General features: G+C 44.8%; 4 protein-coding genes and 3 long non-coding RNA genes across 9 annotated transcripts; 2 read left to right on the top strand and 5 right to left on the bottom strand.

Annotated features, from left to right (window-relative positions):
* The first annotated feature begins 2,808 nt into the window (after positions 1-2,808).
* On the top strand, positions 2,809-6,297 carry 4930423D24Rik. Its single transcript, XR_380819.3, has 4 exons — positions 2,809-2,832; positions 3,636-3,835; positions 5,790-5,877; positions 6,048-6,297. It is a non-coding gene; the product is annotated as an RIKEN cDNA 4930423D24 gene (long non-coding RNA).
* Positions 4,295-6,543, bottom strand: Gm40769. The gene is made up of 4 exons (XR_001779647.2): positions 6,438-6,543; positions 5,991-6,129; positions 5,232-5,337; positions 4,295-4,946 (listed from the first exon to the last, which is right to left on the bottom strand). It is a non-coding gene; the product is annotated as a predicted gene, 40769 (long non-coding RNA).
* A 33,781-nt stretch (positions 6,544-40,324) lies between these two features.
* Positions 40,325-49,691, bottom strand: Yeats4 (YEATS domain containing 4). Its single transcript, NM_026570.4, has 7 exons — positions 49,443-49,691; positions 47,358-47,477; positions 45,716-45,782; positions 45,517-45,611; positions 42,613-42,705; positions 42,396-42,483; positions 40,325-41,020 (listed from the first exon to the last, which is right to left on the bottom strand). Exons 1-7 carry the CDS (start codon positions 49,491-49,493, stop codon positions 40,851-40,853), a joined length of 684 nt encoding a protein of 227 aa, NP_080846.1. The 5' UTR covers positions 49,494-49,691; the 3' UTR covers positions 40,325-40,850.
* Positions 49,670-76,015, top strand: Gm31963. 3 transcript variants are annotated; one of them, XR_872061.2, is made up of 4 exons: positions 49,670-49,751; positions 51,775-51,931; positions 75,314-75,392; positions 75,866-76,015. It is a non-coding gene; the product is annotated as a predicted gene, 31963 (long non-coding RNA). The 3 variants fall into 3 exon arrangements; XR_380820.2 differs by lacking the exons at positions 75,314-75,392; positions 75,866-76,015 and adding exons at positions 52,729-52,774; positions 52,903-53,172; XR_872062.2 differs by lacking the exons at positions 75,314-75,392; positions 75,866-76,015 and adding an exon at positions 55,674-57,945.
* 9530003J23Rik (RIKEN cDNA 9530003J23 gene) lies at positions 58,937-63,865 on the bottom strand. Its single transcript, NM_029906.3, has 4 exons — positions 63,620-63,865; positions 62,801-62,965; positions 60,768-60,846; positions 58,937-59,665 (listed from the first exon to the last, which is right to left on the bottom strand). The coding sequence occupies exons 1-4, from the start codon at positions 63,762-63,764 to the stop codon at positions 59,599-59,601; spliced, it is 456 nt and encodes a 151-aa protein (NP_084182.2). The 5' UTR covers positions 63,765-63,865; the 3' UTR covers positions 58,937-59,598.
* A 26,709-nt stretch (positions 76,016-102,724) lies between the features above and the next one.
* Lyz2 (lysozyme 2) lies at positions 102,725-107,456 on the bottom strand. Its single transcript, NM_017372.3, has 4 exons — positions 107,291-107,456; positions 105,825-105,989; positions 103,827-103,905; positions 102,725-103,371 (listed from the first exon to the last, which is right to left on the bottom strand). Exons 1-4 carry the CDS (start codon positions 107,424-107,426, stop codon positions 103,305-103,307), a joined length of 447 nt encoding a protein of 148 aa, NP_059068.1. The 5' UTR covers positions 107,427-107,456; the 3' UTR covers positions 102,725-103,304.
* A 5,522-nt stretch (positions 107,457-112,978) lies between these two features.
* Positions 112,979-118,052, bottom strand: Lyz1 (lysozyme 1). The gene is made up of 4 exons (NM_013590.4): positions 117,887-118,052; positions 116,213-116,377; positions 114,303-114,381; positions 112,979-113,833 (listed from the first exon to the last, which is right to left on the bottom strand). Exons 1-4 carry the CDS (start codon positions 118,020-118,022, stop codon positions 113,767-113,769), a joined length of 447 nt encoding a protein of 148 aa, NP_038618.1. The 5' UTR covers positions 118,023-118,052; the 3' UTR covers positions 112,979-113,766.
* Positions 118,053-142,920: the final 24,868 nt, after the last annotated feature.

Below are 142,920 nucleotides of genomic sequence, written 5' to 3' on the forward strand. Positions count from 1 at the left end.
AGCCCTCCCAGTGAACTTGGTGACTCATAATTACTTGGATCTAATTTCTTTCTGTCGCCCACAGTGTCTGGAGCATTTTCTGTTTCCTTTAGTGAAGGGGATGATAATGCCATCACTGCATGGGGGATGGGTTGCGGAGAGTGCTGGCTATCTGCAGAGAGCGCGCCTGAAAAACCCCTGGACCCTGAGACAGTTGAAGAATCAGAAAGTCTGAGGATTGATCGATAAGAGCTCTAGCCTTTAATACTAGTGGCCCTGGACACCGGCAGGCAGACTTACTTCACGGAGGAGAGGAGAGTCTGTCTTTGGGTCCACTAGTGTCCTCAGAGAACAGTGTTTGAGGAGAAAGGGGGAAAGTCCTGCACAATAAAAAGCACAGATGAGTTTTTTATCTCTGTTGATTGATTGTGGCCCTGGGAAACAAAACCCTGGCCTTGTGTTTACTGGGTAAGTGTTCTATTCCACCACGGTATTGTCTCATTTTTACATAAAACATACCAATAGCAAACTGGCATTAGAAGAAAGAGTATAATGAGAAACAGGAATGACAGTCCTGCTGCTGGAGAGGTGGCTCAATGGTAAAGAGCATGTACGACCATTTTATTTTTTTTAAATGAGATGCTATGTAGCCCTGGCTGCCTTGGAACTTGCTATGTAGACCAGGCTAACCTTGAACTCACAGAGATCCAAATTCCCTCTGCCTTCTTTTTAGTCCCTTCCGATGACTTTTGGTACGTCGTAATTACTTGAATCTATTTTCTTTCTGTTGCCAAAAATATCTGGAGTCTGACTGCTAGGACTAAAGGCATGTGGTACCATCCCTGACCGAGTGCACGTTACTCTTTTAAAGGTCTAACTTGGATGATCAACACCTGAGTCTGGTGGCTTACAACCACCTGTGACTCCAACTCCAGGGCACCTGACTCCTCTCTTGTAGCTCCCGCAGGTATCTGCACTCATGTGCACATACCCCTTCCACACACGTATTATTTGACAAAAAATATTTTAGGGTAGAAATACTACTGGAAAATAGTCAATAAAATCTTGCCTGTCAGCATCGGGGGCCCAAGCTCAGTCTCTAGGACCTAAATAAAAATGCCAGGTGTGGTGGCACATGCTTACCATACGTGTGGTGGGAGGCAGAGGCAGGAGAATTCCCTGGAATTCACTCACCAGCCAGTGTAGCCTGGTGGTTGAGCTCTAAGACAATGAAAGCCCGTGTGTTAAATGGCAATGGACTAAATAAATAAGTGTAAAACAAAGATTTTTAAAGATGTATTTCTGATCTTGAGTTCTGTAGAAGCTACCAATTATGCAGAAGGGTAGAAATAAAAACACTACAGGCCAGGAGGTGGTGACTCACATCTTTAATCCCAACAGGCAGATCTCTGTGAGTTCGAGGCCAGCCTAATCTACAGAGTGAGTTCCGGGGCTACACAAAGAAACCCTACCTTGAAAACAAAAATAAATAAATAAATAAAATACAATAAAAAAGTAAAAGCTAGGAGATATTTTAGATCTTATGAAGAACGATGTTAATTAGAAGAGACCATTGCTGAAGGGGACAAACTGACATTACTTACGCAAACAACGTTGGGAAAATGTGATTGCTATTTTTTTATTATTATTTATTTTGCTTTAAGATAGACTTGGGGAAATAATTGTCACTTATCCCATTAAAAAAATAAATAAAAAGGGGTGGGGGGCTGGAGAGATGGCTTAGAGGACATGAGTTCAATTCCCAGCAACTACTCGGTGGCTCATAACCATCTATAATGAGATCTGGTGCCCTCTTCTGGCCTGCAGACAGAACATACATGCAGGCAGAACACTCTACATAATAAATAAATCTTTAAAAATAAGCCGGGCATGGTGGTGCTCGCCTTTAATCCCAGCACTCGGGAGGCAGAGGCAGGTGGATTTCTGAGTTCGAGGCCGGCCTAGTCTACAGTCTGAGTTCCAGGACAGCCAGGGCTATACAGAGAAACCCTGTCTCAAAAAGACCAATAAATAAATAAATAAATAAATAGGGCTGGAGAGATGGCTCAGTGGTTAAGAGCACTGACTGCTCTTCCAGAGGACCTGAGTTTAATTCTCAGCAACAACACGGTGGCTCACAACCATCCGTAATGAGATCAATGAGCCCTCTTTTGGGCTTCTTGGGGTGTCTGAAGATAGCTACAGTGTACTTACCTATAATAATAAATAAATCTGAAAGAGAGAAAGAAAGAAAGAAAGAAAGAAAGAGAGAGAGAGAGAGAGAGAGAGAAAGAAAGAAAGAAAGAAAGAAAGAAAGAAAGAAAGGAAGGAAGAAAGTGATGTGAAGGGAGTGTAGTGTGATGAAATCGTAGCTCAAGGGGGTAACCGCATCATCATTGTCTGCTTTCATGGGCAGAAGGCACCAAGGAGCTGATGAGCCACAGTGAAGGAAATGGGATAGGATAGGGCTTTAAGACCAGTAAAGAGGGCCCAGACCCAGGAAGGCTGACCAGAAGATGAGAGCATTCTAAAATGGATGTGACCAAGCTGAGGGACCTCCTTCTACTGGGAGGTGAATTCCGTCTGGATGGTTCCCCAGTTACGTTAGCGTGCATTGATTGATAGCCATCCTGCTTGATAAGGTTGTATGCTTTTCCTTCAGGCATGGTCCATCAGCCTACAAACAATAGAAAGCCACAGGATACTAAGGTGGAAGAAGAGAAGTGGCAGTTAGAACAAGTCAGATGGGGTAGCCATGTATAAGTCGCCAGCCAACCACACAAAGCCTTGCTTAGAACATGTTAGCATTCTAAGCTCCACCCCCCCCCCCCCCAGTTACCTGGCAATAGCCAGGTACGCTCCTCCCCCAGTTACCTGGGTTTTTGCTTGCTTTTTATTTGTTTGTTTGCTTGCTTGCTTGCTTGGCTTTGTTTTTGTTTCTTTGAGACCAGGTTTTTCTGGTCTCAAAAAAAGCAAAGAAACAGCACTACCTGTCCCGGAACTTGCTTTGTAGACCAGGCTGGCCTCGAACTCACAGGGATCTACCTGCCGCTGCCTCCCGAGTGCTGGGATTAAAGATGGGCAACACCTCGTCCAGCCTCTTTGTTGTTGCTTTAAAATGGGGCCTCACTAGATTGCCAGGCTGGTCTTTAATTCTGGGCCTCAAGTGATCCTCCCGCCTCAGCCTCACAAGGAGCTGGGTCTGCTCCTGGCTCGTGTTGAGCTATGAATGAGACCAATAGCGTTCGTTAACTGACTAGAAAGGCAGAAAGGAGCAATTGGTCACATTGATAGTAAGTAGAAACCAGGCAAGCCATGTTATTGAATCTCCCAGATGAATATAGCTGATCCCCAGATTATCCCCACCTCCTTTGGCCATAGCCTTGTATATTGCTATCTTGGTTAAGGTAGGCTAGACTAAGTGACTTGTTTGTTGTTATTGTTTCATTATTGTTAATGTTAAAACAGGGCCTTGGTGTGTAGCCTAGGCTGCTCCAGGACTTGCTATTAGACCAGGCTGGCCAAGCTCATACATTCTAAGGAATACGAATTCAACAGATAGGATGGCTGCCACTTCTAACATTAGGTTGTAAAAGACTCTTGCTTTGAGGTCACCCTCCTCCTCTCTCCTCTGCTTTCTTGCTTGCTTATTGAAGCCACCTCCTGCCATCCTGTGAACTGAACAGTGGGGAGACTCACCCTGTGAGGGCTTAAGGGAGGCCTGGGGCCAAACACATTGTGGAATCAGCCCCTCCAAGAGCTCCAAGGATCTGAGTCTACTAACATCACATGGCTGATGGAGAAATAGATCCTCTCACAGAGTTGGCTGACTTGGTTAGAGACGCTGAGGGCCCAAGTAAGTCTCACTCAGACACCTGACCCACAAAAAACTGTAAGACATGGGAAAATTAGTTTTGAGCAACTAAGTTACAGTTAATTATTTTTAAGACTCACTTGTTTTTATCTTAGAAGTATGGATGTTTTATCCGTATATATGTCTGTGCACCATTTGCATGCCTGGTGCCTGTAAAGACCAGAAGAGGGCATCTGATTTCCCAAAACTAGAGGCACAGACAATTGATAGCCACTGTGTGGGTGCTAGGAATTGAAATAAATCCTGCAGGAGAACACTCTTGTGTGTTCTTCTTAACTGCTGAGGTATCTCTCAAGCCCTGTAAATTATGGTGACTCTATTGATTGTTTGGTTTTTCAAGACAGGGTTTCTCTGTGTAGCCCTGGCTGTCCTGGAACTCACACTGTAGACCAGGCTGGCCTCAAACTCAGAAATCCACCTGCCTCTGCTTCCTGAGCGATGGGATTAAAAATGTGCACCACCACCGTCCAGTTTTATGGTGACTTTATACAAAGTCACGGATGACTAATACAGAGGAGGCTGATGCCTGAAGGATGATAGGAGACCAGGGTGTAGGGAGGCCATGAGCTAGGACAGTAGACATTGCCAGAGACGTAAGGCAGAGCTTCTCCAACTGTAAGGGGATACAGATCACCCTTGCTTTTCCTTAGAAGGCAGATTCAGGTTCAGTTAATCCTGTGGCGTTCTGAGGTCCTATGTTTCTAACAAAACCCATGTTGCCAGATTTACACACATGGAGAAATGAGGGCAGAAAGCACCTGGATGGGCAGGGAGAGCAAGAAGATGAGCGCAGAGTGAAATAGGAACATCAGAGTCAACACACTTTAAAAGAAGGGCAAACTATTCACCAAAAGGAAGGGGCAGCTTATGGTATGCTCGCAGAGAGAAGGTGATGCCAGCGAACACAGCTAAGCAGGTACACCTGGGTGAAGTTTTATAGCAGTAGCTGGAGAGATGGCTCAGTTTTTAAGAGCACATGCTGCTCTTACAGAGGACCTGAGTTCTGCATCCAATGGCTGTGTTGGATGGCCCACAACTCCCTATAGCCCCAGCTCCAAGGGATCCAGCTCTCACTTCTGGCTTCCACAGGCACCTACAGTCATGAGCACACAAAACACAAACACACAATTAAAATTAAAATTTAAAACAACTTAAAAGAAAAAAAGGAAAGCTGAGAGTGGGAAAGGGTTCTCTCATTCCAACCTCAGTTATCCTAAGTATCTCTGTACATCTATTTAACTAAACCCAATTTTATTCTATTATTATTTCTTGTTTTTGTTTTTAAACAGGGACTTGCTATGTATCCCTTGTTTATCTTGAACTCACAAATATCGCCTGCCCTTTGCCTCCCGAGTGTTGGCATTAAAGTCATACTTACTTGGGCAAAAATCCAGTTTTAAAATGAGTAGAGGGACTGTCTATGGAGCGCATTATATGCTAGGCCTTGAGGAAACAACATCAGATAAAAGTCTCTGTCGAAGTTTCTGAAATCATGGTAGACATAAATACACGAGCAGTTACTGGAACACAAGGCTATGGTAGCCTGGCGGGCACAGAGACTAGTTTTTCCCTAAAGCTCATGGGTAGGAGAAAATTCATGGAATAGGTAATGTGTGAGTCAGATCGTTGTAGGAGTCGACATGGAGGGAGAACCCAGGAGTTCTGGAGAGATGAATTTACAAATAAAAATCAAGACCTGTTCCCTATACCAGCAATTTATTATGCTTACACAGAGACAGCCTTCTTCTAATTTATCCTCGGTTTCCTTGGTGGGAAGAGACCTCACAAACAGGCCAATATAAATAACATCCCACTGGCTGTGAAGGTTGTCTCTGCAAACGAGTAAAATGACTCTCTGATTATGTATGAGTTGGGAAATGTGAACCGTTTATGTTTTGTTTTGTTTTGTTTTGTTTTGTTTTGTTTTGTTCCTTAGAGCCTGGTCAACCCAGGATAAGCCTTGATTGAGGTTGTAGACTTACCAAGACAGAAAACCTACAGGAGGCGTGAGAAGTCAGTTCCAGGTAATATTGTTCACAGACAGGGACAGAAGGCAAATAGCCTTAGATATAGGTATGTTGGGGGGAGAAGAGACTATTTTTTAAAACAGATTAACTAAACATAGGTAAGTAGTTACCAGAGTATGGACACTACAGTGACCTGTGCATCTAATAGCTGTCATCCTGATCTTCAGGAGGCCGAGGCCGGAGGGACTCAAGTTCAAGGCCTGCTTGGACTCCATCGAATCGTGCCAACCCAGACAAGTTTGTAGGCTCCTGTCTCAAAAATCAGAAAGTCAGTAAGAAATCTGGAGATGCAACTCAGCGGGAAGATGCTGGCCTTGCACGGATGAAACCCTAAATGCACTCCCCAGTACAACGCATGAACAAACAAACATCAAAAGCCTTTGACCACACACAGTACCAATAAAGAGAAGAGAACTAACTGTATCTGGGTCTCGAGGCTTCTTTGAAACCCCACACATGGTCAATTTGACATCACACTGGTATTCTGCTTGATCAAGTCTGACCAGTTTTTCCCTCTCAGTTAAAAGGGTTCTTCTCACTCTGCCCTGATTTCTTACCACTAAGAACTGCTGTGGCCAAGGGTGTGTGTGGTCACATGAGCACGCTAAGTTTAGCCTCAGTGGGCTCTCAAGGCCCCTCCCCTGCTCTCAGTCAAACTGATCTAATCACTGACATTCCAAATTAAACTGCCACCCTGTCCTTAGCCCACTCGGCTGCACTGAAATCTTATGGCTTTTATCTATATCTACTATTTTTTTAATCACCCCCAAATACCAGAAGAGATGACATATTTTCCCTATTTAAATTCTTACACACAGTTCAAACACTTGCCCATTTTTTTTTTTTGGTATTTTGTCACCATGTACACCCCCAATTTGTTCCAGCTGAAAATATGTCGCTCATTTAATCTGTTTAGCTAAGCCTTCTTCCACGCATCTTCAAAGCACCCTTGTGCCTCAGAATAAAACAGATTCTTATCAGTTCATGTGGGTACAGAGTATTCCAGCATGTAGATGAAGCAGAATTTGCTTCGCTCTGCCATTTATTGTAGGGGTTTGGTTTGTTTCCAAATTATAAAGGAATTCATTTTCTAAGGAATTATTTATTTTACATATATGAGTACACTGTCTTAATGCACACCAGAAGAGGGCATCAGATCCCATTACAGATGGTTGTGTGCCACTACGTGGATGCTAGGAATTGAACTTAGGACCTCTGGAAGAGTAGCCAGTGCTCTTGACCTCTGAGCCATCTCTTCAGTCCAAAAGAAATTATTTGTATTATTTTGTATATGTAGGTGTTTAGCCTGCAAGTAAGTCTGTGCATCACATGTGTGCAGAACCCCAGGAAAGCAGAAAAATGTGTCAGGTCCTCTAGAACTGGAGTTATAGGCAGTTGTGAGCCATTATGTGTGTGCTGGGGATTGAACCTGGGTCCTCTGGAAGAACAGCCAGGGCTCTTAACTGCTGAGCCATTTCCCCATCCCGTTTCCAACTTTTTTAATATTGTTAATTAAGCTGACATATCCACTCTGGTGGCCATTTGTCCTCTTCAGGTGTTAACCTGGAACACGCTGTGTAAGGAAGGGTTGATTAATTCATAGGTGGATGGTGAGGGTCATAAGGAAGAAAGGGCATGATCAGGTTTTGTCTCCAAAATATCTGCCCAGTGATAGTCAGATCTTACCTGTGATGATCTTGCTGCAGACAGGAGGCCAAGATGCTATCAGTGCTATGAAGAGCTATGCAGTTGAGGCTGCCCTAGTCAAAGTGTTGTCAGGCAGTCTAACTATGAAGGATCCTGGCTAACCGAGTGGCACTGACCACTTTCATTACATTCACCAAACACTCTTTTGGGTTCCTTGTTTCCCCTCTGCCTGCCACGTTACTGCGCCACAAGAAGAGGTGCCCACCACATATGGCCCTTCAGAAAAGACCTGCTCTTTGCCCTGTGAGCACACTGCTGCTTCAGGACCATGGGCTTGCCTCAGAAGTGCGGAAGTACGGCTACAACCGAAGTGAGGTAGTATCTGTGACCTGATAGGGAGAAAGGAGACATTATCTAGTCTAGACATTGGCTTAAGGGACAGCATCTCACATTTCTCGTCTCTGTTTTCATTTGATCCATTGTAATCCTCTTATTATACTTAAGTCCTGTTTTTGCTTCTCTGTCTTTTTTTAAATGCTCAGAACTCCCTGGCTCCACCATTTATGGACTCCATTTGGCCTAGAAAGTGAGGTGGTGATCCTAGCCATTTCTGTGAGCCTTCGCAGCTCTGACCTCAAGGTTCTATGGCTTTGTCCTCTCTCTCTGGATGGCAAGGCCCAGTCTTGCTCAAGCCAATGCCTTCTTCCTACCATTACAATATTTACTCATAGCCTCTCTTAAATGTGTCCTCACAAACTATCCAACAGCAATAGCCCAGCATGCCTCACTCTCCTAGGAGTTTTAAATCACCCAGGCAACTTTTTGAAGTCTCCAGATCTTCCACAAGAACACCCTTATACCACCTTTCTGGGCCCATATGTAACTTGGCTAATGGTGGTCACCTTCAAGCACCCATCTCCCATAGGACTAAATATTAGTTAAAGCCAGTTAGCCAGTTAACCACATCACTAGTGTTATAAATTATATAACAAACTGTTTCTTACACAGCTCCTACACCAAAGATACAAAATGGAAGGGTAGGAAAAGTCTGTTAAATCACATTTTGTTAATTAAGTAGTTAGTTAGTTAGTTAGTTAGTTGGTTAGTTTGAGACAAGGTCTCTTCACATAGCCCTGGCTGTCCTAGAATTCACTATGCAGACCAGGCCGGTTTTGAACTCACAGAGATCCACTTGCCTCTGCCTCCCAAATGCTGGGATGAAGGTTTATGCCACCATACCTTGTCATAATTTGCACTGTTTATTGACACCACATTTGAGAGTTTGCAAAGTGAACGGGCATCACAGAAATTACCAAGCTTATGCCCGGATGCTTCACCTTCCCCACACCACAAACCATCGTCTTCTCAGGGAAACTGTTATAAACACATGCCCACAGATGGGGCTGGAGAGGTGGTGGATCAGTGGACACATGTGGTGCACATACATATAAGCAAGCAAAACACTCACACATCTAAAACCAAATAAATATTTTCAAAAAGTTAATATGACATTAGAATCAGCTGAAAGCTCTCTCAAATGAAGATTCCTAGGTTCTAGGCCTATAGACTCCAAATCTCACAGTGGAGCTATTTTAATGCTATGAAAGGCAAATATGTGTTTGGTATGTGTAATCCTTGGCGGAGAGGCAACACCTCACCCCAAAAGTCCCTTAGTTCTCACCACTCCACGCGTCCTCTTATTCTTCAAGGTTCTGCTTCCTGAAACAGTTCACAAAGAGGTTGAATCAAAGACAATGTCGAGGTTCACAGACAGGAGGATGGGCCACGGACACGCACAGTCTGCTTACCCTTAAATCCCGACAGCTCTGTAGTTCCCTAAGCTGTTACTGTCAAGGCAGACATTGTTGCAACATTAATAGACGGTTATGGATTGAACTGGGTCACCTCTAAAGTCACATGATGGTGTATGGTGGCCCTTGATTCACTATGGCTGGTGCCTTTAAAAAGGAGAAAATTGAACACAGCAGTTGTGATGGTTTGTATATGCTTAATCCAGGGAGTGGCACTTTTAGAAGGTGTGGCCCTGTTGGTATAGGTGTGTCACTGTGGGTGTGGTCTTAAGACCCTCATCCTAGCTGCCTGGAATCCAGTCTTCTGCTAGCAGGCTTCAGATGAAGATGTACAACTCTCAGCTCCTCCTGCACCATGCCTGCCTGGATGCTGCCATGTTCCCACCTTGATGATAATGGACTGAACCTCTGAAGCTGTAAGCCAGCCCCAATTAAATGTTGCTCTTTATAAGACTTGCCTTGATCATGGTGTCTGTTCACAGTAGTAAAACCCAAGCTAAGACAGCAGTCATATATCAGTGGAAAACATCACGTGACCACAAGGTAGAGGCAGGCTCCAGTGGAGAAGGCCCAGGAAAGGCAAGAACAGACTCCCTCAAAACTCCCAGAAGGAACCACTGTACCTTCATCTCAGCCCTAGTTCCCAGAACTGGGTATACCACAAGTTTCTGTGACTTAAGCCGTTTTATTCGATGCATCCAAGCTAACAAATCCAAGCTAACAGGATTGGGCACAATCCTGACGTGGTCACAGGAAATGTAACTGACCACTCTGGCTGCTCTCAGCTGCTCTGTAGCATCTTATTAGAAACGCGGAAAGTTGTTGCTTTCGTCAGGAGCACTGAGTGCAAGCTTGAGCCCCAAACGGTGTTCTGTAAAGACACCCTGCACATCAAGTACTTACATTCCAATTCGTAACAGCAGCAAAATGACAGTTAGGAAACAGCAATGACATGGTTTTATGGTTGGGGATCACCCCAACATAAGGAACTGTATTACATACAGGGTCATAGTTTCAGGAAGGGTGAGAGCCAGTGGCTTAAAGGAACGGGAATGTTCTGTGCCCGTCGAATGTGACCCACTGAACTGCAGATGTCATCCCTCCTGTTGCCTTTCATAGTGGTGGAAGGAGCTATGCCTGCTGCCAAAGGAGAAAAGCAATTTTCCCAGCTTAAAAAAGAAAACAAGGAACAAAGCTCTTTGTTGCGCTGGTCTCCGTTGTGTGCTCTTTCATGACCGTCTCCCTGCAGCTAAACTTCATGGAAGAAATTGAGTCCGTTTTCCCCTCGGCATGCTTAATTTTCAGTACCTTTTATTTGGACATTTAGAAATGTGTCCAAAGTCCTAAGTGTGTGGGTTAATTTTCACAGAACGAGCATTCCTCGTAACTTGCCCCCCCACCCCACCCCACACCTCAATCGAGAAACAGACTCTTATCAGTAACCCAGAAGGTCACCTCCTGAGGCTGCTTTGTCATTAGTTTCAGGGAAAGCACATTCTGGCACCGGCAGCACATTTCTGTTTTTGAGATTTATACAACTGAGTGCTTCCAGGGAAGACTCCAGTCTACCCTGCTTCAGGCTCTCAACATTATACTTAGGGAATTGATCCGTTTTGTTACAAATAGCAGTGGTTGACTCATTCTGATCATCCCAGACCAGGGATTGGCAAACTATGTGTAAAAATCAGATAGTAAATACTTTAAGCTCTGGGAGCCATAAAGTCTATCGCAACCACATCTCTGTTCACAAAAGCAGCTATACACAGTGGGTAAACAAAGGATCCAGGGTGTCCTGCAAAACTTTATGAAAACTGGCTCTAGGCCCGTGTGACCCTGGAATTTGTAGTCTGCTGATGCTTGCTTAGTCTACAGAAGCCCACAAAATGAACACAACATAATTTTAGACTCCTTTTTTTTTGTTTTATTGCTGGATTTATGTGTCCAGAGTTTGGTTTGATTATAGCTCTTTCCTTTTCGTTGAGCTTTGTACTGGCTGGTTTTGTGTCAACTTGACACAGCTGGAGTTATCACAGAGAAAGGAGCTTCAGGTGAGGAAATGCCTCCATGAGATCCAGCTGTAAGGCATTTTCTCAATTAGTGATCTAGGGAGAAAGGCCCCTTGTGGGTGGTGCCATCTCTGGGCTGGTAGTCTTGGTTCTATAAGAGAGCAGGCTGAGCAACCCAGGGGAAGCAAGCCAGTAAAGAACATCCCTCCATGGCCTCTGCGTCAGCCTCTGCTTCCTGAACTGCTTGAGTTCCAGTCCTGGCTTCCTTTGGTGATGAACAGCAGTATGGAAGTGTAAGCTGAGTAAACCCTTTCCTCCCCAACTGCTTCTTGATCATGATGTTTGTGCAGGAATAGAAACCTGACTAAGACAAGCTTTTAAGTCAACTTCATGGTGATGGTGATATAATATATATATAATTTTCATATATGTGTATGTATTCATCCACTTGTCAACCACTTCTACACTGGCTTTGCCTCTATCGTCCTCACAAAATGTTGTCAACAAAGTCTCCATGTGCCTAAATCCAATGGTAAATCTCAGACTTCATCAGGTTTCGCTTCGCGGTGGTATTTGATACAGCAGCTATGTGCCTTTTTCTTAGTCTATTTTTCTCACTCAGATTTCCCAAAATTTAGCGTTTGCCTTTTCCTCCTATCCTTACTCATTACATCTTGGTCTCCTCCTTTTCCCACCGGTATGGGTGCTCGAAGGGCCAGTTGCCAGTCTCTACACTCGCTCCCTTGCTTTTATTGCCATCTGTATGCCAATAACTCCCGCGTCTGTCTGTGATGCACGTTCACACCCGACCTCGGTCTGGAGACGTGCGCCTCACGCAGCTTGCGCTATCTGGCTTGCTCTATCTGGCTTGCTCTATCTGCAGCGACTGCAATCCTTGCCTCTGGTTTTCCTATTTCACCTGCTCCCATGAAGTCGGCTTGCAATGTAGCTTTTGCTGCTGGAGACTTCCGAGCTGCGTCCCATCTCATTGGGAGTAAAGTCCTGTTACGTACAAAGAGAAGCCTCTTTAAGGGTTACAAGGCCCCATCACTGAGTCCTTCTGTCCCCTACCTATCTTTGCTCTAGTCTCCTTCTTCAAACATGCCAGGAATTCCCTTTCTTGCTGTTTTCTTTTGTCTAGTGTATCTGTCCCCAGATAATCACGTGGTTAATCCTTTCGCTATCCTTTAAATTCTTCCACAAACAGCATCTTCTCCGTGACCCTGTGTTGGTGACCGTGTTAAGGTTGGAATTAGCCCCTTGAACTCTCCTTATTTTGTCCTGTTTTTGCTTGTTCCATTACGCGTATCACCTCCTAGCTAGCACCCAGAACATCGTCTCTCTCCCCTCGCTCACGTCTGATGGGCAACGTGGCGAGAATCTTTCCTTGCCTCACTGATTGGTTCTCTTCTCCCAGAAAGGGGCTCAATAGCTAGTCGAGGAGCCAATGAAAGGTCAAGGAAGTCCGACTTCGTACTTCTCTTTTTAAAAAGCATTTGTTTCAACCCCGGCATGGTGTGGTACATGACTGTAATGTACAAAACAAAAACAATCTGTCTCAAAACAATTTGTCTCAAAAACAAACAAACAAACACATAAGCAAAAATGTAAAAGGAAAGAAAGACTTTCGTCTCCTTCCTTGGTGTATAGTCTCACTTCAGATTGAGGGCTAACCACTCATCTATCAAGGATCCAGCCAGCGGTTTGGCAGCTCTGTGAACTACAAGCAGGTCCCCTTAGGTCGATGGACACCTGAGGCTATTTATTTTGTTGTTGAAAGCGCGATTTGAGAGCATTTTGGTCCAGTTCACGGAAACAGCGGTGCTCTCACCAGCAGCTCCAATAAATCTTACAGATCCCTGAGCCCATAAGCCCTGGCCTCCTGCCTCTCTACACATCTATTCATGCCACGAAGAAGAGGCTCTTGTTGGGCACACAGGGGCTTGGTTAGCAGGAGCAAGGGGAAGGAATACCCTCTTCTTCCTTTTCGGCCTTGGAGATGAAATTTCAGGGCAAGCAGGTCTGCTCAGGAGGGCAGAGTGGGACCAGAAAGAGTTTGCAGCTCGGTCCGTAGCACCCTGGACCGATAAGGCCTCACTCCAATGCAAGTTATGTTTATGTCTGGTGTAGCCAGTTGCTATGTGGCTGTTAAAGCCTATGGAGCCTAACAGCATGAAGATAGCCCACCCAAAAGAATACATCTCCCATAATGCTCTTCTGACTCTATACCTCTATTGTGTTTTAAACATCTTACACTGCTTGCTTTCATCCTCGGATCGTCGCCTTGCCCAGCCACTACACTAGCAATTGCCTAAAGCTGGTGTTATTCCATATTGGGCGGCAGAGTGGCGTTGTTAAGGGGTGAGTATTCTGGAGCCACCACGTGAGGGTCAGGTACCAACCTAGCACGTACTAGATGGTCGACCCTGTGCCACTGACTTCACTGCCTCAGCTTCTGGCCCGTTAAGCAAGGTTGAGCAGTGTGGTTCATGGAGCCGTGTTCATAGTAATCAGCTGGCACAAAAACCAGGTACAGAAGAAGCACAGATGCAGCCGGGCGTGGTGGCTCACGTCTTTAATCCCAGCACTCGGGAGGCAGAGGCAGGCAGATTTCTGAGTTCAAGGCCAGCCTGGTCTACAGAGTGAGTTTCAGGACAGCCAGGGCTACACAGAGAAACCCTGTCTCAAACAATAACAAAAAAACAAAACCAAAAAAAAGAAGTACAGATGCATTTATTTATGCAAATGGAAGTACTTTATATCGTTGTGAGGTGACAGACATCCTCTGAGTTCCCTTCCCCTCCTTCCTTCCTTCCTTTCTTCTCCTTCTCCTTCTTTTCTCCCTTCTCCCTTCTCTCTTCTCCTCCCTTCTCCCTTCTCTCCCGTTTCTCCTGTTTCTCCCTTTTCTCCCTTCTCCCTTTTCCCCTCTCTTCTCCCTCCTCCTCCTCCTCCTGCACTTGCTAACTTATGAAAAGATTGGAAGACGATAGTAAGGAGAAGACATACAATGGCTCTGTATGTACACTCCCAGAATATATTTAGTTTCTGGCCTCATCGTGGATATTGCGTTCATACATGAGTACCCTCGATCTAGTCTGTATTGGTTAAAGACAACGTTTCTATAGACTGAATCACGTCCTTACCTCTCATTAAATGTTGAAATATTTCCCCAAATAATTTTAGGCGGAAAGGGGGACCTTGGGGGAGGAGGGCCTAAAGGTAAATCAGGTAATAATGCTAGAGTCCTAATCTAATAAAATTAGAGGGGGAGAGAGCAGAACCCGCACTCCTGTCCCATGAGAACATAAAGGGAACAGGGTTCTGAGGTCAATTCCCAGCAACCACACGGTGGCTCCCAACCATCTGTAATGGGATCTGGTGCCGTCTTCTGGTGTGTCTGAAGACAGCTACAGTTTACACCTACATATACATTAAATAAATAAATAAATCTTTAAAAAGGAGAGGGAGAAACACCTTTCTGTTGTTTAAGCCTGCTGGCTCACGGCGTTTCGTAACCGTAGCCCAAGCCGACTGAAGCAGATACAACTTGGTAAGCAGACCGGATGACCCTTGATAAAGACGCTTCTTTCCGGGCTACATGGGGCAGCCTGGTGTAGACACTCATTCTCTCTGTCTCAGAGCTTCTCGGGCAGAACTTTCTCTAGGCTCATGGAGGACCAGTAGCTAGGCTGAACTCGGACTAGAGCACTGCTTCTTTATTTAGTATCTTTACGTCCTGAACCCCCGACAGTCCCATACAGAGTTAGTTCCTTAGTCCGTTTGAGAGTTCCGTAGTCCGTTTGACGTTAACATCTCTTGGGTGTCCTTTTCCTCACATCCTCGGGCACTCAAGCTCCACTCAACTGTTGTTATCCTGGTAGGATTGGTTTCATGTGGCAAAATAGACGGCTGAAGCTTGTCCTCAGGAGGGGATTTCTGCACCAAGCAGGCGTCGCCGGACTTAGGGATTTCTCTGTGGGTAGAGAGTCACTTTTCCCATGACAGCAAAGCCTGGTCGAGTAATTTGAGGCATACGCTCTATGTAATACTTGCATTCATTTCCTAGGACGGCACTAACAGCACCCTGTACCCTGCGTGGTTTAGAATAACACAAGTTTATTCTCTCACAGTTTTTGATAGCATTCTGCCTAAGCTCCGCCCCACAGTTACCTGGCAACAGCAGGTAGGCCTGACCCACTATAAAAGGGCCTGCTTGCTCCCCTCCTCTCTCTCTTGCTCTTTCTCTGCTTCTCTACCCCCCCCCCTTTCCCCGCCTCTCTCTCCACATGCTCATGGCCAGCCTCTCCTCTCCTCCTCCTCCTCCTCCTCCTCCTCTTCCTCCTCCTCCTTCTCCTCCTCCTCCTCCTCCTCCTCCTCCTCCTCCTCCTCCTCCTCCTTCTTCTTCTCTCTCTCTCTCTCTCTCTCTCTCTCTCTCTCTCCCTCTCTCTCTCTCTCTCTCTCTCTCTGCCTCTCCTACCCTCTTAACTCCCCTCCCCATGTCCTGAATAACTCTATTCTATGTGGCTGGTCCCTCAGGGACCCATGCCCTGAATAACTATATTCTATTCTATGTGGCTGGTCCCTCAGGGGGAAGGGATGCCTAGGCATGGGCCTGCTGAGACATCTCCTTCCCCCATACCTCACCACGCCTCTACCAAACATATTCCCTCTTCTCTTTATCTTTTTATGAACACATCAGTTTTGGAGTCTGAAATGAGGGTATCAGCCAGCACCTCACTTTTCTGCTGGACTCCATGGGTAGACATGTGTCTCCAGGCAAAAAGACAAGCAAGCTCTTAGGGCCACCTTCGAGGAGGGATCACAGCAGAACACTAACTAAAAACGTTCAAAGTCTGAACGTTGCTATTCCTTCCTTCCCTTCCATATTCTACTGTTTGAAATTCCAGACCCAGTTAGTCTACGATAGCTTGGAACTGGGGTGGGAAAACCTGTGTTTTGGAAGAAGCCATCTTTAGATAAACCCAAAGGCTTTTTTATTTCTCTTGTTCTTGGGGTAACATCTGAGTCACAGGCCACTGCCTGCTTAAGTTTCCTGTTCTGTTTTCTGCTGTAAAGATGTATTTGTTTATTTTTACTTATTTATTATTGATCAATTACTTTATTTATATGTGTGTGTGTGTGTGTGTGTGTCTGTGTGAGTGTATATACTCGGGTATGTGTGCAGGTAACTGTGGAAGCCATGAGACAGACACATCAGATTCCTTGGAACTGGAGTTACACTGACTTTTGGAAGCCACTGGACTGAGAAGAAAGGCAGTTTCAAAGCAGTCATAGCCGATTTTCCCATTTGATCCTGGGGCATGGTTTCAGGAACCAAGGTGGTCTTCAGGCCAAAGTCTATAGGCTGATTGACTATGGTTTGTGGGTTAAACCACTGAGCTATACCCCCTCACCCAGGTCTTTTTATTTAGAGACAGGGTCTCCATATTGCTCAGGATGGCCTTGAACTTACTCCATAGCTGAAGCAAGCCTTGAAGTGCCATCTTCCTCCCTCAGCCTAGCATGTCACAGATATTACAGGCCTTTGTCAACAGCCTAGCTAGTAGTTTCCTTTTTAATATCCATCATAGATTTTATTATTTATTTATTTATTTATTTTGGGGTTTTTTTGAGACAAGACTTCTCTGTGTAGCTCTGGCTGTCCTGGAACTCACACCTCTGTGGTCCCCCTGCCTCTGCCTCCTGAGTGCTGGGACTAAAGGCATGCGCCATCTCTGCCCGGCTTACCATTAGAACTTTTAAAACGTTGTTTTATTTTGCTGGAGAGATGGCTCAGCGGTTAAGAGCACTGACTACTCTTCCAAAGGTCCTGAAGTTCAAATCCCAGCAACCACATGGTGGCTTACAACCATCTGTACAGCTACAGTGTACTCATATACATAAAACAAATAAATCTTTTAAAAGGTTGTTTGATTTTAAGCTATGGGTATATGTGTATATCTGTGTGTGTGTGCACAGGAGTGCAGGGGTCCCCTGGCACTGCAGCTGTAAGTGCTTGTGATCTGCCTGATGCATATAAACAAACCCAATCCAGGGGCTCTAAAGAGCACTGTGTTCTCTTAAACTCCAGGCTGCCTCCCTAGCCCTCCATTTTAGCATTTAAAATATCTTTGATGACTGACTCTGCCACCACCCCTCCCCCAACTTCTTATCCATTACTAGGGTGGTGAGACCAGGCTTTGTTTAACATGCGTGTATTTCAGTATAGAGCTAGAATTTCTTAGTCTTGGGTGGAGGTATTTTGAAGGAGGATGGTTTGGTTGTTTTTTGTTTGTTTGTTTTCTTTCTAAAGAGTATGGCTGAAGAGTTAAAACTTCAAATGACCAAAGGCATTGTGTTTCCTGGATGGCTTGTGATGTGATTATAGAAAGATAAAGAGGGGTGGGGTTATGCTCTATGGAGGTGTGGTGAGGTATAGGGGAAGGGGGTGCCTCAGCGGGCCCATGCCAAGGCATCCCTTCCCCCTGAGGGACCGGCCACACAATGGTACAGTATAGAATGTTAAGGGCATGGGGAGGGGAGTTAAGAGGGTAGTAGAGGAGGCAGAGAAAGGCAGAGAGAGAGAGACAGAGAGAGAGACAGAGAGAGACACAGAGAGAGAGAGACAGAGACAGAGAGAGAGAGAGAGACACACACACAGAGAGAGAGACAGAGACAGAGACAGAGACAGAGACAGAGAGAGAGAGAGAAACTAGAGGAGAAGAATAGAGGCCGGCCATGACCACATGGAGAGAGACTGGGATGGTGAGAGAGAGGGGAAGGGGCGAGTTGAAAGAGTGGGAGCAAGAAGGCAAGAGACCAAGAAAATGAGGAGGGTGCAAGAAGCCCCTTTTATAGTGGGTTAGGCCTATCTGGCTGTTGCCAGGTAACTGTGGGGTGGAGCTTAGACAGAACACTAACAGATTGTATTCCATTCTTAAAAAGTGGGTCTCTCACTGGGAGGTGATGGCGCAAGCCTTTAATCCCAGCACTTTGGAGGCAGAGGCAGGCGGATTTCTGAATTCGAGGGCAGCCTGGTCTACAGAGTGAGTTCCAGGACAGCCAGGGCTATACAGAGAAACCCTGTCTTGAAAAAACAAAAAAAATCCCCCTCCCCAAAACAAAACAAAAAACAAAACAAAACAAAAAAGTGGGTCTCTGTCAATGTGTGCAGTTCTGCTACGTGTCTCTCTCAGAGCAGACTACAGGCCTCTTAGAGCAGTCGTCCTAATGACCTTTTAATACATTTCCTCATGCTGTGCTGACCCCAAACCATAAAATTATTTTTATTGCTACTTCATAACTGCAGTTTTGCTACTGTCATGAGTCATGATATAAATCTCTGTGTTTTCCTATGGTCTTAGGCAACCCCTGTAAAAAGGGTCATTCAGTCCCTAGGGGTCGCGACCCACAGGTTGAGAACCCCACGTCTTACAGCCTCTTCCTTTTCAGTGTGTGTGATACCGTTCTAGTTAGCTTAGCAATAAGCCAAAAATCTGTAGTCTGCTTCTTATGTCAGATTAAAGTTATATGGTTAACATCTTGATTGGATATTGTCTTTAATGTATTGTTAATGATCCCAGCCTCTCAGAGAGAGGCACTCATGAATTCAAGATAACGAATCTGCCTTTGGGATTCAGGGCTTGTCTTCCCCTCGGGACTTTTCTGTTAATGCTCTATAATTTCTCAATGTATTCAATACAGAACAAATTCAAGTTCATCAAACAGATGTCTCCGAGATAAGCAGAATAATGCTTAAAAGTAATATAATATTTCATGTCTGCCAGGAGAAAAATAACCCAGACACTCACCATTTGCTGTAGCTTTTATTGATATTAGATGACAGTAAGATAACCAAGCATCAAGCAAAAAAATAATTACGTGTCAATTTATTCTTCCAACACGCCTTCAAGAAAACTTGTCAACACAGGCTCGGTGCATTGAGAAATCTGTACTTAAAGCAGCTCCTATCCAGCCCAAACTGACAATGTTGGAAGTCAAGCCAATTAAGTGTTTGCTGATCCTCCGTGTTAACTGACCGCCCTGGAGACTTCATTTCACTTCCTTTAAGTTTTAGGAGGGTTTTAAAGTGGACAGCTTTTCTTTTTAAAACAGGTCTCACTGTGATGTCCAGGCTGGTCTCAAAATGCTACCGGTACCACCACTAATGTTAAGCCTTTCATTAGTCATGGCTTAATTCAACAGATAACATTTGAAAGATTTTGTACCATTTTGGCATGCTCCAACTGCCTATAATGTAAAACTAAGTTTTTTTAAATGCTTGTTTGTTTGTTTGTTTGTTTGTAAACAGTAGCTCAGCCTTGGCTCAAACTTACATCCCTCCAGTTGAGACTGGAGAAACATCTACAGAGGTATCCTTTAAATGCTCTGGCGGTTCATGAGACTGCTCGACAGCCTTGCCGCGCAAGCCGTAAAATCTGCGGTCAATCCCTAAAGAAAAAGGAAAGACTTGACTCCACAAAGCTGTTCTCTGACCTCTGCACACTTACCATGGCATGGGTGCACACTCTGGGACACACACACACACAGACACACACACACACACACACACATGTTGATCACATTAGATGTTCTTTGTCTTGCTCTTTTAAAAAAGGCTGGGGCAAGAGTCTATGCTAATGTTTTACTAAGAGGGAAAGGTCACAATTCTAGGTCAGAAAGAGCAGATAATAAAGACATGGACCAGAGATGGAAACAAAGCCAAGACCCAGCCTTGTGTTTGGAATTCCAGCTTCGTGAGAACGCACAGTGGAGTTCTTCCTTAGACCACAGCAGTCTGTGCAAGAGAGGCTGTACCAAGGAGCAAGCGGAACATACTGGTTCTCCCGTGCCTCTTGTAGTCCAATGAAGGAAGCCCCTACAGGATGATAACCCTCAGACATTGCCAGACATTATCAGCCAAGAGCCCTTCCAGGCAGACACCAAGGAAGCTGGCCTAAGGCACACTGTTGCTTCTGCCAGAAGGTAGGAAGAGCCCGAGACCCCGCCTGCCAGGTTGGGCTGTCTGGAGAACTGGTTCGGCTGGAACCCCAGCTGCGTGGGTGGGATGGAGGCCTTGTCGGTGCTGATACTCAAGCCTGCAGCCTGAGCAACTCCTCAGCAGCCTGCTCAGGGGGAGCGACACAGCAAGGGAAACACACCCATATGTGGGGGCTGTGGGCCCAGCTCAGCTGCGGAGCCATGGCTTAGCGTGCACGGAGTCCCGGCCCCCGCCCCAAGAACAAGAAAAAAAAATAATCCAACGCTTCTCTTTATTTTTCTCCTGTTCCAAACTCTACTGGAGTCGGTCGGTTTCCATCCTTTCTGCCCTGAGCACTGAGATAAAAAAAGTATGACTTCTGGCCTTGTGATCAATAATAATTCAATATTAAGTGTCATAAGCCTGAGTTCTTGCTAGGAGAGTTCAACGCTACAAAGGAAAGAGCCCAGAAGAGTGAAGAACCTTCGAGAAATCTACATAAGATGTCAAGTCTAGCCGGGCAGAGAGGTGAGAGGGGCCAGGAGGGTGCACCCCCACGTGGTTTACAACATAATCTCAATTGTTCGATTTTCCTAATGAAGACTCGAGAACCAGATGTTGAGGTAAAAGCCGCCTAACTCAGAGGCTGAGCAAGCACCCAGCTGACCTGCCTTAGTCGCTCCCCACCAGCAATGTCCTCGCTAACAACTCTTTCCAACTCCAAGTCCCGCCCTTCCACTTCCTGTGGGTCTCTCTATCCTCTCTTCTTACTCTCTATGGTTTATTTTTTTTTTTTTTTTCCTCAATAATCTATGTTTACTCCCTGTCAACAGACTGATTGCTCCACTTCTTGACCTGTGGTTGGCTTTATTCAATCCTGTTTATAACATACAAGCAGAAATCTCTTGGATTAAAGCTGTGTGCTAAAGCTGAGCCACACATCACAACTGAAAATGGGTTTTTCTAGTACATAACACAATCTCAGGGTTCATGTGATCAAATATCCTATAGCATCCTTTTACATTTCCTGTGCACACCGGAAAGACTACACAGGAGGGATTCTGTTAGAAGATTAGCATAGGTTGTTCCTACACTTTCTACTCTGAAGGCCATGGCTAAGGTGTTGCAGTGATCAACAACAGCAACAAAAGTCCAACTCATTATGATTTAAAACATTAAACATATCCACGGGGGGCGGGGGGGGGGGGCTGGAGAGATGGCTCAGTGGTTAAGAGCACTGACTGCTCTTCCAGAGGACCTGAGTTCAATTCCCAGCAACCACACGGTGGCTCCCAACCATCTGTAATGGGATCTGATGCAGCCTTCTAGTGTGCCTGAAGACAGTGACAGTGTACTCATATACATAAAATAAATAAGTAAATAAATCTTTAAAACAAAACAAAACAAATAGACTAAGAAAAAAACCCTATCCACAGCAACTTGGGAAGTTCAAGGTCGGCCATTCCAAAGATGTTTCGGAAACTAAGTGTCTTGTGTTCTGCAATCTTTACTTTTCTGGCTTCCATCCTTAGATTTATTGCATCATAATCCCAAAAGACTTGCTGCATCTCAAACATCACATCTTCACAGAGCAATAGGTAGGAAGAAGGAAAAGAGGAGGCAAGAAAACTTTCTTCTTCAGGGTTTTTCTGTCAAGATGAAAGCACTTACCAGAAGTGTCTCAGAGGCATCCATTACACTTACTGGCCTAAGATGGTTCTACAATCCTGGATTAATCAGTGGATAAAGAGATTTAAGAGCCACGGGATTCACTTCAATCCATTAAGACCTAGCTGCTGCTGCTGCTAAGTAAACTACTACACATCAAAACCGGCTTCCCTCCTAATGTTCCTGCTTCCAGCAATGCATGTCTTCTGAAAAATTGATGATGTCACTGTCACGCTTGAGCATCTTCCATGGCTTTTCCTTGTTCCATAGGTCAGGACCAATTTCTGGATCATTTATTCTCCCTCATGTTAACTTTTCAATTTCATTCTCTCTTGCTCAGCTGGGAGCACTCTGTTTCAGACTTAGGGAACCAGCTGAAATTCTCAGGATGAATCTTGCTGGTCCTTACATCCATTCGTGTGTGTGTGTATGTGTGTGTATATATATATATATATATATATATATATATATATATATATATATATGTGTGTGTGTGTGTGTGTGTGTATCATATGATTTATAATATTTAACATATAAATTATATATAGATACAGATACACATGTGTGTATGTGTATTTGTATGTGTATATCGTAATATTCAATATATAAATAATATGTATAGATATACATATACACATGTGAATATGTGTATATGTATGTATATGTCATATATGATTTATAATATTCAATATATAAATCATATTATAGATACATACATGTGTGTATGTTTGTATATATCATATATGATTTATAATATTCAATATAAATCATATATGTAGATACACATATATGTGTGTGTGAGCACACACACACATAAACGTATCCTGGGCTTTTCCCAAGTAGCTTCATAACTTCTATATCTCATCTTTTAAACATAAATTTTAATGCCTCCTCTTCGAAAAGCTTTCCAGAATGCTTCTTGGCTTTCTCAATAGTGTCCTGTTAATAACCCTTTTATGACATCTACAGCCCTGTGGCAATTACTTATTTCTTCATCTTTTTCCATCTAACTGAAAATACCTAGGGCTTAGCTTGCTGTCCGGAATGCAGAAGCCACTTTTAAAATGCTGACCTAGTCGGGTGTGGCGAGGCGCACCTATAATCCCTGCACTTTGGAGCCTGAAGCAAGAGGACAGTTAGTTCAAGGCCGACCTGGGATGCAAGGGAGACCCTGTCTCAAAACAATGATTAATAAAAAAAATTCTAAGAGTAATAGAAATTTTAAAATGAATCCGCGCTCTGGGGAGTCTTCAAACCCTCTTTGTCCCAACCTATCTCAAGGCCTTCTCTTTGTCTCTGTTCTCATTTAGTAGGACACTTCAAATTCTATTCTTTTGTTTTTATATTCTTTGGTGCTGGGACTCTAAGTACACACTACCGCTGCTGAGCTACACCTCCAGCTGACTTTCTTCCTTTCTTTTCTTCTTTCCTTCTTTCCAGTATAATTTCTGGGGCTGGAGAGCGGGCTCAGCAGTTAAGAGCACTTGCTGCTCTTGCAGAGACCCAGGTTCAGTTCCTGGCTCACAGCTTCACACTCCCAGGGGACCTGATACCCTACTCTTTTTTTTAAAAACAATTATTTACTTTATGTATATGAGTACACCATTGTTCTCTTCAGACACACCAGAAGAGGGCATCAGATTCCATTACAGGGGAATGTTGTGAGCCACCATGTGGTTGCTGGGAAATGAACTCAGGACTTTTGGAAAAGCAGCCAGCACTCTTAACCGCTGAGCCATCTTCCAGCCCCTGATACCCTATTCTAACATCCAAAGGTACCTACAAGCAAGTGGAGTACCCAGGATTCCAGCAGCCACATCTCCATATGCATAAATAAAAATTTAAGCTATCTTGAAGTATAATTCCTAGTGTTTCTCACTCGTAGAAGATAGTTTGTCTTCAGCCCCGTGGTGTCAGCCGTTCATGGGCTTAGAGGAGCTCACAGGACGATGCTTGCAGGTCTACAGAGTCTCTGCTCCTGACATGGTCGTGGCGGAGGTCAGGGGGCGGCACTTGGAAGTCTGAGGTATCTCTAGTCCTGCTGGATTCCATGAGAAAAATTCCTAACTGCTGTGTTGACACCCACTCATGCAGTCTTGTAACACACACTGCTAGTATGCACAGATGTGCAAGACACCATGTCAAAGCTGTCTCTGGCAGCTGCAGCCTCCACTGTGTCTCCAGTGATGGACTTAATGACCTGGCACTTAGATACACATAAGGTACAGTTTGTGGGACCGTGAAAGGTAGTGTGGTCCCCAGTTGAACTAAGGCTAGAAGCCCCGGAGGTTGTTTTATTTATTTATTTTTTTATTTTTTAGTATAGGATAGAGTTTATTCAGGGCATGGGTGAGGGGAGTTGAGATGGTAGTAGAGACAGAGAAAAGCAGAGAGAGAGAAGAGAAGTAGGGGAGTAGAGGCCGGCCATGAGCATGTTGAGGGGGAAGGGGCAAGAGGACAGAGAGGGAGCAAGAAGGCAGAAGAGCAAGAGAGAGCAGAGGGGGCAAGCAGCCCATTTTATAGTGAGTCAGGCACACCTGACTGTTGCCAAGGTAACTGTGGGGCAGAGCCTAGACAAAATGTTAACACAGTTGATGAAGTGAATGTGTGTGTGTGGCCTCGGTCTTTTCCATACAACCTACTCCTCTGTCTTTGGGTTGGAGGCTTGAGGGAGCTCAACTACTATTTCTTAGAGTTCGCTTACACGCTAATGTCAAGGTCCTTCTTCTTCCTTCGTTCTCCAAACCCCTCCTCTTTTCCACCCAAAGGGCTAAGATATCTCTCTTTCCTAAGAGTCTTGTGCCTTTCGCCTGTCCTTGGGCCGCTCTCTGAAGAATCTTCAATGTTTCCTTTGTGGCACTCGCTTCTCTTCGGAACCCTAAAACACACATCTGGCTGGCTACCCCAGTTACTACTGCCTTACATCTGGAAACATTCATTCCCAGCTTGTCGACAGTGCCACAAACCAAATCCCAGGGGGAAGAATTACTAAAGCCAGTAGCTCAAGCAACATACACAGTCCATGGGATGTTTCATGGGTCAGTGTCCCTAGAATTGGTCATTTGAATTGGTAATTTTCAGTGGGCTTGTCGGCGCACAGCTGTAATCCCAGCACTTGACAGGCAGATGAAAGAGGATCTTGCTTCTTCAGTCCAGCTCAGACCAGACTGGAACCAGCCTAGGATATACAAAAAATGGGGAAATTTCACTTTGAAAAAAAGATTTCAGTGTTTTGTCTTCTTTATCTCTTTCTTTCTCTCTCTCTCTCTCTCTCTCTCTCTCTCTCTCTCTCTCTCTCTCTCTCTCTCTCTCTTTTAGATAAAAGTACAACCCTGTCAAGGGATTAACCCACGCAGGAGGTCAGGGCCCTTGTGATTTAGTTGTCTCTGAGATGCCACCCCAGACACACCCAAAGGTGTGCTCCGCTAATCCTATAGGCTTTCTTAGCCAATCAAGTCAACAAAATTAACCTCCCTAGCACATATGCCTCATAACTCAGAAACCTAGGGTACTCGTGACAGCAAGTCCAACAGGAAGACAGGGATGTAGTCACAGATCAGATCACGATTCGAGTGTTTACAAGGATGTGGCAGGTCACAACAGGGAGCCCTGTGGTTCAGAAAGAGTGTTCTGACAGCCAGGTGACCTCACAGTGGCAAGCACCTGTGCCCACACCATTGTCGCCCACAGAGAAGATGGCGCAGGGCAGCTGGTTCTCTATGCTTGCCTGCTTCAAGTCCATCTTTTTGTGGCGGGGAGTTCCTCTCAGCATCCTGCAAAGTCCATCTCAGGGTCATTCTGATAAGGTCACTACTTGTTCCTTGTTTCAAACTGGCAGGAATGGCAAATACCACAGTAAAGTATAATGAGAGCAATAGACGATGGTTTTGTTACAGTGTGTGTGTGTGTGTGTGTATCAAGGCTGGGCTTGAACTCACTTCAATCCTTCTACCTCAGTCTCCTTTATACCGGGATTACCAATCTGTATCATCACATCCAAGTTAATTCATTGGCAGTTAAAGGGATTGTGAGATAGAAGTATTGAAGGATTGTCCCAAATGTATTTAGATGACATAGGCTTCTTTTGCTATAAAGCAGACAAGAGCCAGGTCTAGTTACAGGGACAGAGTTTCCCAAGGGAAATATGGAAGAAAAGAACCTGGGTCATTCCCGTCCTTGGTGCTGGCTCACTGCGACACATACAGCCCTTTGTTGACAGGTGAATGTTTTAGAGGAACACTTGACTTATTATCGACATGGCACAAAAGGATACAGGGCTGGGGATATGGCTCAAGTGTACAGTGGCTTGCCTTGCAGGTGTGAGGCCTGTAGTTCAATCCCAACTATCTCAAGAAAGGAAACAAAACCAACCAAAGTGGCAGAGAATGAGCAATGGAGATTAACGTATCTCTGAGGACTCGTGGAATAGCTCCCGCATCTGGCAAGCGCGATCTGCAGTCCAAATGTGACTTAGATTTTGAAACTTCTGCTCACTGTGTAGAAGTCTGTGGCCATCTGCCAAAGCTGCATGCACGTCAAGGAGGGTTCCACCGACACAAGACAATCGCCAGAACCTGCCTGCCTCCACCAGAATGAGCTTCGATTTTCTCCCTAGAATACAGCTTTGTTTGATGAAGGTAGACAAGAAAATCTTAGCTGAATGCTCTCTGTACCCTGAAACAAGGTCTTGCCAATAGTGATTGGTTTGGGGGCTCCTCTGGTTTCAGACACTTGCAGAGTTCTCTCTCTCTCTCTCTCTCTGTGTGTGTGTGTATAGGGGGAGGAGAAGTTAAGTTGAATATTTCTTTCTTCCTGTGGAGATATGCAAAGGAAGAAAGGAAGAAATGAAAGAAAGAAAGGGTGGTGGCTGGAGAGACCGCTCAGTAGTTAAGAGCACTGATTGCTCTTCCAGAGATCTTGAACGCAAGGTCCTGAGTTCAAGTCCCAGTAACCATATGGTGGCTCACAGCCATCTGTACTGGGATCTGACGCCCTCTTCTGGTGTGTCTGGAGATTGTGTGTGTGTGTGTGTGTGTGTGTGTGTGTGTGAGAGAGAGAGAGAGAGAGAAAGACCAAGTCCTATTGTCCTATTGTCCTTCCTGGAGAATTTTTTCACAAGAATGAGTGGTTTTCTAGCAGGGCCAATGAGTGATCCTAAAAATGTTGCAATGACAGCAACCAACAAAGTGCTTTCTTCATCTCCAGACTGTGGGAAGCCACATACACCATTACAAGATGGCGCTGGTTACTGCTGGCCACCACCCATAAGTTCGGGTAAACCACCAATGTGCGCATGTGCATAAGGGTTTCACGTCAAGTCACAGCCCATCCCTGGGAATGTAAATGAGGCACTGAAAGCACAACCAATCAGGTATAGACACGCCACTCCTAGGCCTATATAAGCAGCACCAGTTTTGGGGCTGGGGTCTTTCGCCTTCGCTATCAAGCTCTTCCAATAAACGTGTGCAGAAGAATCCTGTTGTGGCGTCTTCCTTGCTGGCGAGTCGGGCGTCCACACCAGACTAGCTCTAAACACAGCAGAGAACGCAGTGATCATCGTCCCCGAGGAGCCGGTTTGTGATCACAGAGCTCTGGCCTCCTGATAAGGCAGGTTACAGATGGCAACTGCTCACTCCTTTTCCTTTTCAGTCAGGGCCTCGTGTAGAGCTGGCCGCCTCAAACTTTCTACTGAGCTAACTGCCTTAACCTTCTGATCCTCTTGCCTCTACTTTATGGGCCTGTACCCCAGTTTGGATGGTACTGGAGGTCAACCCTGGAGCTCTGTGCACGCTAGGCCAACGCTCAGCCATGAGCTACATTCCCAGGCCTGGTCGTCAGCTTTCTTCTGCTCAGAGGCCTCAAAGCATTCACCCATAGCCATGTGGTGGTGGCACTCGCCTTTAATCCCAGCACTCAGGAAGCAGAGGCAGAGGCAGATGGATCTCTGTGAGTCCCAGGCCAGCCTGGTCTACAGAGTTTCAAGACAGCCAGGGTTACACAGAGAAACCCTGTCTCAGAAAACAAACAACAGCAGAAATGCCCATAATGTTGGTGCTTCGGCTTCACCCAGACTGGGTAGTGTCTCTTTCTAGCCAAGTACCAGATGCTGCCACTCTTGCCTTCCTTTGCTTTGAGCAGAATCTCACAGAGTCAGTGAGCTAAGGACGACTTCGAACTCCCGAGTGCTTCACTGGATACTTTCTTCGGCTCAGTAGAAAGCACCGAAAGTTTGTTGCTACCGACCCACGAGGGACCCAAGCTGTCACGGAAGCCTAGTCATTTCAAATTGTCGACCCTGTCGTAACCAGTCAGAGCTTGGCGATAGAAGGACTGGAGGAGACGAGCAAGGGACCCTGTGTGCTTGCTCAGCTGCCCTTTGAACCACATCTACAGCCAGCTCTCCTTGCTCCCGATAAAGGCTTCAAGATAAGCACGGTTGGGAAATCTTACTCCTGATAAGTAGGACTAGGCAATTCGGTTGCTTAGTTCGGGGATTTTCCTGAAGCCAGTGGCTTTGCCTGTATGTCTCTTGGACAGATTCCAGGTCCCCAGCTAGAGGAGATGGTTAATAGAATTAAAAAAAAAAATGATGGGAATTTTCTTTTCCTTGTTTGTCAGATGATTAACACATCAGTGGACTGAAGCCCCTAAGTTGTGCGTCGTCAATGTTGGTCTGCAGTGCAGGGAGAGCAGTTGATTGGCAAGCCTGGGTGCTTCGTGCTTGTTCTTCATACTGACCATGGCAGAAACTGAGAGCTGAGGTTGAGGTTGTACCAGCATCTTCAGCTCTGAGGATGGGTGGCAGGGAAGGCATGATCAAGGGGTGGGGGTGTGTGGGGTGTGCCAGTCTTGCAGGATCTGGCTGCCTCTGGCTTTCTGGGCTGGTGTAATGGCCCTGTTCTCACAGAAGTGCTGACAAAACATGACAAATAGAAAGCAGATGTGAACTGACCTTCTAAAAATGTATTTCATGTCTTTTGACTCTCCAGACAGATTCTCCAGGGTAGAAGCTGCCACCTTCAGACAGCAGTGCTCATAGCACTGGAGGCTGACCTTCTTGCTGGGCTCCCAGGCCAGCCCCTCGCCACAGAGTTTTTTGGCCATATTGTGTCAGCATCAGTTTCACATCTGCTTATGCAACTACCAAATACACAGGATTTGTGCACACGTGAGTTAGACATACTAGCCAGGCACACGTTTAATCCTAGCCCTTGAGAGACAGAGGCAGGCAGATCTTTGTGAGTTCCGAGCTAGCCTGGTTTAGATAGCTGGCCAGGGCTATACAGTGAGGTCCTGGGTCTAAATAAATAAATAAAATGGAGAGGGGAGAAAGACAGGGCTCAGCAGCTAACAGTACCTGCTGCTCTTTCAGAGGACCCAACTTCTGTTTCCTTACAAGCATCCGTGACTCTAATTCTTTGGGAATCCCATAAGCACTGTGGTACACACAGCATGCGCAGCAAACATACACACATTAGATTAAAGAAGAGAATTTTATTTTGTTTTTTTGAGACAAGATTTTTCTGTGTAGCCCTGACTGTCCTGAAATGCACTCTGTAGACCAGGCTGGCCTTGAACTCAGAGATCTACCTGCCTCTGCCTCCCTAGGCTGGCATTAACGTCTTGTGCCACCTCACCTGGCTTTAAAGGGGGGGGAATATTATTACCAAATAGAAGCTTCACAAATCAACTCAGGAAACAAGATCCCATTTCTCTTGCCTTTGGCTTCTTGAGTCCTGTGTCCAAGTGCCACTCCCATATGTGAAATCTGGCTTGGCTCGTACATCGGTCTATGGCTTTAAATTACTCATTTTGTTTTCTGTACATATTCTATTTTCTGTATGCCTCCTACAAGAATTTTGGTGGTGGTATAATTTGCCTGTAAAACATCTCCCATGGGCTCGGGTTTTCAAACACTTGGTCCCAAGCTAGCGGGACTGTTCTGGGAGAGTCTGGAACCTTTGAGAGGTAGGTAGGAGGAAGTGTGCCTCTGGTTGTCAGGTCTTGAGGGTTATAGCCAAGCCCTACTTCTTGTCCTGGTCAGGAGGGAGGTGAACAAGCATCCTCGAGCTTTTACCAGAGCAGCTGCCAGCTGCTTCTGCTGCCATGTTTTTTCTCACCATGAACAGCCTGTGCCTTCGAACCGTGAGCCAATATAAGCCCTTACTCCCGTAGGTTGCTTCTTGTTGGTTTTGATCACAGCCATTAGAAAAGTAACAAGTACGGATGCAGTCTTTCAGAGTTTTGACTCCCCTCTCACTGAGATCCTTTGCTGAAGACATTCTTCTCTGCCACTGTATTGATATCTCACAAATCTACTGGAAGCAAACATTTCCTTGAAGACAAAAACCATGGAAGATGCTAACCCATCCCTGATGCCGCTGATCAGGGGCCCACATCAGCTGACCGACAGTCAATCTGGCTTTAATACCTTTGCCTATGTATAGCTACACTTCTCTCTAGTCTATGTGACTTGAAGTTTACTAGGGAATGCCGATCTTGCTAGACTAGGAAAGCAAAGATTGCCACAACTGTGGTTTGATGTGGTACTGTGGAAAGACTTCGTTTAAACGACCCTTTGTTTTAACCAAGGGATGAAGCTTGGTGTGAAACATGCTTAACTACATCCATGAAGCCTTGGGCTCAATCAGATATTGCATAAAAGACACACTGTGGCACACACCTATGTTCCAGCAATTGGGAGGTAGCAGCAAGAGAGAAGTTTAAGATTGTCCTCGGCTACACAGTAAGTCTGAAATTAGCTGGGCTACCTGAGAGCCCATTGGTTTATTTGTTTTGTTTGTTTGTTTTTTCTTAGTTCCTTTTCTACAAAAGAAGCTAACCTAGTCTCTTTTCCTGTCACTGTGACAAACACCAGGACCAAAAGCAACTTGTGGAGGAAAAGACTTATTGGGCGTCCCAGCCATGATCCACCATCAAGGGGCAAAGGCATGAACTAGAGGTAGGAGCCTGAGATGGGAATGGAAGCCGAGACCACAGAGGAGCCCTGCTTATTGATCTGCTCCTGAGCTGGTGCCCAGCTACCTTTCTTACACAGCCCAGACCCACTTACCCAAGAGTAGCATTGCCCATGTGGGCTGGGCCCTTCATCCATTAGAAGTCAAGGAAATGCCCCACAGACAGGTCCACACTCCGTCTGGTGGAAGCATATCTCTTCAGCTGGAGGTTTGTTCTTCCAGCGTGACTCTAGTTTCTGTGAAATTGGTAGAAGCTAACCAGCAAGGGTACTCTGTACTCAGCACTGGTTTTGGCCATCAGGTGCACACACACACACACACAGAGTTCAAGGAACAGCTGGTCACTTCAGGTCTCGTCCCATGTACCCCGGGCAGGACTTGAACTCCACATGTGGCTGGAGGTGACCTTGAACTTTTGACTTCACTCACCTCTGTGCTCTGCAAGTAAGGTCATGTAGTGCTACCATGCCTAGCTAAAGTGGTTATTGATTTTCTTATTTATCTCTCTGTCTTTCTATCTATCTATTTATTTGCATGATCTCACTGGAACCCACTGTGAACACTAGGCTGACCTTGAACTCACAGAGATCTCTACCTTTCTCTACCTCCACAGTGAGTGCTGAGGTCAGAGTGGTTATTCTTACGCAATGACCACAATGGTCAATTTCACTATTATGTTCTGTCTAATCTTTATAAATGTACTATACTTATTTGTGAATGTACTATACGTATTTGTGTGTTTGTGTGCATTTGTCAGTTCAGGTCACAGAACTCCATTTTCTCCTTTAGGTTGTAAGCCTCGGTGACCAATGGCCTTTTTTCACTGAGCTATCTTGCAGACCCTCAGACTTGAATATTCAATCTCTCTCTCTCTTTCATCATTTATTTTATGTATATGAGCACACTGTAGCTGTCTTCAGACACACCAGAAGAGGGCATCAGATTCCATTACAGATGGCTGTGAGCCACCATGTGGTTGCTGGGAATTGAACTCAGGACCACTGGAAGAGCAGTCGGTGCTCTTAACCGCTGAGCCATCTCTCCAGCACCGAGTATTCATTCCCAGTGCAACTCTTCTGTGGCCCAGATAAGTTTTCTTTTACCCATATTGCAGATAAACCGTAATAGGAGTGTGTAATTACACAGATGCCACCAGGCTTAAGACTCAGCTCATTATCTTTACGTTTTAAGGAGCTGGGAGGACATAGCGTGAGCTGATTTTGCGGTATAAGGTTTTCCAATCACAGGAGATAGTTACAAGAAATGTTCAGCAATGGCAAATGTATAGACAGGAGGGAGTACGATGCTTGCTTGGAGCTGAGGGTGGACGGGCAGTGACTGCAAACAGGCACAAGGTTTCTTTTAGAGGCAATGAAAAGTGTCTAAAATTAGCCTGTGGTAATGGTTGTATATAATTCTAAATTTACTACTAAATTCCTGAGTCGTACCTCGAGTGGGTGATATTTATGGGGCATGTGCTGGTTTGCAGGGGCTGATGAGACACACTGGGTGGCTAAACAACAGTGATTTATTCTTATGAAACCCCGGAGGCAGAGAGTCTAAGATCAAAGTGCCAGCGAGGCCCACTCCCTTGAAGGCTGTGAGGGAAGGCTCTTTCCCAGGTCTCTTTGGACTGTACAGCCATGTCTGTGGCCCATCTTCCTCTCCTCTGCGTGTGTCTGTTTCCAAATCTGCTCCCTCCTTCCCATTTTCTCCACCCCTCCTATTTTTTTTTTCTCTCCCTCTTAACACCTTTTCCTTTTTAAGATAGGATCTTACTGCATAGCCCGGGCTGATCCTGAACTCTCAGGAATCCTCCTGCATCAGCCTTCCAAGTGCTAGAATTACAAGTAGACTGTGAGGCCCAACTTTTTAAAGGATACTAGCCAGCTCTGTGTGGCCGCACACTTTTAACCCCAATCTTGGAAGGCAGAGATAAGCTGGTCTCTGTGAGTTTGAGGCTGGTCTACACACCTAGCTCCAGGCCAGCCAGGGCTACACAGTGAGACCCTGTCTCAAAAACAAAGAAACTAACTCACTAACTAACTAACTAACTAAGAAACTAACTAAGAGCACTCGTATTGAATTAGCTCCCACTGTGATGACTTAGTTTAATTACATATTTAAAGATTTAATCTTCATATATAATTACATTCTGAGGTACTGGGGGCTAGGGTTTCAACACACAAACTTTGGAGGGAACACAAATCATCCCCGAAACAATATATAAATTATACTCTAATAAAAGCGCGCTGCTGATGTCTTGCGCTCTGCGTTCAATGCCCAGTCCTTGGCATGCGTCATCTCATTTGACCTGTTACGAGGCCATGATAATTATGCCCACCGTTAAGCATGAACAAAGTAAGGCCCAGAGAAGCTAAATAGCCTGCCTCGGGTCATAAAGCCAGCAAAGGAGGCATGGCTCAGACTTTGAAGTCCTGTTCTCGAGCCCACACTTTGAATCCTTGAGCCAATGCCAGCCCCCACACAGCCATGCCGGCCCCCACACAGGCAGCGGTAATGACTGAAGATGAGGATGATCGGGATCCGGGGTCACAAACGCCCTGAATCCAAACCGGAGAACGGTCACGTGACGTGGGCATGACCGCGGGACTCCTCCTGTGGGGAGGTTTGTGACTCCTCCCAGAGAAGCCTTTGCTGGAGAGATCCCGTCTACCACAGACAATAAGACAACTGGTCACTCGGGAGGCCAGCCTGGTCTACAGAGTGAGTTCCAGGACAGCCAGGGCTACACAGAGAAACCCTGTCTTGAAAAACCAAAAAAAAAAAAAAAAGGCAAGTGGTGCTGTGTGCCTGGCCCGTGGTCCATGATGGAGGATGACTAAAACAGGCGGCGACTTACATCTCAAGAATGTTCTACTTGTTCTACTTGAAGTGACCTCAAAATATCCAAATATATTATCTAGAAGTAATTTAATACAGTCCAGAGCTTAGGATAGGCAGGTAGGCTTTTAATGATTAGCATAAAATATTACTTAAGACCATGGATAGGCAAGAATTCCTTAAAAGATGGTTCAGGCCAGGCAGTGGTGGCGCACGCCTTTAATCCCAGCACTTGGGAGGCAGAGGCAGGCGGATTTCTGAGTTCGAGGCCAACCTGGTCTACAGAGTGAGTTCCAGGACAGCCAGGGCTACAAAAAAAAAAAAAAAAAAAAAAAAAAAAAAAAAAAAAAAAAAAAAAAATGCTGGTTCAGGGTAGACACTCGGAGAGTTTTTGTAAAGTATGCCCCATAGGTGTACAAGCCTGTAATCCCAGCTCTTGGGAGGCTCAGACAAAAGGGTAAGGAGTTCAAGAACAGCGTCTGCTACACATCAAGTCTAGGCCAGTCTGGATTCCATGAGACCCAGTCTCAAACAAACAGCCCCTCTAAATAACTAATAAACTGATACTGATAGACTAAATAGAGGAATAGCTGCTGAAAGGTGTTGTCACCTGGAAAAAGGAACGGAGGAAGGAAGAGAGGGAGGGACGGACGGAGGGACGGAGGGACGGAGGGACGGAGGGAGAGAGCCAGCTGACCAACTAGGTATGCGGCTCACACCTGCAATTGGCTTTGGTAAGGATGGTTACCTTGAATTCAAGGACAAACTGGACTCCACGCCAAGACCCCATCTCCAAAGCAAACAGACAAACCAAACCTCCAAATGATGCTAAGGGGTCAAATAACAGAGTACTCCCATGGATGAGGTGGGAAGGAAGAGGACGAGGTCTTCTGCCATGTCTTGGCAAGCTCGCTTGCTCCACCCCACACCCCCCCGTCTGTGTACGTCATACGACCACAGGTGGGAATTGGTTCTCTCTTACAATGTGGTCTCTAGGGATTGAACTCAGTGAGCGAATCAGTTTGGCTCATCCACTAAGCCACTTCGCAGGCTCTAGCAATCATTTTTTTTCTTTTTAGGGTAGCTTGGACTAATCTGGTCTGCTCCGGACTCTTCAAAGGGCTCAGGGACAAACTCTAAATTCCATAGGAAATCACAGATCGCCCTCTTGTGGTCAACACGTCTTGGTGCAGGTTTAATCTAGAAAAATGAATTTTAAGGGCTAAGCCTGCTGGGTTGCCTAATCCCGCCTGTGGATAGTGAATGGTGAATTATACATACAATATATGTTATATATATGTGTTATACATACAATATGTGTTTTATATATATTATTTACTATATGGCTTCATTTATTATATAGTTTTTCAATGTTTGAATAAAAACAAGAGAAAGGAAATATTTTGATTTGAAAAACCATGTAATATTCAATTTCAGTGTCAACAAAGCCATTTTATTGGACAGTCATGCTCATTTTCTAGGTGAGACTACTTCCACACAATAGCAGATGTCACGGACTGACAGAAACTGAGATATTTACTCTCTGGGTCTCTTCAGAAAAGTTCCTGCATCCTCCACTCAGAAGGTGGGGCGCAGCCGGGTGGTGGCGGCACACACCTTTAATTCCAGCTGAGGCAGATAGATCTCTGGCTTTGAAGCCAGACTGGTCTACAGAGTGAGTTCTTGGACAGTCAGGGCTACACAATGAAAGCCTGTTTTGAAAAACAAAACAAAAAGGGGGTGCTGGTCAGACGTCTTGGTATGTTAGGTTACTTTTTAGAGATAGAAAATTTAGGGGCTGGAGAGATGGCTCTGTGGTTAAGATTGCTCTTCCAGAGGTTCAATTCCCAGTAACCACATGGTGGCTCACAACCATTTGGAATGGGATCCGATGCCCTCTTCTGGTGTGTCTGAAGACAGCTACAGTGTACTCACTTACATTAAGTAAATACTATTTAAAATTTAGCTTAGCTTTGGGCTGGAGCACTGGATACGTTCTCAGAGGACCTAGGTTCTATTTTTAGCTCCCACATGGTAGCTCACAACCATCTGTAACTCCAGGCCCAGGGGACCCGCTCTCATCTGTCCTCCAAAGGCATTTATACACAAGTGCTGCACATACCTACAGCAGGGACACAACCCTCCATAGAAAAACAATCACCTTTAAAGTAGCTTTGTGACAGACGCTAAACCTCAACAAAACAGCCATTTGGGTCGTATCCTGAAGTCTGGATCCCAGGATCCAAAGCAGGAGAAAGCCAGATGGGAAGACTGCCTTAGCACGGGCCTCTTCACCATCTTGTGGCAACAGTGGTGTCTAAGCACAAGTGAGGCAGGGTTGGAATTTAGAAAACCATTAGTGCTAATTTTAGGCTTGCTGGTCTTAAGGAGGGGTAGCCACAAAGATGAGCTGCTTCACCAGAGGGTTTTTTTTTTTTGTTTTGTTTATCCTTGTTCTTCTCAGAAATGTTTGTAACAGTACAGCAGGCACAAACTTCTGAGACAATGGACGTTATTAGGTCAGGTGTCATCTTTTTATTATAAAAGGGAGGCACTGATATTATTTCCATGATGAAATACTTTGGAATGTCTGGACAGGCGGCCTCACGTGACCGCATTTCAACAGAGATCTACTCCATACACTTTCCAAGAATGTCACCATCTCTAAGTCAGAAAACAATCCTGTTGTCTACAGCTTTGGTGAGAAGAACTTTGAGTCCGATTTTCTCACTAAGGTTGGCTCTCTCCAGCCTCTTTGCTTAAGGCCTGATCTCACGGTCACTACTGTTGTTTGCAAAAGTTTTCTTTCAGCTTTTTCTGGAACCATGACGCCTCCTTTGGTTACAGTCTTGGGCTCACTCCTCTCATCCAGTATTGTCAGAGTTGAAGAAACTCTCTAAAAGCCACCGCTCAGACCCTGGACTCACACCATTGCTGCACGGAGTCTTCTCAGTCGTTAAAACAAAGTTCTGAGTGCTTTGCATTCGTGTGTGCATGTGTGGTGCCCATGGAGGGTGCTGGGTCCCCTGGAACTGGGTTACAGTTGCGAACCATCATGTGGGTGCTGGGAACTAAACCCAGGTCCTTTGCAACAGCAACAAGCACTCTTAACTACTGAGCTGTCTCTTCAGTCCCCACCAGACGCTAGACTAACCCCTCTTTCCTGTCCTGTAGGGCTGTCTGAATCATCATGCCCAATTTCCAATGGAGACATCTATTCTTGAATTGTAATATTCTTGGTTTTGCTTTTCTAAAGCAGGGTCTTACTGGGTAGCCCTGGCCATCCTGGAACTTGCTCTGTAGACCAGGCTGGCTTCAAAGCGATCTGCGTGCCGCTGCCCCCTGAGTACTGGTGTTAAAAGGCGTGTACCATGACTGCCTGGCTCCTTTGGGATTTTCTTGGTAGGCACTGTCTTAGTCAGGGTTTCCATTGCTGTGACAAAATCGACCAAGAAGCATGTTGGGGAGGAAAGGGTTAATTCAGCTTACATTTTTGAGATCATAGTCCATCATTGGAGGAAGTCAGGACAGGAACCTGGAGGCAGGAACAGATGGAGGGGTGCTGCTTACTGGCTTGCTCCCCCATGGCTTTCTCAGCCTGCTTTCTTATAGAACCTAGGACACCAACCAGCCCAGGGATGAAATCACCCTCCATGAGCTGGGCCCTCTCCTACTGATCACTAAGATGCCTTACAGCTGGATCTCATGGAGGCATTTCCTTAACTGAGGCTCCTTCCTCTCTGATGACCCTAGCTTGTGTCAAGTTGACACACAAAACAGGCCAGCACAACCATGCCTTCTGCACATAGGGTCATCTTTCGTCTTCCCTTTCTAGCCTGGTTGACTTTAACTCACTTTCTGTCTGTCTGTCCTGGCTAGAACCCCCAGCAGGAATAGTTGTGTCAAGAGCAAACGCGCTCCCTCACTCCTGAGTCCTTGCCCTGGGCCGCTGTAACCAAGTGACACGTACTGGGTGTCTAGACAGCGGGTACTTCTTTTCTTACACTTCTGGAGGCTAGACAGAGATCAGGAAGTGGGCAGTGTTAAGTTTCTCCTGAGGTCTTTCTCTGAGCTGCTCTCCCTGTGTCCTTCCATGTCTGTTTGAATACCCTGTTTACAAAGTCATGAGCCATACTGGATTAGGGTCTACCCTTTTATTAATTCAATGACCTCGTTTAAAGACACTGTCTCAAGGTACAGTCACATTTTGAACTACCAGGATATGGACTTGAACTAGGGGAACACAATTCAGCTCCCGAGAGAGCACTGCAGGTCGTCTTGTGCTCACCCACCTTGCACTACTTCACCAGGGGCTCACTTACAGCCTTTCACTCGGTACTGGATTTAGTTTGCTGGGATTTCCCTGTCTTTAATCCTACCATCTAAAGCTGTTTCATTCAGTTGTCAACAGACAATTCAAATTCACCGTGGGAAACAGAAACTTGTTAGACATCTAGAAACTTGTTAGGCAGTCCCCGGCATAAGCTGAAATTGGAATCCTATCAGTGACTTCTGTTTGCAGCGATGCCCACAGAACTTAAGAATCAGGTAGCAGAATGGATTGGGCTCAGGAGTTGGTCGTGGGTCACCAACTCCTGCCCTCCACCATTGAGTCCTCTGCTCTCCACAAAACCAGGGACATATCTGGAAGTGAAGAGTTTATCTGCCCATAGTTTCTCCTCTTTGCTTTGACACCAGTAGCAGTACCTTCATTCTAAATATAAGCAGCCTGAAGAAAATCCACTCTGAAGATGTTCTTGAGGGAAATGGCACAGCAGCGAGATAAGCACTGAGAACACTTGCTGACATGCAGAATAAGAATAAATCCGTCCAGCCAGGCCTGGCAATGCAGACCCTTTATCCCTGCACTCGGGTGGCAGAGGCAGGAGAATCTCTGAGTCTGAGGTCAGGCAGTCTCACATCTCAAATAAATAAATAAGTAGGTAGATAGGTCCATCTCGCAGGAGAATCTCTGAGTCTGAGGTCAGGCAGTCTCACATCTCAAATAAATAAATAAATAAATAAATAAATAAATAAATAAATAAGTAAGTAGGTAGATTCTGAGGTCAGGCAGTCTCACATCTCAAATAAATAAATAAATAAATAAATAAGTAAGTAAGTAAGTAGGTAGATAGGTCCATCTCTGATAAGCCCAATCCCACATGGTAAAACCAGAGAACAAATTTCTCCAAGTTACCCTCTGACACAAGCACACACCACCCCACATACATGCATGCAAAATGACTAAAAGCAAATACAATTTAAAAAAAAAGAGTTGTGGTTTCAGCTTATGCATTCAATTAAATCCGGCAGGGTTAACAATTCTCGTTCCTTTTGAGAACTTTATTTGAGCAGATGAACTAGGTGGAGAGTAAACAAATTGGGGTGGCAGGATTTGTATCAGGAACAGTAAATCCAGCTTACAGACCCTTCCCTGAAAAGCTTACACTTTCTTGGAAAGTGAACTTTCAGGTGATTTCCAGTTCTCTCAGAAACCACGTGTATCATACTTGAATGTCCCTGCCCAATCGGGCAGGGAGTCAATTCAAATTCCACCTCCAACCCTGACAGATTGTATGACTTCCAAAGTTTAATTTTCTTCGGGACTTAATTTCATTATTAGAAATGAACCGAATTAAACAGTCCCTAATTTCCCCTTTGCTTACAACAGAGTCTGAGCAGTGAACAGATCATCTGTGGACTCAGTTGATTGGAAAATTTCAAACCATGATTCACTATGCAATCAGGAAGGTACAGGCAAGCCTTGCTGAAGACAGGGAACAGATAACCCAGCGCAGCCAGCCAGGGAGACGAGGGCAAAAAATCCAGTGGGTGGAAGAGGCCTCCTAGAGTTGGGAATTTGTAAGCAGTGTCATGTAAGGTTGCTATCTAGGGTGTCTATGAACATCTCTTATGGTTTTAAGTATAAAAAAAATTAATTAAAAGTAACTAAAGCCAATAAAAAAAAGCCAGGTCAGAAAGTCCAGCATTAGACCTGAACCCAGACTCAGCCCCAGGAGCAGGCTCAGTGGGTCTACGATCTCAGCACTCCTGAGGGTGACTCCAAAACGTTCTCCTGTGGTCACAAGAGCTGTGGATGTACTGTCTCTCACACACCCATCCTCAATATTAAAAAAAGCCAGTCAGGTTGGGCATGGTGGGGCAAGCCTGTCATTGCAGGGTTTGGGTGACAGAGGAAGGCACGCGCCTTGGGTCTTCAGTCTTTCATACACATCACTGCTGGGCCATTTCTGTGAACTGTGGACTATGATCTAGGTGTTAGGAGGAAGTCTTCCCAGGAGCCCCACCTGAGGGGTTACAGACAGATGTCGGTTTCTGGGCTAAGGGGTGTCAGCTTTCTAAGGCTGTGCCAAGATTCCACTCCCAGAGGGTGGGTGGGTTAAATTCAAATGAAAAGGAGGACACAAAGTTGGTGGATCAGGTAGGTCAGGTGGAGCTGGGAGGGGAGAAGGAGAGGGGCATCGGCGAATATGATCAAAGCACACTGTGTAAAATTCTCAAAGAATAACATTTATTTGCAAACACAAGGCGGTAAAGTGATTGGAGAAGTCACAAGAGGCAGACACAGGAGCAGTAAACTACATTTATTAAACACTTCCTAGATACATCATATACAAAAGAGGTAGACCGGGGCAGATGTGGACCTGAAGAACTAAACACACATACCAGTCACTAATCCTACCTAGGAGAGAGGTACAAAACCCGCACACGTTAGACTTTACAACACAACCGCTACGCCTGCCTGAGGAGGATAAACTACACATAGAGTTCAATTTAAAACAAAACAAACACTTTAAAAGTTGTGCTTAACGTCGTGGAATGCTACCCAGCATCGAGTCTTAGAGCACACATGTGCCCCGGGAGGCAGCCTGACAGTGTGGGTACCTGGAGTCCTCTCTGAGAAAGCCACGGCCGGCTGGGGACCGCGCTCGCAGCTCCTCCCAGAAACACCGCAGCGTCTGTGGCAAGTCCCTCCGCGGCGCCCCGGCTCTGCAGCCGACTTACCGCCAGTTGCTCAAATGTCTTTCGTCTGATCGTCTTCTTCAAGCTTCCTGATTTCATTTTTTAAACAGTTTATAGTTTCACGACTTGCTTTTAATCTCTCCTTAAGCTCCGCAATCTCAAAGCTTGTTTTTTTCTTGGCAGCTTCTAATTTTTCTCTGGTTTTCACTTCAAGTTCTGCAACTGAAGAAGAAGAGCTGAGCTGAGTGAGCCCATCCTCTTATGACACCAGAGGACAAACAGCACTTCCTAAGGCCACCGCTTCCTGCATGGAGACAGAGCACTGAACAGGGTGGGTGGAGCGGGGAGGAAGTCTAAACTCCCACGGAGAAGCCACACTGCTCTCTCCAAGCTGAGGCTGCAGCTGCTAACTCACGGTTGACTTTGAGACATTGTTGGTATCCTCTGGATACTTACCATTACTTTGGAATAAGGAGCATACACACCCAAGGAATGCCAGTGAACCAATCAAAAATATTCTGAACTAATGCACTGGTACAATTTACATAATAAAATCACACCACCAAAATAAGCCTCTAGCTTCTGCTTTCAAAAGAGGAAACTGTCTAAATCTGAGGTCTAGCCCCACTGGCCGTGACACCTGCACACCCGCTGCCTTGCTTACGACATGAACCGTAACGGCACAGACCTCACGTCATTTGCTGAGAAGACTGTGTGGGTGCTGTATGTATGTGTCTGTGTGCACGTGTGTGTGCGTGTGTGTGCACATGTGCATGTGGAGGCAGAGATTCAGCTTCCTTGGGTTTCCTCCATCCCTCTCCACCTTACTGTCTCAAGGCAGGGCCTCTCACTGAACCTGGGGCTCAGTGATTGGGCGAGAACAGCCGCCAGCAGGCCCCACTTACCTTCCCGTCTCTGCATCACCAGCTCCAGGGCTGCAGGCACATGCTACCAGATCCAGCTTTCTACAGAGCTGCTGGGATCCAACCTCAGGTTCTTGTGCATACAAGGACTTCACCAACTAGGCCACCTCCCCAGCCCCCTTCAGAAGACTTAAAAGGAACCAATGTGTATAAAGTACCTAGACCCTGTGATAGGTAAAACGATCATTTATATTGACAAAAGAGTGTTATTTGAAAATTTCTAGAGGTTGGTGATGTAGCTTGTGGTAGAGTATGCCTAGGTGACGTCCTGGATTCAATCTCCAACAATGCAAAAGTAATAGTAAAAACAAAAACTTTAGCTGGATATAGTAAACATTACTGAATAAATATATTGACTACAAAATAAGGGGTATCTACTTAATTATAAGCTGGCTAGCATGGTATTGATTTGACAAAGAAAAAGTCCTGCTTGCAGCCAACATCGCCACCTTGTGGACACCCTAGGTAAGTGCTGCTCACAAGCATTGCTGTTCACAGTGCAGGAACCTAACTGTGACATCAGTTGAAAACACTTCCTTGCTCCCTATCAACCGCACTCAGTTATTTCTAAGTCTCCCCCATTTCTTTTACCACACGACAGCAAAGTCAGGCATTTCTTAAGGGTTTACGAGGATTAAGGAGGAGCTGAGAATTAAACATAAAAAAGCGCTCACACTCTGTTTCGTGCTTATAGGCTCCCAATGTCAGCTGGCGAGACGTCGTAAGCAGCTGCTGCATCATTGCCGTTGGGTCTTGAAATATCTTAAGGAATAAAACGAGACAAAAAGCCCAGTAAGTCTAAAGGTCTCCAACTTCAATGTGTTGAAAACTCAGCGCGGCCCCGCCCCTGGCCCCGCCCCTGGCCCCGCCCCTCTCGTTATGCGGCCTTACCATTTCGTCATAGAACTCTGAAACCACTGTTTTCTTCCCCAGCATGGCATTGGTGTCAGACTGGAAGAGCTTCAGTAAGTGGTACAGAGTCACCTAGAACACACACAGGGTCACTCTATCCACGGTCAGAACACTTCTGTCAGTGAGTCAGTCCTTCCTGGACTTGTGAGACCTGGAGGCTGGCCTCGAACTCACTAAGTAACAGAAGGCAGGCCTTGAACTTCTGGCTGACCTTCCTGCCTCCACTTCTCAAGGGCTAAGGTTACAAGCGTGCGCCACCAGTCTCGCCTGACACTGTCACTGCGTAGGCTGAGGCGGAATTAGTAAATACATCAAATTCAGATCTTGCTTCCATTGCAACTTAGGTGGTAAACCACCCAAACTTCCTGCTCTCTGTTTTCCTAGCAGGGCCACGTCCCTGTCCACCTTTCAGTAGGGGCACTTTACAGAGTTAGGTGAGGCTCTACTCAAGCACCCCCAGGGAGTAAGTGTACCCTAAACAACACAAGTAAGCTATGGGAATTTTAATGGTTTTCTGTGAAGATTAAAGTTCACAAATTTACTTGGAAAAAAAAGATTTGAAGGTTGGTATGATGGAGCGTGCCTGTAATCCCAGCACATAGGAGGCTGAGGCAGGAGGGTTTCTGAGTTCTGTATCAGCAGCCTGGGCTATATAATTAGACTGCGGGGAAGTTTCCTAAAGTAATAATCAACAGTGAAATCTCCAGTACGAGCAAGATGCTCCACCAGGGGCTTGGTCGGCAGCACGGTTAACAGCAGGGAGGTAGCATGCTGGCCCGCAAGAGCACCTTGTCTTTAAACACCGTGCACTGAGGCCGCAGGAGGGGCTCTGTGCCACAGCGCATGTGCCCTCAGTACCCAACAAGGGCTGACAAAGCAACACAGCTCATGGAGAACATGCAAACCAATCTCCAGGCACAAAACTTCCCAAGGGGCAAGCTAACGTCACTACAAGGAAACGGTTCTCCAGGCATCACAGAAGCCCTCAGCGCAGAAGAAAGTGAACAAATATTTGCCACTAAATCTAACCAGATGGACTCAGCTTACTGAGGTCTGCCCTCTCCGGATAGGATTCAGCCAACAGAAAGGGTAATGGGATGACGCACCAAGAGGGGTGGGGCAGGCGCGGAGTTAAATCATAGCTCCTTACACAGTACAAGGCTCTGTAGAGAACAGAGAGGGCAAATCCCCAGAATATCACTAAAACAACAGCAGATGATCTTAAAGGATATGAATTACACAGGCCCAGTAAAGATACCGTCAGTATCTTTACCATCTCTGGAGCAGACAACAGATGCTGCAGAGAATCTACAAGCTGAGAGAGAGCAAAAAAAAAAAAAAGGCCCGGAGAGGTGGGAGCTCCAGATGCTACAGGCTCAGGTCTCCCCATCAAGGAGTCAGGCACAGTGGTGCACGCCTGCCATTTTGGGGGTTGAGCCAGGAGGATTGTATTGAGTTTGAAGCCAGATTGGGTTATACAGTGAATATTAGGATTACACAGTGAGAATCTGTGTTTTAAAAAAAGGAAAGAATGAGACTATGCCGGGGCCTAGCAAACACAGAAGTGGATGCCCACAGTCAGCTAATGGATGGTTCACAGGGCTCCCAATGGAGGAGCTAGAGAAAGTACCCAAGGAGCTAAAGGGATCTGCAACCCTATAGGTGGATCAACATTATGAACTAACCAGTACCCCGGAGCTCTTGACTCTAGCTGCATATGTATCAAAAGATGGCCTAGTCGGCCATCACTGGAAAGAGAGGCCCATTGGACACACAAACTTTATATGCCCCAGAACAGGGGAACGCCAGGGCCAAAAAGGGGGAGTGGGCAGGTAGGGGAGTGGGGGTGGGTGGATATGGGGGACTTTTGGTATAGCATTGGAAATGTAAATGAGCTAAATACCTAATAAAAAATGGAAAAAAAAAAAAAAAAAAAAAAAGGAAAGAAAAAGGAAAAAGCCAGCAAGCAGGCTGGCAGGATGGCTCAGTGGGTAGAGGCTCTTGCTCAGGTCAAGCCAAATGACCTGAGTTTGGCCCCCGAGCCTGCACAGTGGAAGGGGAGAACCAGGCGCTGAGGAGACTAAGAGCGCTGGCTCAGGTTCAGTTCTCAGCATTCGGTGGTCCCCACCAATCAGAACTCCAATTCCAGAGGATCCAACACCCTCTCTGATCTCTGCTATGCTCGTGGCTCAGGCAAACACCAATACACACAAAATAAATAATTTCTCTTTAAAAAAGAGAGAATCAATCCCTAAAAGTTATCCTCTAACGTCCACAAGTGTGCACTGCACATGTGCACCCCACACATAAGTAAGGGTAAGACTTTTTTTTGGGGAAAAAAAAAAGGACTGGCCATGGGATGGTCAGGCTGCTGACCTTGTTTTATCCCTGGTATCAGAGGTGATGTCATGGCAGACAAAGAACAAGGCCTGATGGGGTCTCCATCTATAGGGAAGGTGCCCTAGTCACCCAGAGGGGCCCACATCCCATTCGGCAGACTCCAACTCCTGAATTAATTAGCTGTAGAGAGTTAAGACTTTTCTGCATTTTTGTCTGTGTTGTTTTCTGTTTCAGGGCCTTAACTCTGTGGCCCGGGCTGGCAAGGACTTTACCAGCCTGAGACACTAGGGTTATAAGATTTGTTTATATCCAGCCTTGCTAGGACATTAAGCCCCCAAAACCCACCCCGTCAATAGCACTTTCAAATTACCTATTAGGGACCTGTCTGAGTGGCGTTTAAATTGACAGATCCTAAATAACAAGGGCAGTGTTAACTTATGGCAAGACCACTAACACACCAGCCACCCCCCACCCCCGGTCAGTGTGACACTTGCCCGTTATTAACTGACCCATTTCCTCCTTGCGAAGGTAAAAGTTACTCACAGGTCTCTCGTTGGGGTCAATGAAAAATATCTTGATGATGATTTCAAATTCACCCCATCCTGTTTCTGTGATTTCATATGGAGGCTTGGTGACGACTAGAGCGGGGCAAGAGGAAGAAAACAACTGTGAGTTACTGACTTAGTTCCTGCTCCCTGGCCCTTTATAACTATTCCACGATGAATCAAGAGCTGTGCCTCACCTCTTAGAGGATTGCCGTAGCTTTCGTGTAATTTAAACTGGATCTTCTTCACATATGCTGACATATCCTAAAACACAGAAAAAAATCAGTTCTCCAACGGAACCAGATCTGGCATCCGAGCACAATTTTACACGATGCCCGTTCCTTTGACATTCACGAGTTAGCTGGCCTAGTGAGGCAGCCTAGCTAACCAAGAGGCTAAGGAAAGATGACAAAGCTTGAGAGCAGCCTGGGCAACTCAGCCAGACCCTGCTTCAAACTAAAATGTCTTAAAAGGGGCACGGATACAGCTCAAGACTCAAAGCTTGCTTTCCTCTCCCAAAAATCAAACAAAATAGGCCAGTGCGGTGACACTCCTTAAATCGCAGCACACGGGAGGCAGAAGCAGGAGGATCTTGGTTTTGAGGTCAGCTGGTCTACACAGCTGAACTACAGCCCAGACAGGACTACACAGTGAGAACTTGTCACACACCAACAACCAAAACAAACACGCCACACACACCCCCGAAACCAACCAACCAACCAAAAAAAAAAAAAAAAAAAAAACCCCAACAACAAAAACTCCAAAACAATTTAATACAACAGCAACAAACAGAGCCAAGAACTATGCCTGGGCAGCAGCCAGGGGATAAAGAGGAAGAAAGGCAGTCAGCCAGTGCCAAGTTATTTCCCATCACTTGTTTTGCAAACCCTGGGTTTTTGAGGGGACATGGCTGTTGAGACAGGTCTTATTATGTAGCCCACACTGGCCTGGAACTTGCCATCTTCTTGGCCCAGTGTTGGGCTTATAAGTACGTGTCACCACTATCCGAGGTGCTCAAATTCTGCTTTTATATGCATCAATAAATAACACTCTCAGTTAATTCTGACTTCCATCAGAAGCAACAGCAAGATTTGGGGTATTTTTATAGAAGTATACCTAGAAAACCATATTTATAGCCAATTTTTAGAAACAGTTTCTTTGAGTATGGTGAGGGAGGGATGCACACACGGCTGGCCAGGGGTCCACATCAGGTACCCTGCTCTAGTGCTCTCTACCTTATTTTGGGGGGACAGGGTCTCTCACTGAGCCTGGAGCTCAGCAATCACACATGACCAGGAAGCCTGGGCATCTGCAAGTCTCCATGGTAACAGAATTACAGCCCCCCCCCTTTCTCTCAGGACTTTTTGTTCACATTGCCTGCAGGCACCAACTTCCTCCTCCCCCACCCTTGATAAAGACCGCCCATACATATGTACGCATTCATAAGTGAACACGTTTGTGCAGATGTGTGTACACATGTGTGGGTGTGGGTATGTGCGTACGGCTGCCCCGGGAGGCCAGAAGCACTGGATCCCCGTGAGCTGCCGTACGTGGGTGCTGGGGACCAACTCAGGTCCTCTGCAAGAGTATCACGTGTTTACCTGCCGAGTCACCTCTCCAGCCCCTTATCTTAATTTTATTCAGACGACATTTTTGAAAACCCGATTCATTAATTACATGAAGATGAGGGGCTTCATTTTATTGTTTCTGATGGGGCTAGTGGTGGGAGTCTATAATGGACCCACCTCATACTTGGAAAGTTACTATACACAATTTCAGTTTACTGTCAACTAAACAGACTGCACCGCAAACACTCCTTCCGGGAAAAGCGATGCCCACCTCGTTTCTGTAGGGCTTCACGTACACAGTCCACTGGTGAGTGTGCCCGTCTTCTTCTCTCTTCTTTCCAAAGTACCTGGCAACATTGCCATAAACGATTGGCTTAACGATGGTAACCCCCTAAAAGAAAAGCAAGCTGAAAATCAGTAAATACTTCACCAGCACCTGGATAAACACCATGAGCCGCGGCGACTTGGTTTAGGGAGCCGCAGTCTAACCACGTACGGGCTGACTTAGAACAGGCGTCTCGAGCCAGCGTCACATTCACTAACGTTGGCACAATGCTTCCCACGAGAGGGGCTGGGGAGATGGTTCAGGGGTTGAAGAGCTTGCTGCTCTTGCAGAAGGCTACAGTTTGGTTCCCAGTCCTCACATGAAAAGTGGGTTGTTTGGGGTGTTTGTGTGCACGCTGGGCGCCCTGTGCAGCACATGAGGAGGTCACAGATGACTTGAAGGAATAGATTCTCTTCCTTCCACCTTCCTGAGGCCTGCACTGAGGTCATCAGACTTGGTAAGCCTTTTACCTGCTGAGCTCTGCATGTAAAAGCACCTGAGTACTTGATTAGAGAAGAACAAAATGCCTTCACAAACCTAAAAGCTAGGCTACTGAGTTCAAGTTGCCATTGTGACCGGCTCTGCTGGCTGGGAAAGGCTTTTAGATTAGCCTCTGGCAGTGTTTACCAAAGCACAGCACAAAACCCAAGGTCGGTTTATGAGAGAATTTCAGGGCAAGCATTTTCTGCTGTCATCCTTATTATGCACATACAGTTTGGGTATGGAGTACCCCCTCCCCCAAAAGGCTTATTGCTGGTCCCCAGCTGGCGGCTGAGAGGCGCCTGGACTACAGAAGCACCTTACCAAGGGATTAGCATACTGATCAGCTCACAGCTGAATGGCCTAGGAGATGGGGACAGTGGGAACACACAGGCCACTTGGGTTGGGCCTCTCAAGGGCCTATCTTGTTCCTGCCTCACCCCCACCCCTTCCCCAGCTACTAAGGAGGAAACTCAATTTGAGGACTACAGGCCTAACTTTCTCAAGTTATCCTGAACTACAAACTTCCAGATTTAACTTGTGCAAGTAGAGAAGAGTTTTCCCATGAACCTTTTGCTCTGCAATCACTTCCTACCATCCCCAAGCCTTACCTAAAACCCTGGGCAAATGCACAGCTCTACAAAGCCTCTTATACTAACACAGACTTTTACCTGGTATTTCTTTCTATTGCATTTCAGGGCTTTAGGATTTTCGATGATTTCTCATCTTACATATACTGTTAAGGCAGCTATGGATATATAGACACTATGATTAAGGTAATAAAAATAATATGACACCGATGAGGATTTTAAAATTTTTGTAGACTGATGTGATTTCTTTTAAGGAAAAAAAAAAATCCTTTCTGTGATAAGATCTGTAAGTAGAAGCCCCTTTTAGGGGCACGGGGAGAGCATCCTGAACCGGTACCTTAAAAAATAACCAGCAGGGCTGCCTCAGAGGTTAAGAGCACTGACTGCTCTTCCAGAGATACTGAGTTCAATTCCCAGCAGCCACATGGTGGCTCACAACCATCTGTAATGAGATCTGATGCTCTCTTCTGGTGTGCCTGAAGACAGCTACAGTGTACTCATATACATAAAAATAAATTTTAAAATTAAAAAAAAAAGTAACCAGCAGATGTAGGAAGGTGGGAGGGGGTGGCGAGCTGGAGGGATGGCACACAGGGAAGAGACGACTGCAGCTCAGGCTGGACAGCACACCTACATGGTGACACCTGACAACCGACTCCTGCAAGTCGTTCTCTTACCTCCACCCCTATTAATAATACACATATAGATGGGAGGGAACTGAGTGTCACAACGTCCAGTGTTAAGCAACCTTCACTAAACACGAACGAAGCTAAGCGCTCTTTGCTGACTTTATCAGCACGGGGCTTCGGGAACGACAAGACGGACGAGCCTATCCAGGGTCTGCGACTGATGCCCTAGCCACCCCGGCACCTTTGTGTTTGGCGGTGCGGAGGCGGTGACGAGGACTCGGGGCCCAATGAGCGCCGAGCTTCCGCCCCGCGCGCCGCGCCTGCGCACTGACCTTCACTCTCCCGCCGGAGTCAGGTCCAAATTCCGCCATTCTCTTGAACATATTGTCCCCGGGAAGGAGCCGCGGCGGCCAGGGAGAGAGCTCAGGCCGGCGGGGTAGCCGCTCCCCTCACGAGCCGGAGGAGGGCGGGTCGCCTGGGCTCGGGGAGCCGGACAGCCACCTCCTCCACACGCGCCGCGTCGGGGTCGGCCATTCAGCCCCGAGCTGGGAGAGCCGAGCGGAAGGGCGGGGGAGGGCGGCGGCGCATGCGCAACGGGCTCAGGCAGACAGTGCGCACGCGCGAGGCTGCAGCCTTCCCCGGTAAGAGCCTGATGAGCTGTTGCAGCGGATAAAGAGAGATGGGGATAAATTTTAGGCAGAAGTTAAGGGTAGGGAAGCACCAAAATGGTGAACGTTTGTAGCTTTAGGGTTGAGATAACCCCACACACTTCAAGATGATAGACTCTGGAATCAAAGCTTCTGATTGGGCAGGTCAGATAACTGGGCGTGGGCTTGGTAAAGAATATGCTGCCAAGCCTTGTGACCTGAGTTCGATTTCCAAGGCCAACATGATGGCACTACAGAAATGACTCCACTTCCCGCTCTTCATGGCTCAATCTGTTCTGCTGGCCATGTTCAGTCTGACTTTTCCAGATTCGTCGGGAATCTGTTTTCTCCCTATCTACAGTAAAAACCTCCTAAACCATGCCTAAGAGGGTCATGTTCTTATTTTCACTCACCATTCTTCTCTCTCATACCCTTCCCCAGTTGGAACTCTTCTTTCCAACAAGCCCCCCTCCTACTTTCATGCCCTCTTAGTTCGTGACCTATTGGCTTTAATTGGCGTTTCCTGTCCTACTATGGATGTGGGATTCTTTACCGAAGCAAGAGTAATTTATCAGTGGTACCTTACTAAAGAAAATGGCATCTCTTTCCCAAACAGTCATGAATTTTCAATAGTCCCTCTGGGAAGGGTGAGGCCCCTGGACCCCTCCCGCCATCCATGTTGAAATGTTAACATGCAATCGCAGGTCCTATGCAGATAACCGCAGCTGCAGTAAGTTCATGAGTGCAATGGCCACGTTGTGGCCAGAAGGTGTCGTTTTTGATACATGTCTCTCCATTCTCTGGCTCTTTATACCCTGAAATATTCCCCAATCTTGGAAGGAGTGGTACAACTGTCCCGAATAGTGCTAAGCACACCACCATCTCTTATTCCTGGGCGTTTTGGCTAGTTTTGGGTTTCTGCATTAACCACTGCTCATTGCAATAAACTTCTCTGATGAAGGCTGGGCACAGCACTAATCAATGAGAATAATCAGGAGACCGAGAAGCGAATTTAACAGCATGGTCAATCAATTTTTGCTAATTTTTAAAGAAAAGATTTATTTTATGTATGGGAGTACACTGTAGCTGTCTTCAGACACACCAGAAGAGGTCAGCGGATCCCACTACAGATTGGTTATGAACCACCATGTGGTTGCTGGGAATTGAACTCAGGTCCTCTGGAAAAGCAGCTAGTGCTCTTAACCACTAAGCCCCCAATTTTTGCTAATCTTTAATAAAAGTATTTTTTTTCACTGTATTATCTATTGAGAGAGAGAAAGAGAGAGAGAGAGAATGAATGTGGGTCCTAGAGATCTGGTTAAAGTCATCAGGCTTGATAACAAGTACCTTTACTTTTGCCAGCCCCTGTTTTTGATAATCTTGGCTGTTTCTATAGTCATCCCGTATTTTGAGGTTGTCCTGGCAGCTCTTGAGTATGTCCTAACTCTGTTTCTTAATTGATATCTAAATGTCATTCCCCTTCCTTGATCACCTGATATAAGCTTAGAGCTTCTAAGGGAGACATTCCCTCCAGGAAGGAGACAGGAGGTTCCTGAGACTTGGAAAGTAAACAACTCACAGGCTCAAGAAGTTCTGAAGCTAACAAGATACACGAGCCGCCACCCCACCCCCCCAAGGTTAAAGAAGCAGGAAGGGATGATTGGGGGAAGGGAGGAGACAGAAGTCTAGGACAGAGCCTGTGCTCATCCTGTGGAGTTGACTGGGGGAGACTCTGTCCTACTGAGCTGCTTGAGAGCCACCCAGCAAGCTCAGGGTTGTCGGATGTCCAGTCACCACCCACTGGGGCCTGGGCTTTTCAGTGATGCAGTTGCCTTTGAGGTAACCCTGTTCCTGTGAGGGGCCCCTCACCCATACTCTCATGAGTAACCACAGTAGTTTCACCGGTTTGCCAAGATGGACTCTGGTCCAGTTGATGCTTTGGTCTTTTCTTGCTTCCCTCCTCGGGAAAGGCCATGTGACATTTCTTATGGCTGGTCTCTGCTCTACATTTACACAGCCCTGAGGTATGACCTAGTCTTCTTCAAGCTGTTGTCCTGGAATCATGGGAGAGTGAAGAATAAGAAAAACGTGTTGTAATGAGAGTCTACCACGTTCCACTCATTATTCTAGGTGTCTGGGATGTGGAAAGGAACAACAGAGAAGAAATCTTCCAGGTATGATGGTAACCACTCATAACCCCAGCACTCAAAAGGCAGAGGTCAGAAGTGTTCAGGGCTAGCCTGAGCTAAATAGGAAGTGCCAAGCTGGGCATGGTGGACTAGGACTGTATCCTCAACACTCAACAGGCTGAGGCAGGAGGTTTGCTGAGAGTTCAAAGACCAGACTAGGTTATGGAGTGGGCTCAAAACAACTAAACGATAAAAAGTTTTAGCCAGCCTGAGCATCACAGGGAGACCCTTTCTCAAAAAGGAAAGATGCACAGTGAACCAACCAACCATGAGCCCTCCTTCCTCTCAGGACAGAGGTTTGGCATAGTGCCGTGCTTCTCAGCCTTCCTAATGTGGCAGCCTCTTAACAGCCCCTCATGCTGTGGTGACCCCAACCATGACGTTATTTTCGTTGCAATTTCATAACTAATTTTACTACCATTATGTATAGTAATATGAACACATTTGAAATGCAGAATATCTGACATATAACCCCTGTGAAAGGGTCATTGGGCCTCCAGGTTGAGAATCCCTGGCATAGTGCCTCAGAGAAGGGACATAGGTAATGGAGGAAAATGCAGCCCCCTACCCACCGAGACGGAGGAGCCTGAGGGCAGGGTATCTATTATACAGCAGGGTCATGTTGGGATATCGATTATGGCACATTGATAATTGAGAAGAAACTTAAGTGATGGAAAAGGAAAAAAATTAGAATGAATTCTGTGATGGAGGTATTGGTATAGATGTATTTTCAATTCAAAAGACTTGGGGATAAGTGTAGTGCAAATGTCTGTATCCTCTAGGTTTCCCCACCAATAGGGCGTGGAAGTAATGACATCTGAGTCCCAGGTATTTTTTTTCCATTTATCTTGGGGTACGAGTGGGGAGCATGCCATGGTGTGTGTGTGTGTGTGTGTGTCCTCGGAGCCTCCCCCACCCCAAGAACTTATTTTTAAAACATCATTATTTATTATAAGAAACCAGGACTCCTTGGAGAAATGGCTATTCCCGATCTAAAGCAGGAAAAGAACGAGATGAGTCAAACAGCCAGAAATGCAAGAAGTGCTCAGAGAAAGAGGCGCTCATAGCAAAAATTCCAGGGAAGGCAGTTTCCAGGGTCTCACTGAACAAACCCCGGATGATGTGGCGCTGTCAAACGATCGTCATGGTTACAATTTGTAATTGAATAAAATAAAAGGTGTGGTCCACACTACTGTAATAAATAAATAAATACATTCATAAATAAATGCATAGATCAAATTTTTGAAGAGCAATAGTTTTTAAGTGTCTCCACTACAAAACACTGTACAGTGGAGATGGTTTGCAGACATCATCTTAACAAGGGTTCCCAGTGAACACTTCTTCTTTTTCACTAGCCAGAAACATTTTGAGTTCTGAGAGTGACACTTGGGTCTTTGAAAGTCTGCCTATGTAATAGTAATGAAAATAGCTCCCCCTTGAAAGCCTGAAAGCATGCCATGGATCTGTGCCCCGCGGATCAGACAATCCTCTCTGCACAATGTGCCTTCTGAATTGCTATCTTGCAGCAGATTGGGAGGGGAGGAGGTGGCACGGAGTGAAAAGGGCATCATGGGAATTTCACTTTTCACTTTAGACTTCGCTTTTTTCTGTTGTGCTGAGAAAATAACATCAAGAAATGATTTTCAACCAGGCAGTGGTGGCACATGCCTTTAATCCCAGCACCTGGGAGGCAGAGTTAGGCAGATTTCTTGAGTTCAAGGTCAGCCTGGTCAACAGAGTGAGTTCCATGACAGCCAGGACTACACAGAGAAACCCTGTCTCGAAAAACCAAAAAAGAAAGAAAGAAAGATAAAAAGATGATTTTCCCAAGGTTCTGTCTGTGGCTGGTGGAGGAAGGCTTCTCTTGGTTTTATGCATTGGGCATATACAGGGTACAGAGTTTCCCAAATCCTGAAACCACTGGGGGGGGGGTGTCCCAGAATTACTAACCAATGTGATGGAAACACCTCTTTTCACTTGACTATAAATTAATACATACCTAGTATTTATTTTTCACTTAGGAAGTCTACCACTGAAAACATTTATCTCCCAAAGCAGCAAGCAGTGTATCCAGATGTTAACCTCAAGCTCCCCCCAGCAGTTCATGGAAAGGGAAATGGGCACAGGCTAGGGTATAACAGAGCTCATCGGTAAATTAGAGAACACTGCAGTGGCGGTCGCGTCAGCCCCTACTGGTCTGCTTATCTAGCGGACTTATTTATTCACTTAAATGTATTTGTTTGGTTTGTTTGTGAGACAGACTGTGTTGTGGGCACACAGTCCCAGGCTGGCCTTAGGCCCTCAGCTGTATTCCTACTTCAGCCTCCTAGTAGCTCTTGCTATTCTGGAACTCGCTCTGTAGACCAGGCTGACCTCTGCCTCCCAAGTGCTGGGATCAGAGGCAGGTATGTATGCGCCACCACCACGCGGTGGTATGGTCACTCTTAACTGGCTAAGACAGATTTGTGTCTCTTGATACATAAACTTGTGGCAATCAATTTTTTCTCACCACCTGTAGGCCCTCGGGCTCAAACTCAGGCGATCAGGATTAAAAGTGCCTTTACCGGCTGAGTCGTATCATCGGCCACCAGGTTTTTATTGTTGTTGTTGTTCAGAATTAATGTTTACTTTGCTGTGTGTGTGTTATCCTGTGTATCCATCCCTGTGAGGCCATTTGTGTGTCCAATACACCCATCATGTGAGCACTTTCTTTCTTTTTTTTTTTTTTTTTTTTCGAGACAGGGTTTCTGTGTGTAGCTCTGGCTGTCCTGGAACTCACTCTGTAGACCAGGCTGACCTTGAACTCAGAAATCCGCCTGCCTCTGCCTCCCAAGTGCTGGGATTAAAGCCGTGCGCCACCATGCCCAGCTATGTGAGCACTTTCTTGTTGAGAATTTTAGCAAGGCTACAGATTCCTTCTAGGGTCTGTGGCACCATCCTAACTTTAAATATCCTCTAAGTTTAATTCAGACTATGTCTGGATCCTGCTGCCTTTTGACTTTGGTAGCTGGTTAATATGAATAGGAGATTATATTTAAAATACACCAAAGGACTGAGGGAATGGAGTTCTTCACACTGCACTAATACTGCGCTAGCTTCTAGCAAGAAGCTCAAGTTGGAAACATGTTGCTTGCTGGTTAACCAAAGAAGCCCCGGCCTCTCCGCTGTGTGTCTGACCCTAGCCAACATAACGATCCACTATGCTTGGTGCTGCTGTGCGCATGCTCTCTGCCTGCACTCCGCCTTTCCTGTGCTCTGCCCTACCTGCTCTGGCTGTGCACGCATGAGCGCATGAGCGTGAGCGGTAGCTTCGGGCGTTCTCTCTCAGGAGGGGCAGTTGGTTGTTAGGCTGCCTAGCAAGCCAGTAGGAGAATCGGGTGGCGCTCTCCGGAAAACATTAGCAGTGAGGCCAGTGGCTGCTGATCTCAGAGCCAGAGCAAGCATGATTTTAAGATTAGACGCAACGGTTCTAAATGTTCTAACGTTGATTCGTGGGTCATCATAAGGAACTGTTCTTTTCCGTGTTCCCTAATCACTTTTCCTGGAACAGTCTTTTCTTGGTTGCCTCTTTCCATTTTGTAGCCTTTTCTCTTGGCACCTAAGCTGTGCTCTTGGCAATGGTAAACGTGTACTGGTAACCACCTTTTCTACCGAACAACCTGGCTAAGTGGGAGATACCAAGGAAATTGACACTGTGTGTAAGACGCTACTGTGTCTATTACTACAGGATGTCAAGGGCAACGCAGGAGGAACAACAAACTGCTTTAGAACTTGTGGGATTCGGCCCACAAGTTAGCACAGCCATGAGGGGTGTGCCTGGAGAGAGGCATAGCCCCGAGGACCGCGTGTCCTGAGGACTTCAGGCTGCTGTGGCGTTTGCTCTCCTTGATGCCTTCACATCTCTTACTCCGGGAATTCTATACAAACTCTAAGTGGGCTTCCAGCCCCTCACTGGGCAGCATCTGTGGTATTCACAATAATAACGCGTGATCTTTCTCAAGCATTGCAGGAGCAGATTAATGATTTAATCACCAACCCCAGGAAAGGACTGAGAGCTGTGGGTGGTTAGTAATGGCCACCACACTTAGAAAGCATTTGGAAAAATTCAATTGTTAGCGAGGTAAGGTTAAGATGTAAGATGTTTTTGCTAGTGACTCTGATGTAGGAAGTCATAGGAAGCAATGTGAAGTTCAGAAAGGTACACTCTCAATAGATGAGCTAGAGACTTTTTTTTTTTTCTTTTTTGATTTTTCGAGACAGGGTTTCTCTGTGCAGTCCTGGCTGTCTTGGAACTCACTTTGTAGACCAGGCTGGCCTAAAACTCAGAAATCCGCCTGCCTCTGAGTGAGAGCTAGAGACTTTTAAAGTCAGGGAACTAGAACAAAGGCAGTCTAATTAGCATTGGCCGATGTAACTCTTACTGAGCCTAAACTATGGAGAGCCTAAACTACTGATTTAGGCAATGACTAATTTCTCGTATCCATTTTTGCTCTCAGCTTCCTGATATGATTTGATAAAAGTTCGCTGATGAGTAGATTCAGAGGATTTAAAATAGAAATGATTGATTGTTTTTATAGCGAAGTCTAGATTTGGGATTCTTTTAAGATTTTCATAAGATTACTTTGTGAGGTAGGAAATAAAATCCTTGATCCTTCCTTGGTAACCACACATTGCAGTCTGCCAGTAAGAAAAACCTGGCTGAGAAAATCACCTTTCTTGCTCATACTTTGTTAATCTGTAACAAGTTGCTTAGTTACAAATGTGTGTGGGTACTTGAGAATAATTGGATGTTTTTGTTGTTGTTGTTGTTTACCTTTCTACGTAAAATGTTTTTCATGTAAAGGTCCCGGGGAACAAACTGTTTTCATAGTCATTCATTAGAAGGAAAATAAAATGTAACCACATTGAAATTCTAGATTGCCGGAAAGATTCTGCTGGGGTATGTAAGCCATAGGAGAAAAAATAAAATAAAGTTGTTGGAGCTTGCTCACTGGAGTTTGCTCCACCCACAAAAGATGTGTGTATGTGTATATATGGGAAGTGGTTGGAGCTTTATGCCATCCACTCAATGTGTGAATGTATATATGTCTGTCTGTCTGTCTGTCTGTATGAAGTTATTGGAGCTTGCTCATTGGAACTTGCTCATTAGAGTTTGTTGAAGTTTGCTCCATCCATCCATCCATCCATCCATCCATCCATCCATCCAGTGTGTGTGTGTGTGTGTGTGTGTGTGTGTGTGTGTGTATGTGTGAATCTTTCTCCCTTTTTCCTTTTTTCTTTTTTCTGTTAACCTTCCTTTTGTTGCCCCCAAGGAATTCTTTGTCAGACACCTACCCTCCCCCCCCCCAGCAACAAAATCGCCTACTCTATGCCCTGCCTCAGTTTACCCTGGATGTCAAAGCTTGTCTTCAACAATAGGACCTTCTCTGATCACCAGAGCACCAATTTCTTAACAAGAAAAACCCCAGAGTTTCAACAATCTTGTATTCATTTGCTTGCAAAAGAAAACCCCCAGCCATTGTCCCCCGACTCCCAGTGGACCATGCCCTGTAGGGGTAACAGGATCAAAATCTTTCTTAGAAGCTGCTTCAGGGCTGCTCATAGGACTCCGCGGGTAGAGGTGTTTGCTGCCAAATCTGGTGAGCTGAGTTCGATCCCTGGGCTCACATGATGGGCGGAGAGAATCGACTCCTAGGAGTCATTCTCACCTCCACGTGCATACCGCGGCCCATGCGCACACTGTGGCCCACATGCACCTCTCCAGGAAATAAATGTAATCAAGATTTTAAAGCCACCGTAGATTGGACTCAGGGAGAACTTCTTGAAAGCTAACAAATACTCGGGGTGGCTGATGGTGCTGGGCGCTGGAGAGAGTTGTAGAGACCAGGGACACTCTCTAAAGGTGAGACATGAGTTCTCGCTGACTATCTAGAATATTCAGAGACAAGGGAAAAGGAAACAACAGTTTTTAATATATCATCAAATGGTTATAAGAATCTAGCATAGTTTTGGTGTATCAAATGTTTGTAAAAATCTAGTCATGTAATAAACCATAATTTGTCCAATGTTCCGTTTCATATTTATTTGTTGATCACTGTTGAATATTTGTTTGGTTTGGTTTGTTTTTCTCAAAGAGGTTCTCTGTGTGGACCTGACTGTCCTTGAACTCACTCTATATAGTCCAGGCTGCCCCAGAACTCACAGAGCTCTGCCTCTGCCTCCCAAGGGCTGGAATTAAAGGCCACCACGGCCCAGCTTGCATCGATCTCTTTAATGCCAGATTCGATAATGTGTGTGATGGCTGACCGTGATAGTCCCTCAAGTGAAGAGTTGCCATCACCAGACTGACCTTCACCATGTCAGTGGGGACATTTCCCTGACTAATCATTTGTGTGGGAGGACCCAGTCCTGTGTGGGTGGCTTTTGCTGTGTTAGGAAGGTAACCTGGCTTGAGCTGAGAGCAGCTTTCTTCTGTGGGGCCTCCCTCGTGTTCTGCTTTAGTTCCTCCCCCACCCCACCCCACCCTCACTGCTCTCAATGATGAACTGTTATCTGAGAGAAACCCTTTCCTCCCCAGTTTGCTTTTGGACATGGTGTTTATCCAGGCAACAGGAAAACACGCACCATCACACACCATTGGCTTCTCCTGCGGCAGTATCTAGCTATTGATATTTGGTGAGGATCCAGAGGAAATTGAAAATATCGTATATATACTTACATGTGATTATTTCTCTGAGGACACTAGAGGAGTGGAATGGTGACAGACAGTGTGTGCATTGCAAATTCACTCATGGTAATATGTGTACTTTTAATATATGAATAATTTTTACTGTCGTTGTTAGTTACCAATGCAAACTTATCTATCTCAGATTTGGATGAAATGCCTGGATGTAAGTTGAAGAAGATTCAGGACAGAACAGGTCACTGCTTCCTCTGGAATTCCCTCGTGGTCAGTAAGATGCCTGGGAACATGCACTCAAGGGCAGAACAGACTGTCACAAGCAAGGTGCATTTATTTGTGAAGCAATACAAATGAAGCACTTCAGGCAAACGCTGAAGCCAAAGCTCAGGACAGGAAAACAGTGCCTATTGTGAGTCTCCTGGTTTCCGCCATTTAGAAGTCACTTTTGCAGTCTATGTCTCATCCCACAGAGTGAGCAGCTTGAAAGGTTTTAGAGTAATTTGAACTGACGAAGGCCTCAGATACCACCGGAGCTGTGATTTTTGCCTAACATGATTTTGTGTGTGTGTGTGTGTTTGGGGGAATAGTTCATTATTAATGATTAAGCCTGAGTGCCTTTGTTGAAGGAGAATGGAATGTTAGAGAAGCATTTAAAACTCAAGGAGTTAGAGAAATACTCTCCCACTTCAGTTTCATTCACAAGCGGAAAACACAGGCTTAACATCAAATGATAATCACACTAGTCAGCTAGGAGTGCTAGTGGTGGGATACACCTTTAAGAGCAGGCAGATCTCTGAGTTCAAGGCCAGCCTGGGCTGCACAGAGAAAGCAGGATAAAGACTCTTATTTGTTCCAGCTCTTGCCCCTGTGCAAGTCCACTTTGTCTGAAGGGGGACGACAGCAGGTGACTTTTTACTTAACTGTTTACTGTGCTCAGAAGAAGAGTCGAATGATCTGAACATGGAGACAGTTACAGATGGCAGCCCCGAATGTACTCTTTGAGGTTTTTGTTTTTACAGTGTTTTATCCATCCCGCCCTGTAAAGAAAAGTAAACAGGGTATGGTTCAAATCGATCTTCTTTACAACATGCACACTTCTGGGCTCTCAAGGGCCAAAATATAATAGAAACACAGTAAAACACAAGCTTCGCTGGGCACGGTGGCACACGCTTTTAATCCCAGCACTCAGGAGGCAGAGGCAGGCAGATTACTGAGTTCGAGACCAGCCTGGTCTACAAAGTGAGTTCCAGGACAGCCAGGGCTACAGAGAAACCCTGTCTCGAAAAACCAAAAAAACAAAACAAAAAAAAACAAACCACAAGCTACAGGTACATCCAGAAAGCAGTAACTTGGTGAGTGCACAAGAGCCTTGCGCCTCCTGACACCCTCAGTAGAGCACAGGACAGAGAATTTAGTGTTGAGTCATGCATTACATTTACTTATGGGCAAATAGTAGAAATAGTAGAGTGTGGGAAGTGAGTGTGTGTGTGTGTGTGTGTGGTTGTGCATGCCCACCATGCGTGCAGAGAACATAGGAGAATGTCAGTGTGTTGGAGGCAGGCTCTCTTGCTGGGCCTGGAGCTCACCCAGTTGGCTATGCTGTCTGGCCAGCACCTCCCCTGGGACTGCAAGCACACACCTCCTTGCCTGGCTGTTTCCTATGGGTCTTGGGAAAGCAATCTCAGGCTTTCGTACTTCTGAAGCCAGCACGTTTACTCACTGAGTTATCTCCTCAGCTCTTGAACGTGGGAACTCTCAGAGTGTCCTAAAATCACTCTAGGAATTGAAGTGTGAGATTCTGAGATTCTTACATGATGGAAGGAGCGCACTGTTCCGCTGAGACCAAGAACCGCCTTTTGTTCATAGATTAACACTGACCTTCCAGTGTCTGCTCTTAGGTTTCAGCCAGAGGGGAGCTTAAAGTAGTCTGTCCCACCTACCATCACCACCCCTTCTACCCCACCCCCAGCCCCCCAACAGGGTTTCTCTGTGTAGCCCTGGCTGTCCTGGAACTCTCTAGAGACCAGGCTTGGCCTCAGACTCACAGAGACCTGCCTGTGTCTGCCTCCGGAGTGCTGGGTTAAAAGTGTGTGCAACTCCTACCTGGCCCCATTTTCCCACTTAACAGTTAAAACATACCATGAATAAATTCCTTGTGGATCCTTCACGATCCTCTTTGCACAAACTACGGCAGACCAGATGTTGCTCTTCAGCAAAGCTAGAGGAGAAGGGTGGGGAATGAAGGAGCCAGCACGCGAAATGCATTTCCAGTTTAGATTTAGTCAGCTTGGCTCTGTTACATTGAGCAAACGCACCAAGACACCATCTCCATAGTCCGTATACCTGTGACTGTCAGAGGCACGCTTTTCTTTATTCTGCCCCCCCCCCCCTTTTAAATCAGGTCGCAAATACTTTGTCACATAATAAAGTCGCTGGAAATTCTGGAATTTCTAACCAATACGGAAGCGTCTCTTTGTACTTCACCCTAAAGTAAAACATGCCGATAGCGTTCCTCTCGGGATTTCTGCAATGAAAGTTTATCTTAGAGAGCTAATAGCAAGAGGAGGCAGCAGCGGGCTAAGAGCACTTGTTGCTCTTGCAAAGGATGGGGACTCACTTCAAGTGCCCACGTGGTGGCTCACAACCCACAGCTATCCAGAGCTGCGCTTTGGGGGAGTGGGAGGGGATCCGCAGACCTCTTCTGACGTCCTTGGACACCAGGCATGCATGCAGTGCACACACATACCTGCAGAGAAAACATCTGCCCACACAAAACAAATAAGTCTAAATTTAAAAAAGAAACAATATGAAGAATACTTGAATACCTATGCGTGACACTTGTCCGCAGCAATTTATAAAAGGGCAAAAATGCAAGTGATGTTAGTGCTTAACTCCGATAGCCGAGTTGGTGGACGGCAGAGTAAACGTACAGTGGAATTCTATTCACGCTTTGTAGTTGTTGATATGGCAATAATTTTGAGTGGGGAGAATCAAATTATAAATATACACACACATATTAGAATTGAATTTTGTCAAGCACACACAAAGTATTTGTACGTGTACAATATGATTTTATTTATACACACATGACTAATGTGTGTATAAATAAAGAAAGATACACACCAAAAGTCAGTAGTGTTTGTAAGCCACTTGAAACTTATATTGTAGCTGCTACAGTTTCTTACTTCTGTTAGAAACTTGGCCCTTTAGTTGCAGATTATTATATAATGCCACATGTTTTAAAGCAAATGAAGAAGATTTAAAAACGAAAATTCTCTTCTGGTAATTTTAACATTTAACCATTTAATTCTTGTTTGATTTTAACATTTAAAATATTTAACGTCAGAGCTGACATGTATTTCAGGAGCTAACAGGTTCACGCTCTTTCTTTCTAATATGCATCAGGGTTAATATTTCTGACCTTTGGTATGTTGTTTTTCTTATGAAAAAAAGTCAGTTTCTCATATCCCTAAACCCATAATCTAATTTTCCAGGAGTGGCAAGCATTATCAAGTAGAGTCGGTTGGTTTTTTGTTTGTTTGTTTGTTTGTTTGTTTTTGTTGTTTTTTTGAGATACAAACAAAAGACCTTAGAAATAAAATATCATAATGTTTTGAATTCACTGTAAAACTGCACTAGGCAAATACTAAGAATCATTTAAAATTTGTAGTCACATGGATGTTTATTATACTAATATCTAATTTTCTGTGTTTTAAGAGCATTTGACATAAAAGGACATAGAATCAAATTATCCCTGAACTGCCCTTCAGGGAATAGGAGGATTTCTTTATGAATGCGTTATTCTAAACCAAAGTATAATAGGAGTAATTAGGCCATTTAAAAGACATTCATAGATCATTCCAGAAACATTTGTATGTTAAAACACCATCTTTTTCTGATACCAAGTGTTTGTTCATTTTTTTTTTCTTGACTGAGGACAGCACCCAGGATTTCATGGAAAGAAGTAGAGGCCCCTCATGAGTGTCACCAGGCCCTCAGTTCTTACTTGGGGGAATCATTGGAGGACAATAATTACTACTTAGAGGTTAAAATGGCCTGCTTCCAGGTCTGCCATGAACCCAAAGTTAAGTTGCCTTTTGTACCAAATGTCTTTCTTGTAAGCCTCGCCAGAGAGTCTGGCAATATCTTACAGTATCATATGCCCGCCTTACCTTTGCAGGATATCCGACAAAAGTTCCTTGATCCTGGGGTTTTGCCGTCATTACACCAGAATCTGCTGTTGATCTGAAAGATCCCATAGCTGGTGCTTTGGTCTTCAGGGTTGAATCTTGTAGTGTTTGTGTTAAAATTACTCTCCCATTTGGCCAAACAGACCCCTGAAAAGAAGTTATTTTATTAATAGTAGTAAGATTAAATGAATTACACTGTTCACCCTTTGTACTGATTGTACTTTTATTAATAACGTGCTTTGTAAGTATAGAGATATATTAACTTATAACATATCATAATACTTTAGTGTCTTTTGCTAGGCTTTCGTGTGTGTGTGTGTGTGTGTGTGTATGTGTGTGTGTGTGTGTGTGTGTAGTGTGTGATAGAAAGAGGCTAGAGGACAGCTTTGAAGTCAGATCTCTCCTTCTATCATTACCTGGGTTCTGGGGTTCATACTCAGGTTGCCAGGCTTGTGTAGCAAGTGCGTCTATCAGCTGAAACATTGAGCCGGCCTCTCTTCTGCTCACTGTGTTTCCCAGGCTAGTTTCCTGGGCTCCAGTTAACTTTCCACCTTGGCCTCTTGAGTAGCTGGGACTACAGCTGAGGGCTGCCATTTGTAGGTCAAAGCCTTAGCTTTAAGGGGCCCTGGGAGAACGTCTTTGTAATGTAAGTCATTTTTTGTGATAGTAAGCAAGGTAAGGTGCTTCTGAAATGACTAAACTACTGTCTTCCATTGCCTTAGTGCTTAGTCCCCCTCTCTGATTGACCATTCCTCCCTGCGCACGGCACTTCTCAGAAGGTGTAAAGCAAAGGGCACTCACAGTTTGCCAGCGTGATTCCTTGGAAACCAGCTAGACCAAGACTTTGTAGAGTTCTGGCCAAAGAACATCGGTCGTAGACCTTGCCCTGGATGGTGATGGAGAGCAGGAGGAGCCCTAGAGTAAGGAGAGTTAGGGGAGCCTTCATGTTGCCTGGAAACCTCCTCAGCAACTGCCCAGAGCGATCAGGCCCCAGTATTTAAGCATCTCTCAACTCCCTTCATCCTCTATCGGTTTGGGGACTCGACGTTTTGAGCTTCATGCGAAGCAGGAAGTTCTTATTGATCCACAGACTTCAAAAGCACTTTCCCCAATGTTTGAATTGAGATACTCTGGTCTAGAGAGAACGATGAAAATGATATTGTTCAAAGACTTGGCTCACAAAGAACCGGGAGCTAGCCCTGCTTCCAGGGCAAGAAGATCATTCTGTCTCATCGTGAACGCCAGCCATACAAAGAGAAGGAAAGTGGTTCTGTTTCACTGCTTAAAATAGGCTGTGACTATAAATCGGCAGTCCTTTAAAATTAAATCATCCATTCATCTTTTTCGCTTAACATTATCTTACACGGTCTTACCACAAAATGAATCTCTCAGTATTTAGGATGCTATGACTTGCTTTGTCGATTTCCTTTTCTAGAATTTCTTGATCATGTTATAAATTGTGAATTGTTTTAAATCAGCACTTCAGTTTTTTTTTTTTTTGTTTGTTTGTTTTTTAGTGTTTTTTTCTGAGACAGGGTGTCAGGGTGCAAATGGCTGGTTTGGAAACTGCTATGTAGACCAGGTGTCCTTGAACTCTCCACCTCCTGAGTGCTGGTATTAAAGACATGTGTCACCATGCCCAGCAGATATTTTTTTTAAAGTTGCTTATTTATGTCACCTCCTAGCACAAGCAAAGGAACAGAAGATCAGTATCCCAGTCATCATTTGGTTTAAGAAATGGAGAGAGTAAAGCCCTGTATGCTTTCTGGTTCACACCAAGAGTAATAGTAGTGTACACCAGTGCTGTGGGCCAACTTGGGGTTCTCTCTATTCATCTTTGTAGCTGGGTGAAGCCAAGTCACATGAAAGTTATGAGGGAGAGAGAGAGCGAGAGCGAGAGAGAGAGCGAGAGCGAGAATAGTCATCTCTCCTGAGAAAGAGCCCAGCCCTGATGCAGAGACGGAAATAGTGATGAACTTGGATCCCTTGTGTGCTCAACAGTGTGACTTCAGGAAGACCCTCAGCATGCTCATCCATCAGGGCAGTGAGAGGAAATAAGAGTGAGGGCCTTCCACATCAGAGCAGAGGCCTCCTTGATGGTTCAAGACACACCTGAAAGTCAAGAAGCCCAAGTACTATTGCCGCCATTTTGGATCTGGACCCATAAAACAACATCTTTCAGTAGAAATAAAGCTCATGTGAACAATTTTCCAAATATCACCCACACAGAGCCTTGTCTCCCTCTCCCCAAATGCATTTCGGTGTTAGAGCATAAAAGGGTTGCTAGGAAGCAATGGGATTTTAAAATCTCAAGTGACCCAAACAGACAGATGCTGCTGAGCATTGCCTTCAGAAGGCACCAACTCAGGGAGCTGTGCACATTCTCTAACACCACCAGAAATCCCCAAATAAGCATGGCCCGGATTTGCCTTGGAAGGAAGCTCTGGAGCCATACAAAATGCCAACTTTATAATTAATTCTATTCTCCAGTGATGGGAGTTGCCCCCTGTTTGGCCCTAGAGAATACCAACTTGGAAGCTGGAGCCATGAAATGCCACGGACCGACCCCAGTCAGCCTCCCTCAATCCACAAAAAAAAAAAAAAAATCGGGTTCTGGGTAGGTGGACAAGGAGTTGGCAAGAAGGGCAAAAGGATGGACCATCCAGAGACTGCCCCACCAGGGGGTCCATCCCATAATCAGCCACCAAACGCAGACACTATTGCATATGCCAGCAAGATTTTGTTGAAAGGACCCTGACATAGCTGTCTCCTGTGAGGCTATGCAAGTGCCTGGCAAATACGGAAGTGGATGCTCACAGTCATCTATAAGATGGAACACAGGGCCCCCAATGGAGGAGCTGGAGGGGTCTGCAACCCTATAGGTGGAACAACAATATGAACTAATCAGTACCCCCAGAGCTCGTGTCTCTAGCTGCATATGTAGCAGAAGATGGCCTAGTTGGCCACATTGGGAAGAGATGCCCCTTGGTTTTGCAAACTTTATATGCCCCAGTACAGGGGAATGCCAGGGCCAAGAAGTGGGAGTGAGTGGGTAAGGGAGCAGGGCAGGGGGAGGGCATAGGGGACTTTTGGGATAGCATTTGAAATGTAAATGAAGAAAATATTTAATAAAAAAAAATTAAAAGAAAAACAAAAAACAAAACCCTGGGATCAAAAACAGCCCTGCCTATGGTCAGCTTAATCTTAGAAGTCAGGGGCAAGGGCTTCATGCCCTTGCCAAAGTTCCAATTCTAGTCTATTGTATAGTCCACCTTCCCCCTAGGCCTTTGTAAATTCTTGTGTATGGGTGTAACTCAGCTATCTATAGTTTTAAGTATCTACTCTGGTTCCTCCTTAGACCACAACCTTCCTTCTTCCTAGATAATGGTAAATTCCTGCATATGGGAGTAGCTGGCTATTATTCTATGTGATTGTGTTGGGGGGACTTTCTACTAATAAGTAATGTAGTCTGCCATACATAACTATAATGAAGATTCGACATATACTTTGCTAAGCTTGCCCTGAGATTTCTAACTCTTATCCAGTAAAATACTGTAAGAAAGCATGGAAGACCCTCCACATTATCTCAGGGACAAATTTGGAGCACTCGTGCTATGGGAATGCCAAGGTTCCAGGAGACTACGTTTCCATGAACTTTTTGCCTTGAGACTGCGTCCAGGGTTTTGGGCTTGTTACATGGGTCACTGCTGGAGTGGATGTGGCAATTAAAGGCTAGGATCACAACCCAAAACATAAGAGAATACTAGTTTTGGCTCCAAGTCATTCTTTGCGCATCACAATAAAGACCAATACCACCTTTTTTTTTCCAGATTAATTTTGAAAATAAGTACTGAGATGGATTTGGGGGATTCAAAATGACAGAAACCAGGTAAAGGACTGTCCTAGCTGCCTTTGTGCCCTTCCTACCCCAGTGCTCAAGATCATATCACTGTGATCTTTGTTCATTCTGTTGACAAAACTATTTTCTTTATTACAAACATTTGAACAAGGATTAACTTGACCTTTTGGGGATGGGATAAGCAAAATCTTTGCTTATCATCTAGAGCCAAGATGCTATCAGCCATTCAAAGGGACTACTTTAGAGACCAGGGGTGAATCTAATCTCAAAAGCTGTTTCTCCTGGTGCAGGCAGTGATACTATTCAATTATAATTTAAATTATAGATTGAAACTAAAACAGCAAGCACACACATTTGTGGACAGAGAGTTCACTCGACTTTTGCAGAATATATGCCTTTTGTCTTTTTGTTTTAAGGATATTTATAGGTCCCAGACAATGCCGTTGTATTGCAATAGAAAATAAGTGCACAAATGTGTTCATAATTAATAATTTATCTAGTTTCCAAAGATAAAGGGATTAATTATGATGAATATGGTGGGCTTTAAGCCAGGAAGCTGGGAGCTGATGGTGAGTCTGTCCAGTATTTGACTGTGGCCTCACAGTGGAACCCAGCTTTAAAGGCCAAAGTTTTGCCAAAACTTATGAGAGTCTATAGAATGTACTTGGAACCTTGTTAGAAGAAGTACTCTAGGGGCTGGAGAGATAGCTCAGTGGTTAAGAGCACTGACTGCTCTTCCGAAGGACCTGAGTTCAAATCCCAGCAACCACATGGTGGCTCACTACCATCTGTAATGAGATCTGATGCCCTCTTCTGGTGCCTCTGAAGACAGCCACAGTGTACTTATATAATAAATAAGTAAATAAATCTTAAAAAAAAAAAAAGAAGAAGAAGAAGTGCACTGGAAACAGCACTCTAACCCTTCCAAGTCACCCAAAAATACTCAGGAAAAGCAATAACAATGAAAAAAAAAAAAACCCCACCAGAGATGCAACCCATAGAAGAAGAACAGGAATAGCAGATGTGGGGAAACAAATCCCCAAGCGCCCACAGAAGGGGAAATCAAGGCAGAGCAGTATGGATCTTGCCCTACCACCTGGAAAACACTAAGAGAATCTGGAGGCAGCCAGTGGACAGCAGGACAGGTTAGAAGTCGGTCTGGGATGTCATTTAAGTGCCACCATCTTCTTTCTTGGGGGTGGAGAAGAGGCTGCTGCCCCTTCTGAGCCCCAGATGAAGAATGAGTCAATCACTCTTTGGAGAGAATGATGTGAACACTCTGGATTTGAGACTCAAGGCATGACTGAGGAGCTGGGATGTGGCTCAGTTGGTAGAGTGCATTCCAACACATGTAGATCTGTAGCTGCTGTAGTGTGGCATTCTCCTCCAGGCAGAAAATGATCATCATCTTGGGTTAGAGAGTACACATGGTGGCCTTGGCAGTGGGTGGAGTAGAACAGTACAGAACAGTCAGGCAGTGATATAGAACTGCCAAGACTTCTTAAGAAGACAGAGATAGGGAGAGGCTGGGAGCCTCATCATGGATTCTAGCCATCATTTCCTTCTGCCCTCTCTCAACTGCCAGTGATCTTGGAAGATGCTTGAGTATAATGTTGGAATAGGTTCTATTAGGAATTCTATTACCAACCTATTCCAATGCTAAGGGCTGGCTCCAAGATTTTGAGTCAGCTCATAGCTTCTGGGAACTTGTCCCGAGTCCATTCTGATTGGTAAATAAAGATGCTAGCAGTCAATAGCTGGGGAGGACAGACAGAGGCAGGTTTTAAGTTTCTCAGGGTTGGAACCAGGAGGACAAAAAGGATGATGATGATGATGATGATGATGATGATGATGATGATGATGAGGAGGAGGAGGAGGAGGAGGAAGAGGAGGAGGAGAGACGGGAGCCAATATGGGGTAGAGAAGCAAGGAGAGCGCCCTGGGCTATGGGCTAAAAGAATGTGTCCCAGAGGGCTACTTAATTTGAGTTAAGAGCATACAAGATGGAACACAGAAATTATTAAGTACAACTCAGAGTTATCAGTGGGAGGTAGATTCTAACAGCATCAGTGGGGTAGGCAGTTGCCCAGCTATGGTGCTGCTTAAGGCATATTAAAATACAAAGGCTGTGTGTGTTGTATCTTTCATTAGGGAACATAAATCATTGAGGCAGGTGGTAACCCCATGATGGGACTTTATCTAAATAATTATACTACATACTGTATGTTTGCTGAAAGAGGAAGCTCCATGATGCAGCTTCTGTGACGCGGACCTTCACGATGTGGTGGGATGTTGCAGGGATGCCCTGGACGTTTTAGGTTATTCGTGATCCTGTAAGTGTTCTCCTATTTACATTCTGTAAGTAAACTCAACATCATTGGTTCACTGAGCTGAGTGTGGGTGAATTGTTACTTTGATCTATAGTTGGTGCCCTATACATTCTCCCATAAAATGTGAGTTAAAGAAACACCAGTACAGACAGACAGGGAGGCTAAAATCAGAGTTATGGTGCCATAATCCAAATGGGCAGATAAAATAAAAACCTGCATTCTGAGCTCTGAGCCGGGACCCTTTCCAACCTGCCCCTTTGGAGCAACTGAATTGCTGCCTGACATAACTATCTCCAAGTGGGATTCAATACAATCGTCTCAAGGAGGAGAAAGGACCACTGATGCTAATACTTGCAGCTGCCAATGGCCAGTTCTGCTCATTTGCCTCTTTATGTGACCTACCCAGGTCCTTGGGCTTCCATATAGCCTCTCAGTGTTTAAGGCTATATAAAATCAACCAAAATTACCACATACTTTCCAAAAGCCATTAATATGAAAGACAGGTCAAAGCAACTGTCTAGAAAGAAGAACTCAGAAAGTAGGAGCTCAGGAAACACAAGATAAAGCATGGTCCATAGCGTATATTTCAGAGATAAAGAAAATATCACAGCCACGGGCCAAGCTTCATGCTATGATATAATGCTATATAATAAATGATTAGAAGAAAAAAAGTTATATTATACATTCAAAATGTGATTGCATTAGGAACACATTTAGTAGGAGAGCTAAGAGATGCTGTATAACTCACTTCTACATGAGACCCGGGGTGATGGCAAGAAGCCCCCTGAAGGGCACACGGCTACTAGGGAACAGCGTGCATGCACAGATGTGTTAGGAACCAATGAGCCCAGGAGAGGAACCTACTGAATTATGACCTCAGCTCAGCACCAACCACTGAATGTCCGTCTCAGGCACAGACTGGATCTAGTCTGAGGTTTCCCTGGGTTGGTATTTTTGAGGAGAGCTGAGCTGGGAGGGTAGGGAGGTTGATTGTAGTTTCCTGAGAAACTTGGAAATTTCTGCACAGGGAATGTGGATTTTTGTTAGTTGGTTGGTTGGTTTATTCATAAAGACCATTAACACTTCCCCACTCAAGGAGAACTGAAGCTCAGAGACAAAGATTGATAAATTAGAAAAATGGCCTGAAATCTCCACTCACAATGAACAGGTTCATTCCTACATGTAGCTTAATTAGATTTGTTTATTCTGATTTCTCGGATTTGAATGAGATGGCCCCTGTAAGTCCCAGCTATTACATGCCCCCACCTTTTTTTTTTTTTTTTTTTTCTTTCCTGAAAATGTTTTCTGGCTTCCACATTTCAGAACTTCATCAGTCTGTGAGGGCATCTTGGGTGTTTTGGTTCACAGTGAGCCCCTACATTCATCATCTTATTTCACTGTCATTTTCTTGACCACTTCTTCAGTTTGCTTCTAAAACACTGCTTTCTCTATTTTTTTTTTGTTTTTCTTTTTTTGTTTTTTGTTTTTGTTTTTTTTTTGAGACAGAGTTTCTCTGTGTAGCCCTGGCTGTCCTGGAACTCACTCTGTAGACCAGGCTGGCCTCAAACTCATACACAGAGATGCCTCTGCCTCTGCCTCTGCCTCTGCCTCTGCCTCTGCCTCTGCCTCTGCCTCTGCCTCTGCCTCTGCCTCTGCCTCTGCCTCTGCCTCTGCCTCTGCCTCTGCCTCTGCCTCTGCCTCTGCCTCTCTGCCTCTCTGCCTCTCTGCCTCTCTGCCTCTCTGCCTCTGCCTCTCTGCCTCTGCCTCTCTGCCTCTCTCTCTCTCTGCCTCTCTGCCTCTCTGCCTCTCTGCCTCTCTGCCTCTCTGCCTCTCTGCCTCTCTGCCTCTCTGCCTCTCTGCCTCTCTGCCTCTCTGCCTCTCTGCCTCTCTGCCTCTCTGCCTCTCTGCCTCTCTGCCTCTCTGCCTCTCTGCCTCTCTGCCTCTCTGCCTCTGCCTCTGCCTCTGCTCTGGGATTAAAGGTATACCCTGACACACCAGGCCTGGTACTCCACTTCCTAATTACAGTGTCCAGAGAGAAAGGTCACCTGATGTAGCTGCTTTCAGGCTCCTGGGTTAGATGACTTATTGTGGGAACAATCAGAAGGATTTAACCCTAGCCCACAGGTGGCATTTTATTGGTCCCTGTAATGCCTGGGTTGCTAGGAATTAGCACAAAATTTGAGTGTGCCAAATTCAAGACCAATGTGTTTTCATTTGAAGACTAAAGATCACTTTCTGACCTTTTGGTAACCCAGTATCTCTCTCTGCAGTTGAAACTCTTACTCAGTAAAAATTAGAAGAAAAAAGAAAGGGAGGAGGAGAATTTCCTTCACAGGTCTTCAGATCCCATCCCATCTCCACATACCACCTACCTTTAATCTGAGATATAGTCTGCCTCCTTTGAGTCAGGAAACAACTATGGACAGAAGTGGTCAGAAATGTTTTTCAACATATGCCAGAGGCCTGGGTAAACAGTTATTTCTACCATACTGCCAATATGGGGTATATATAGTTTCAACTGGGGTTTCTAGCAAAAAAACAAAACATAACAACCCAGAACAGGGTAGTGTGTTGCAAATGTAATTAAGGACAAAGCATAAGCAGCAGCAGTGTAGCTGGTGTCTGCTGTGCATTGCTCCAGGCACACAAGAGCACTCTCTGATCTGGGTGCTGTGTGCCTGCCCTCTCTCTGTGTGTGCTTGCCCTTGTTCTCTCTGTACCTGTGCGTGTTCTCTCTCTCTCTCTCTCTCTCCCTCTCTCTCTCTCTCTCTCTCTCTCTCTCTCTCTCTCTGTGTGTGTGTGTGTGTGTGTGTGTGTTTCTGCCCTGGCTCTCTCTGTGCCTGCTCTTCCACGGTTTGCTCATTCCCTTTGTTCTGTCCCACTTTCTCACCTTTTTCATGTATGATGTATGGGAACCCCACTGGTGCATAACTGGAGGGCCACAGAAAGAAATATTTCCTCTAATCCTCACTTTGCCCTTTATTACTCTAAGCTAGCAGGTTCTTGTATCTGTCCCCTCTCTTTCTGGTACCTAGTCATGGCCTGTTGGTATATATTTTTCACAGCCTATTTTATAAGGGTTCAACCTTCCCTCTAGCCCACCACCCACCAGAAGTAGTAGAAAAGAAAGGTTATTAGGATGTGGGGGAAGAGGACCTGTTTAGAAATAGTTCTTTGGAACAATACCAGTCTTCATTGCTCTCTGACCAGTCCACTAGCAAACACCAAACATATATCAGCAGCTACAGAGTAGTCCACTTGGCAGATACCACACACAAATCAGTTCAACCCAGGAAACCTTAAGGCTCACCAACCAGCCTGAGTCTGCAGAAATGGCAAGAAGCTGTAGGGAATCTCATGAGACATTCTTTGGTGAGTTTCTTTCTATGATGTCACCACAGTGAAGCTTAGCAATACGGTGTAAGGCGAACCAATACATGCATGTTGTCACTGAAGTATAGCCAGGCAGAGCAAAGCAAACCAATGCTTGAGCTCCCACTGTCTGTGGGGTCATATTTATATTCTTTCTAAACATCACATGTCCTTTTACTTGTCTGTTATAGGAAAACATCTTTTTACCTGTGTTTGCTTCAGCAAAACATACTTTTACATGTCTGGTTTAACAAAATATTCTTGAACCTGTATGCCCCAGCACCATGTCCTTTGATATTACTGATTTCCAAAGAAACCAGAAGCTTCCACTCCAATGGCCTGTAGTCATATCTTAGATAAGGACGATGATTGGTAAGGAGAGGTGCTGAGATGTGTTCCAGGTAAGCAGGTGCTTTTGTTAATGCTGGCCCTCACAACAGGAAATCCATCTCAGGCCCCAACAGAAGTGTAGGGAACAGACGGAAGTTCTTATTTTTACAAGGGATTTGTAGTTCTTTTCCTGAGGGAATGGATGTTTTAAGATATTTGGTTTTACTGTCAGAAATAAGGCCATAACTCAAGAAGCATGGGGGCAGACATCAGGGCTGTGCCTGCTGGCAGAGGCAGAGATAAAGGATTACTTGTCTTATATTTTTGTTACAGCTTAAAGAGGACAAGCTGTAGGGAAGGTGGGGCTGCCAGGCCTGTAAAGTGACTACATAAAAAGAGGCTCCAATAGAAGAAGGGAGGGACTTGGAGGATTCTTAATTAGCAGTCATGCTTTCTCTAGTCAGCCAGCAGCTGACCCATCTACCGGTCACCAGGAAGACTGTCCTGACTCTTGGCCTCCTGCTTTCTGTTACTGTCCAGGCCAACATCTTTAAACGCTATGACTTTTTCAGAATTCTAATTGCGAGTAAAATGAGTGGCTACCGTGGAGCCAGCCTGGCCCACTGTAAGTCTCTTCTTCCTGATGGCTACAGCTAAGCTTTTAGAACAGGGACAGGGGAGCACTGAGTGACCAGAGAGGAAGCTGCAGCATCTGCTGTCCTGGTTGTTCCCTGTGTGACTGAGGTCATTGGACTGAAAGCATCTGTTTTGGTCTTTTGAATCAGAGATGCTGGGGTGAGGGCTTGGAAGGGACATTGTGTGCCATGCTAAGGCAACAGGACCTGAGGGGTTCAGGGGCTGTTACTGGCTTTTCCAGTTGCTTCAGACTCAGCAGCCTATGAGAAAGGGGGCGGAGAAGAGTTGGGAGACTCAGCCATTCAGAACTTGGGATCTGAGATCCTGGACTGACATGGTATTTGTCTTCACTTCTCTTACCATGGTGTGCAACTTTTGAGATAAAATTTTTCTTTTCTTTTCTTTTCTTTTCTTTTCTTTTCTTTTCTTTTCTTTTCTTTTCTTTTCTTTTCTTTTCTTTCTTTCTTTCCTTTCTTTCTTCCTTTCTTTCTTTCCTTCTTTCTTTCTTTCTTTCTTTCTTTCTTTCTTTCTTTCTTTCTTTCTTTTTTTTTTTTGGCCTTTCTACACAAGGCAGAGAGATTCTATTTGCCCCCAGTTGCTGTATAAATGAGATCCTCAGAAACTCAGTATAAAGATATTTAGTAGTGTTCTTCATTCTGGAGTGGACTTTAGTTTCACACAACCGAAGATGTGGAATAGATTAAGGTGTGTGCTTTTTTTAGATGCATTTCTACAACTATCACTTAATAACTAATGTTCAGTGAGTGGATGGACAATGGACTGATGGATGGATGTAATCATAAAATAGCCTTTCTTAGTTTAACAGTCTTGAATGGAAAATTCTAAGTAGTCAGTTGTGATGCATGCATCTCCAATCATAACATCTGGATACAGAGGCGGAGGACTGCCAGTTTTGTGCCCACATAGGCTACTTAGTGACATTTTGTCCAAAAAGAAAGAATTTTAACTTGTTTTGAAAATTTACTTTGTTATAAGAACATTACTCTGAGAAAAATCCTTATTTTTCTGATTAAATTATTTTCCGTCTTCATATGTATTTCCTATTGCTATTAAATCTACTACACAATCTGTTTTCCTTTTCTAGGCTGAGGTATCTCAGAAAATGGGGAGCAGGAGAGGGTCAAGCCTGGAAGAAGTGGCTATTTTAATGTTGTTGTTTGGGGGTTTGTTTGTTTGTTTTGTTTTGTTATGACACAGTTTCCATTCTTTCCTTTCCTTTCCTTTCCTCTTCTCTTCTCTTCTTTTCTTTTTAAAAAAGATTTATTTATTTATTTATTTGTTTATTTATTGTATGTGAGTACACTGTAGCTGTACAGATGGTTGTGAATCTTCATGTGGTTGATGGGAATTGAATTTTTTAGGACCTCTGCTCACTCCGGTCAACCTCTCTTGCTCCGGTCGGTCAAACTCACAGAAGTCTGCCTACCTGCCTCTGCCTGGGATTAAGGGTGTGCTGGTCTCATCTATTTTATCCTTTATTTTTTGATCTTCAATTATGTCTTTATTTATATAGGCTGTCTCAATTTGTTCTTTATAGAATGAAGCAGGTTCTCTCTCTTTTTTTAAAAAAATATTTATTTTATGAATGAGTGTTCTATCGCACGTACACATACATGCCAGAACACATCACATTGTAGATGGTTATGAGCCACCATTTGATGGCTGAGGATTGAACTCAGGACCTCTGGGAGAGCAGCCAGTACTTCCAATGGCTGAGCCATCTCTCCACCAACAACACGCATGTCCATGTCCTATTAACCTTTCTTTTCCACTACCTCTGGTGGGTAGTGGAAACTCTTATGAAAGTAGGTTGAGAAGAATATATCCCTACACAGACACTTGGGAAATAATTCCGTGAATTCAGTGCTCCCTGCCACAGAGAATGGCTGGATCTGACCTGAAGTGGTTCTGTAACTGTCCTTGTCATTCCTCACCCTTGTCTTTCAGCTCTGCTGCAGGATGACATCACTCCAGCCATACACAATGAGAACAGGGTTGTGAAGGATCCCTGAGGCATTTGAGCATGGTACGTTAGAACCCTGGAAGGGAATGGCTGGCTCTGTTGATATAAGCAGTGTGTCTAAGGCCTACGTGTCATTCTGAGAACTGTGAGTACAGCTGGTGACTACATCATCATTTTTAGAAAATTTCTACATCATCATCTTTAGGGAATTTCTCCAGCCTGTGAGAGTCCCCCATATACCTTCTTCCTTCTCAGGCCTGTAGACTAGCTGTAGCATCAGTGGACTGTACATTCACAGGATGCAGCATCGCTCTTGAGTATCCTGTGCTCTGCTGAGGAGGCAGAGCATCAAACTGCCAGGTAGACTCAGCTCCAGAGTCAGAGGCAGCTTCTGGGTGCAGGTATAGCCTGTGTGTCACACCAGCTCTTGGCCAAGAACCCAATCTGCTTTAGTGTCACACTCACAAGGTCTGAGTGTGTGTGTAACACAGGAGAGAGATTTTATCCATTTATCCCCATGTCTCTTTCTCCCACAGGGTGACACACTGTCAAAACCGCGATCAGTCCCAGTATATTTGGAACTTATGTAGCTCCATGCATGCTAACTAACTCTGAGACAGAAGAGCTTGTACCAGCCAATAACCACAGGAGCAAATCTAATCTCACAGTAAATGATTTTCAATGCACAGGTTGTCTTTTCTTTACTCTGAAATGGTGTGTCTGGGGGAAAATGTTTATGTGTTGGAAAAAAATCAGTTTGGCAGTCTTGCCTACATTTATATCCTACCTACACTTAACCATATAACATATACTACACAACCACCCCACACACACAAACACATACACACCACAGAGAAATGAAAAATTTTAAATCTAAATCAGTTTTTATGCTTATGAGTATTTTCCTGCATGTATGTCTGTGTATCATGTACATGCCTCATGCCGTCAGGATCCAGAAGGTAATAGACCCCCTAGAACTGGGGTATAGAATGTTATATGCTGCATATGGGTGCTGAGAATTGAACCTCCGTCCACAGCAGTTGGTGTTTAAAACCAATACATCATCTCTCCACCTCCTTAGGGTTTTTTGCTTGTTTGGTTTTGTTTTTCCTCTCAAAAAACATCCGGGAGACACTAGCTTCACTCTGTCATGGTCACGTCAGAAATGTTCACAGGAACACGAAGACTTCGGACAAATGCCTGTTTAGAATTTTCTAATCCCATTTTCTGCTGTCAACCCCTAAGTGGAATCAGCGCCGGGTCAACACTGTCCCAACTTAGCCTGTATCCTATCTCACCTACAGCAACAATTTTAAAAAGATGAAGTTTAAAGCCAGCGCTAGCATGAATACCTGTTGCTCACTGTGCCCGATATGATCTCCTTGTTCTTCCCTTCTCGTGGAGCTCCACATAAGACAGCGTTCCCTCAGTCTGTCCTGCCATGGTGTTCAGGTCCCACATTCTGGATGCCAAACAGTGACTGCTCGTGGCCACACCAACCCGGTACTCCTGAAAGGCAGGCTGGGGCTGAAAGAGACACACATAATACAGGGTGATTATTGCCCAGATGAGTCTGTCATTCTGAGGCAGGAGGCTTTTCCTTCAGACCAACCAAGGGTGGTCAGTTGTTGTGGATAGCCCTGGTGCTGTTTTTTTTTTTTTTAATGCTAATTCTACTTCCCCAAGAGGGGCTGTCCAGGAGATGGTGTTTGCCTTTGCTCTGGGCTCAAATAGGAGAGCTAAACACAATTAGTCTTAGTCCTTTAGTAAATGTGTTCTCACGCATAAACATTACAGTGGAATGGTTGAAATATTCCCTGTAAGTCTCCTGCATTTGAATCCTTGCTCCCCAGTTGGTGATAGTTTGGGGAAGTATGGCCTTGCTGAAGGAGATAAGTCACCTGGGGAGGGCTTTGAAGTTTTAAAGGACTTAAACCACTTCAAGTTAGCACTCTCTACCTTCTACTTGTAGATTGACACAGAGCCCTCAGCTGCTGCTTCAGCTACCTGCCACCATGCCCTTGCCCTGCCATCATGGACTCTGGGCCTCTGGAAAATGTAAAAGTAATTTTTATTCTCCAGATGTAGTTGTCCTCTAGGAGGCTTACTGCTAAATAAGCTCACCCTTTCTAGTTCTTTCTGATCTCTGGCTTGCTGGTTCAACTCAGCAGTTCTGGCTCAAACTCTCTTTGCTAAGTGTAGCCTCTCTCAGCCTTGAAGCAGGCTGATTCAGACTTTGCAGCCACTGAATATGAGATCACCTGGGGTGTAGCCTTCTGACTTAGATGGCTTTATTATGTCAACTACCACTGCTCTTCTCTGCTACCTGCTGAGAGACCCTTGAGACATTCCGGAGACACATCCTATCCTGCACATCGCCTACAGGCTGGCTCCAGGCACCAAGAATGGATTGGTGGGAGATGGGCCTCCCCTCTTTATAAGCAAAGACTCTTAGTAAACTTTGGGGATTTGATCAGAACATGTCTTGGCCTCGTTCTTTTCTTGCTATCTAGTCTCTTTCAGCCCCAGCCTGCCTTTCAGGAGTACCGGGTTGGTGTGGCCGCGGGCAGTCACTGTTTGGCATCCAGAATGTGGGACCTGAACACCATGGCAGGACAGACTGAGGGAACGCTGTCTTATGTGGAGCTCCACGAGAAGGGAAGAACAAGGAGATCATATCGGGCACAGTGAGCAACAGGTATTCATGCTAGCGCTGGCTTTAAACTTCATCTTTTTAAAATTGTTGCTGTAGGTGAGATAGGATACAGGCTAAGTTGGGACAGTGTTGACCCGGCGCTGATTCCACTTAGGGGTTGACAGCAGAAAATGGGATTAGAAAATTCTAAACAGGCATTTGTCCGAAGTCTTCAAGAGCTGCTTCAGGCGAGAGGAGTAGGGTTTGAAGAACAATTGTTAGAAGATTTTTCAGATCAGATCAGATTCATATAGGCATATGGTTCAGAAAAGAAAAAAAAACTTTAGATAAGAGAACCTGGGAGAGAATTAGAGAAGCTCTGAGAAACACTCAGGCAGATAACTTCACCCTCTGCCTCTGGGTGCTTGTAAAAGATGCTATTGATGAAGAGACCTCGCAGGTGTCAGGTAGTGCCCAGGGAGAGCTTGAAGAATCTCAGGAAGATCGCCTGCCAGAGAGGACTTTCTCAAAAAAGGGCTCTCTCAACCATAAATTAGAAGGGTATAGAGATTCTAATGATGAGCTAATTAATATTAGACAAAGAAAATCATTCAGAAAAAGGAGCTGCCAAATATTTTGATGAGGATTGGCCTCCTTGCAAACCTCCTGCTCCACCTATGGCCTCCACTATAGGAGATGCTACTCAAATGGACATGCAACTAAGTAAATTAGAGTTTGAAATTAAGTTGCAGAAATTGACTAATGAGCTGTGGGAGCTAAAAAAGGTGTCAAATACAGGGAAGAACAGCTATTCTGAAATGTACCAATCGCTGCTAGAAAGAGCTGTGAGTCAGGCTCATGGGAAAGGACAGGATATGTCTGATGTGCTAGCCTTTCCTGTAGTTGAGATAATTGACCAGCAAAATAATAGAGTCAGACAATACCAGACTTTGGAGTTCAAGGTGATAAAGGAGTTTAAAACAGCTGTTGCACAATATGGCCCCAGAGCTCCTTTTACACAAGCATTATTACATACTGTCATGGAGTCACACTTAACCCCCCAAGATTGGAAGACTCTATGTAAGGCTACTCTGTCAGGAGGGGATTTCTTCCTTTGGAGTTCTGAATTGCGAGAAGCCAGTAAGAAAACTGCCGCTTCGAATGCTCAGACAGGTAATCCAGACTGGAATATTAACATGCATTTAGGAGAAGGTCAATGTGAAAGCAATGCTAATCAGATTGGGTTTCCTGTTGGAATGTACACTGCCCGCTGCACTTGGAATCAGTTACCAACTAAAGGGGATCTTGGTGGACGTTTAGCCAGCATTCGTCAGGGTCCTGATGAACTTTACCAGGACTTTGTAGATAGGCTATTGAAAGCAGCTAGTAGAATTCTTGGAGATTCTCAAATGGGAATTCCTTTCATTATGCAATTGGCTTATGAGAATCTAATGCAGCATGTCACGCCTCTATTTGGCCGCACAAAGGACAGACAGACTTATCGGGATATATCTGTCTTTGTGCAGAGATTGGGCCATCATATAATCAGGGTTTGACCTTGGCCGCTGCTTTGCAAGGAACCACCGTGCAAGCAATGCTTGCACAGAAACGAGAGAATAATGCATGTTTTAAGTGTGGAAATTTGGGTCATTTTAAAAGTGATTGTCCTAATAGAGGTGCCGAGAGTGGGCAAGCTGGCTGTGCTTCAGGAGTTTGTCCTCGATGCAGGAAGGGCAACCACTGGGCTAGGGAATGTAAATCCAAGACAGACATTCAGGGCCATCTGTTGCCAGGAAACAAGAAGAGGGGCCAGCCTCAGGCCCCAAGATACCCACAGCAAGCAGCTTATGGGGCCATGAAGCTGCTGCCCAGCCAAAGAAATCTGTTTTTCAACTTGTCATGGCAACCCCAGGAATTGCAGGATTGAACCTCTGTTCCACCACCCACGCAGTATTAACCCCAGAAATGGGAGTTCAAACTCTACCTATAGGAGTTTTTGGACCTCTACCCGCATAAACTTGTGGATTTCTTTTAGGATGAAGCACTTCTATTGTAAAAAGGCTGCAGGTTTATCCAGGTGTTATAGATAATGATTATGAGGGAGAGATTAAAATCAAGGCTGCTTCCCCTCATGGTATTATAACTGTACCTGCTAATCAAAGAATTGCTCAACTTATTTTAGTTCCTTTACATCTGCTACCGTCCAGATTTGTTAAGAATAAGAGAGGACAAAGTGGCTTTGGTTCCTCTGATGTGTATTGGGTTCAATCTATTACTAATCAGAGACCTAACCTTAAATTGATAATTGAAGGAAAAACCTTTGAAGGATTAATAGATACTGGAGCTGATGTAACAATTATTAGAGGACAAGATTGGCCTTCAGCTTGGCCTTTGTCTGATACGCTTACTCACCTTCAAGGAATTGGTTATGCCAATAACCCAAAACAAAGCTCTAAATTGCTAATCTGGAGAGGTGAGGAGGGCAATTCAGGACAAATTCAGCTGTATGTTATGTCAAATTTGCCTGTTACCCTATGGGGAAGAGATCTCTTGTCACAGATGGGCATTATAATGTGCACTCCTAATGAGGCAGTGACTAAGCAGATGCTCAGACACGGATTTTTGCCTGGTTGGGGGCTAGGAAAGGAAGGACAAGGTATTAAGACTTTTGAAGGTCCTAAACCTCACTCTAACACAAGAGGTTTGGGGTATTTTCAGTAATGGCCACTATCTTGCCTGCATCCCATGCTGATAAAATTCAATGGCTTAATAATATTCCGGTGTGGGTTGATCAGTAGTCTTTACCTAAAGAGAAAATAGAAGCCACCTCTTCACTAGGGCAGTAGCAATTAGAGGCAGGACATTTAGTAGAATCTCAGTCTCCTTGGAATACTCCAATATTTGTTATCAAGAAAAAATCTGGTAAATGGAGATTGTTACAAGATCTAAGAAAGGTTAATAAAACCACGGTACCTATGGGAGCTTTACAACCTGGGCTTCCATCTCCGGTAGCCATTCCTAAAGGATATTATAAAATTCTGGTAGATTTGAAAGATTGTTTCTTTACTATTACTTTGCACCCTGAGGATTGTGAAAGTTTTGCTTTCAGTATTCCTTCTATTAATTTTAAGGAACCTATGAAGAGATATCAATGGACAGTTCTTCCACAGGGCATGGCTAATAGTCCTACCTTATGTCAAAAGTTTGTAGCACAAGCCATTCAGCCTGTGAGACAACAATGGCCTATGATTTACATCATTCATTACACAGATGATGCCTTAATGGCAGGAAAAGACCCTCAGGACTTGCTTTTATGTTATAGAGATTTCCAACAGGCCTTAGCTGATAAAGGAGTGCAAATAGTTCCTGAGAAGGTACAGACCCGGGATCCTTATAATTATTTGGATTTTAGACTTACAGATCAAGCTGTTTTCTCCCAGAAGATAGTTATTTGCAGGGACAGCTTAAAAACTTTAAATGATTTTCAAAAATTGTTAGGTGATATTAATTGGCTTTGCCCCTATTTAAAGCTTACTACAGGGGAATTGAAACCTTTATTTGATATTCTTAAAGAGAGTTTTGACCCTACCTCCCCTAGATCTTTAACCTCAGAAGGATTGCTGGCCTTACAAGTGGAAAGAGCTATTGAAGAACAATTTGTTACTTATATAGATTACTCTTTGCCTTTAGACCTGTTAATTTTTAATACGAGTCATATTCCTACAGGATTGTTGTGGCAAAGGGCTCCTCTAATGTGGATACATTTGAGGATTTCTCCTAAATGTAATATCCTGCCATATTATGAAGCAGTAGCCCAGATGATTATTCTTGGAAGGAAGCAGGCACTAACTTATTTTGGCAAAGAGCCAGATATCATTGTTCAGCTTTATAGTGTAGATCAAGATAGTTGGCTGAAGCAGCACAGTATGGATTGGTTACTTGCTCAAATAGGATTTATAGGAACTATAGATAATCATTATCCTTTAGATAGGTTGATAAAAAATTTAAATGTACATGAGGTGATATTTCCTAGTATGACCTCTTTACAGCCTTTGTATAATGCTCTTTTGATTTTTACTGATGGCTCCTCTAAAGGGCAAGCTTGATATCTTATGAATAATCAACAGGTAGTCATAGAGACTCTTGGCCTCTCAGCTCAGTTAGCAGAGTTGACAGCAGTATTGAATGTTTTTCAGTCTGTGAATGAGGCTTTTAATATTTTTACTGATAGTTTATATGTTGCACAATCAATTCCCTTATTGGAGACTTGTGGTACATTTAACTTTAATACACCAGCAGGATCTCTGTTTTCACAATTGCAAAACATCATTCTTGCTCTAAAACATCCGTTTTATATTGGTCATATATGAGCTCATTCTGGTCTTCCTGGACCTTTAGCTGCAGGTAATGATTGCATTGACAGAGCTCTAATAGGAGAGGCCTTAATTTCAGATCCTGTTGCATTGGCTAGACGTGATCATGATAAATTTCATCTTTCTAGCCATACCTTAAGGCTCTGACATAAGATCACTAAAGAGCAGGCAAGAATGATTGTAAAACAATGACCTAAATGTATTACGTTATCTCCAGTTCCGCATTTAGGAGTTAATCCACCAGGTCTTATGCCCAATCATATTTGGCAAATGGATGTAACTCATGCAGAATTTGGAAAATTAAAATATATACATGTTTGTATTGACACTTGTTCAGGGTTTCTTTTTGCTTCGCTACATACAGGAGAGGCCTCTAGAAATGTAATTGATCATTGTTTACAAGCCTTTAATGCTATGGGATTGCCTAAAGTCATTAAGACAGATAATGGGCCATCCTATACTGGCAACAATTTTATTTCATTTTGTAAGGAATTTGGTATCAAACATAAAACTGGAATTCCTTATAACCCCATGGGACAAGGAATTGTTGAACGTGCTCATCGCACTTTTAAAAATTGGCTTTTAAAAACAAAACAGGAGCAATTATACCTCCCAAGGTCACCAAAAGCACATCTTGCTTTTGTCTTATTTGTTTTAAATTTTTTGCAAACTGATGTTAAAGGTCAGTCTGCAGCAGATTGCCACTGGCATCCAGTTACTTCCAGTTCTTATGCCATGGTCAAATGGCGGGACCCATTAACTAATACGTGGAATGTTCTAGACCCCGTTTTAATCTGGGGAAGAGGTTCTGTCTGTGTTTTTTCACAAAAAGAAGACGGAGCACGATGGCTGCCTGAAAGATTGGTTAGTCAAGTGGACACAGACCCTGAATCTTCTAGTAAGTATGATTCCAACCTTGATGATGGCTAAAAATCTTTTTTTTTTTTAAACCAGAAGAGTTAATTTGGAGTACAGCCTCCACTTCCAGAGAATTTACAGCCTTTCTGTTAATTCTCAAAGCCACCTAACCCACACCAGGAGGCCAGAGTTTGAGCTTGATCATTGCTAGTTTGCAAGTGAATAGAGTACCTGGACTTCCCCAAAGAAGCTTTTATCCTGTTGTTTTTCAACTGTCTTGACTTAGTTTTTCAAGCAGGTCAGTCAACACCTTACAGCCTGTTTTCAGCAAGCGTGCAGCTCTGCCTCTAGCAAGCGCAGGTGGCAGAAATTCATCGATATGAAGAAGCATATTCAGTATATATTTTGGCTTTGGTCTGATTTGGGAATAAGATGTGCTATGAGGGCTGGTCAGTTAATGACGGGCAACCAGATTTCAGAACTATATCAGTCTAAGACAGAGGTATATGCCAAGAGGCCGTGGTTTATTAATAATACACCACAGAACCATGTTTGTGCAAAATAAGCACAAACAAGCTGCATATATTCTTCTTGACGGATAAGAATAGTCTGGAAAAATCTGAGTCCCCAAGCCAGGCACAGTTGCCAGCCACCATAACTCCCAGGCAGGACTATGGAGCATAAATAAATTTTATGCCCCAGTCCAGCTAATTTTTATTATATATTTAGGGAGGGATTGTAGCCTCCCTCAGCCTTGAAGCAGGCTGATTCAGACTTTGCTGCCACTGACTATGAGATCACCTGGGGTGTAGCCTTCCGATTTAGATGGCTCTATTGTTACGACAAGTACCGCTGCTCTTCTCTGAGACTCGGCTACCTGCTGAGAGACCCTTGAGCCATTCCAAGACACATCCTATCCTGCATGTCGCCTACAGGCTGGCTCAAGGCACCAAGAATGGATTGGCAGAGGACGGGCCTCCCCTCTTTATAAACACAGACTCTTAGTAAACTTTGGGGCTTTGATCAGAACCTGTCTTGGCCTCGTTCTTTTCTCGCCATCTAGTCTCTTTCAGCCCCAGCCTGCCTTTCAGGAGTACCCAGTACGCGTGGCCGAGGGTGGTCACAGGTAAGCTGACTGATTCAATCTGGCTTCTCTCAGCTTCTCACTGAATTGCTTTGCTTGCCCTCAAACTAACGCTGGCAATTTAATCAATTCTTCTGGCTTTTTATTCTTGGCATTCAGCTGCCTATGCTGACCTGTACTGAACTGCCTAAAGTCACAAATGAACTCAATAGTACTGTACCGCACTCACTGCATTGTACTTTCTGCACTGCACTCACTGCACTGAACTGCACTCCCTGTACTGCATTCCCTGCACTACTCTCACCTCACTGCACTGTATGCACTGACTGAAGTGCACTGAGTTGCACTCACTCTACTGACCTCACTGCACTTGCTGTGTAACATTCACTGAGCTGCACTGATTCTACTGACCTCACTGCACTCACTGACAGTACTAACTGAAGGGAACTGAACTCAACAGTACTGACTGAACAGTATTGCCTCTCTCCCTGCACTGCTCATAAATAGCTTTTCTTCTGAGAGTTGGATATATCCTGTCTCTGACTCATTCGTCAAATCTTTCTCCGATTTGTCATTTTGTCTGCCCCTCAGTTAGATGTCATTGTTTGGGATCAAATGTATATGCTAAAGAATTCCAGCCAGAGGGATTAAAGGTGTGTACTAAGGGCTTGTCTGCATTCCAGCCCCATAGTCCCTAGGCAATTTTCTGCAAAATCCATCTAAGCTGTGGCCAGCCCCTCCTTCCTGCCCTGCCTATGTGGGCAGTAAAATGCTCTGCAGGACCTGTCAAAAATAGTGGCTCTTGTCAAAATGGCAGCACCAGGACATCTCTTCAACCTGGAGCTGTCCCACAGGAGCTGTCCACTGTGGCAGGCCTCCTCTCCAGCCTCCCTCCTGTCCCTGAGCAGTCTCACTGAGATGGCACCTCAGCAAAAGCCTGCTGTAGCTGGGTGGTGGTGAAAAAAGCCACCAATCCTTGAACAGGAAAACCCACCAACCCCTGACAATCCTCAATCTGAAAAGCTCCACCCCCTCAGAAATCCTCTTTGTTCAGTTCCCTGCTGTCTGCTCCCAGGAGCAGAGGCAGCCACTCCTGGGTTTATCCCTCCATGCCCTGGACCCTACAATAAATCTTTTTCATGAGATTTGTTGCCTGATGTGACTCTCTCATCAGAAGAAGAAAACAAGCTATATACAGAGAAGAAGCTAAGGGAAGGAGCTGGGCGGAGGCACTGGGGATACACTCCCCTGGGAGCTGCAATACCTCTGCTGGGGAGGCATCTCCTCAGAGCTGCGTGGTTCCTGGGCCCCCATGTCTCAGGATTCCTTTCTTCTGTTCCACCTCAGAGCTGTGTGGTTCCTGGGATTCTGAGTCCCAGGGTACCCGACCCTCTCACCCGAGCAGAGAAATACAAGTCAGATCACACAGACGTAGGAGGTCTTTGGATGTGATCGGAGCAGTCATGTTGCGGGATTAAAATTCCTCTATAGGAAAAGTAGGGCAAATTTAACTAGGTTTTATAAGTTCTCTTGGCCATGGTACAAATGCATTGATAGAAACACAACTAGTAGAAGCAGGAGGGATTCCTTTGTCTGGTCTGGTCATTTATCATAGTGTCCCCTTCCCTGATCTCTCTGGGGGCATCCATTGTAATTCTGTTTTGCTTATACTGTTCTGTTCCCTCTGGGTCCCTTCTCTTCTGTTTTGTTATTTCAGACAGTAGCTTCTGTTCAGTATCTGGCAATCTTAGGTTTACTGCATAAAACCTTAATCACCAAGGAAGTGAGCAGGAGTCTGTGATCAGGCTAAGCAGGGCTGGCTGTTCTACTGTGAGCACAAATATTAGAAGCAAGGTGCACTTTCTCTTGCTTCAGAAGTTTATTTCAGGGAAGAATTCTGCTGGCTGCTGCCTGGGAGAAAATTGTGTCAAACATGAAGAAGGGCTTCCTGAAATCCATGTTCGCTGATATCTGTAATCCTAGATCTGATGATGCGACAGGAAAGTTGTCTTTAATTCCAGGACAATCTGGAATACGAAATGAACCCCACCCAGGATTTGCAGCCTGTGCTACAAAGTGAATCCTGGCCTCAGAAAACACCAGCGACAGACTAGAGGGATGGCTTAGCAGCTCAGAACACTGGCTGCTCTTCTAGAGGACCCAGGCTCTGAGCACCCCTGGTGGTCCACACCCACCTGCAAGTCCAGTCCCAGGAGTCCTAGGCCCTCTTCTAGCCACTTCTGGCACCAGGCCTGCAAGTAGTGCACAGATATACATGCAGGGAAAACACTCATAAAAAAAGTTAAAATGGAAATAAAAAAAAAACACAAATAAAAATGGAGACATACATACATACATACATACATACATACATACATATCGACCTGGCTTAGGGCCCACAATGCAATTTTACGTCATTTTTCTATTATACACCCACCTTCACCAGTGGCTATCTCTCCATCCCTCTTCTCCAAAACTTCACTTCCCCCACCCACCTTTTCCTGCCTACCTGCCTTTCTTCCTTTCTCAGAGTTGGGTCCTATGATTTGTTCACCAGTGAGCTACTTTCCTGTCTTTAAGCTTGCAGTGATTGTCAAGTCCAGAGTCTCCAGCTGTCTTTTCTGAATGGGTTGATCCCGCCATTCTCCTCTGGGGTATGAAGAATCAGCAACCTGCTCTGTAGGTCTGGGGGTTTATATTTCCTTTTTTTTTTTTAATTGGACATTTTCTTTATTTAAATTTTAAATGTTATCCCTTTTCCTGCCCCCCCTTCCTGGAAATCCCCTCTCCCATCCCCCCTCTGCTTCTATAAGGGTGCTCCCCCACCCACCCACCCACTCCCACCTCCCCACCTTCAATTCCCCTACAATAAGGCATCAAGCTTTCACAGGACCAAAGCCCTCTCCTCCCATTGATACATGACAAGGCGATCCTCTGCTACATATATGGCTGGAGCCATGTGTACCCCTTGGTTAGTGGCTTAGTTCCTGGGAGCTATGGGAGGAACTGGTTGGTTGATATTGTTGTTCTTCCTATGGGGTTGCAAACCCCTTCAGCTCCTTCAGTCCTTTCTCTAACTCCTCCACTGTGCACTCTTTGCTCCATCCAATGGTTGGCTGTGAGCATCTGCCTCTGTATTTGTAAGGCTCTGGCAGGGCCTCTCAGGGGACAGCTGTATCAGGCCTTGTTCTTGGTATCCACAATAGTGTCAGGTTTTGGTGACTGTATATGGGATGGATCCCCAGGTGGGACAGTCTCTGGATGGCCTTTCCTTCAGTCTCTGCTCTACACTTTGTCTCCATATTTGCTCCCATGAGTATTTTGTCTCCCTTTCTAAGAAGTACCGAAGTACCAACACTTTGGTCTTCTTTCTTCTTGAGCTTCACGTGTTCTGTGAATTGTATCTTGGGTGTTCCAAGCTTTTGGGCTAATATCCACTTATCAGTGAATGCATACCATGTGTGTTCTTTTGTGATTGGGTTACCTCACTCAGGATGATATTTTCTAGTTCCATCTTTTTGCCTAAGAATTTCATGAATTCATCGTTTTGTAAACGTACTACATTTTCTGTATCCATTCCTCTATTGAAGAACATCTGGGTTCTTTCCAGCTTCTGGCTATTATAAATAAGACTGCAATGAATAGTGGAGCATGTGTCCTTATTACATGGTGGAGAATCTTTTGGGTATATGCCCAGGAGTGGTATAGCTGAGTTCTCAGGTAATAATATGTCCGATTTTCTGAGGAACGGCCAGACTGATTTCCAGAGTGGTCGAACCAGCTTGCAATCCCACCAGCAATGGAGGAGTGTTCCTCTTTTTCCACATCCTTGCCAGCATCTGCTGTCACCTGAGTTTTTGATCTTAGCCATTCTGAGGTGTCATACTGGTGTGAGGTGGAATCTCAGGGTTGTTTTGACTTGCATTTCCCTGATGACTAAGGATGTTGAACATTTCTTTAGGTGCTTCTCGGCCATTCGATATGCCTCAGTTGAAATTTTTTGTTTAGCTCTGTACCCCATATTTAATAGGGTTATTTAATTTTCTGAAGTCTAACTTCATGGATTGAAAGGATTAATATAGTAGAAATGGCCATCTTGCCAAAAGCAATCTACAGATTCGATGCAATCCCCATCAAAATTCCAAATCAATTCTTTATAGAGTTAGAAAGAGCAATTTGCAAATCATTTGAAATAACAAAAAGCCCAGGATAGCAAAAACTATTCTCAACAATAAAAGAACTTCTGGGGGAATCACCATCCCTGACCTCAAGCAGATCAATAGTGATTAAAAACTGTGTGTATTGGTATAGAGACAGGCAGGAAGATCCATGGAATAGAATTGAAGACCCAGAAATAAACCCACACACCTATGGTCACTTGATCTTTGACAAAGGAGCTAAAACCATCCAGTGGAAAAAAGACAGCATTTTCAACAAATGGTACTGGTACAACTGGCTGTTATCATGTAGAAGATTGCAAATTGATCCATTTCTATATCCTTGTACTAAGGTCAAATCTAAGTGGATTAAGGAACTCCACATAAAACCAGAGACACTGAAACTTATAGAGGAGAAAGTGGGGAAGAGCCTCGAACACATGGGCACAGGGGAAAATTTCCTGAACAGAACACTAATGGCTTATGTTCTAAGATCAAGAATCAACAAATGGGACCTCATAAAATTACAAAGCTTCTTTAGGGCAAAGGACATTGTCAATAGGACAAAATGGTAACCAACAGACTGAGAAAAGATCTTTACCAATCCTACATCAGATAGAGGGCAAATATCCAATATATACAAAGAATTCAAGAAGTTAGACTGCAGGGTTTATATATATTTTTATTAGGTATTTACTTCATTTACATTTCCAATGCTATCCCAAAAGTCCCCCACACGCTCCCCCACCCACTCCCACTTCTTGGCCCTGGCGTTCCCTTGTACTGAGGCATATAAAGTTTGCACAACCAATGGGCCTCTCTTTCCACTGATGGCCGACTAGGCCATCTTCTGATACATATGCAGCTAAAGACATGAGCTCCGGGGGGGTACTGGTTAGTTCATATTGTTGTTTCACCTATAGGGTTGCAGATCCCTTTAGCTCCTTCGTTACTTTCTCTAGCTCCTCCATTGGGGGCCCTGTGATCCATCCAATAGCTGACTGTGAGCATCCACTTCTGTGTTTGTAGGCCCCAGCATAGTCTCACAAGAGACAGCTATACTGGGTCCTTACAGCAAAATTTTGCTAGTGTATGCAATGGTGTCAGCGTTTGGAAGCTGATTATGGGATAGATTCCCAGATATGGCAGTCTCTAGATGGTCCATCCTTTCGTATCAGCTCCAAACTTTGTCTCTGTAACTCCTTCCATGGGTGTTTTGTTCCCAATTCTTAGAAGGGGCAAAGTGTCCACACTTTGGTCTTCAGCCAGAATGGCTAAGATCAAAAATTCAGGTGACAGCAGATGCTGGCGAGGATGTGGAGAAAGAGGAACACTCCTCCATTGTTGGTGGGATTGCAAGCTTGTACAACCACTCTGGAAATCAGTTTGGCAGTTCCTCAGAAAATTGGACATAGTACTACTGGAGGATCCCGCAATACCTCTCCTGGGCATATATCCAGAAGATGTTCCAACAGGTAAGAAGGACACATGCTCCACTATGTTTATAGCAGTCTTATTTATAATAGCCAGAAGCTGGAAAGAACCCAGATGTCCCTCAACAGAGGAATGGATACAGAAAATGTGGTACATTTACACAATGGAGTACTACTCAGCTATTAAAAAGAATGTATTTATGAAATTCCTAGGCAAATGGATGGACCTGGAGGGCATCATCCTGAGTGAGGTAACCCAATCACAAAATAACTCACACAATATGTACTCACTGATAAGTGGATATTAGCCCAGAAACTTAGAATACCCAAGATATAAGATACAATTTGCTAAACACATGAAACTCAGGGTTTATATTTTTACAGGGAAATTTCCAGCTGCCTCGCTCTTCTCTGCTGCCTCGCTAGTTTGGCTAGTTTGTTTTCAGTCACCTAGAGTCCTGTGGCTTACAGAGCGAGAGGCCTGCTTTTCCCCTTCTGTGGGCACTTCCATGTCCCTCCCTGCCATTTTTGCTCTCTGGGTGTCAGCATTTCATGGCCGTTTCTTGTCTGTCCCCATGTCCTCTTTTGCATTTGTGGCTCACATGGCCTTTCTTTAGGAGACCACGCCTCACTTGGCGCTCAGGCCGCTCTCCAGCTCATGGGTTCCTGTGAACTCCCACCTTGGCCTCCCAAGAGTTGGAACCACAGCCATGTGGGTTGAGGCCTGACTTGGGCTGTGTGTCTCAAGATTCTTTTGTTGATACTTTCATGGCTTTTGGCAGGGAGAAGAAACAGAATTCTGTGCCCATCTCACCACTTTTTAACAAGGGCCTTATGGTACATTTATCATTTTTTTCATTTTTTTAAAAGTTCCATACATGTATGTGATGTGTTTCAATCATATACACACACCTGAACCTCTCCAACTTCTCCTGGGATCCCCCAACCCCTTGAATCCAATTAGTGCTGACAGCACATGGGTATGGGTACATCCATCAGTGCCTGTGGTATATCCTACAACAGGGAGATGGGACACTTTTGGAATGACAACCTGGTCCATCCCAGTGTACCTGGAGGACATTTCAACACCAGAGGACACATCACAAACCTTCAAAATCTCTGTATTTTCTTCTAGAAAGCAATGCTATCTGCCTCAAAAATAGCTAAGTAAGAAATGAGGCCTGGGATGTGGTTCAGTGATAGAATTACTGATTAGCATCTGAAAGGTCATAGGTTCTATTCCCAGCACCAGATTTTAAAAATAATAAGGAACTGACATCATTAAAAGTCAATATTCTAGAGTTTCTAGAATATATTTCTTTACTGTAATTGCGTAGAGATTGTTAATGTTATATTCTGCCTGTATCTGGCCCATGATTCACCCTGGGTGCTACAGAATCTCAAGATTGCCTCTGTTAAATAAGTTAGTCCATTACTTTAAAACTTTGTATTTATATATTGTCTTAGTTAGGATTTTACTGCTGTGAAACTTCAGTGAAGCAAAATCCAACACTAATGGACTGGGGCTGAGTGATAGCTCAGTGGTTAAGAGCACTTGCTGCTCTTGCAGAGAACCCAGGTTCAGTTCCCTGCACCCACATGGAGACTCACAACTATCTATAATTGGCTCCAGGGGACCCAACACCCTCTCTGACCTCTGAGGAGGATTGGGCACATACTTACACACAGGCAAAACACTCATATACATGAAATAAATGAAAAATCGAATAATATATATATGATGGTTTATATATGCTTGGCCCAGGGGGCGGCACTATTAGGAGGTGTGGCCTTGTTGGAGTAGGTGTGTCACCTGGGGCTTTAAGACCCTCATCTTAGCTGCCTGGAAGTCAGTATTCTCCTAGCAGCCTTCAGATGAAGATGTAGAACTCTCAGCTCCTCCTGCACCATGCCTGCCTGGATGTTGCCATGTTCCTGCCTTGACGATACTGGACTGAAGCTCTGAACATGTAAGCCAACCCCAATTAAATGTTGTCCTTAGAAGAGTAGCCTTGGTCTTGGTGTCTGTTCACAGCAGTAAAACCCTAAGTAAGACAATATATAAATAAAAAAAAATTTAAAGTAATGGGCTAACTTATTTAACAGAGGAAATCTTTTTTTTAAAGATTTATTTACTTTATGTATGTGAGTACACTGTAGCTGTACAGATGGTTGTGAGTCTTCATGTGGTTGCTGGGAATTGAATTTAGGACCTCTGCTCATTCAGGTCAACCCTGCTTGATCAGTCCCTGTTCGCTCCGACCCAAAGATTTATTTATTATAAATAAATACACCGTAGCTGACTTCAGACACACCAGAAGAGGTCATCAGATCTCATTATGGATGGTTGTGAGCCACCATGTGGTTGCTGGGATTTGAATTCAGGACCTTCAGAAGAGTAGTCAGTGCTCTTAACCGCTGAGCCATCTCTCCAGCCCTAACAGAGGAAATCTTGAGACTCTGTAGCACCCAGGATGGACCGTGGTCACTGCCTACAGAGAGAGAGAGGGAGAGAGAGAGAGAGAGAGAGAGAGAGAGAGAGAGAGAGAGAGAGAGAGAGAACCTGAAAGCTGTCTCTGAGCACAGCTTCAGAACAGGAATGAGTCCCCTGTCAGCTTGCACCTGCATCTTTGCCTGAGACTCAATCCTCCCATTCTTGAGAACCCCGAATCAACTGAGGTGGGTCCTCGGCATCTTTTATTTCCTGCCCATGCTCCTACTCTATCGTTTTAGGATGGGAATATTAGCAATCGGGAGATGGCTTCATTGCCAAGGGCTTGGCACTCCATGAACCACAGGCAAAACCAGGCACGGTACCGAGCAACTGTATCCAAGTGCTCCTTCTGCAAGACAGGAGGATGAGATACAAGAATCCTGGGATCTTGGGGGGTGGGGGGGAGGCAGCGGGAGGGGGACAGCAAGCAGGGCCAGCTCAGTGCACATATCAGAGACAAACAAACAAATTTGTCTCAAAGTGGAAGGCAAGGAGTTAACCTGGGGTTATCCTCTGACCTCTGCATGCACACCATGACCTCTGACCTCCACATGCACACCATGGTACTCACACAGCTGCGTCCCTATACACAAACACATGCATGCACACACATGCACACTCACCATACACACATATACATAACACACACACACACACAAACAAATGTGCCACTGTATGTGGGCAACACCTAAAGTATGTACTTATCTATTAGTTTAATTGGGGTTTCTTACAGGAGCGTGGGTAGGAAGTAATTTATAAGATCACAGGTAAATGCCTTACCTGAGGCTATACCGCTGAGGAAAAGGGCTCTTTTTCCTCTAACGCCCATTAACTCAGTAGGTCATCAGGGAGGGCTGGGGCCTTGAAATGGCTCTTCTTGGTTCTCAGCCTGACTACATCAGGAATGAACTAAACCCAAGCGGCTGGGTACGCCTGCGAGGGGGTCTTCTTAATTAACTCATTTGAGGTTTGGAAGACCCAGCTTTGACGCCCATCTTCTGAGGTGGCAAGACTTGCCTTTAATCTGGGCCACACCTTCTGGTGATGACCTATATAAAGGGCACGGAAGAAGGACGCTTTTGCTCTTTGCCTGCTTGCCCTCGCTCTCACTGGCAAGTCTGCTCCTTCACTGACATCAGAGCCTCCTACAGGACTCCTATGTACACTGAAGACCAGCTCAGATGTCCAGCTTCATGGACTGAACAATTGTGGGATTTTTGTACTTTCTATTGGTAGACAGTTACTGTTAGACTGGCTGGACCACAGCCTGTAAGCCTCTCTCTAGATAGGTTCATCCTATCACTTCTGTTCCTGAGAACCCTGACTAATAGAGGCCTCATGGCCTCTCTCCTGTAACTTGATTTTGACATTATAGGGCCTCAGAAGAGACCAAACCCACACTTTTATTTTTTTAAAGATTTATTTATTTTATGTATGTGAATATACTATAGCTGTCTTCAAACACACCAGAAGAGGGCATCAGATCCCGTTACAGATGGTTGTGAGCTACCATGTGGTTGCCAGGAATTGAACTCGGGACCTCTGGAACAGCAGTCAGTGCTCTTAACCACTGAATTACACCCCCCACACACACACACCCTTGAACCCACCATATTAAATACTGTTGGAACTTCTAAAGACCATGAGGACTTCTGAAGTTAGACTGAACTCATTTTACATTCTCAGACAGCCATAAGCCTGTGAGTGTAGAGATGGAGAGTTGCAGCTTAAAAGTGGCATTTGAATGCTAGGCTCATAAGATGTGGAGTCATGATTGTCAATACAGGTTCCCAACACAACAGGGTCTAGAATCATATATGCAACAAGCCTCTGAGCTTATCTACAAAAAGTTTATAGATTGGGGTCATTCAGGTGAGAGGAGGATGTTCCAGAGGCTGAGATCTCAGACTGAAGGACTGAATGGAGGAAAAGGAAGTGGAGCCACTAGCAGCATGCATTCCTGTCTCCTGTCTGCAAGCAAAGGGGACCAGCTGCCTTGGGGTCCCACTCTCAGCACTCCCGACCACGATGGACTGTCCTCGCAGTGTGGTGAGCCAAAATGGATCCCTTCTTCCTTAAACTGCTTTTGCATTTTTGAGGTAACAAGAAAACTAATCCCCACATTATGAAATCTTCTAGTCATATAGAAATGAAGATGTTGCCACAGCAATGGCGATTTCCGGGTGTTGTCCTAGCACCTTGCTGTGGTCTCTGTTTCTCTATTTGTCTCACTCTGTAGCTAGATAGGCCTTTTGAGGCATTTTAAAGTACGTTTGAGACATCATACTTTATTTTTAAATTATTTCCAGCTCCAAAGCTACAGTTATTTTGTAGAAATAATTCTTTAAGAAGAGTGGAGGACAGGGAGACATGACGGCCCTGTGAAGGAGCTGGGTGAGCCTGGGTTCAGGGCAGCCAAGATAGAATACAGATTTAGTAAGTAATAACTTGGGATTAACTACATGGAGGTTAGCCAGTGGCTCAGCTATTGTGCTAATTAAGGCATATTAAAATATAAAGGGTGTGTGTGTGTGTCTTCCATTCAGAAACATAAAGGTATATTCTTTTGTTTTAAGATAACATGTTCTATAAATATCTGTTAAATCCCTTTGGTCTATAACTTCTGTTAGTTTCACTGTGTCTCTGTTTAGTTTGTGTTTCCACGATCTGCCCCATTGCTGAGAGTAGGGTGTTGAAATCTCCCACTATTATTGTGAGAGGTGCAATGTGTGCTTTGAGCTTTAGTAAAGATTCTTTTATGAATGTGAGTGCCCTTGCATTTGGAGTATAGATGTTCAGAATTGAGAGGTCTTCCTGGTAGATTTTTCCTTTGATGAGAATGAAGTGTCCTTCCTTATCCTTTTTGATAACTTTTGGTTGAAAGTTGATTTTATTCAATATTAGAATGGCTACTCCAACTTGTTTCCTGGGACCATTTGTTTAGAAAATTGTTTTCTAGCCCTTTACTCTGAGGTACTGTCTGTCACTGAGGTGCATTTCCTGTATGCAGCAAAATGCTGGGTCCTGTTTATATATCCTGACTGGTTTTCTGTCTTTTTATTGGGGAATTGAGTCCATTGAGATTAAGAGATATTAAGGAATAGTGGTTGTTGCTTCCTGTTCCTTTTGATGCTATTTTTATGATTGTGTGTCTATCTTCTTTTGGGATTGTTGAAAGATTACTTACTTGCTTTTTCTAGGGTGAAGTCTCCCTCCTTGTGCTGGCATTTTCCATCTATTATCCTTTGTAATGCTGGATTTGTGGAAAGATATTGTGTAAATTTGTTTTTGTCATGGAATATCTTGGTTTCTCCATCTATGGTAATTGAGAGTTTTGCTGGGTATAGCAGCCTGGGCTGGCATTTGTGTTCTCTTAGGGATCTGCCCAGGATCTTCTAGCTTTCATAGTCTGGTAAGAAGTCTCGTGTAATTATGATAGGTCTGCCTTTATATGTTACTTGACCTTTTTCCCTTACTGCTTTTAATATTCTTTGTTTTGTGCATTTGGTGTTTTGACTATTATGTAACAGGAGGTCCAGTCTATTTGGAGTTCTGTAGGCTTCTTGTATGTTCATGAGCATCTCTTTCTTTAGGGAAGTTTTCTTCTATAATTTTGTTGAAGCTATTTCCTGGAAATTTATTATTAAATTTCCCTTTAAGTTGGGAAGCGTCGCTCTCTTCTATACCTATTATCCTTAGGTTTTTGTCTTCTCATTGTGTCCTGGATTTCTTGGATGTTTTGGGTTAGGAACTTTTTGTTTTTTGCATTTTCTCTGACTGTTGTGTCAATGTTTTCTATGGTATCTTCTGCACCTGAGATTCTCTCTTCTATCTCTTGTATTCTGTTGGTGATTCTTGTATCTATGACACCTGATCTCTTTCCCAGGTTTTCTATCTTCAGAGTTGTTTCCCTTTGTTATTTCTTTATTATTTCTATTTCCAGTTTTAGATCTTGGATGGTTTTGTTCAATTCCTTCACCTGTTTGGTTTTATTTTCCTGTAATACTTTAAGGGATTTTTGTGTTTCCTCCTTCTACCTGTTTACCTGAGTTCTCCTGTATTTCTTTAAGGGATTTATGTCCGTTTTAAAGCCCCCTATCATCATCATGAGATGTGATTTTAAATCAGAGTCTTATTTTTTCTGGTGTGGTGGAGTATCCAGGGCTCACTGTGGTGGGAGAACTGGTTTCTGATGATGCCAAGTAGCCTTGGATTTTGTTGCTTACATTCTTACCCTTACCTCTCACCATGTGGATATCTTTGATGTTAGCTGGTCTTTCTGTCTCTGACTGTGGCTTGTCCCTCCTGCAAGCCTGTGTCAGTACTCCTGGGAGACCAATTCTCTTCAGGAGGGATTTGGGTATGAAGATCTGTGGCATAGCTCCCCGGTGCAGACGGAAACCGAAGGATCCTGTCCCCGGCTGTTCCTTGGTTCTTGTTGGCACTGGTCCCTCTTGGGCCAGGAATTTGAGCAGAAGTTATGGTCTTACCTGCTCACAGGTATGTTGGCACTCCTGGGAGACCAGCTCTCTCCTGGCGGTATTTGGTTATAGAGTACTGTGGCACAGGATCTGCTCAGGGCTCAGATGGAAACTGGAAGCCAAATTGTACTTTAAGGAAGAACATGGAAATAGGATATTTTCATTGCTCCATGAGAACACCAGGGCCTTTGGGGGATCCAGGAGATGCTGGACGCTGTCAGCACAGCTATTCTGTAATCCCCTCTGCTGTCCCGTTCCAAAAAAAGTGATTTTTTAAAAAATCCAAACTCATAATAAAATTCAAATAATTTGGATTCATTGGTAAATAAACCAAAGTCAAATTTGATATTGCTCTCTTCAGTTCTCAGTGCTGTGAACTGCACCCAAGCCCTTATCATATGTGCCATCTTATGTGCCATCTAAGCTTTCTGCCACTAGCCTGTGTTAATTCCTACCACTGTTAAATTTTAAATGTAGCAAGAAGTAAAATTGATTTTCAAAAATGCTTTTTAAAAAAGTATTTATTATATACACAGCAGGCCAGAAGAGGGCACCAGATCTCATTATAGATGGCTTGGAGCCATCATGTAGTTGCTGGGAATTAAACTTAGGACATCTGGAAGAGCAGCCATTGCTCTTAACCTCTCAGCCATCTCTCCAGCCCCCAAAATATACTTTTAAATAGTTAATGTACTTTCAAAGGTATTTTTTATATATTGTGCTTGAAAATTTTTGGTAAATATAGGCAAAAATAAATAGCACTCATAATCTTAGTAACTAGACATTTACGATCACTGGTAAGTTTTGGCAACATTCTTCAAAAAAGAATACAAATCTTGTGTGTGTGTATGTGTGTGTGTGTGTAGTAGTAGTAGTAGTAGTAGTAGTTTGAATAGGAATGATCACCAAAGCTTATGTCTATGTATATACATATACATGTGTGTGTATGTATATATATATATATATATATATATATATATATATATATATACATGAACTATTTGAAAATTGCCAAGAACAGTTTTTATTTTTTAAGATTTTTATTATATATATGAGCACAGTACAATAAACTTGTCTTCAGACACACCAGAAGAGGGCATCAGATCCCATCACACATGGCTGTGAGCCACCAAGTGGTTGTTGGGAATTGAACTCTGGATCTCTCAGAAGAGCAGTCAGTGCTCTTAACCACTGAGCCGTCTCTCCAGTCCCCAAGGACGGTTTTCCTCTTACACATTTGGGTACAGGCCTCTTCAGGAAACCCTTTTAATACCATAACTTAATTTCCAGCATTAAGTGCAAAAGAAAGATCTCACCATATTCAGTAATGATTCTAGTGGTTCCAACTATTTTAATAAATGAGAAAGTGTGCTTTGGAGCCTAGAGAAATAGCTCAGAATTTGAAAGCACTGCTGCTCCTCCAGAGGACACGAGTTTGATTCCCATCACCACATCAGTCAGCTGGAAGCTGCCTGTGTCTCTAGCTCCATGGTCGTCCAGTGCTTCTGAACTCTGTGGGCACTAGTTCTCATGCACACAGGCACACATACGCACGGTTCAAATGATCACTAAAAGTTCTAAACAGAGTGCTTTTTATACTGTCAAATGGGACAGAATGAACACACGTTTCTCACCAACAGTCACAAATACCATGCATTCTTGGGAAACACTTTCTTGGTAATTTCCCCTTGTCTTAATAGAATGAAGCTAGCTAAATCTGAACAAGATGCAGACTCTATGGAAGTCCTTTCTATTCCTCACTCCTGAATGGTAGGAGTGACGTCACACAAGCCATACCATGTGCACAGCGCCATGAGGGACCCACAGATATGTCTTAAGTTTTATGAAGAAAAACTAACTACCCTGCTGTAGATATAATCCCTCCATTCTTGAACAAGCTATTTCTTGCAATCGACAGAGAGTTTTACTCTCTGCTTTGCTGCAGAGGTGAGTGAGGTTCCTGGCCTGCTCTCCCAAGTGCTACAGCTGGCAAGGGGTGGGGCTGGCTCTCCCAAGCTGCCTAGGCAAGGGGCAGGGCCATCTCATAGAAAAGGGATGGGACTGGCCCACCTACACCCATGACATCAGGGCCAGCAATACTGTGCTGCCCAGGTGAAGTGTGGAAGCACTCTCCTGAGTGTGTTAGCCAAGGCGCAGGACCAGCTCTACTGTGCTGCTTGGGCGAAGTATAGGGCCTGCTCTGCCAAGTGCTGCAGCCCTTGTGGGGCACCTCCAGCTCTGGGCATCCCTTGGACATAAACATGGTACCAGGTGGCAGCCCACAACAGGGATGTCCATATGGCTTTTGGTGATAATATCAACATAGACCCCCACTGCTGTATGGCCACAAACCCAGACACTGCCCTCAGTGGCATTATGGGCCAGGACCAAACCATGGCTACAAGTGGCAGGGCAGGCTACTCACATTGTTTCTGATCATGAGCACATCTCCAGCTCTGCCTCTCCTCATTTGGCACACAGTTTACTGCTTCTCTTTCTATCCCATTTCTCCACATTTACTTGTTCCTCTCAGCAGGCTGGGGTGGTCTGGTGTGGTCTAACTGGGTGTGACAAAGGACTGCGGTTTCCCTTTCCTAGTTTTTCTAGAGATATTGAGGGCTCTTTGGGCTCTGCTGGCTTTTCCACTGCTGCCTGTTCCTCATCACAGTATTGGGATTACAAGTGTCAACCACTCGCCCATCACTATCCACCAGCTCCTTTTGGACTCAAGTGTCCCTATTTCTGTCCGATACAATGATCCTTCAGAAAAGAGGCAGCCTCAAGGACTCCTGTCTGAAGCTGGAGAAAATGTTCAGTGATGCTAATATTTGGGCCCACAGAGAAACACCAGCTTTGCTCCACTTCTTCTGGGATGGCTTGCCCTGATCTTGGGCTTTCCATTCAGGTCCTTTGTGCTTAAGACTCCACGGTCAACCAAAGATGGCAAGTACTAGATAGACGCTACTGAAGGAAAAACCAAACAGAAAGGACTAAGAGGAAACAGCAACAGAAAATGAAAAACAGTCACAATGACAGCCTTGGAGAGATCAGAGAAGGAAGAGCAACATAATGAGCAGGGGACAAAATAAGTCTTGGTGTTTATAAAAACGCATTTCACACTGAGAGACTGCACACTCACTCCTGAGCAGGAAGCCCAGAGCAGTGGCAAGAAGTCTCTGCTGTGCGGTCTGCAGCTGCTGAGGAGGCTGGGTAGGCACCACCTACCTATCAGCCAACACGCTAGGGCAGAGCCCGGTGCCTCTGAAGGAAAACCTCCGCTGGGCAGCAATCACCACGGGAATGTTTCAGACATGACCGAGACAGAATGAAGCTAGTTGGAGGTCCCTCCTGATTGCATCAAAGTTTTAAAAAGTACATTAATATATACATGTGTGTGACAGGATTTTTCCTGTCCAATCACAGTAAAATATTAGTGCAGCAGGAGGCCTGTGATTGGACAGGGAAAGGTAGCTAAGAGTCTCAGAGACAGAAAGCATTTCAGGAATTAAAAAAGGAGCAAGGTGGAGGCAGATGAACCAGCATGGCCTTAAATAGCCACAGGTAGTTGTGATATCATAAAAGTTAGAGTAAATAGGATAATTTATCTAATCTAGGTGGACAGCTTTTATCATTATCAATTGGTTTTGAAATCATTGTATTAGCATCTTGTGAATTGAGAATTTACTGATATATAAATCTGACTTATTCATTATAAGCTTCTAGAGTTTTGTTTCTACCGGCTTGCTTGGTGGTGTGGTTGCTGACCGTGGGGTGACTGGTCATTACGTGGGGGCTGGTGTGGCAGAAGCAAAAGGAACTCAGGAGCTCCGGCCCTGCCCAAGAGTTGGCAGGCCAATAGTAGCTTGGCGGGACTGGGCTGCACCAGAGAGTTGCCGACAGTGGTGCAGGAAGCCTGCCGGTCATTTTTAATATTTCCCATAACACAGGTGTATAACCATATGGTCTTTCTATGCCCGTCCCAGCTCTGAATAACGACAGAGACTTGTATTTATTAATTATAGCTTTAGCCATCAGTGAACTCTGGTTCCCAACTAGCTCTTCCAATTTAATTTAATCTGTATACATTACTATTTTCGGCTGTGAGGCTCATAATTTACCTCTCCTTCAATGCTAGCGAGCTTCTTTCTCTGCATCCCTTCATCCGCACTTGACTATCTCCCAGAGTTCCACTCTCCTCCCGGAAGTCCCACCTTCTACTTCCTGCCTACCTATAGGCTGTTCAGCTCTTTATCAGACCAATCAGAAGGCGGTGGACAAGATATTTTCAAAACGCTAAGACAGGTGGTGCTTAACAATATCAAAGACTGGACTGTAATCAAATCTCTTCTGGTACCGAAATCAGCATTTGAATATTGTAGCGACAATCTTAACTCAGTGCACCAAAACATCACAGCCACACAACTCTGTGTGTTTATGGGCACAAGGTCATGTGTACTGTGGTGCTCATGGAAGTCAGAGGAAAACTTGCTGGAGTGCATTTCCTCCTTGCATCTTGTGCACTCCCGGTTTGTACTCAGGTCGCCATGCTTCCCACTCCCTGATTTCTGACTGTTCAGTTTCTTAAGATCTTTGGAAGCTCTTAGCTATGGTGGCTGCTGGGACTTTTGCAAAGGCTGTCATTCCTCTAGGCTCAGAGGGAAGCTCAGTTAACCAGCAGGTGCTCTGAATTTGAATGAAAAAGCAAAGGGAACTGAATTGAGGCCACTCTTGGAGAGCAAATGACAGGCACAAAATGCACTGTTTGTACTGGTTCTGATGGTGAGATAGGAGATGGAAATACAGATACCATACAGAATCCCACAAACATTATATATATATATTGCATATTGCATATATGGGATATATATATATATGTATATATATATATCACATATGGGATATATATATATATATATGTATATATATATATATATATATATATATATATATATATATATATATATACATTCCCATGACAAAGTTTACTGCAGCAGAGTAAGAGCTTAACAGCTGGTAATGAATTATTAAATTCAATAAATTAAAATAACTAAAATCTAAATACTGGAAAATAAGAATGCAAATAGAAGCAAGGTGAAACTGATGGCAGACATGGTCCTCAGTGACTAGGGAGTGTGTGGTATTCACAGTGTGGGTACCATGGAGAATGTTATGTGCTAGACAGAACAGGGCAGAACATAGGGGTTTCCACACATGGGATAGGATAGGAAATTCTCACAGAACCAATGGCATTTTTCATTCTATGTCTTCACAACATGGTTAATGGTGAGTAAGCGGCTCAAAGGGCTAACCTAGCAAGTAAATAAATATATATCATAAATAAATGTAAAATTGGTAACTGATAGAGCCCTGAGCACTCCCACACTGAGGAAGGAAGTCACAATCTAAGAGCCAGCAGAGGCATGAAAGAAGCAGCATGCTGGAGATGAGGCTGGGTTGGGGGAGACACTGGACATAAAGAGTGGTTCACTCTCTCAAGGGCCACTTAGGAATGGAGGGAGATTGGCCAGATTGCTCTTGAATTTTACCAGATATTCAGCTGGTTTTGTGTAGGTGAGAGTGTAAGCCCAGTTAAGACTACCAAGTTGATTATTTCCCAATATACAAACATTTCCCCCAGACACACCATTTTAGCGGAAAGAAAAGACAACCTGTGCATTGAAAATGATTTAATGCCATTTGTACTTTTTCACTATGAGATTAGATTTGCTCCTGTGGTTATTTGCTGATACAGGCTCATCTGTCTCAGAGTTAGTGTGAATGAAGGAACTTAAGAAAGATCAGGACAGGCACAGCTCACTAGTCGCTCCTGAATGCCTCGTGACACTGGGAACATCCTCTCAAGGGTTAAACAGACTGACACATGAGCTGAGAATTTATTTTTTAAGCAAGATGAAAGGGGCAGCTCTAAGAAAGACAGGTCACGGGTTCCCTGATAAGTTTCTGAGTTCAGACAATCTCAGTTCTCATCCACTGAGACTCCTGTGCCCTCAGAAACCTTCCCGGCCCACCACAGAGGCTGTTCTAACTGGGTGCTGGGACTGCACAAAGCCCTGCAGCTCACACGACTGCTGTTTCCCAAGATCAACTGGTCTCCTATAAGCAGTTCTTGTATTTTTATTCACACAGGTCTGATTAAGATGAATTCCAATGGAACTCAATGTGAATCACTTCCTGGCTGAAGAACTGACCTACAGAGGTGTCTGTGTGGTGATCATTGTGTTGGCTGACTGTCACCAGCGTCCAGGGCTGTGCTGACTGACAAGGGAGACTTTGCACAACACAGCATCAGCTGAAGCTTGTGAGGAGGAAGTCTCTGTTTTGCCCTGTTTCTGCTGAAGTCCTGTGACTTAGAGGGGAAATCGAGGGAATGTGACCTCTCTCATATCTACTCCTACAGTGAGAAAGAGACCGAATGAGCTGCAGTAGAAGCACACCGCGGTCAGACTCCGCAGTTCCGAATATACTGGGACAGATCTCGGTTTTGACAGTGTGCTCGCCATGCCACCCTGTGGAGGAAAGAGACATGGGGTTAAATGGATAAAATCTCTCTCCTGTGTTACACACACACTCAGACCTTGTGAGTGTGACACTAATGCAGATTAGGTTCTTGGCCAAGAGCTGGTGTGACACACAGGCTATACCTGCACCCAGAAGCTGCCTCTGACTCTGGAGCTGAGTCTACCTGGCAGTTTGATGCTCTGCCTCCTCAGCAGAGCACAGGATGCTCAAGAGGGATGCTGCATCCTGTGAATGTACAGTCCACTGATGCTACAGCTAGTCTACAGGCCTGAGAAGGAAGAAGGTATATGGGGGACTCTCACAGGCTGGAGAAATTCCCTAAAGATGATGCTGTAGGTTAAGCCCCCAGCTGCACCTGCCCTTCTCAGAATGACACTTAGGCCTTAGCCACACTGCTTATATCAACAGAGCCAGCCATTCCCCTTCCAATGTTTTAACCTACCATGCTCGAATGCCTTGGGGATCTCTCACCACCCTCTTTGCACATTGTATGGCTGCAGTGATGTCATCCTGCAGCAGAGCTGAAAGACAAGGGTGAGGAGTGACAAGGACAGTTATAGAACCACTTCAGGTCGGATCCAGCCAGCCTTCTCTGTAACAGGGAGCACTGAATATAGGGAATTACTTCCCAAGTATCTGTGCATCTGTTATTATTGGAGACAGCCTCCTGCTTCTCTCACAAAGCCATGCCTGCAGTAACAAATACTGACCTGAATTCTCCTCTTAAAGAGAGAATAACATTATGGTAGCAATATTCTGTGCTTGAAAACAACATGCTGTAGTCTTTGGTCTTAAAGCAGCTGGGCTCCTTCCATTGTGACCCCACTTCTCATTTACAGAGTCCCTGGTGGGTCTGGGATATGCTTCAGTGGTCGTGGGGTTGAGCTTGTGAATCTGATCGGGATCACAGCATCCCAGCCCTGGTGAAAAGTAACGAAGCCACGAGGCAGAGAGGACTCACTGGAGGGTGTGTGACTGTCGGCTAGGGTGAGGGCAGGCCCTGTTCATGTGCACACTGGGAAACAGAGCAGGCAGAGAACTGTCACCTGGGCATCTCCCAGGGAAAATGCATCCTAAAGAAAAACCAGGGGTTGGAGAGATGGCTCGGTGGCTAAGAGCACCGGATGCTCTTCCAGAGGATTCAATTCCCAGAACCCACATGGCAGGTCACAACTGTCTGTAACTCCAGTTCCAGGAGATCTGATGCCCTGTTCTGGCCTACACTGGTACCAGGAACACATGGTGACCAGAATCATATCGGGCAAAATTTCACACACAGAGATAAATTAATACTTTAAAAAGAAAACAGAGTATGAGGCTTTTATGTATAAAGATTTTCCTAGCAGGTTATAACTAGTAAAACAGAAGGAGCCCAGCTGCTTTGTGACTTGAGACTTAAGAGTGCTGTTTTCAAGCAGAGAATATTGCTCCTGTAATTTTAGTCTCTCTTTAACGGGAGAATCCAGGTCAGTATTTGTTACTCCAGATGTGGTTTTCAGGAATAGCCATATCATGGAGCTGTGTTAAGTATAATTTATGTAAAACTGTAAAATCTTTACATGTCTCGGTGTGAGCACATATGTGCATCATATAACTTTAAATGTACGGACAGCATAGATTAACGTTCTATAGGAGCACTTTCCAAAGGTTTCAGTTAAATCGATCCTTGAGTGCTCACACTGGGAGTCACACTCCTTTGCTGGAGTTTTCTAACACTTCCCAGTGACTGTAGATGAGTGACTAGAACGCTGTTAAAGTCAGACTAAGCAGGTAACAAGGAAAGCCCAAAAGTCCATCTTCTCTTGAAAAATTGACAACCAAGTTTAAAAGAGTAGGGATTAGGGCTGGAGAGATGGCTTAGTGGTTAAGAGCCCTGACTGCTCTTCCAAAGGTCCTGAGTTCAAATCCCAGCAACCACATGGTGGCTCACAACCATCTGTCACGAGATCTGGCACCCTCTTCTGTCAGATGACTGCCCTGGGAGCAGTCCACAGTGTTTTTCAGACAGGGTCTGCCATTTGCAACTGGCTTGCAGAGTAGGCTGTGCTGGGTGGCCAGTGAGCCACACAGATTGGCCTGTGCTGGGGTTATATACCCATGTCACCAAACTCAGCTTTTTTTGTGGCTGCTGGGGGTCAAACTGTGATGACTCTTCCACCAGAACTATCTGTCCAGCCTCTATTTATTTCATTTCATCTATTCACTCATTGATTTTGGAGGTGCACCTAGGGCCCTCTGAGCTGTAAACAGGGTATTCTATTGCCAAACACAGTGTGAGCCTACTGCCCTACTTGGTTCATTTGATGACTCTCTAACAGTGAAGGCAGCTTCCCCAGGTTCCTGATGCTTCTCCCAGTGTTACTCCTCCTGCACAGAATCTCTGCTCTTGCAGAAAGAGCAGAATGGTTGTTTGTTAGCACTGTACCCCACCATTTCTTACCACTGCAATTGATCCCACAGGCATTCACAGCTCTTGGGGTTTTGCCATCATTACACCAGTATCGGCTATTGATCTGAAATATCCCATAGTCAGTGCTTTGGTCTCCACGGTTGTAGTTTGTAGCTCGTGTGTTATAATTGCTCTCGTGCTGAGCTAAACACACCCCTGAGAAGGAAAAGAAAATTTATCAATAAGCATCAACCGCAAATGATCCATATTTGATACCAAAATCAGCCTTTTGAGCTGGCTGAATTTTAGAAGTGATGTACTAGAAATACAATCATGTGGTTAAATTATAGAATATGCTACCACTAGTTCAGCCTGTGTCTGGCTGTGTTGCCTAGGGTAGTCTCTGGTGACAAGTGATCCTCCTGCCTCTGTCCTTCAGGTAGGTAGAACTGCTGTGCCCAATCAGCGAGTAATTTTCAAGTGCCCCAAAGAAAACCCCTTGGAGGACAAATCAAAGAATAACCAGGTTAAGGGCCTTTTAAAACGTAACCCTGCCCCAGTGGTGCTCAGTTTTATTTCCTGCAGTTGTTAGGCAGAGGCTGGTGAGTCTGTGTGAGTTTGAGACCAGCCTGGTCTGCATAGCAAGTTCTAGGTCAGCCAGTGCTCTGTGGTGAAACCCCACTGCCTTCCAAATGAAATAGGTAATTCTCTCATTGCTTTTACCATCACCCCTGCCCCCCTGAGCTTGCAACCTCCTGCCTCAGCCTCCCATTGCTTGGATTCCAGGATTGTACACCATCACAAATGTCTAGTGAGAATACATAAAGCAAGAACCTCAGGACAGAAAAGGCTATTCTGCAGGTCCATCCATCCATCCCTCCATCCATCCATCCATCCATCCATCCATCCACACACACATCACTCTGCTCAGTAGCAGGCACCTCAATGGAATCTGATTGTGATAACATAGATGACGTAAGCCACGAGGAACTGTTCCTCCTCCACATCTTTCCTTGTGTGACGCTAAAGGCCACCCCAGAATCAAGAACGCTGCTAAGTCACTTAATACTCAGTTTCTGAGAACCTCATTTATCCACCAATTAGGGGCAAATAGGATCGCTCTGACTTGTGCACATAGGTCAAAAAACGTATCTCAAAAGTTACACACCACGGTAAGAGAAGTGAAGACAAATACCATGTCAGTCCAGGATCTCTGGCTGACTCTCCCATCTCTTCTCAGCCCCCTTACTCATGTTGAGTCTGAAGCAACAGAAAATTTAGTGACAGTCCCTGAGCCCCTCAGGTCCTGTTGCCTTACCATGGCACACAATGTCCCTTCCAAGCCCTCACCCCAGCATCTCTAATTCAAAAGACAAAAACTGATGCTTTCTGTCAAATGACCTCAGTCACACAGGGAACAACCATGACAGTGTATGCTGCAGTTTCCTCTCTGGTCACTCACTGCTCCCCTGTCCCTGTTCTGAGCGATTAGCTGGAGCCATCAAGAAGAGACTTACAGTCGGCCAGGCTGACTCCATAGTAGCCAGCCATTCCATTCCTTTTCAGAGTTCTGGCAAACTCACAACGTTCATAGACCTTGGCCTGAGCAGTGACAGAAAGCAGGAGGAGTCCCAGAGTCAGGAGAGTCTTCATGGTGACTGGAGGCTGGGTCAGCTGCTGGCTGACTAGAGAAAGCATGCCTGCTATTTAAGCATCCTCCAAGTCCCTCCTTTCCCAACAGCTTGTGGTTTCCTACATTTGAGCTGTGTGCAAAACAGGAAGTTCCTACCGATCTATGGACTTCAGCACTTGATCTTCCTTCTTCATTTATGTGATGAGAGAAATTCTGGCAGCCCAAGAATAAGCATACAGTATTTATTTTAAAATGCTTAAACATTTGAGACACTCCAGAGTCTCTCCCTTCTGCCTTTAGCTAGTCTGCAATGCTGCTGTGAAATAATGGCTTCTGTTTTTCCTCATCTCTTGGAATGCATTTATCCTTTTTCTTCAGCATATCCCTAAAGTTCTATTTTGCAGGAATTTCATCCCTCTCTTGCCCAGCAAAGGTAGTAGATCTGTGTTTTTAGTGTAGGAGATTGGAGTGAAAGCATCTGTAAAGTGTATTTTGAACACGATCAAGAAAAGGGAAAAGATTTGCCACTTGATTCCTGAGCTGGGACATTCCTTACTCCTTGCCATGGTGGATCCTCTACTGACTAATACACTCACATCCCAGTGGGTCCTCAGCACAGAACAACACAGCAAGGTATGCTTAATACTGAGTCCAACATCCAACTATGGTCAGCTAACATTCGTTTTAAACCAGTGCTCTTAATTATTTAAAAAGCATTTCCCTGTGTGTTACTTACAGAAAACTGGACTGTATGTTTTTTCTATGTCTAAAATAAAAAAAAAGAAAAGGAAATATTAGGCTGTATTTCAGAAGAGAATGGCACAAAAATGACAACAAATGGAATGTGTGGTTTTTAGTTTTCAATTATTATTTGTGTTTTATGTGTATAGACATTCTTGCCTGCATGTATGTCTGTGCATCCCCTATGTGCCTGATCCTACGGAGGTCAGAAAAGGGTGTCAGATCCTTGGGGTGGAGTTACAGACAGCTGTGGGCATACTCATGGGTGCTGAGGAATTGAACCTGGGTACTATGGGAGAATGAGTGCTCTCCAGTGATGAGCCATCTCTCCAGTCCCTGTGGGCATCCTTAGAAAACAACACTGTTGGAAAGCCAAGCACTGGGTCCTGGCCCTGGACTAGGGGACAGACTCTATGGTGCACACAAAGCCATCCCTTTGCCCTCTCCCTAATCATCACTCATGCAGTTACTGTGCTGGGTGAGGAGGCTCCTTACTTCCGGTTGTCACCCTGAGACACACTGAATGTACTGGTCTAGTGTGCCGATTAGAAACGGAAGGGCTAGCCGAGCATGGTGTTGCATGCCTTTAATGCCAGCACTTGGGAGGCAGAGGCAGGTGGATTTCTGAGTTGAGGCCAGCCTGGTCTACAAAGTGAGTTCCAGGACAGCCAGGGCTACACAGAGAAACTCTGTCTCAGAAAAACAAAAAACAAGAAAGAAAGAAAAGGAAAAAAGGGAAGGACTGATTTAGATGTCCTAAATTATTTGTCCTGGAGCAGGAGATACGGACAGTGACAAGATTTAATCTTATTTTATTATCCCCTTCAGATAATAGGCTGAGCAAGAGATTTAATAGTAAAATAGCAAATTCCCATAATTTTGGGTAGAAATTTGTCCTACACAGAAATTTGCTATATACTAGATGTTTTATTTGGTAAGTTATATAAATTTTGCTATGTTTTTTATTATATGTGTTTTATGTATATGTGAACACTATAGCTGTCTTCAGATATACCAGAAGAGGTTACTGGATCCCATTAGAGATGGTTGTGAGCCACTATGTGGTTTTTGGGGATTGAACTTGGGACCTCTCAGAAGAGCAGTCAGTGCTCTTAACCATTGAGCCGTCTCTGCAGCCCACAAGGACAGTTTTCCTCTTACACATTTGGGTACAGGTCTCTGCAGGAAAACCTTTTAATACCATATCTTAATTTCCAGCATTAAGTGCAAAAGGAAGATTCCATCATATTCAGTACTAATTCTAGTGATTCCTGGTACTTTAATAAATGAGAAAGAGTGCTTTGGAGCCTAGAGAAGTGGCTCCGAATTTGAAAGCACTGCTGCTCCTCCAGAGGACCCGAGTTTGATTCCCACCACATCAGTCAGCTGGAAGCTGCCTGTGTCTCCAGCTCCATGGTTGTCCACTTCTTCTGGGCTCGGTGGCACTAGTTCTCATGCACACAGCCACACATATGCACGGTTCAAATGATCACTAAAGGTTCTAAAAAGAGTGCTTTTTATACTGTCAAATGGGACAGAATGAACACACGTTTCTCACCAACAGGCACAAATTCGTGCCTTCCTGGGAAACACTTTCTTGGTCATTTTCCCTTGGCCTAACAGAACAAAGCTGTTTAAATCCAAACAAGACGCAGATTCCATGGCAGGCCTTCCTGTTCCCCACTCCTACCTTTCAACTTCGCTGCGAGTAACACCACTCAAGCCACTCCCTGTGCAGAGCCCTTCGAGGGATCCACAGATATGCCTTAAGTTTTGTGAAGTGTGGAGCCACTCTCCAGAGTGTTGTAGCTGAGGGGTAGGGCCTGCTTTGGCAAGTGCAGCAGCCATTGTGGGGCACGGCCAGCTCTGGGCATCCCTTGGACATAAACATGGTACCTGATGGCAGCCCACAACAGGGATGTCCATATGACCTTCAGGGATAACATCGACATAGACCACCCCTGCTATATAGCCACAAACCCAGACACTGTCCTCAGTGGCATCATGGGCCAGGACCAAACCATGGCTTCAAGTGGCAGGACAGGCTACTCACATCCTTTCTAATCATGAACAACACATCACCAGCTCTGCCTCTCCTCATTTTGCACACACTTTCCTACTTCTCTTTCTTTCCCATCTCTCCACTCTTACTTGTTCCTCTTAGCAGGAGGGGGTAGTGGGGTGTGTTGCAATTGGGTGTAGCAGAGGACAGCGGTTTCCCTTCCCTAGTTTATCTAGGGATACTTCGGGCTCTTTAGGCTCCAGAAACTCCTCTGGTGCAGCCTGTTCCTCATCACAGTATTGGGATTACAAGTGCCAACCACTCACTCATCACTCTCCACCAGCTCCCTTTGGACTCAAGTGTCCCTATTTCTGTCTGATACAACGATCCTTCAGAAAAGAGGCAGCCTCAAGGACTCCTGTCTGAAGCTGGAGAAAACGCTCAGTGATGCTAATATTTGGGCCCACAGAGAAACACCAGCTTTACTCCACTTCTTCTGGGATGGCTTGCCCTGATCTTGGGCTTTCCATTCAGGTCCTTAGTGCTTAAGGCTCCATGGTCAACCAAAGATGGCAAGTACTAGATAGACGCTACTGAAGGAAAAACCAAACAGAAAGGACTAAGAGGAAACAGCAACAGAAAATGAAAAACAGTCACAATGACAGCCTTGGAGAGATCAGAGAAGGAAGAGCAACATAATGAGCAGGGGACAAAATAAGTCTTGGTGTTTATAAAAACGCATTTCACACTGAGAGACTGCACACTCACTCCTGAGCAGGAAGCCCAGAGCAGTGGCAAGAAGTCTCTGCTGTGCGGTCTGCAGCTGCTGAGGAGGCTGGGTAGGCACCACCTACCTATCAGCCAACACGCTAGGGCAGAGCCCGGTGCCTCTGAAGGAAAACCTCCGCTGGGCAGCAATCACCACGGGAATGTTTCAGACATGACCGAGACAGAATGAAGCTAGTTGGAGGTCCCTCCTGATTTCATTAATGTTTTAAAAAGTACATTAATCAATATATGTGTATAAGGATATCGACTTTCTATGCACTCCCCAGCTCTGAATAAAGACAAATATTTGTATTTATTAATTATAGCTTTAGCCCTTAGCTAACTCTTGTTTCCAACTAGCTCTTACAACTTAAATTAACCCATATGTATTACTATGCTCTGGCAGGAGGCTCATAATTTATGTCTCCTTCAGTGCCAGCGAGCTTCTTCCTCTGCATCCCTTCACCTCACACCTGACTCTCGCAGAGTTCCACTCTCCTCCTGGAAGTCCCACCTTCTACCTCCTGCTGACCTCTAACCTTTCAGCTCTTTATCAGACCAATCACAAGGTGATGGAGAAGATGTTTAGGAGTCACTAAGACATGTGATGTGTGCATTTCATCTTTTATCTTGTGCATCCCGGGTTTGAAATCAAGTCCCCGGGCTTGGAAGGAGGCATTTGGCGCCCCACTCCCTCTTTTCTGACTGTGCAGTTTCTTTCCTTTTAAAGAATGATTTATTTATTTTATGTATGTGAGTATACTGTAGCTGTACAGTTGGTTGTGAGCCTTCATGTCATTGTGGGGAATTGAATTTAAGACCTATGCTCATTCTGGCCAATCATGCTCATTCCACTTGGACCAACTTGTTCTGGCCCTGCTTGCTCTGGCCCAAAGAATTATTTATTATTATAAACAAGTACACTGTAGCTGTCTTCAGACACACCAAAAGGGAGTGTTAGATCTCATTACAGGTGGTTGTGAGTAACCATGTGGTTGCTGAAATTGAACTCAGGACCTTCAGGAGAAGCAGTCAGTGCTCTTACCCAGTGAGCCGTCTCGCCACCCCCGCCAATGCAGTTTTTAAAGATCTTTGGAAGCTCTTAGCTGGGGTGGCTGCTGGGACTTTTGCAAAGGCTGTCATTCCTCTAGGCTCAGAGGGGAGCTCAGTTAACCAGCAGGTGCTCTGAATTTGAAGGATAAGGCAAAGGGAAGTGAACTCAGGCCATTTGTGGAGAGCAAATGGCAGCCTCAAAATGCGCTGTTCGTACTGGTTCTGATGATGAGATTACGAGATGGAAATACAGCTAGTATACAAAATTCCACATACATTATAATTTAGACCCATGTTTAGATATATGTGTGTGTATGTGTATATATATGTGTGTGTGTGTATATATATATGTATATATGTGTGTGTGTGTATATATATATATGGGCCTAAAATATAATATATAAACATTGGTAAAAAATATCACACACAAACACAGACACACACACACACACACACACACACACACACACACACACACACACACAGAGTGTGGGTACCATAGAGAAGGTTATGTGCTGAGCAGAACAGGGCAGAGCATAGCAGTTTGACATGTCTGATAGGATAGGAAATTCTAACAGAGCTGACACTTGTCCTGTCATTTTTCATTCTATGTCTTCACATCATGGTTAACGGTGAGTAAGTTTAAACTAGCAAGTAAATAAATATACATCAAATAAATATAAAATTGGTAACTGATAGAGCCGTGAGCACTCCCACACTGAGGAAGGAAGTCACAATCTAAGAGCCAGCAGAGGCATGAAAGAAGCAGCATGCTGGAGATGAGGCTGAGTTGGGGGAGACACTGGACATAAAGAGTGGTTCACTCTCTCAAGGGCCACTTAGGAATGGAGGGAGATTGCCCAGATTGCTCTTGAATTTTACCAGATATTCAGCTGGTTATGTGTAGGTGAGAGTGTAAGCCCAGTTAAGACTACCAAGTTGATTATTTCCCAATATATAAACATTTCCCCCAGACACACCATTTTAGCGGAAAGAAAAAACAACCTGTGCATTGAAAATCATTTAATGCCATTTGTACTTTTTCACTGTGAGATTAGATTTGCTCCTGTGGTTATTGGCTGGTACAAGCTCTTCTGTCTCAGAGTTAGTATGAATGAAGGAACTTAAGAAAGATCAGGACAGGCACAGCTCACTAGTCCTCCTGAATGCCTCATGACACTGGGAACATCCTCTCAAGGGTTAAACAGACTGACACATGAGCTGAGAATTTATTTTTTAAGCAAGATGAAAGGGGCAGCTCTAAGAAAGACAGGTCACAGGTTCCCTGATAAGTTTCTGAGTTCAGACAATCTCAGTTCTCATCCACTGAGATTCCTGTGCCCTCAGAAACCCTCCCGGCCCACCACAGAGGCTGTTCTAACTGGGTGCTGGGACTGCACAAAGCCCTGCAGCTCACACAACTGCTGTTTTCCCAAGATCAACTGGTCTCCTATAAACAGTTCTTGTATTTTTATTCACACAGGTCTGATTAAGATGAATTCCAATGGAAGTCAATGTGAATCACTTCCTGGCTGAAGAACTGACCTACAGAGATGTCTGTGTGGCAATCACTGTGTTGGCTGACTGTCACCAGCATCCATGGCTTTGCTGACTGACAAGGGAGACTTTGCACAACACAGCATCAGCTGAAGCTTGTGAGGAGGAAGTGTCTGTTTTGCCCTGTTTCTGCTGAAGTCCTGTTACTTGGAGGGGAAAGCGAGGAAGTGTGACCTCTCTCATATCTACTCCTACAGTGAGAAAGAGACAGAATGGGCTGCAGTAGAAGCACACCGCGGTCAGACTCCGCAGTTCCGAATATACTGGGACAGATCTCGGTTTTGACATTGTGTTCGCCATGCCACCCTGTGGGAGAAAGAGACATGGGGATAAATGGTTGAAATCTGTGCCCTGTGTCATGCGCACACTCAGACCTTGAGAGGGGATATATTGTGTGTGTGACACTAAAGTGGACTGGGTTCTGGACCAAGAGCTGTTGTGACACACAGGCTATACCTTCACCCAGAAGCCGCCTCTGACTCTGGAGCCAAGTCTACCTGGCAGTTTGATGCTCTGCCTCCTCAGCAGAGCACAGGATGCTCAAGAGCAATGCCTTATCCTATGAATGTACAGTCCACTGATTCTACAGCTAGCCTGCAGGCCTGAGAAGGAAGTAGGTATATGGGGGACTCTCACAAGCTGGAGAAATTCCCTAAAGATGATGCTGTAGGTTAAGCCTCAGCTGCACCTGCCCTTCTCAGAATGACACTTAGGCCTTAGCCACACTGCTTATATCAACAGAGCCAGCCGTTCCCCTTCCAATGTTTTAACCTACCATGCTCGAATGCCTTGGGGATCTCTCACCACCCTCTTTGCACATTGTATGGCTGCAGTGATGTCATCCTGCAGCAGAGCTGAAAGACAGGGGTGAGGAGTGACAAGGACAGTTATAGAACCACTTCAGGTCAGATCCAGCCAGCGTTCTCTGTGGCAGTAAGCAGCGAGTTCAACGAATTATTTCTCTAGTGTCCTTGCATTTGTGATAACTGGAGACAGTCTATTGATTTGCTCTTAAAACCATGTCTGCAGTAACAAACACTGACCTGAATTCTCACCCTAAAAAGGGAATAACATTATGGTAGCAATATTCTGTGCTTGAAAACAACATGCTGTAGTCTTTGGTCTTAAAGCAGCTGGGCTCCTTCCATGTGACCCCACTTCTCATTTACAGAGTCCCTGGTGGGTCTGGGATATGCTTCAGTGGTCGTGGGGTTGAGCTTGTGAATCTGATCGGGATCACAGCATCCCAGCCCTGGTGAAAAGTAGCGAAGCCACGAGGCAGAGAGGACTCACTGGAGGGTGGGTGACTGTCGGCTAGGGTGAGGGCAGGCCCTGTTCATGTGCACACTGGGAAACAGAGCAGGCAGAGAACTGTCACCTGGGCATCTCCCAGGGAAAATGCATCCTAAAGAAAAACCAGGGGTTGGAGAGATGGCTCGGTGGCTAAGAGCACCGGATGCTCTTCCAGAGGATTCGATTCCCAGAACCCACATGGCAGGTCACAACTGTCTGTAACTCCAGTTCCAGGAGATCTGATGCCCTGTTCTGGCCTACACTGGTACCAGGAACACATGGTGACCAGAATCATATCGGGCAAAAATTTCACACACAGAGATAAATTAATACTTTAAAAAGAAAACAGAGTATAAGCCTTTTATGTATAAAGATTTTCCTAGCAGGTTATAACTAGTAAAACAGAAGGAGCCCAGCTGCTTTGTGACTTGAGACTTAAGAGTGCTGTTTTCAAGCACAGAACATTGCTCCTGTAATTTTAGTCCCTCTTTAACGTGAGAATCCAGGTCAGTATTTGTTATTCCAGATGTGGTTTGTGTGATATCCACATCATGGAGCTGTGTTAAGTATAATTTATGCAAAACTGTAAAATCTTTACATGTCTTGGTGTGAGCACATATGTGCATCATATAACTTTAAATGTATGGACATCATAAATTGACGTTCTACGGGAGCATTTCCCAAAGGGTTCAGTTAAGTCCATCCTTGAGTGCTCACACTGGGAGTCACACTCCTTTGCTGGAGTTTTCTAACAGTTCCCAGTGAATATAGATGAGTGTCCAGAATGCTGTTAAAGTCAGACTAAGCAGGTTACAAGGAAAGCCCCAAAGTCCATCTTATCTTGAAAAATTAACAACCAGATTTAATAGAGCAGGAATTACTATAGATCACTGTCTGAGGGCTGCCCCAGGAGCAGTCCACAGTGTTTTTCAGGCAGGCTCTGCCATTGGGAACTGGCTTGCAGAGCAGGCTGTGCTGGTTGGCCAGTGAGCCCCATGGATCTGCAGGTGTCAGACTCCACTGTGCTCGGGTTACAAAGACATGTCACCAAACTCGGCTTTCTGTGGCTGCTGGGAGTCAAACCGTGATGACTTTTCCATCAGAACTATCTGTCCAGCCTCTAATTATTTCATTTCATTCATTCATTCATTCATTCATTGATTTTGGAGGTGGGACCAAGGGCCCTCTGATCTGTAGACAGGGTATTCTATCTCCAAACTATACTGTAAGCCTACTGCCTTACTTGGTTCATTTGATGACTCTCTAACAGTGAAGGCAGCTTCCCCAGGTTCCTGATGCTTCTCCCAGTGTTACTCCTCCTGCACAGAATCTCTGCTCTTGCAGTAAGAGCAGAATGGTTGTTTGTTAGCACTGTACCCCACCATTTCTTACCACTGCAATTGATCCCACAGGCATTCTTAGATCTTGGGGTTTTGCCATCATTACACCAGTATCGGCTATTGATCTGAAATATCCCATAGTCGGTGCTTCGGTCTCCACGGTTGTAGTTTGTAGCTCGTGTGTTATAATTGCTCTCATGCTGAGCTAAACACACCCCTGAGAATGAAAAGAAAATTTATCAATAAGCATCAACCGCAAATGATCCATATTTGATACCAAAATCAGCCTTTTGAGCTGGCTGGATTTTAGAAGTGATGTACTAGAAATACAATCATGTGGTTAAATTATAGAATATGCTACCACTAGTTCAGCCTGTGTCTGGCTGTGTTGCCCAGGGTAGTCTCTGGTGTCAAGTGATCCTCCTGCCTCTGTCCTTCAGGTAGGTAGAACTGCTGTGCCCAGTCAGCAAGTAATTTTCAAGTGCCCCAAAGAAAACCCCTTGGAGGACAAATCAAAGAATAACCAGGTTAAGGGCCTTTTAAAACGTAAACCTGCCCCAGTGGTGTTCAGTTTTATTCCCTGCAGTTGTTAGGCAGAGGCTGGTGAATCTGTGTGAGTTTCAGACCAGCCTGGTCTGCATAGCAAGTTCCAGGTCAGCTAGTGCTGTGTGGTGAAACCCCATTGCCTTTCAAATAAAATAGGTAATTCTCCCATTGCTTTTACCATCACTCCCGACCTCCTTTCATCTTTCAAGATACCTCTGCCTAAAATGAAAATGCAAATAGTAGTTAGGCACATTTAATAAATTAATATGAGCTGTGTTTGCTGCTAGAAGTATCAATATTAGAAAAATAAGGATTTTCTCAGAGAGACTGTTCTTAGAACCAGTGTGAATTTGCATGTCTCAAGTATCCTTCTTTGACACTGAGCTTGCAATCTCCTGCCTCAGCCTCCCATTGCTTGGATTCCAGGATTGTGCACCATCACAAATGTGTAGTGAGAATATATAAAGCAAGAACCTCAGGACAGAAAAGGCTATTCTGCAGTTCCATCCATCCATCCATCCATCCATCCATCCATCCATCCACCCAAACGCACATCACTCTGCTCAGTAGCAGGCACCTCAATGGAATCTGATTGTGATAACATAGATGACATAAGCCACGAGGAACTGTTCCTCCTCCACATCTTTCCTTGTGTGACGCTAAAGGCCACCCCAAAATCAAGAACGCTGCTAAGTCACTTAATACTCAGTTTCTGAGGACCTCATTTATCCACCAATTAGGGGCAAGTAGGATCCCTCTACCCTGTGTAGATAGGTCAAAAAAAAAAAATCTCAAAAGTTGCACACCACAGTAAGTGAAATGAAGACAAATACCACGTCAGTCCCAGATAACACATTCCAAGTTCTGAATGGCTGAATCTCCCATCTCTTCTCCGCCCCCTTTCTCATGGTCTGCTGAGTCTGAAGCAACTGGAAAAGCCAGTAACAGCCCCTGAGCCCCTCAGGTCCTGTGTTGCCTTAGCATGGCACACAATATTCCTTCCAAGCCCTCATCCCAGCATCTCTGATTCAAAAGACCAAAACAGATGCTTTCAGTCCAATGACCTCAGTCACACAGGGAACAACCATGATAGTGTATGCTGCAGCTTCCTCTCTGGTCACTCACTGCCCTCCTGTCCCTGTTCTGAGCGCTTAGCTGGAGCCATCAAGAAGAGACTTACAGTCAGCCAGCTTGACACCACGGTAGCCATCCATTCCATTCCTTTTCAGAATTCTGGCCAACTCACAACGATTGTAGACCTTGGCCTGGGCAGTGACAGAAAGCAGGAGGAGTCCCAGAGTCAGGAGAGCCTTCATGGTGACTGGAGGCTGGGTCAGCTGCTGGCTGACTAGAGAAAGCATGCCTGCTATTTAAGCATCCTCCAAGTCCCTCCTTTGCCAACAGCTTGCGGCCTCCTACATTTGATCTGTGCGTAAAGCAGGAAGTTCCTACAGATCTATGGACTTTAGCACTTGACCTTCTTTGTCATATATTTGATAAGAGTTGTTCTAGCAGCCCAGGAATAAATGCACAGAATTTATTTCAAATTGCTTAAAGATTGGGCTCATTAGGAATGGAGAAGGACTTCTGTTTCTAAGTGAGGGTTTTCCTTCGATTTAATTTGACGTTAAGGGACTAAAAGAAAAAAACCCTAATATTTACAGTTAAAAGCAGCAACTACTTTCACCAACATGTCTTCGTATTACGTTCTGTGTGCATCAAACATTTTGCACTGATTTTTAAAAATCATTTTGTGTGGAGGGCTGGAGAGATGGCTCAGAAGTTAAGAGCACTGATTGCTCTTCCAGAGGTCCTGAGTTCAATTCCCAGCAACTACATGATGTCTATCAATCATCTGTAATAAGATCTGATGCCCTCCTCTGGTGCGTCTGAAGACAACTACAGTGTACTCACATAAATAAAATAAATAAATTAATCTTTTAAAAACCTCATTTTGAGCCAGGCAGTGGTGGCACACACCTTTAATTCCAGCACTTGGGAGGCAGAGGCAGGTGGATTTCTGAGTTTGAGGCCAGCCTGGTCTACAGAGTGAGTTCCAGGACAGCCAGGACTACACAGAGAAACCCTGTCAAAACAAAAACAAAAACAAAAACAAAACTCACTTTGTGTGTATGTTCCCCCAGATGGACCTGCCTCGTGTATCTCTTCCTCAGAAGAATGTGTCACATGACATCACATTGCTTCGCTGCGTCGTACTCCGGAGCATTTTGTGGCTATGGTTCGTATCATCTCACTAGTGTAGGGGAGGCTCCTGTGGGCATCGTTCCTGCCCCATTCACGCCATGCTCTCTGCATCCTCTCTCCACATCAAAACAGAAAGCATCAAAGGGAACCACACACGAATCTGACTTAAAAGTGGTCATCTCAGAGGGCTGCAGGTTTTTTTTAATGAAGTTTTCGTTTCCTGGTACAGAGATGAAAACAAATGGAATGTGGTTTTTTTTTTTTAAGATTTTAAAATTTTTATTTATATGAGCACACTGTAGCTGTCTTCAGACACACACCAGAAGAGAGCATCGGGTTCCATTACAGATGGTTGTGAGCCACCATGTGGTTACTGGGAATTGAACTCAGGTCCTCTGGAAGAGAAGACAGTGCTCTAAACCACTGAGCCATCTCTCCAGCCCTTCTTTTCAATTTTCAATTATTATTTGTATTTTATGTGTTTAGGCCTTTGTGCCTGCATGTATGTCTGTGCATCCCCTATGTGCCTGATCCTACGGAGGTCAGAAAAGGGTGTCAGATCCTTGGGGTGGAGTTACAGACAGCTGTGGGCATACTCATGGGTGCTGAGGAATTGAACCTGGGTTCTCTGGGAGAATGAGTGCTCTCCAGTGCTGAGCCATCTCTCCAGTCCCTGTGGGCATCCTTAGAAAACAACAGTGTTGGAAAGCCAAGCACTGGGTCCTGGCCCTGGACTAGGGGACAGACTCTATGGTGCACACAAAGCCATCCCTTTGCCCTCTCCCTAATCATCACTCATGCAGCTACTGTGCTGGGCATGGAGGCTCCCTTACTTCCGGTTGTCACCCTGAGACACACTGAATGCACTGGTCTAGTGTGCCGATTAGAAAGGGAAGGGCTAGCCGGGCATGGTGTTGCATGCCTTTAATCCCAGCATTTGGGAGGCAGAGGCAGGTGGATTTCTGAGTTGAGGCCAGCCTGGTCTACAAAGTGAGTTCCAGGACAGCCAGGGCTACACAGAGAAACTCTGTCTCAGAAAAACAAAAAACAAGAAAGAAAGAAAGAAAGAAAAGGAAGAAAGGGAAGGACTGGTTTAGATGTCCTAAATTATTTGTCCTGGAGCAGGAGATACGGACAGTGACAAGATTTAATCTTATTTTATTATCCTCTTGAGATAATAGGCTGAGCAAGAGATTTAATAGTAAAATAGCAAATTCCCATAATTCTGGGTAGAAATTTGTCCTGCACAGAAATTTGCTATATACTAGATGTTTTATTTGGTAAGTTATATAAATTTTGCTATCTTTTTAAAAAAGAAATATTTATTTTGTGTATATGTGTACACTATAGCTGCCTTAAGACACAAGACGGAAAAGGGCACTGGATCCAATTACAGATGGTTGTAAACCAGTTTGTGGTTGCTGGGAATTGAACTCAGGACCTCTGGAAGAACAGACAGTGCTCTTAACCACTGACCCATCTCTCCAGCCCCTGAATTTTGCTATCATAAGAAAGGTAGTGAGATTTCCCATATTATCCTTGTTATGTAGCCCTGGTTGGCTGAGGGTTTGCTGGTGTCTGTCTCTAAATGCTGGGACTATGGACATTTCCACAGCACAAAGCACAGCTACCTTTGGCGTACTTTCAATTCACAATCTATTCATCTTCTTTGTAGCCAAATGTAGAGGAAAATAGTTCCCTAAGAAGAGTAACTAGAGGGAACTTCAGGCCTAGGAGAGGGAACCCAGGAATGTTCTAGCTGACTTTTGGCTAATGTCTAAAATGATAATCAACTGTGAAAGACAAAGATTTTGTCAAAAATCTATGTCTCTAAATTGCCCTGTGGGTGAAGGGCTGGGCCCTTAGTTCTGACTCTGATCCCTTGCAGATGCCATTAAAATACTGGTGAAGATTCTCAGATGAGCTCTCGAAGCTAAGGTAGGTAGGGTGTTCATCTAACAGAGCAGCCTGAGAACCACAGTCAGAGAGGGTCTCAAAAACCAAGTGAGGGACTCACCTGGTGACTCCCAACTCTCTGTAACTCCAGTCCAGGGGATCAGATACCTTCTCCTGGCCTCCACAACACCAGGCACACATATGGTACACAGAGGTACAAGCCGGCAAAACACACACACACACACACACACACACACACACACACACACAGAGGCAAAAACAAACAAACAAACAAAAAAACAAAGCAAACAAACAAAACACTTTGTGATCGAGGTACAATAGGGGGGCTGACACCTAAGTGTGTACAGAAAGAGAAATCAAGGAAAAGCAAGCTAGCTCTTGACCTACAACCTAGCAAGTAATAGGTGCAGAAGCCACACTGTACGGCAGTTTAGGAGGCATAAGACTGGTTGGATGTCTTTGTGCACAGGGGTTAGACCCCCAGACAGGAGAACAGCCTGCTGACTCTTCCTCTGTAGAGAATGATGGGACGGTTAGTCTTTGAGATGATAAATTATAGATCCCGGACTTGGCAATCACTCGTTACACAGCTGTGGTCTAAGATAGAGGCTGGTGGACAGTGCTGCCCAGATTCATAAGGCATTTTTTTTAACCCATGCACTTAGTATAAGAAAAAATGGAAAAGGGGGGGGGAGAGTGAGTCACAAGAGAAAGGCAGATGTTAAATAGGGAAATTCAAAGTCTACATCCTAAGTCCCTCACCCTCTTCCTTTGATGTTTCTGAGACAGGTCCTCACCCTCACCAAAGCTATCCTGAACCCACTGTGAAGTTCACCTTCCCAGCACACAGTGCTGCTGCTGCCCCAGCCTCACATGCACTGGGGTCTCATGGGAGCCACAAAGCCCCTCACTTTGAATCAGCCCTTTCTGAGTTTTGGCCACCTTGATTTCTGTCTGCCATAATTATCTCCCAGGCAGGAGCCAGTAGGATCCCTCTCTGGGTAACTTTTGTCCCTACATGACAAGCAAGACAAAAGACCCACTGTTGCTAACATTCAGGCCCAGAACAGCAAGTCCTACTCAGTTCCCTCTGGTTTGCCCCACCCTGATCACAGACTTTCCATTCGGTTCCATGGAGTTTAAGATTATTTACAGTCAACCAAAGCTCACCAGACACTAGAGGAAAGTCATTACCCGAAAGAACAAAACAGAAGAGAGGGACTAAATGAGGTTCTCAACCTGTGGGAAACAACCCCTTTCGAACAGCAGACATCCTGCATGCCAGATATTTACATTACAATTCATAACAGCAGCAAAATTACAGTTATGAAGTAGCAGTGAAAATAATGTTATGGCTGGGGGTCACCACGGCATGAGGACCTGTGTTAAAGGGTCGCAGCGTCAGGAAGGGTGAGAACCTCTGGCAGAGGTAATGAGGCAACACAAAATAAAATAGGATTACAGTAAATGCTTTGGAGATCAGAGAGGGTATCACATATATGGAAGGAGCAAAGCTTCTGTAATAAAGAAATAACCAGGAGAAATCTAAATTATAAACCAGGTCACATTTAGAATGAGATTGGAAGCTGGAAGGGAGACAGTGCCTGCGAATCCCTTGAATGGACTGCTCTTCTGCAAATGGCTTTTTGGTCTCATGACTACGTTCTCAGTACCCTCAGGCAACCTAGGTGTTTGAATTTCTGTAATGCTATTCTCTCTCTCTCTCTCTCTCTCCCTCTCTCTCTCTCTCTCTCTCTCTCTGTCTCCCCTATGTGTTTCTTTTTCTTTCTTTTTCTTATTTTATTTGTTTGTTTTTTTGAGATAGGGTGTCTCTGTATAGCTTTAGCTGTCTTGGAGCTCACAAAGATCCACCTGCCTACACCTCTGACCCTATTTTCTACTAGTAGCAAATAATTAAAATTTATTTGGGTCACTATATAAGGATGTGAGGGGACAAAACTTCATGATAGCAGACAGCCTTTGAAAATGCTTGATGTTGTAAATCGGGATTCCCTGGGGTACTGAAAGCAGTCTCTGCTGTGCTTTTTGTCAAAGAGTGGAGACCTATGGGGTTGTAGGCCTATGTCCTGTGGCTGTTGAGGATCTCAGGAGACCCCAGGTGGCAGCTGCACTCCACTCATTACTCAGAGGTACGATGCTCACGGAGATTTGGCTCCGGAGTACAGAGAAGCCACCCTCACCTGTGTTGTGGCAACAAAGTTTCTAAGAAAAGATTCAGAGGTAGAGGTGGGATAGCCCTTTCTGTTCTGGAAGAAAACCAGATGCTAAAAGGTCCTTTCTCCACTGTGGAGCAATCCTTCACCTAGCTGGACAATACACTCTCTGGGTCAGATTTGCTTCCTGTCTCAGCAAGACTTGACTCCAGAGCACACAGCATTCAAATGGCTGCAGGAGTTGCACTGAGTTGATAGGAAATGACACATAATTTGGGTGCACTGAATCCGGACCGGTGTATTTTCATTAAAAGATTAATGACCCCTTTCTGGCTTTTTAGTAATCAGTAATTGCAACTGAAACTGCTCTCACTGAAAACTAGATGGAGATGCTGGACAGGTGGGTCTTCTGCCACACCATGCAAACGCTGGGCTTCCCTGATGTTTAGTACTGGCTACCATCTAGCTGATACTGCCTTTTGGGTCAGGTTTATTGCGAGAAGAAAATTCTAGAGGACCAAGCAAAAGAAATTAGTTAGACTGCACTGCCAATACTGGGCTACAGTTTTGAGCAAGACTCAGAAACTGGTGTGTGGAAACATGTTGCTTGATGGAGTAGCCTAAAATACACCAGTTGTACCCTAAGACCCTGCTGTGCACTGACACCACCACCACCACCACCACCGGACCCAGTGGCCCTGGAATTCACCACTGCCGCTGCACACTCGTTCTCTCTGCCCAGTTTCTCAACCCCTGAGTTCCTCCTCCTCTCCCGCTCTGCCTGTGGAAATCAGCTAATGCTCTGAAACTCACCTCCGTGCCCTTTCTCTTTGCAATGTTCTTTCCTATTTTCTTCAGTGGTGTTTTGAGAGTGTCTCTGTTGCATTTTCCTGCTTGCCGCTTTCTTTCTTACTAGTCTTGAGAAAGAACAAGCCATGAAGATTACTGAAGGGGCTGAGGGAGGGTGGTCAGTATTGGCAAAGGAGGCCGTGTGGAAAAGACAAGGAAGAGATGCCACACACACCTGGAGGAATCACTGAAAACAGTTCTGAAAGTAAAAACATTCCAGTAGAAAAGATACTGAATGCTAAGACCCTTGTGTAGATATGTTTGAAATGTGAAACCAGTTCTGTGAAAGACATTCTTGGTTTTAAGCTCTTAACTAGCTTTTGATAGTTTTCTATTTAGGGTGTCTCTGCATCTTTGCAATCTAATGCTGTCAGTGGACAATGTTGGTTTTGCAGTGTAAGCAACTCCAATTGCCTCTGCCAGCCATTTACTTGTTTCTCAGGAATCAGAGTGTTTTTGCCTTCATAGAGCTTATACAAGAATGTCACAGTGACTGAAAACAGTTTTCAAGGGTGAATTGTACAAAAGCTAGGCACAGTGTCTGTGAGGGAATAGGCAGACATGATGACCCATTGGGGGAGGTGCCATCTGGGATGTACATGACAGGTACCACAATGAGAAAATGTTAGGGTTCAAGAATCGCTGAAGGAAGACCCCAGACTCAAATAGTATGCAGGAGCAAAGAGCATTTATTCAGCAGAAACAACCAGCATGCAGGAGCTACCACTGCCTCAGAATGGCGACCCAGACAAAGACACTCGGACTGCTTTTAAACAGAACTGGTTATTAAATCTTTTCTGATTAAAAACTACGATGGGCACTGTGCAAGTCTTCAAGTACCAAGAGTTAATTGCTTCTGAGATAACAGACAGGCATCTAAAACCTAAAGCACATTCCAAGATGTCGTAAAAACCATTAACCAAAGGACATAAAGAGGGAGCTAAGGATTTATGCTATAGGTGCAAGGACAGAAGATAAAATATTGACTGGGTTTATCGATACAAAACTTCAAGGTCAACTTAGTTATGTCTTTTAACCCTCCATGAACTTGTAAACCTAGTAACAAATGATGAATGTTTAGCTAGATAATTACTTCTAGTGGATATGCCTGTAGACATTCTCTGTTTAAAAAACCCTTATTCAATTTATGGCCTGAATTTATGCGCAAACTTGTAGAGAACTTTTAAATCATGTGATCGTGCGCTCTGAAAGCGCTGAGAACAAGGAGCAGAGACAGGCCTCCCTCCCCTTTTTCTTCCCAAGACTTCAACTTAGAGCCACCAGACAGTTCCTGAAAAGATAGAACAGACGCTACTTCAAGGTAACTTACACTTAGATACGTAAATATTTTATTATTATAGTGTTAGAGTTAAGTAATCAAAGACCTCATTAATGGGTGCTGGATGCCCCATATGGGCTGCACTCCCGAGTCACAAATGATTAACCACAGGATGGGCTGCCCAGCACAGATGGCCTATCCTGAGATAAGATATCTTCTATTCATGTGGCTATCTTTAAGCTGTTCCTCAAGGAGGGGGGGGGGGGGTGGCTACTGTCTTTTTCATGGACTTTGGTGTCTACTACTGGAGCAAATGGTTTGTGGCCTGGTTTCTGAGTGGAGACAAAATGGGGTAAAAGTTCCCTTCAAAAGGTTTGGAAATTTAGGTAGAGTGGGCCTGACAGGGCATGTTGTTAAAAAGACCAGAGGAAGGACTGAAAAGATGGCTCAGAGATTAAGAACATGCAGAGGACCAGGGTTTGTTCCTACCACACACGGTGGCTCACAGCCATCTGTAACGTCTGTTCCAGGGGATTTGGTGCCCTAGTCTGATTGGTATGCACCAGGCACACACATGCTGCACATACATACATACATGCAGGCAAACAATTTGAACACATAAAATAAAACTAAATCTTAGAGGAAAAAAAGGAAGTGTGTGACAAGAAAAACCCGAGGAAGATTGAGAACAGTCCACTGAACAGTAAGGAAGAGGAGACTGAAGGGACAGGGGCAGACCTAACTACTGAATCCCCAAAGCAATGGAATCTACGACTTAACCCCAGGGACAAGCAGAAGCTATTTATGAACAATAAACTGGGGAGTGATAGGCTCAAACTTTTTCCTAAAAAATCATGTATAATTGGACTCTAAGAGAGCAGCTATATACCTGACATATCTGGGTGCTGGAGAATATTAGGCTATGGGAAGGGATAAGAGGCACCAGGAGACATTTCTTAAAGTGTATCATCAAGAGTTGGTCATTATCTAGACTATATGATTATAAATGAAAGAGAAGCAATACCTTTAACTATCAAGTGTTCAAAGGAGCAATCACTTAAACTTTAAAATTCTCACAAGTCATATGCATAAATAGACATTTTACAGATGAATAGTAGTACGCTGTGGGGAGGGGTGGCGTGTAAAGTGTCATACCCAAAGAAACGCTGTAAGTGGCTCAGGTTTAGATTCAGGTCATTTCATTTCTCTTTTGTATCTACCACACATCCTTGTAAAAATAGAACTGAAAGGGGAATATGTTCTTTAGGGACTCAATTCTAATCCTTGACACACGTAAGGTGTCTATTTATCCATCCCAATTCTCACCCTACACACTGTAAGGCACCCTTTTCTGTTCCTGACACCATTCTGCATACTATATCTATCAATATCTATATAGCTCTATAGCTAGCTAAGCTAGCTCTATATCTACCTGTATCTACTTATCCACCTATCAATATATCTATTGTATATATGTATGTATATATATATGTAAAGACGTGAGTTTTCAGGATGAAGAGTTGGCTCTGTGGTTAAGAACACTTGCTTCTCTTGCAGAGAAACAGGGTTCAATCCCCACCACCCACACGATGGCTCACACCCTTCTGTAACTCCAGTCCCAGAGACTCTGACCTCTAAGGGTAGATGGCTCTCATAGTGCACAGACATATGTGCAGGCAAAGCACTCCCACACAGAAAATAACAAAGATACATCTAAAAAAAATTTTTTTTAAAACCTAAGCTTGACTTTTCTTTTAAGTTGTTTGTCTAGTGTAGAGAATACCACTAAGCATCTGGAAAGAACTTGTGAATAGATATCCCTGCTGTTGATAAACTCATCAGAGCATTACACCTTTCTTTATGAGCACTTCCTCAATTCTCCATTGTTTTTGTTATCTTAAGCTTTCAGGACCAAAGCAAATTGGCTGAAAGTTTTCCTCTTTGTACATTATACTCAGATGTTTCCTTCCTACTTTGGTTATGTCATAAGATCCACTTCTGAACTTACACAATGACTGGGTATTACACATCAAGAAATATAATTGGGAAATTATCGTGCAATCTCTAAGTAAAATTTCCAACATGTTATGAAATCCAGTCTTATTTGCAAAGATCTTAAGTGTTCCCATTTTTGTTTCCTGTTTTCAAGATTTCATTTCTGTATTCAATGTGATCTTTGTATCTGAAGTTCCACATAATGTTTCCACTTGTGTCTACACAATGGTATACTCATTAAATTCACATTCTTTGAACTAAAAATTGCTTATTTCAACTTCCAAATGAGTTGTAATAAGAGGGAAGATTGAGGAAAGTCAAATTTAGAAACATAAAGTGCTTTAACTTCTTTTCTTTCCCCCTTTGCTTGGTCCTGGGCATCAAATCCAATTTTGTTCATTCTCAACACCCATTATACCACAGAGCCACAGCCTCAGCCCAACTTCTTAGCAACAGTAATTTGTATCTACTCATACAAAAGAAGACAGTCCCCTCTTCCTTTTGGACATTTAAGTTAATTGATCAATGATGATCAGGAGAATTTAAAGTTCTTTGTTTTCATATTCTTGGGATGGAGCACAGGTCCCCACAGACACTGGGCAAGCAAACCACCACTGAGCTATCGATAGCTCTAGTCAGGTGTTTACTTTGACTGTGTTATTCCACTCTTCCTCTCTCCTACAGCTCTTGGAGGTGTCTCGTTGCTTGCATGGGACAGTCTATATCTTAGTCAAGTGGAAATTGAACTCACAAACACAGCACCATTTATACATTTTTTAAAAAAACTTTTCTAGAGGTCAGATGTTTTTATTAGGGTGAGGAAACACACACATACAGCAGGCACACAGAGAGAAAAGATCCTCTAGAAAACAGCCTGGGGACTTGGGAAGCTGAAGTCTAGCCTCTCCTTGAGGGCTTTTCATTTTAAGTCTTTGAAGGGTCTTCTTCCCCTAATTTAGGATTAGACAGTTTGAAGAAAGATTTGCTTCAAACTGTTGTATAAGCATGTCCTAATGTGGCCTTTGAACTTTTTGGGCCAGTCCATCAGTAGAAGCCCTATTGGCAGAAGAAAAGCCCATAAGGTCTTTGTTTTAAGCTGCTGGCTTTTGTCTCAGGTCAGGAGGGTAAGGAAGAAGTTGGCCATCTTAGAAGTTCACCATCTTCATGACCTAGACACAGCCCCTCTCCCTATCCGTCTGCCCATTAGGGAATCTGTCTAACTCCTAGTCCCTCATTTCCCCAAGGTCATCCTAAATGTTAAAGGTTTGGAGAAAGCCCTAATTGTTTCCAAGCTGGCAAAGATGATACAGAAGGAGCAGCAGGCAGAGCACCTCAAAGGAGGGTTGATCAAAGGAGCCACCATAAAACTTAGCAGATGGCAGATCCAGAATGTAAGGCAGTCAGTCCTATGGTGGCAGCATGGGTCCTTGAAGTACATTATGTGAGGGAAGTAGCATGCATAACACACAGAGAGTGAGACTCTTAGGACTCCTTTAATCTCTACTGAGAGTGTAGTTTGGGAAATAGTTATGGCAGTGTTGCCCTTATTAGGAGAAAAGAACAGGCAGGGAAACCATCCAAAGAACTCTTGACAGGCTTTGACCCAGGGGTAGCAAGCCTGGCCATTTCTTTTCCACTGCTGTCCACTGCATGGTGCATACCCCGAGGGAGGCCATTGGTTTGGGCTTAAGAGCTTGAGACTTTTCACCAGCAAGTGTAGGTTCAGACACTGACTATAGGGTGTCCTCCATTACAACCTCAGGGGCAACACTAAGAGACAAAGATAATGATGAAAACTCTCTGACATTATGATTAGCATAAGTCCTTCTTAGTAAGGTAATGATGCATAATCATATAACTGCCTGGACCATGTATAAGACCTCTGTAGAAGAGTAAGGTCAGAGAAGTGGTTCTTATATCTAGATCAACATGAGCTTTGTTTGCTAGGTCAAAGTGTGACTGTACAGTCAATTGTTTGTTACATTAGAGTCCCGCATGTGGAGCAAATGACTAAAAGCTCTATAAGAGAAGTCAGTTGAAAATTGCCCCTTTGGCCACCCCCTCCAGACTATAGTGCCTCTGTCCATGTACCAGATATACTGTCCACTGGGGTGAACACTAGGGGTCAAACCTGAGTGAAATCCAGATTCCATTCACCAAGGTCACAACCGAATTGATAATCTAAAAGAGAAATATAACTGAGTCTTTTTTTTTATAGGATTATCCAGCAATTTTCCAGAGAGACCACTTAGGAAATGCTGAATAATTTCCCCAAGCTTGTGAGTTTGAGAACAGGGCTTCTGACAGCTTCCTTTAACCAAGGAATGAACATGGGCAGTTAGGGTTCACAATGTCACATGACTCTCCTAGAAAAGGGGTGTTTCATAGTTGATAAAAACATTTTTTTTAAATCAAGAAGAGATTCACTAGTGAGAAATAATTGTTGAAATAACATCTTACATGGTTAAATATAATGCTTAGTACTCCAGCCCCTTGGACTGATTAAAAAAGATATGTACACTGACCATTCTAACTCTGGTTATACTATACTGGCTATTTAAGACAGTGGCCAAAATGAATCATTTCCCTTTCAATGTCAAACCAGTTGACGTTGGTCTGAAGTTGGTCCCGGGCTTGGGAGGAACCCCTGGCTCCGCTGGTCTCTTCCTACCAGTTAGTCCATCTAAGTGAGTATCTCTCACAAGCCTTGCTTCATCACTGTCTCACTTACAAGTGAGGAGGAAACATCTCCATGTTGACCCTCCTCTTTGTAGAAGCGTCTCCACGGACACCCAGAGGATCAGCTGCTACAGATGGTGTTTTTAAACTAATGTATAATATTTATAAAGCTTGAACAAAAATTAAACACTTTAATAAACCTTGACTAGACACTTTTTCTTTTAGATTTACTCACTTTATGTATGTGAGGACACTGTTGCTCTCTTCAGACACACAAGAAGAGGGCATCGGATCCCATTACAGATGGTTGGGAGCCACCATGTGGTTGCTGGGAATTGAACTCAGGACCTCTGGAAGAGCAGTCAGTGCTCTTAACCGCTGAGCTGTCTCTCCAGCCCAACTAGATACACATTTAAAAAAAAAAAAAAAAAAGCTAATACCTATCTAATCTCATGCTTTACACACTGTAAATAACTAATTCAAACCCTCATAATTTGCAAAGGCTTTTTAGCTTTTTATCCATTTTTTGGGAAAAAAAAACTAGCTATTTTAATCTTTATACACAAGGCTTTTCTTTTTACTCATTTTTTAAAATTTACACATCCTAAAGTCTGTTTTCTTTTTTTAATACCAGGAGACACAGTGATGCCAATCTGTTGTGAGATTTGGGGGTGAGATGGATTAAGTTCCAGTGACATCCCAAAGCTCACCCGGGCAGAAACTCCTCTCTGTCCTCTCCATGATGAGCAGGCTATTAGCTGGGTTTTACTATAGACGTCTCTAAATCAAGAGGTAAATAATAGTAACCTCTGCTGGAAATGGCTCAGCTGTTCACCGTCCTTAGAGGTACAAGGCCTTTACCCTTGGGCTATTTTGCTGTTCTTTCCTGGCCACAGTCAGGGAGCCAGACTGTGTGAAGGCAGGGGTTTTGAGGCTGTTTTGAGACAAGCATGCTTAAGTCTACATGGCATCCTGTCTGTACTCTTGATCAAGCCGGATCAAGCTGATAGAGGGATCTGCCTTTACTGTCTAAGAAGGGGAATCCTCTTCTCAGCAGTAGAGTGAACAACTACTTACAAGCTTGTGCTCACGGTTAGTGTGTGTGTCTGCAAATGGAGGCAGACATTCTGAAAAACCTAACAAGTACAGCTCCCTACAAAAGGTGGAGGGTGCTCTATTATTTTGTTCTTTCCTTTAAGCATGGAGGGCAAAGGTACCCAAAGCTGGAGCTTTTGAACTTCCCAGAGGTTAAGCTACATCCTCAAGGATTCATTTTAAAACTGATACAATTTGCAAAACACATGAAACTCAAGAAGATCGAAGACCAAAGTGTGGACACTTCGCTCCTTAGAATTGGGAACAAAACACCCATGGAAGGAGTTACAGAGACAAAGTTTGGAGCTGAGAAGAAAGGATGGACCATCCAGAGACTGCCACGTCCGGGAATCCACCCCATAATCAACTACCAAATGCAGACACTATTGCATACGCCAGCAAGATTTTGCTGACAGGACCCTGATATAGCTGTCTCTTGTGAGACTATGCCAGTACCTGGCAAACACAGAAGTGGATGCTCACAGTCAGCTATTGGATGGAACACATGGCCCCCAATGGAGGAGCTAGAGAAAGTACCCAAGGAGCTGAAGGGGTCTGCAACGCTATAGGTGGAACAACAATATGAACTAACCAGTACCCCCAGAGCTCGTGTCTCTAGATGCATTTGTAGCAGAAGATGGCCTAGTCCGCCATCATTGAGCAGAGAGGCCCCTTGGTCTTGCAAACTTTATATACCCCAGTACAGGGGAACACCAGGGCCAAGAAGTGGGAGTGGGTGGGTAGGGGAGTGGGGGGGAGGTTAGGGGACTTTCGGGATAGCATCTGAACTGTAAATGAAGAAAATACCTAATAAAAAATTGGAAAAAAAATAATAAAACTGAAAACTGAAAGGCTTTTTTTAAATGTGGGTTTTTGGTTTGGTTTCGCTTTGTTTTTTGTTTTTGTAATTTGGTACCAGGGTTTATTAGAGTCTGTATCTCCATCCTGCCATTTTCAGCACATTCTGGATGGTCTTGCAGTTAGAAGGACGTTTGCACCTTAGGCCTTTCCCTCTTACTTACAGGAGAGCTTCGTGGGCTGAGAAAAAGCCTAATGTTTTCTTCCTAAGCATTTGGGGATTTAACTTGCTCCAACTGTCCTGGAGGCCACCAGAGACTCTGAAGATGGCTTCTCTCCCTCTCTGTAAAGCAAAAACAGACGGGAAGAGACAGACGGATGATGGAGGTCAGTTAATGGTACTCGAGTTTCTCAGCCCAGGATCAAGAGAAGGCTCCCAGCCAATGGAAGAAGTGGTCGGATTGACACAAACACCCCAGGACCAGTTCCCACGTGTGGGGTGGATTCCTGCTTACCCACGCCTGCACTTCAGGTCCCCACCAGTTTTCAATTATGCCCCAGCTACCACTACTGGAAGTATAATAGTTCTCTCCTAACCTTATCCCTAGGACAGATGAAGGTGGGAAGCCCCTGAGGGTAGAACTTTTTCTTTCCCTAGAAGCGACATAAAGGCTTAAAGTCCCACTTGTGGTGATGTAAACTCAAGTAACCTCTTGCCTCACACTGAGGGGAGCAGAACATTGGCACATCTCAAATATAACCTGAAGGAGTGACAGCTAATGGGGCTGCCAAGCCCTTGGCCTGACATAAACTCTCAAAGTTTCTGGCAGATGGAGTTAGCAGCGAGTTAAGGAAGATACACATTCCTCTGGGTGAAATAGAAAGGGGGAAAGTTCCCATGCCCTAGGCTGTCCCTCATCCGAGTTGTAGTCTCTTAGTCTGTAGCTCTAGATCCCATTTGTTGATGTTCAGATAGGAAGAAAGCATGACACGCACGCTCGTGGTTATTTACTTATTTATTTATTTATTTATTTATGTCTTAGTTAGGGTTTTACTGCTGTGAATAGACACCATGACCAAGGCAAGTCTTATTAAAAAACAACATTTAATTGGAGCTAGCTTACAGGTTCAGAGGTTCAGTCCATTATCATCAAGGTGGGAGCATGGTAGCACCAAGGAAGGCATGGTGCAGGCAGAGCTGAGAGTTTTACGTCTTCAACCAAAGGCTGCTAGTGGAAGACTGAGTTCCAGGCAACTGGGGTGAGAATCTTAAGCCCACACCACTGTGACACACCTACTCCAACCAGGTCACACCTATTTCAACAAGGCCACACCTCCAGATGGTGCCACTCCCTGGTCCAAGAATATACAAACCATCACATTCCACTCCCTGGCCCCCATAGACTTGTTCAAAAACATGAGTCTATAAGGGGACCATACTTAAACATAGCATAATGCAAATGCATTTAGTCCAACTTTCAAGTCCTCATAGTCTACAGCAGTCTCAACAAAGTCCAAAGTTCAAGGGCTCTTCTGAGATTAATCCAACTAATTAACTGTAATCCCCAAAGCAAGGCAGGACACCAGCTGGACAAACTCCAAACTCTGCATCTCCATGACTGATGTCAAAGCGGTCTTCAGATCTCCATTCCTTTTTCATCTTTGTTGACTTCAACAAACTGCTTTCTCCTGGGCTGGTTCCACTCCCTGTTAGCAGCTTTCCTCAGCATGTGTCCCATGGCTCTGGCATCTTTAACATCCTTGAGTCTCCAAGGCAATTTCAATGTTGCAGCTTCTTGTTTCAGTGTCTGGGATTCCACTTGATATTTTGGACTCCTCCTAAGGGCTGGCATCACTTCTCCAGCTCTGCCCTCTGTAGCACTCTAAGCTCAGGTTGATCCACTCCACTACAGCTGCTGTTCTTGGTGATCATCCCATGGTACTGACATCTCCAATATAACTGGAGTGGTTCCACTCCAACTAGGCTTCACCAATAGCCTCTCATAGGCTCTCTTCATGGTGCCAAGCCTCAAATCCTTTGCATGACCCCTTCAGTCCTGGGCCATCAACTACAGCTGAGGCTATACCTTCTCCAGTGGCCTTCCATGACCTCTCACAGTGCCAAGCCTCAGCTGTTCTTCATGACCCCTTCATGCCTTGAAAACCAGTACCACCTTGGTGGCTCTTACACATTACCAAGTCCAGCTGCAGCATGAGGTACAGCCTTGGCTATCTCTGAAACACAGCTTCTTTGTGCTCGCAGAAAACAACTCCCAGATTTCAACTCAGTGATGCTAGTCTCTTCTTAATCATTGCTAATGGCTTAGCTTCAGCTAACCAGCATCAATTGTCCCAGTAGTTCCTTCTATTCTTAACTCTAGAACCAGAGCCACATGGCTGAAGCTGCCGAGTTCTGCTGCTTATGAAAGACTCTGAGAGGAGCCCCTCGCTCAGGCCTCAGGACAATAGCAGACCCCCAAGAACCCACGAGAGACCAAGCTTGATGCAAACCACATGAGGCTTTATTCGGGGAAAGCCAGAGCTCTGGGGGCGACTCATATCCCACGCAGGGGTAGAGGAGTCGACCCTGAGGGAAAAGGGGTCCCAGTTTTTATAGGCCCTCAGGGGGAAAAGGAGAAGGGGTGAGTAGGGGATTTCCAGATCTAAACAATGTCTATTCTCAAGAAATGGGTATGGGAGGGGTACAAGGAAAGAGTCTGGTGCAGGTGTAGCAACTCCGGATTGGCCCAGCTGTGTTTGCTGGAAAGATTTTCCGACTCTTTCTCAGCAACCAATATCACAAACACCTGGCAACGGGCTTCATCAGTGGGCACACACCTGGGTTCAAGGAACGGTCAGAACACTGGCAGACACACAGGTTCAAGGAGTGGCCAGAGCATTGTGCACCTCTATTTTTCTAAATCAGTGAAGCTAGTTCTGCTAACAATGAAATCTATTTTGCCAATTACAGAGCTTCTGTGATCTTTTACATTCTGTCAGGATCTTTCACTTACAGGAACTAGAACATGATCCCCTGTACTATTACATTATCACTGGCTTTATGTTTTCTAAATCCTTCACTGCCTCATCTTGGCTATCCTGGTTCTTGCTCTGTAGATTGACCTTGAATGCAGAGATCAGCATGCCTGTCTCATGGGATTAAAGGTGAGTACCACCATGCCTGGATCTAAATTCAGCTGGGTAGGATCTTGCCCCAAGGTCCCACTCCCTTAATCTGTTATCTCCTAGAACACAGGATTTTCCATTTCACTTCCTGGTACTCCTTTAATACTCGAACCATATATTTTATATTTTGCCTTTCTAAGCTTGCTATGCTTGTTCAAACTTCTCTTTGTGAAACTTAACCAGAGAACAAAGTCTCTGCTGGGCTTTTTTGAAACTTCCTTTGTCAATGCAATTAATGCAATTAATCCAAGTGTCTTTACCTTAGCCTCACGCAGACTTTTCAGACAAGGGCAAAAAGTAGCCACATTCTTCACCAAAATACCACAAAAACAGTCTTTATGCCACATTCTGAAATTCTTCTCCTTTGAAATCTCTTGGGCCAGGTCAACACAGTTCAAATCACTCCCAGCAACAAAGTCTTCCATATTCCTACTAGGATGACCCATTAAGCCCCATTTGAAGCATTCCACTGCTTCCCAAATCCAAAGTCCCAAAATCCACATTCTTTCAAATAAAAGCCCACTCCCAGTACCCACTTCTGTCTTAGTTAGGGTTTTACTGCTGTGAACAGACACCATGACCAAGGCAAGTCTTATAAAAAACAACATTTAATTGGAGCTAGCTTACAGGTTCAGAGGTTCAGTCCATTATCATCAAGGTGGGAGCATGGCAGCATCCAGGCTGTCATGGCGCAGGCAGAGCTGAGAGTTCTATGTCTTCATCCAAAGGCTGCTAGTGGAAGACTGAGTTCCAGGCAACTGGGGTGAGAATCTTAGGCCCACACCACTGTGACACACCTACTCCAACCAGGTCACACCTAATCCAACAAGACCACACTTCCAAATGGTGCCACTCCCTGGTCCAAGAATATATAAACTATCACAATTTATTTATTTATTTATTTATTTATTTATTTATTTATTTAAAGAGTGTTATTTAGATTGGATGTTCCTTTTGTAACTCACCATTAAAACTTCCCTTTGTTACTATAACTGAAAGGCAAAAGCAAGTGTACCCAGAATGCTGTGGGGATGGAACAAAAGTAGACAAGTGTGAACCGATGGAGTATTGGGATAGGTGGAGGAGGGATAACTTTCTCTCTCAGGTAGAGGCACCAGGCAGAAAGAACAGGCATTAAGATCCAGCAGAGCCTACATCTCCTGCCTCTTGCTTAAGCAGGCTGGTCCTGCCTTGGCTGCAGTAGCTGCCCACTGTCTACCACCTGGCCATTTATCCTTTGAGTCCCCATTGTGATCTCAATATTTACCCTGGACTAGTACAGATCTCAAAAGTGTTATCTCCCTTTGTTATTAGGCCAGTGTTGGCAGCACGTTACACTTGTTGTTGTTCAGATAGGAAGACAGCAGCATGTACACTCATGGTCATTTACTTATGTGTTTATGTATTATTTATGTAAGGGACTGGGAAATCCCCTTAGTTCTGTCTCCTCTAGAAACTAGAAAATATGTTATATGACATCATATCAAAATTAAAACACAACTAATAATCAAAAATAGGGAGAAAGAACACCTTGGACATCTTAGGTCACCTCCTTAGTCTACTATGAAAAAGGCTTTAGCAATCCCTAGAGGCCTCAGTGGGACCTGGGAGTTTTCTGGGTTATGTCATTTTGTTTTACGTTACTTTATGGTTATGTTATCCAAGATGGTGGTGAATTCACTTGGTATTTTTCCCTCTTTATAATATTATTAGCTAGCAAAGCCGGTGGCCAAGTCACATGGTTGCCTCCATCTTACGGAGGTCTGCAGCTAAGATGGCAGCCAACCACATGGTTGCTTTCTGCGCTGGTGAGCTCATCTTCCCTGTAAAGGGACCCCGTACTCCATCGGCACAAGTCCCCCTGGGGGGGAGGGGGGGTCACACATCTTGGAGATTACATGTGGAACATTCACACTTTTTGCCTTAAAAAGACTCCTTAGATTTGTGTGACTACAGGCAACACTACCAGTGGCCTAGGCAGGTGGGCCTAAGATAGCACAATAAAGAAACTCAGGGAGGGGTTTCACGGCATCAACTCAGGAAAAGCAGAATCCACAGGCAACTGTAAGAACAGCTACAATCAGTGTGAGGCTTCTCTCGGATTACTTCTAGAAAGGGAGGGAGAAGAAACCTAGCCGTCATCCGATTTTTAGGTCAAAACAATAGTGGGCTTGTCCCTCTCTGATTGAAAAGGGACCAGGGAAGGCTGGGAGATGCAGGCTCCGCACCTCCTGAGGTTCATCTGTCTCCACACAGGGTAACCGTCCGATGAAAATCCTGCCTGTAGCACCCAGACTAGGTTTACCCTGAGGTGTGAGGTAACATTGCAGGAGCCAAGCTTTGGGTGAATAGTGCATTTTAATTTCTGTTCACAGGTTTCTAGATTACAGCTTAACTTGCTTCCTATGATACACAGACATTAGGGTTAGAAGGAGAGTAGTCTAAGGGGACCTTCTTTGTTAGAGAGGAGAAAGCAAAATTACCTTCCCAGTAAGCCTGCTGGGGGGGGAGGGGTGCGGGGGGCGCTGTGGGGGGTGCGGGAGGCGCACTGCACCTTTAATCCAGCAGTAGGGAGGCAGAGGCAGAGGCAGGCAGATTTCTGAGTTCGAGGCCAGCCCGGTCTACAGAGTGAGTTCCAGGACAGCCAGGGAATTTCAGGATGGGGAGAGGCACCAGAAGCTCACTAGTCACACACCTCCTGTCCTCCTAGGGTTTGGCCTGGTTGTACTTATGAGTGAGTGTTCCTCAGAAGATATTCTGAGAGGAGGTCTCAAAGAAGTGACCATCTCGGGGTCTTGATCAAGGTCATTGTCTCTGCCAGCTCGGGAATAAAAGGCAGGAAAATTCTTGAGTGTGACAGGCAGGGAAATTCTCAGACTCAGAGAGAAATCAGGTAGTCAAGGAAAGCTTTTACTGGGGTTGAGGAGACACATACGGAAAGAACGCAGGGAAGAGCCCCTCTGCAAAGCCCATAGCATGGGCCTTTCGACAAAGGGTAACTAATCTAGAGATGAGGGCTGCCACTACTATCAGTGTATCACACGTTTCCTTTGGAAAAAGAGTATTCACTAAAACTCCTAAAAAGAATCTGTTTCTGCAGAGACTAATTAGAATTTCAGCACTGTGGAGAGAGTTCCAAGTCCAGAGGCTACTTACTCACCTGCATTTATCCCTGAGAGGAGTCGCTCCCTGCCCACTTCTGTGCTGGAACTCACAGATAAAAACCCTTGGAATCTATTTACTTGGCAGGTCCACTAGCTTCCACCAACCCCCAAACCAGGAACGCACACAGCGTCAGATAGCATCTTAGACTTACAAACATGCTTCCCCCATCTTGCCAGGACCAGCTAACATCTCTGAGGTAGGTTCCCACCAATGTGTTTAAACCTACCTTGACTTATGACTGTCTCAAGACAACCAACTAATAAACAAAAAAACATTAAGTGTGGCTATAAACATAAAGTATTGTGATATAAATCTGGGTTATGGGAAGTAATAATTAAAAAAAAAAAACAAAAAAACCCAAAAAACCAAGAACTGTTCTGAAGTTGAAGCTCACTGGTAAATGCTCGCTCAGCACTTGTGCAGCCCTGGGTGAGCTGCCCAGCTCCACACTTGCAAGATAGCAGGACCTGAAACCATGACATGGCCTGAAGGTATCTTCCTTGAAAGTTAGGGTAATTCCTACTACTGTTGCTCAATAGCACTGCATTCGGCCAAAATTCTTTCTAGGACAGTGGTTTAGAGAAACTTGAACATTCCTATTAATGTACAACATTAATGTATTAATATGTTTCAGCAACCCTAAATGAATTACTTGGATGTTTATCAGCAATTATCTCTGTGGTAAATAAAAATGAATATATGTGTGTGTGTGTGTGTGTGTGTGTATGTGTGTCTGTATATACGCATCACAAGTTCATTACAATGAAAGCAGAATGTTCACGAATTTTAAAACAGTTTTAAAAGAAGCATTCTATTTTATTGTATGTATGTGTGTGTCTCTGTGTGGGTATGTGCATGTGAATGGTGATACCCATGGAAGTCAAAAGAGGGTGTTAGACACCCCCACCCCATCCCTGCCCCCATGCAGTCAGAGTGGCAGGCTGTTGTGAGCTGCCAGTCATGGGTGCTAAGACTCAAACTCAGACCCCCTGCAATAGCAGCAAATGCTCTTAACTGCTGAGCCATCTCTCCAGCCCAAACTTCATGTTTTGGTTGATTCATAGGCTCTTAGATGGGCAATGGGCTGGAAATAATTCTTTGAGAAATTACTGTTAAATCTGAAAAAAAAAAAACAATTGATAAACTTTACTAAGTGTGAATATGGCTCTGTAATAATGAGGTGTAGAGAGGCAGGGGGAAGAATAAAAGATATCACGTGTACAGAATTATTTTTATTGCTTATATGAGAAGATAGAAAGAAAAGGAAACTCTAACATGAAGTTTGGATTTCTGTTGGGGCGACAATGAGGAGTGGAGGCTGGCAGCAGCTAGACTTGGGGAGTAGGAGAACCTACCTCTGATATGGCACGCCTGAGATACAGTGGGTAAGGATGGAAGCCGCGAGATCCTGGGCTCTGTCAGGGAGAGGATGGAGCTACCATTGAGAAAAAAGAAAACGTTTCTCTGTAAGTTTAGCATTTACTCTAAATAGGAACTCCAGGCTTTAAAGGAAGAATCCACCACTTGCTTTCTGTAACTATATGCGACTAAGCTTGAGAGGGTGAAAGTCAGAGCTGAAAGGGACCGTCAGAGAGCAACAAGTGGCAGCTCCACACTGATGCTGAGAAGCCGGGTGGTGGTGGTGCACACCTTTGATCCCAGCACTTGGGAGGCAGAGGCAGCCGGATTTCTGATTTCGAGGCCAGCCTGGTCTACAGAGTGAGTTCCAGGACAACCAGGGCTACACAGAGAAACTCTTGTCTCAAAAAACCAAAAACCAAAAAAAAAAAAAAAAGTCCCCTGCAAAGGAACGTTACACTGCCCAATTTCTGGACACTCGTTTAATCATCTCTCTAGCATCAGGACATGCTTGACTTTTTGTTGTTGTTGGTTTTTTTAAAGATTTATTTATTATTATATCTAAGTACACTGTAGCTGTTTTCAGATACACCAGAAGAGGGTGTCAGATCTCATTACGGATGATTGTGAGCCACCATGTGGTTGCTAGGATTTGAACTCAGGACCTTCGGAAGAGCAGTCGGTGCTCTTAACCACTGAGCCATCTTTTTTTTTTTTTTTTTTTTTTTTTTTTTGGTTTTTCAAGATAGGTTTCTCTGTATAGCCCTGGCTGTCCTGGAACTCACTCTGTAGACCAGGCTGGCCTCGAACTCAGAAATCCGCCTGCCTCTGCCTCCCAAGTGCTGGGATTAAAGGTGTGCGCCACCACACCTGGCTTCATGTTTGACTTTTTAAAAGAAACTGTTTACCCATTTTCCAAATCTGTTTTCACTGTTTTGCATTTCCACCATCAGCCTGAGGAAGCGGTTTCTTCCGCAGCAGGCCTGAAGTCACACGCTGAGGGCAGTCTGCTTCATTCTAGCCATTTTAAAGGGAGGACAGTGATGTGTTGTGCTTTGAATTTTCATTTCTATAATAACCAGTGATGTTGAATGCATGTGTACTTCATATGTTCTTTGGCAGTGTCTATAGAAATACTGTCCCTTCAAAGGAAGTATTTCTTTTCCTTTTTTACCCTTTTGAAAAAACAAACAAACAAACAAAAAAACCTTTTTATTGATTCTCGGTGGATTTCACATCATGGGTCCCACTCATCTCCCTGTCCCCTCATATCTGCCCGTCACCCTTATAGCCTTCCCTGCCCCCCAAAATTAAAACACACAAACAACAATAACCAACCAACAAAAACACAACAAGTGAGACATCTCCTTGTGGATGCTGTAGTATGTGAGTGTGCCCCACAGAATATCCCTCTGTCCACACATCTTCACTTGCAAATGTTCATTGCAGTGAGTCATTTGGTCTGGTTTGAGATCTCTGGCTTCTGTGACACCATCAATATTGGATCCTCACTGGGACTCCGAGTTATCATGTTGTTGTGCTGTGTCATGGGGATCCTGTAGCTTTGGGTCAGCGGGACTGACCATGCATGCCCTTTCATGCATAGCAACCATTCAGAGATGATACAGATCTTGGGGCCTGCCAATTCAGAGCCCGGGATCTGGTCCTGAGTGGTAGCTAAGCTGTCCAGCCTGCAGGCTCTCAGGCAAGCTCGCCAACACCGTGGCAGCTAAGCCACCCAGTAACGCCATCGGAGGAGGCCAGGTCAGCTCTCACGCTGTCTGAGCCAGCTCGCCCACACCCAAGCCTCCAGAGCCAGCCCTACTGTACTGCTCACTCAAGGTTCAGGGGCCCACTCTCCCAAGAACTGCAGCCTGTGGGGGGGCTGGGCCAGCTGTTCTCTCTCACAACCTTAGGAATAGCTCACCTGTGCCTTCGCCATCAGGGCCAGCTCCACTGTGTTACCCAGGTAAGGTACAGGGCCCACTCACCCATACTCATGACCCAGGGGCTAATTCTCCTGATTGCCTCAGGCGTCTAGTGGTAGAGGGCATCTCCCCTACCCAACCTAACTCCACAGGCCTCTTCACACCAGAGTGTGGGGGTTAGCTCTCCTTCGATTACGACCTAGGGTCAGAACACCTGAACCCCAGCCATCAGGGCCAGGTCTACTGTGCTGCTCAGGGGTGCAGGTCCTACTCTCCCAAGTGCTGTGTCCAGAGAAGGGTAGCGCCAGCCATCTTGCTGTCATGACCCGGGGGACAGCTCACCCAAGTGCTGCAGATAGTGAGGGCAAGGCCGGCAGGGCATCCATCACCCCTGGGCCCACCCCAGCTCTCCCACGCTCTAGCTCTCGGAACTGACTTACCTGAACCCACATCACCAGGGTCAGATCTGCTGTGCTGTCCAGGTGAGGAGTGGGGCGTGTTCCCGAGTGTTGTCCAGGGAAGGCGCAGGGAAGGGTTAGCTCTCCTGAGCTCATGACCCCGTGGGCAGCTTTGCTGACTGCCGGAGGTGGGAAGATGGAGGCAGGAGAAGGCAACAGCTCTGCACTCGTGCCACCTCCTGGCTGAGCAGTGGTGGGCTCAGATCTCCCCCACACACACCCTTGGGAACCCCACTCATCCACACCCGTGCTACCAAGGCCAGCTCCACGATGCTGCCTGGGTAAGGCACAAGGCCCACTCTCTCAAAGTGTTCCTGCCAGTGAGAGACAGGGCCAGCTCTCCAGAATGCCGGATCCAGCAAGAGGTGGGTCCAGTTATACACAGTGGTCCGTGTGGTCCCTGCAGACTGCTCTGACCAGGGAAATGTTCTCTCGGATACTGTGAGCATGGGCATTGACACAGACCTGCCGCTGCTGCACAGCCACGGACTCAGACATAGTCTTTAACAGCAGTTTGGCCTGGGACCTCAGCAGGGCCCCAGGTGGTAGGGCTGGTCACCCCACAGGCTACTCATCTCCAGGGAAGGAGGGTCTATGAGTGTCATGGCAGCCACAGATCTTTGTCTTCCTCCTTCAGCCTGGGCAGCCTAGATTTAGCTTGTTTTTATTTTAATGAGTCCTAGGCAGAAGACAGCTTTGGCCAGCAAGCCGGGCATTAAGCTAGGATGAACAAAGGACTGCCCCGAGGTGTCTCTTTGCCCATTGGCTAGGTGGGTTGGGGGTTATTATTTCTTATTGCTGATTTATTGTTGTTGTTGTTTTTCCGAGACAGGATTTCTCTGTGTAGTCCTGGCTATCCTGGAACTCACTCTGTAGACCAGGCTGGCCTTGAACTCAGAAATCTGCCTGCCTCTGCCTCCCAAGTGCTGGGATTAAAGGCGTGCGCCACTGCCCGGCTTGAATTTTTAAAAGTACTTAAACCAGTACTTGTAAGCAAACATTTTCTCTTTTGTTGGGTGGCTTGTCTTTCCTAACACCAGCTGAGGAAGAGATGTAGATTTCACTACCATTAGGTCTATTCTATAGGTTTCTTTTATGGCCTATATTTACTTGAGTCCAAAGATTTT

This window comes from Mus musculus, chromosome 10, assembly GCF_000001635.26.
Source record: "Mus musculus strain C57BL/6J chromosome 10, GRCm38.p6 C57BL/6J".
NCBI classification, from domain to species: domain Eukaryota; kingdom Metazoa; phylum Chordata; class Mammalia; order Rodentia; family Muridae; genus Mus; species Mus musculus.

What these genes read in the sequence shown, in the direction of transcription:
- Lyz1 (NM_013590.4), bottom strand. Translation starts at nt 118,022, where the DNA reads ATGAAGGCTCTCCTGACTCTGGGACTCCTCCTGCTTTCTGTCACTGCC. An exon ending in CTGTGGGATCAATTGCAGTG is followed by an intron (nt 114,382 to 116,212) that starts GTAAGAAATGGT and finishes CCTGTCTTTCAG; the next exon opens with CTCTGCTGCAGGATGACATC. An exon ending in CCCCAAGGCATTCGAGCATG is followed by an intron (nt 113,834 to 114,302) that starts GTAGGTTAAAAC and finishes TTTCTCCCACAG; the next exon opens with GGTGGCATGGCGAACACAAT.
- Yeats4 (NM_026570.4), bottom strand. Translation starts at nt 49,493, where the DNA reads ATGTTCAAGAGAATGGCGGAATTTGGACCTGACTCCGGCGGGAGAGTG. An exon ending in TGAAGCCCTACAGAAACGAG is followed by an intron (nt 45,783 to 47,357) that starts GTGGGCATCGCT and finishes TCTGTGTTTTAG; the next exon opens with GATATGTCAGCATATGTGAA. An exon ending in CAGAGTTCTATGACGAAATG is followed by an intron (nt 42,484 to 42,612) that starts GTAAGGCCGCAT and finishes TTATTCCTTAAG; the next exon opens with ATATTTCAAGACCCAACGGC.
- 9530003J23Rik (NM_029906.3), bottom strand. Translation starts at nt 63,764, where the DNA reads ATGAAGGCTCCCCTAACTCTCCTTACTCTAGGGCTCCTCCTGCTCTCC. An exon ending in AGGAATCACGCTGGCAAACT is followed by an intron (nt 62,966 to 63,619) that starts GTGAGTGCCCTT and finishes ACTTCTTTTCAG; the next exon opens with GGGTCTGTTTGGCCAAATGG. An exon ending in CCACAAGGAATTTATTCATG is followed by an intron (nt 59,666 to 60,767) that starts GTATGTTTTAAC and finishes TTTTCTTTACAG; the next exon opens with GGCGGGATGGATAAAACACT.
- Lyz2 (NM_017372.3), bottom strand. Translation starts at nt 107,426, where the DNA reads ATGAAGACTCTCCTGACTCTGGGACTCCTCCTGCTTTCTGTCACTGCT. An exon ending in TGGAGTCAGCCTGGCCGACT is followed by an intron (nt 105,990 to 107,290) that starts GTAAGTCTCTTC and finishes TTTCCTTCTCAG; the next exon opens with GGGTGTGTTTAGCTCAGCAC. An exon ending in CTGTGGGATCAATTGCAGTG is followed by an intron (nt 103,906 to 105,824) that starts GTAAGAAATGGT and finishes CTTGTCTTTCAG; the next exon opens with CTCTGCTGCAGGATGACATC.